This window comes from Sander lucioperca, chromosome 24 (genome assembly GCF_008315115.2).
Source record: "Sander lucioperca isolate FBNREF2018 chromosome 24, SLUC_FBN_1.2, whole genome shotgun sequence".
In the NCBI taxonomy this organism is placed as follows: domain Eukaryota; kingdom Metazoa; phylum Chordata; class Actinopteri; order Perciformes; family Percidae; genus Sander; species Sander lucioperca.
Window position 1 is genome coordinate 7,849,178 of NC_050196.1, and position 106,607 is coordinate 7,955,784.

Sequence of the window (106,607 nt, forward strand, 5' to 3'; positions counted from 1 at the left end):
GGTCGGACTCGAACCCGCGCCACTGCAAAGGACTCAGCCTACATGGGGCGCACGCTTTTACTGGGTGAGCTAGAGGTAAAAATTCAAAATAAAAGTCCCCAAACATAATTTTTTAGTAAGCACCATTTCAGCCACTTTCTCTTTAGCATTTATGCTACACAACACTATTGCTCGCCATCTTCCTGTTAAGTGTTACTTCCTCTGTGAAGCAGCACGTTGTGTGTGTGTGTGTGTGTGTGTGTGTGTGTGTTTTTTACCTTAAAGTTCCCCCTTTTGGACTGAGACAAATGCTACACGCTGGCTGAAAGCGAGGAAGTGCCATGCAGTGCTGTGGTTTACCTCAGATCAGCCGAGTAACAAAGGTTTTCAGTTCAAAGCCAAGGGCTATAAAAAGAGCATGACCTGCACTCTGTCTTCAGATGTCCCCACTTCAAGTGTGTTCATGTGTTTCATCATACCAACCTCAGATTTCATCCTCTCAATAGAGTTTTGGCTTCAGAAAGGACTGAAGTTCAGTGACCACCACTTCCGTCTGTCACAGATTCCACACGTTTAACAGTTCATTCAGAGGTTGACTTTTAGCAGAAGTACCAGGACTGGAGGAGAGCAGCAGCTTTCAGACAGCCTGTCATCAAATGTGTGTGATGTCCAGAGCTGGACGAGTCCTGATTTTAGGGTGTGTGTTCATAACGAGCATGTTTGGAAAGGTTGAGGCTTGACCTCTGCACTGCAGCCTTTTCGCTCCTTTAATTAAAATGAATGATGCACATTTTCGGCTACATTATTAATATATGCTGTACTCTTATGAAGATAAAGTTACAGCAAATGAAGCTGAAGGATCTTTCTTAGCTGAAGTTATATGGATTGTTTTGACTCTTCTAAAGAGTACTGAGAATTGAAGAGTCTTCAGCCATTCTAGCAGGCAGATCGGTGAAGCTGTACTTAGGCACAGTTTGCTTTGAGCTAAATCCAAATGTCGGTATGCTAAAATGTGCACAATGACAATGCTAACATGGCGATGTTTAGCATGTATATGTTTACCATAGTCACCATCTTAGTTAAGCATGCTAACAGCCCTAATCAAATTTGGTGGATTGGATGATTGAAGTTTGAAGAAACAAGACATATTGGCAATTTAACAATGTATTCATTCCACAAACAGGAGCCTCAGTAGCGTGTGGAAGAACCATACACAGCCACAACAGCCTGGCACGTCCTCCTCATGCTGGTCACCAGCCTGGTCACACACTGCTGTGGGATGGCATCCCATTCTTCAACCAGCATTTGTCGCAAGTCAGCCAACGTGGTTGTGTTGGTCACTCTGGCACGAACAGCACGTCCAAGCTGATCCCACAAGTGTTCAATGGGGTTGAGGTCAGGACTGTGTGGGATGCCATCCCACAGCAGTGTGTGACCAGGCTGGTGACCAGCATGAGGAGGACAACAGGCTGTTGTGGCTGTGTATAGTTCTTCCACACACTACTGAGGTTCCTGTTTGTAAAATGAATAAATTGTTAAATTGCCAATATGTCTTGTTTCTTCAAACTTCAATCATCCAATCCACCAAACACCAAACGAGTCAATGGCAGAATAAGCTGTTTGGCATTGGCAGAGAAGATTTGGCAAATTTTTCATGGGCGCAACCCACATACTCAGCGCTGCTGCTCATCCCACAAATACATGTTCCCCATTTGAAAGGGAACTAAACAGGCTTTCCAACGGTATAAGATTTATTGCCAAAAAGCATTGTTACCACAGAGAAATAATCTACCAAACACAAATTTCCTTACTTTCCTAAGTTTATTTTAAGTATGCTAACATTAGCTAACATAAGCTACTGGTCATGCCAGACCAAGTTAAACGTGGGGTGTACTCGCCGCAGCCGAGCTCTCGAGAGCCAGTGTGACGTCATGGGAGCGCCGTAACTGTTTATAGTCGCGCGTGGTGGTCGCGACACTAGTTGCAGTCTTCTCCTGAACAGAGGTGATGCTAATGAGGAAAGGCTACCGACTTTGCTATTTCTACAGACTAGAAGAAGAGGAAAAAGGTAAACAACAGCAGAACTGGCAGCAGCATTAACGTCAATGCTTCGATTTGATTCAATGACCTACTTCGCATCCGGTTGCTCTCGAGCTCGTTCAGGCTTCCTGTTTCCGCTTTGTCGCGCGCCGCTGAAAAAAATAGAGGCTGTGCCTCTTGGCGCGCCAGTGAGATCTATGTCATTTTGACGTCACATTGGCGCGCGCGAGCTCGGCTACGTTGACTGTAAAACGGCCTTTAGGGTGTTGCGGCAAAAATCACGAGTGTTATAAAAATGAGCGAGGGTGTGTTTTATTGCTTATAAGTTTAACTATTCATCTGTGAGAGGGAGATTGAGTTGTTTCTTCTTTTTAAAAGTGATATTCTCGCTTTAAACCCTGCTTTGCTTACATGTTGCCGCTAAAAAGCTGATGGAGTGGAATGCAAAAATGCACAGATTCTTTAGTGTTCATATTTTTGTTCAGACCGAGGGACTGTAGATGTGATTGCACCCCTTTTGACACCTAATCTGTTCACAGCTTTCTTATTTCATGGCTCAAACTAAACAGTGTGTTTGTGTACAACATGTGTCTGTGTGTATATATGGTGTGTGTGTGTGTGTGTGTGTGTGTGTGTCTCTTTAGTGATTACTTAAGAGTGAAAGAGGGAGAGAGGTGGTGACTCCTGCTCTCAGTTGGCTGTTAATATCTTTGCCACATGACGAAGCAGGAATTTGTGGGCGCGTGCACATGGACACATGCATGCAATTAAATGCGTGTGTGTGTGCATTTCCATGGCTTGTGTCTGAAAACACACCTCATCTCACACTTTTTTTCCTCACTTTTTTCTACCTTCAACTCTCTCTTTTCATGCAGTATATCAGCCCTTCTCGGAGCTCCCATAAGTGTTCATCCATCAGACGGCTGAAAGTAGAGGACAGGCGCCGAGAGGAGAAATGGAGGATGTCGGAGGGAGGGGAGGAATGTAGGAGGAGGAGAAAGAGAGGAGTGGAAGGTGAATGAGCAGGAAATGAAGGAGAAAGAGAAGATGGGAAAAAAAGAAGAGGGTAGAAGAGAAGAATGAAAGGTGGAAGAGGTAAACTAGTGTCCTGTCCTCAAACACTGCAGGCCCATGAATCTTAACTGTGGGATATCTGGAATTCAGAACCGATCACCCAACGGAAATTACCAGAGAAGTGAGGGGGAGAGAAGGGGGAGATTGCAGGCTAAAAATGTAATGTACTTCCTCTGTCTTTTCTTTTTTTGGAAAAAAAAACACAAGTTGGTCGTTGTATTGTACAGTGACGAATCCTCTTAGTCCTAATTCTCACACCTCAAACTTAAAAATGCAAAACAAAAAAGAAGAAAGATGAATCATTATCTCATGCAAGGAGACTTTCTCATGTTGAAGAGCAACACAATCATCTCAGACATTATGTTTCAGAGGATGTGAGAGAGCGATGTTGATAAGAGGACACATTAGACAAAAGCCTTCTGTTACGGTGGTCATTTGCACACACAAGGCGCCGCCCTTCAAGACAAAAGCACCTTGAGCTCTTATCTTCAGCGTGCTTGAACACACCTATTTGAATGTCGTCATACAGGTAGATATTTAACTGTGTGTGCACACTGCCTGTGTGGAGATAGCACTTTCTGAGGTAGAGGCGAAGTTATGTTGGACTTTATATGAGCTGCACATGTGATGATCTACTGTATGCGTATATGTGGATTGTATCAGAGAAGAAATGCAGTGATTGGTCCACCTCGCCTGAAGGTTGGGGTTTAGGCTTCAGATTCCAAATATTTGGTTTAAGGTCCAGTGTGTAACGTGTTTAGTTGTTCATTATCAAAATCTGTGTTGCCTGTTCACAAACTTGTCATTTTTCATGAATATTTACCACCACCATCAATTCCAAGTATTCCTTTTGGCTTGAAATTTTACATTTGCATTCATACAAACTGGGGTAGATGCTCTATATTCATGCCCCATCTTGAAATACGTTAGCCGGTAAGGGTCATACAGGACATACTGCTCCGCCTTTCGCGTTTTCACTGTCGCAGGTCGGAATCAAACCCACGGCCGCTGCGTCGAGGAGTAAACCTCTATATGTGCGCCTGCTCTACCAACTGAGCTAACCTGGCCACAATACACTTCTTTTAAATTGCTACAGCCTCACTGGTATGCCCAGTAGCTTATTGTGGTTAATGTAAGCAAACGTTATAGATTAATATTTGTATAATGTGTTTGCTTTCCTTTAATTTCCTCATGCCTTTACTCTCCAAACATACTGTAACTGTCTATTTTTACCCATAAATTCTTGCATCATGGGATCAGAAATGCTCACTTGGAAGGACTCCAGTTGGAGTTATTTGGTGCCACTTGATTGCCGTTACTGTCACAGCTGAACCAAACTAGAGAGCCCCCTCACACCTGTGCACAGTTTGCACTTGGAGCCTCGCCCCTCCGCTGTGATCACATTACAAATGTTTGTCCAGCAGATGCTGCACAACTGTGAGCACCGTGGGAGGATGTAACCCGGGTGGCGGATTTCCCATAAGGCCAAAGCATGCATCCAGTTGGTGTGTGTGGGTGGATGAGGGGGTTTCATGGGAAAAACAAATGTGGTGAATCAATGTGGATAAAAGTGTATTCAGGGGAGGGAACACATGGCTGTAACCACAGAGGATTGGTATACGTCACATCCTTCAGAGCAAAGTCATGAGAGTGAGTTGAGTGTTTAAAAAAAATGCTAAATGCTTAAGTTGAGAATAAAGTTACCGCTGGAGGATGCAACTATCCTTTCAACTATAGACAAAGACAAAGAAAAGTGTTGCATCACATCATAAGAAGTGTTACGAAACGCCAGAAGCAACATAAACGTCTGTGCTACTTGTCATTCTGTTTTGACTCATTCGTCCCCTGTAGAGCAGATCACAGACACGCTGATATCAGTTGCACTTCCTTGTTGTTTCTGGTTTTGACAAGAGGTTTGAGCAGAAAAGGACAATATTATGATGAACCAGAGAAGACATAACAGTCAGAGTTTTTTTTTTTTTTGGTTGCATGTTGGGGGAGTCTCATTTCCTGCCTGAGGCGGTGCTTGACTGTTAATAAGAACAAGCTAAAGACAGGGGCACTTTGTCTGGTTCATAGCCCCTGAAATAGAAACAGAAACCTTTCAGTGTCAGTCAAAACATAATGAACGCTGTGGCAGAAACAGAGAGAAAGGGAGCACAAAGAGAAATACGTCCACCCCAGTCATGTGTTATCATCCCCAAGGTCATGATGGGTGGGTGTGATAGGTAAGGGGCAGCCCCCCTCCCCACCCCCGTTACACATAAACTCACTCGAGCACACACACACGCTGTCAAGAGCATTAGGCACAGATTCAAAAAAGAGGTCAATTTTGCTCTCAAAAAGACAGCCTTTAATAGTCTCACGGATGTGTTTTTGCAGCGACATACACAGAATCCTCACCAACATCATATCTAATAGCATCCAACCTAAAATTACTGGGGTGGGCAGGGGGCGTTACATTTTTATTTATTCATATTTTATTTGGACCCACCGTTGACTTTGTTAAAACTACAACACCTTCCGCCCAGTAAGTCAAAATAATACAACAATAATATTTAATTGGTACAACTTGGTGAAAACAATCCAATACAATTTCATCTGTGCGATTCCTTCCACCATTTATAAGTGCAACACATGAAGAATTTAATATGGTTTAAGCTAATTCAAATGTTACTATATTTATGGAATAACATGTTTCACAATGGCCACCAATGTGAAAATTATACGTATCAATTTTCGCAAACCACAAAAGGCCAACTTTTACTGTTACTTCATGTTCTCCAAAGAAGTCCAAAGAAAGTGAAGGAGGAAATGAAGAAATACCATTTTGTGCAATGACAAAATGTTCTACTCTACCCTTCCCTCAGCAAAAAGAAAAAATACATAACCCCTTTTCTAACCTCAACCCCCCCTCCTGATCATTTGTGTACAGTCCCTCAGTAGGTTGAATGTTGCACTGAGAATGAGACACAAATGTTGCCATGAATGTCTGACCACGAAGAAAATGATCACTTTAACGAGAAAGGCCCTCCTCCTCCTCTTCAGGATTTATCAAGCTTGTGTGTGTGTGTGTGTGTGTGTGTGTGTGTGTGCGCGTGTGTGTGTGCTCAAGCGTACTGAGAGGCGGAGACAACAAAAGCAGGATGTGATACAGCAGGACTCCACTTCTTCTCACAGCTCCAATAAAATCAGCACAAGTGCAGAGAGCGCCACCTGTTGACAAATGGGCATCACAGTGGCGGCGTGCTGGTAAAATTCCATTCCCACAGAAAAGGAGCACACAAGTGCAGAAAGGCTGCTGCAGAGACATTACTTGATAAGATCCGAGGATGTGTTTTTTTTCCCCCGGTAATTTCAGCCATGTGTGGTTGGAGAAACAAAAGGCCAAGGAGCCGGCAGCGTGTCGACTGCCGAAGGGGGATTCTTCTTTCTTTTTTTGTCTCTTTCCTGAAGGCCCTGCCGGACCCCACCCATCTCAACACACACATACACACACACACACACACACACACACACACACACACACACACACACACACACAAATGTATAAAAGAAACACTCGGTTGGGGGTCCCTAAGCTCACAAAATCCACTAAACAACAACCAGAAAAGACAAACAACGCAAACAAAAACTTGAATGTCCAACGCTGCATATTGCAGGTTTCACGGAACGAAAACTCCTTAAACCAGCACACTTGCCTTCTGAAACAAAAGTTAAACATTAACGCTGCTAAAAGCCTCCTGGAAGCATCCACTTCCATTTGGGGGGTTTTAAAAGCTGCAGTTTGAAGACTTTGAGAGCCAGAAAGCTATTATGCTAAGAGACACCATATCAATTTTCCCTCAGGGCCTCCATCCGCTATTGGCCCCAGCTGCATCAATCTTGAAAGCAAATTTTGAATATGAGATTAAGAGGGTGATGTCATACCTCAGGTTACTAATGGCACCCTGCTCATCTATTTATATGTCATGGAGCTATTTGTGTGCGAATAATATAATTTGACAGGGGAGTACTTTGATTCATGCGAGGCTATCAAATGTGAATTAAAAGGTCATTTTCATATAAAAACTCCCTAGTCCAGTTTATGTGTGATTCATGTAAACAATGACATGCCATCTTCACATATTCACAGTCAGTGGAGCGATGCCCAAGAGACATTTGTATCACAGATGAACTCTTCTTAAGACTCCAACTCTTCTTGTCAAATCCATCAAAAACTTAATGACTAGATGTGAAGATAATGCATCCTATAAAGGCAGAAGAATTCAATTAAAGTGTCTTTTAGAGTCAAATCTCTCCTAAGGGACTTTACAAAAGTGTTTAGGGCAGGTGGAGGGGTCAGAAAAAGAGGAGTATGTATATTTTCTGTTTGCTCAAGGGAGGAGAGTAGAGGTAAAACAAGTAGTGGATTAATCCATCAGTCAATCTACAGTAAATAAATCAGCAGCAATTTTTGTAGCTGATTAATCGCATTATTGCTTCTTCTTTTCTTTTCAAGCAAAGATTCAGTGATTCCAACTTCCCGGTGGGAATATCTGTGCTTTTATTTGTCGTATAAGATAAGAAATGAAACATATTTGGGTTTTACACTGTTGGTCAGACAAAACATGACATTGGAAGACGTCAACTTGCATGTTGGGAAAATTTCGTGCATGGACATTGCTATTTTCTGATATTTTATAGACCAGACGAATGAACAGCTAACCGAGAAAACAGATTAATCAATCGTGACATTAATTAGCAGTGGTCTTGATAGTCTTATGTTTTTGTTTTCTGACCCTAGATTCAAATTTCATTTCAGCCTTCTCTTGCAAGATATATTGTAAAAAAAAAATAGGATCAATCATTACAAATGATTACTGAGGAGGGTCTCACATTTTTAAAAAGTCAAACATTAACCCCTCATTTCAGCCTCCCTCCCCACTCCAATACTTTTCAAACAGTCCCTAAATTGCACTCAGTTTTGCTGCCATATTCAGTCACATTACTTTTCCCATTCAAATAATGTTAAATTAATACATGTGTAACTTTTCAACCACCCAGAGTTTCTATATTTTCATCCACTTACGTCACTCTTAAGTGTGTGATTATACAAAACTGTCTCTCATTGGCTCTGAATAGTAACATAATAACAACTACCTGCACACTCGTCTGTCCACTGGGGTGGTTTTGACGCACGGAAGCATTTCTTGTCTTAGCCCCATAACCATGAATTATCCTATACACTCATTCATCTTCTTCCTTCGTTACCTATAATTGCACAACAGCTAAAAAGGCGTGCCTCATCTTGTTGTGAGATTTTAAATCCTTAATTCTTGTCTGGTGGCTGTTTGTATGTAAGGACTACATGTTTCTGCACACTATAATCCAAGCGTGTGCAAATCCTCCATCAGCATCGCAACCATCCAGAAAAAAGTATAGTTATAGTCATTATATGTTATATGTCATTCTTGACATCGTCTCTTAACTGAATATTTCATCCTCACCTCTTCCTATGCTTTGACGCAGGTGTTAAACCCAGCTTTGTTGTTATTGTCAGCGCATAGAAAAGAGTTGTGAAAATCATGCACAGAAATCTAACCTGGTTTCTGAATGTAGGGAATGACCTGAAAAGCCAAATGCACACACCTAAATCCGAAAGATTTAATCCATTTCAGACAAACCACAGCACAACTACAAGGCCTAATAAAAAAACATTATTGTGATACAATAACAATAAATAAGATTCAACATGCCACAAAGTAGTGCAAGGAGGATCAGAGAATTCAGGACGATACTCCTTTCACTCAGGCTCACATTTGAAAAATTGCAATAACCTCCATTCTCTAGGAAAATGATGTCTAGATCAAAACATCTTTAACCCTTGTGTTGTCCTCTCTCTTTCACCTGCTTATCTCCCAATTCTGCATTAGGCCTACATCTTCTTAGCCAACTTCATTCCACTAGTTTTATACTTCTTGTTGGAAATCATAGGCAACAAACCTCATTTATATGAACTTATACCCAATTTCTGAGTTAAAACAAAACGGAAATTATGAATGATTTTGACTAATTGTTAAGCTCAGAGGATGTGGAGTGGAAAATCCAGGACGGGTTTACTGTATGTCAAAGTGTAGTCAGTATATCGTTACTGTTTTGAAACTTTTTCATTTTTTTGGAACCATTCATGTCATATTTGGGCACGTCAAATTTGACCCAAGGACAACAGGGGGGGTTAAAATCAAATTGAAGGTGTCATTACATGCTCAGCTTAAAGTACACATTAGAAACGTATGGCAAACTAAGCCTTCTTGAGTGTCCAATTCTGTGAGGCTACAGCACCATCTAGAGGGGAATTCAGGCAACTTCCTGTTTTAAAGACAGATCCAACATGGCTGCTCCCATGTAGACGTTTTCAAGGCGAACTGCTTGTGTGAAGTAGCTGCAAACCATGAGGGATTTTCAGGTAAACCAACACAAACACACAGAAAGTAATATTTCAATATGTTGAATGGTGCATACTGCAAAGACTGTGTATGAAGTTATGTATCGTTATTGGTACTGTAAGGTGTTATTTTACTACTTCTCTCCCTCTCTCTCTCTCTCTCTCTCTCTCTCTCTCTCTCTCTCTGCAGCCAGCCACCATGGATGCAAAAGAAATAGTCCACTGTGCTGTGCAGATAGAGAGATCCCTTGCAGACAGAAGCTATGGGAACATCTTGACCCTCCTTGGTGACGTTGATAAGTTGCACGTCACAGCAGAGCAGCTGGAAACGACAGACATTGTTCGAGTACTCTACAGGCTCCTGAAGAGCTGCTCTGATGTCAGCGTGAAGAAGACAGCAAAGAGCCTGTTGTCTAAGTGGAAGAGGCAGTACAGCAAAGATACACGAGGTGTGAAATGCACGGGGGATCCTGAGCTCTCTTGCATGGCTCCTCTACCAGATGAGGCAGGCGATGGAGGAGTTTCCAAGCATGGGGATTCCCACACTGGTTCTGCACGTACATCTGGCAGTAAGGTGAAGTGTGCAGAGCAGGAAGCCTCATCCTCCGAGGCAAACGATGGCCTTTCTTTCACTGCAGAGAGCACATCCGCATCCTGTAGTTTCTCATCTGTACGATCTAAATGTGTTCAGCTCCTTCTTGCTGCCCTCTGCCCCGAACTTCCTGATCAAGACAAGGCTGCAGAGCTGGCTGCAGATATCGAGCAGCACGTCCATGAGCTCCACAAATCCAGCCAGGGCAAATACAAAGCCTGCGTCAGGAGCAAGGTGGCCAACTTGAGAAATCCTAAAAACAGGCATCTACGCCAGGGCCTCCTGAGCGGCTCGCTGTCACCCGAGGCCTTCGCCCGGATGTCTCCAGAGGAGATGGCCAGCGCAGAGCTCCGGAAACTGAGAGAGGAGTACTCGTCCCGGGGTGTGAGCGAAAGGCAGCTTCCTCAAGGGATAGAAGGAACACAGACGCAGAAGATAAGATGCAAACGATGTGGGGGGTCAGACTGTCGGGTGACGCAGGTGTCCAGGGGTGCCCTCTTCTTGCCTGCGTGGGTGAGGCAGAGCGGCCCTGATGAAGACGCAATGACTTTTGTGACCTGCAGCGAGTGTGGGCAGCAGTGGTACCACAGCAGCTGGGTCTGCCTCTGATTAACAAGTATCAGATGAATCATTCAGTCTAACGATGAATCAATCACAGTCAATTAATCCGCAACAATTTTGATAATAATATGAATGCATCATTTTTTGAGCAAGAATAACAAGAATGTACTTGTTTGTATGAGAATATTTGCTGGGTTTTTGTTTTCTATGATTGTAAACAGAATACCTTTGGGTTGTGGAGTGTGAGATTGACAAAACAAGATATTTGCGTTCTTGGAAAATTAGTTTTCAATACTGCCTGAGGATTTTTTTTGTTGGTCCAAACATACGTGCATGATTAATTGAGAAAATGATCAACAGATGACTCTGTAATTAAAATACTTGTTAGTTAAGCCCTAGATAGTCTCGCATTGCCAGACCATTTCTCAGAGCCCAAGTTCACATAGGCCTTTTGAATATTGCTCGTTGTGTTTGACTAACAGTCCAAAACCACAAAAATATTCAGTTTACTATCATTCAACACTGAATTTTTGAGTAGCTGAAATAGTATCGCTTGATAAAATGTCATAAACTGCCATTGATTTTATCATGTTAGCTCTGCTGTTGTGTCATTGCGTGAACCCGCCCTCATTTTGGTTTTCCTGTTTTCGCCTCAGTTGAAAGATTTCATGATTCCGTATGGATTGGGAAACTTTTATACCTTTTCAAAACAAGTTGGAACGAGTTGAAAACATTGTGTTTGAGGTGTTGTGGTTCCTTCGTCTTGTCTCTTGAAAAAGCTGAAAGATTTGCCAAATGCGAAAACACCATAATGAGACAAAACATTTCCCCGCATTCGTTAAATGCCTCAAGATTTTTTTTTCTTTAACACTGAAATGGGAAGGAATGGTCAGAGGAATGCAGAGTTGAAACAATGGATAGAGAGCATTCTCGCAAGATGGAGCGCATACTCGTGGTCTGAACAAGATATTTTGAGAATATCCTTTAATTTGCATGTGCATTCACCAGTAAAATCCATAACTAAAAGCCCAACACTGTGAAATTACCTTTCTACCTCTACTACAGGCTAAGAAACCATGGCCTTGACCATGGTGGCCTCATTAATGTAATTTTCTTGAAAAAAAAAAGTGTATTCTGTTGCAGTTATTGTAAGTCACACTTGATATGAATGCTCAAAAGTAGAAGGGGAAAACATGCCCCTATAGCTTCCTACAATATCCCATTTATCTAGAGCTTCAGTGCATGAGACCTGTGAGCACGGTGAGCATGTGAGTCCGTAATCTGCCCTCCCGATCAGCCTCAGGGGTGGATATCCCATGGTCCTTCACTCAGTCGACGTGGCACAATGACTCGTTTACACATCATCGTGACATCACATCCACGGGCCTTTACTGTACTTTACTGAAGGCTTCAGAAAACTGTTAATATCTTCTTTTTGTTTTTATTAAAAACCCTTTAAATGTCTGAGCCGAAAGTGAGCGAGATGTACATTTCCTGGCTCAACACAACCTTTCTGTTCTTTGCAGCAGGCTCACATGGTTTTAAAAAGAAATATCGGGGATGTCTAAAGATAAACATGCCTCTTCTCGTGCTTCTCATTAGATATCATAGATATTGGTGCTGCAATCTCTTGTCAGGCAGATACAGAAGGAGTGTGTTTGTTTAATTCAGCACTGTGGTGTTTCTCTGTGTTGTGTCTCCTTTCAGATGCTCCCTATCTTTGGAGTGTTGTGTTTGGTGACGGATTCCACCCTTTCAGTCGTGGGTGGCCTGTTAAATCAGTGCTCAGTAGCCATTTATATATTCTCCGTCACACACACACACACACACACACACATGCAGATACAAACAGACAAACACACTGCAGACAGGGGTGAGACTTGTTTGGGATTCTTTTGGAAATCACAACCAACTGTAAAAGGGCTTGCAACCCTGCAGAAATGCATAAATCCTGACATTTGCTCATTTATGTGTGCAGTGGGTATGACAATATGCAGCAGGTTATATTTCCTAGGTTGCAGCAGGCTGTCAGGTCCTTTATCCCAGTGGTTTCCAACATTTTTATCCCACTTGTTACTTCCCCTTAAACACGTGTGTGTCTGAAGAGGGGGAAAGTAGGTCATCCTGTGTTTTAGAAAAAATAGAAAAGGCAGGAAACAAAATCAACATAATACAGTAATACGTCTTTCTTATAACTTTAATCATCTTGGGACCCCTCTATTTATGTTCCCTTCGGAGAGTTAGACTTAAACTTAGAAAACTTTAATGTCTCCGAGAGGCAATTTGTTGTACAGTACAAGCATATTGACACATAATCCACAACGCAAACATTGAACCATTGTACCTACAGTACTATTTATCTAACACATAACATACACACATCAACAAATATAATACATTAAAAAGGAGTATGTTGCACTTCCCTAAAAGGCCTAGTTTCATAAATAAATGAAACTACTGCACAATACTTCACATATATTCCTCCCCCAGTCATACCCCTCCCCACATCTTATTTAATTGGGTTATTGCCATGGGAATGAATGTGTGTTTTTTTTTTGCTCGGTTGGTTCTGAGAAGAGGGTTAAAGTATTTTTCATGTTAAATGTTACAGAAAACAGATCTCACATTATGCGATGAAGGACCAGTATTATAAAAGATGGAAAGAAAGGCCTACAATGAAACGTGGATGCACTGACATCCAGGAGAGCGCATGATGAGGAGGCGTGACGCTCCCGGGTCATGTGAGCGTCATCAGCTGCTCCAGCCGGGGCCAGAGAGCAGAGCAGCGGGGACACCAGCGCCATGTCACCAGCTGACAGCAGCACCCTGGCCGGAATGGAGGAGGGGGATTCAAACGCAGAAGCCGGGCTGTGACCGACACACACCGACAGGTAGCCCACAGTTACTGAGATGTCAAAACTTGAAAATTCTAGTTTGAAAAATTGGTCACTTTCGGTCGTTTAAATCGCTCGGTAAAGTCGCGTCAGTGTGAAACTGCGGACACAGCTACCACTGCAGTTTATGGCAAAGCTTCCATTATCGGACACACCTTTGCTTCTCCTCTCCATTAACTTTCTCGAAATATTGACGGCGACTAAACACAAGTAGTGACGGCGAGATGACGCTTCGTGAAGCATTGAGGCTTAACCAGCTAATTTCTTCGCAAAAAGGGTTCATTTCTCGAGGCTGCATGTGCACACAAAACAACCTGTTGGCCAAAGAGTGTAAAACAGGCATATATATATATATATATATATATATATATATATATATATATATATATATATATATATATTTTACAGATGATCTGAACCATCTGTGATCTAGGCCTACTGTATTTTTTTTTTATAATGGTATTTTTTTTTAATAATGGTGGGTGGATTAATTACGATGTAACCTAATCCATATCCTATCATAGTGTCTATTTTCTGATAGGCCTATGATTGTATAACACAACATAACATAACTGTATATTATGTGAGTAATGCATGAAATGTGTTTAATCAATCCTTTAAACAATGGTTGTATTGCTGGCAGGAGGAGCAGTGTCTAAAACTGGAAAGCGGCAGTTTGTTAAGCAGTTGGAGGACAGTGAGTGTGCGTCTGTAACTAGGAAAATGATGTAGAGGGGAGACTCGATTGGTGTTATTGAGAAACTATCATTTCTCAACTGTGATATAGGGCTTCGGGCCTCGTCACTGACGTCATTGGTCTCAAACGATACAAGCCTTGATAACATATACAAGGTCGATAAGCGCTTGCACGGAAAACTTGGTGGATTAGAGTTGGCACACGCTCCGAAGCCTCGGCACAGCACGTATCACCCGTACAAGTAAGCAGTTTCCAATATTTTACGCTCGTTTCGGAGTGATAAACACATGTTTTTATATGTTTTAGGCTACTATGACTGGAATCGGCGAGGCGAATCTTCCGGTTTTGTACGAGTATCTCCATTAATTATTATTTAATCATTTTAAAAGTGTAAACATGCTCCGTAGGCTACTCATCACTGTAAGTTTGCAGAGTTCACTGTGGACTGTGAAATGCTGTTTTCGACTGCTATATAGGCGTACCAGCTCTGACAGCTGTTTATTCCCGTGTTGTTAGTGTTATAAATCTGGTTTATTGATAGTAAATATGTAATTCGCTCACACCCAGCTGCTCTCTCGGCAGGTCTCTGAATGAATGGGGAAAGTAGGCTATTACCCTGCTGAGTGAGCATATTGGCTCTGGAAAAAAAAAATAATTCTAGGTTTGAATTAAATCATGTGGATGGTTGCCTGGAGGAAATATCAGTACTCGGAAATATTCATGACTTTATTGGAAATAATCCAAAGAGCAGCCTTCATTTTAAATAGTAACATTCTGCTGAATGAAGCACATGACTCCTGTGTGTGTGACTGTGTCCATTCATTCCTGTTACTATTCCATGCTGCTTTTTATTGCATCTATTTTTTTTTATAAAATGTGAATGTTTCTCCAGAAGAAATAGCAGGAGCAGCACTGCAGTCTGTGTTTAAAGGTCCCAGGACAAAGACATTATTTACCCAATTTTGGTTATTGGGCTGAATATGCTTATTGGTGCCAGTTCATGTGACAGTGCAGCCCATAGAGTTTATCTCCTGGCTTTATTCCTGTATTTAAACTCTGCAAAGTAGGCTAACTTCTCCTAACAAGCAGGGGATTTGGCCAATTTTGTCCTGCTGTAATTGGCTGCATGTCCACTCCTGTTGGATACAGTAGTATCGGTAGTACTGTAGATATTGTAATATAGGCTTGTATTGCATTATATTAGAAAATGGATCGCCTACTATTTTGATTGTCCAATAATTGTTAGGTTAATTGATCAGTTAGTGCTTAAGCTAAAGTGCAAAGTGTTCACTGGTTCCAGCTTCTCAAATGCAAATTTCTTTGTCATTCTATGACAAGAAACGGAATATCTTTGGGTTTGGGACTGTTGTTTCGAATAACAAAACAAGTCATCTACTTGAGCTGCGGGAAATTGTAATGGGAAGTTTTATTGACAATTCTATTGAATTACAGCCACATCTAAGGGGATTTTATACTCACTAGATAGATATTTGGTGGAGTATTCATTTTAAAGGCTTTGCCTGCACAATGGTTGCTGTAAACTTGACAGAACACAAATACTATATTAAAGTTATTTGTCATCCAGATACTAACCTAAGTACTCAAACCCACTTGTTGATACCGTGACAGCCAGCCAGCTCAATCTTAACTGGGATGGAGGAGGTGATCTTGTTTGCGTCACAGAGCTCCTTCTCGCTCCCATTTAAACCTGCTCTTGCTGAGATTTCCCCCTTTTAATCTCACAGATTTGTCCTGGTATGTGGGTGCAATGAGTGCACTTTAGCTTAAACTGTGTGATTAAATGTGTGCTTAAACCCTTATTAGTCACTTCTCTCTACAGTCGAGCCTGTGATTGGGTAAAACTCGGCCAAACTTGGCCACTTGGTGATCTGTTAAGTAGTAGTACTCTTTCTTACAGATTGTTGAGAACATGCATTTGTGTTGATATAAAAGTGAGTTTTAAACTGGTTTTTCGGTTGTTAATTCACTCGTGGATGACTCAGTGGTCCTGTGATCAGTGTGAATGTGATTAACAGCATGGGTCATTTCATGCATAACATGTTACAAACAGTGTAGGAAGTTTAGTCGCGTAGTGTAATGAGTAGACTGTGGCTGTTTTTAATAGGATTAGCTAGTCGATTGACTTCAATCAGTTCTCCTCTGTGAGGGTACTTCCTTACAGGCTGTGTGTGTGATTAAGTGAAAGCTGATTAAGGAGCAGTTTGTTCTTATCTCAAGCACAACTTTATCTGTGAGGCCAAAGGTAGAAATCAATAAAGTCTTTCCCGAAGGAATACCGACACTGACTGATTTAGGCCTGTCATGGTCGAATTGTTTATTAAAACTATTTAGGTTCATCTTTTAACAATTTCAAGTGACAAAGGATAGAAATAACTAAAGTCATCTCAGGTAGTTTTTGTAGTGTGACAATGGTGGGGCTGCAACTAACTCTTATTTTCATTATCAATAATTTTTTTTCCATTAATCTATTCATCATTTGGTCTATAAAAGGTCAGAAAATAGTGAAAAGTTCTCAAATATTTCTCACGGCTTGGGCGCCCGGATAGCTCAGTTGGCTGTCCTATCAAAATAAAGGCTAAAAATGTCAAAAAAGAATCTTTTTCCACTGTGCCTCAGTATTACACACTAGATGTGTAAGTCTGCAGAACCTGATAGCAGCGTGGCCACAGCTACTGTAAAGTGTGACTGTTGTTATGCTCTCTGCTTTCTAAGTTAAGATAATGTTTTTGTGCTACTCAGGTGGAGCTGCTTTTTCTATCGTTGGTGTCTCCATACCTCCCGTGCAGTTCGCTTGGCGCGGACTTGTGAGAACCAAGATCGTCCTGAGCTGGCTCTCTGCAGCCATGATATCCAAGTCAGCCCTGCTGAAGGTGATCCTTCTGGGTGACGGCGGTGTCGGCAAGTCATCCCTCATGAACCGCTACGTCACCAACAAGTTTGACTCTCACCTATTCCACACTATAGGCGTGGAGTTCCTCAACAAAGAGCTGGAGGTGGATGGCCACCACGCCACTCTGCAGATCTGGGACACGGCGGGTCAGGAGCGTTTCCGCAGCCTCCGCACACCTTTCTACCGCGGCTCCGACTGCTGCCTGCTCACCTTCAGCGTGGACGACGGACAGAGCTTCCGAAACCTGGCCAACTGGAAGAAGGAGTTCACTTATTACGCTGACGTAAAGGACCCTGACAACTTCCCCTTTGTGGTGCTGGGCAACAAACTGGACGTGCCCGAGCGGCAGGTATCAGGAGAGGATGCACGGCAGTGGTGCCGCGAGAACGGCGGTCACCCGTACTTTGAGACAAGTGCTAAGGATGCTACAAATGTAGCATTGGCCTTTGAGGAGGCGGTACGTCGCATTCTGGCGTTGGACGACAGAGCTGATCACCTCATTCACAACAACACAGTGGACCTGCAGAGGAAGAGTCACCCTGATCCCAGCTGTTGCTGAGCGGAGTGCTGAATGCAGCAGGACTTCATGTGACTCTGCACAAAGAGGAACTGGTGTTTGCTCAGTAGCTGTTGTACTGTATGTGATGCCCTCAGATAAACTTGGGACCAGGATCACGCATTTGTAAGCAAATACTGATATTCTTTTGGACCAAAAACTTAACATTTTGTGCCAATATTCAGCATTTTCACCACACAAGAGACATAACCTCTCCACCCACCATTTCCCAACTCTGGGGCATGTTTTATAGATTTATTTGTGGTCAGTGATGAACCTCAATTGTATCAGAGGTGGACATAACTGGCTCATACCCAAATTTTAAAGAGCCTATAGGGAGTGATTGTAACTTGAGCTGGGTTTTTGTGATAAAAGCTGAACTATATCACCTCTAAAGTACAACCAGTTCTCTAAACTAAAAAAAAAAAAAAATGTTTTGACGTCACTGATGGCGCTGTGGCTGCAAGTTTTAGCCCACAAAAAGAGAAGTCATCAAGAGATCATTGTCTGCCTCTAGAAGCAGAGACAACCACATTTACAGCTAAAATATATGGCGACATAGCCCTGATTGTTTTTAAACGGCCCAGTAACCTATACTCCCGAAATGATTTCCGGGTCTTTTGATAAACAAACTACCATTTAGAAAACAGATAAACCAACATTCTAATTTCCCATCTACAACTCAAACTCTTGACATACAGCATTGCAAGTAATTCAAATGGATGTGGTTAATCAAATGAAAGACCGGAACCACTGTCTTTGTGGTAAGTAAATTAATGAATGAGATTTTTTTTTTTTTTTTTTTACAGATTATTATTGAGTTAATCACATGTTGAACTAGATTCAATAGTTGATTTAATCATCTTTTCCAGATACAATATTTGCTGTTCTGTTGGGATGATATTAAATATGTTGTTTTGAAAATCCAGGCTTTTGGTAGTACCAGTGATGCTATGATGGAATTTAGTGTCTCCCTAAGGAAGAACATAAGCTACTGTAGTTATTGCTGGAGTTATAATATCCTGTATTTAAGTATGTATTGATCCCTACCCCTCCTCTCAGTATGAAAAGTGGAGCACACTGCAGAATCTTAAAATGTTAGATAAGATTAAAATGACTCTATGTAACACTGTGGCCTATGTAATCTTTATTAGCAATGCCTTCTTCAGGGCACATGACTCCCATCATTTTTTTTTTTTTACACTGGAAATAAAACAACAGCCAGCAATTAAACTGGAGAAAAATCTGTCTTTTGTGTGCGTTATTCACATCTTTTTTTTATTTATTTTAAGAGCAGTGTCCTCTTTGCCCACAAGGTGGCGCCCATGTATCAGAAGTTTGTGGTGTCACAGTAACATTGGTGAGCTGTTATCTCCACTTCAGCAGTAGACGACTTACATAAACCAAACTTTCCAGTTGTATTCCTATTTATATTCTTAAGGTTTTTACATAGGGGTTTGTTCATATATTAGTCAGAGTCTGATTTATACAACATTTTATACCTAAAAATGGGGTGAAAATGGATTTTTGGGAAATAATGTGGGCACACTAAATTGTATTTTGAACAAAAAATGTGTTTTGTTTCCAACAGAATTGATAGGTGAATGAGAGGGATGTGAAGGGGATATCAATCAAATACACACAAGTCTTAGCAGAGGTCCAATCAGGCAACATGAGTGAAATCACCTGTGTAGGCAATTTAGTCAATTAACTTCACCTGTTGCAGGAGTTACTTCTTGATTACAGCACACAAACTCTTCCAACCTTAGAAAGGTAGGATTTCTCTAGCTTTTTTATTTACTAGTGTTACAATTTAAACATTTGTCAACTAGTTTATACTGTAGTATAATTACAAATAAGGTTTAAATACATTGACGCATTTGGCAAAAATATTTAATTTGCAAATATTTTGAGATGTAATGTTTTGCTGCCTTACACTATTGTACACAATGGTAAATTGAATATATTTGGACTGTTGGTTGAGCAAAAGAAAATCAATTTGACGGTCACCTCTTTTTTTTTTATAGACTGAACAAATGCATCAGATATGAGTTTGTTACCATAAACAGGAAGTGCAAAAACAAAACAAAAAGGGAGACCCCAACACAAGAACGAGACAGGAGACGATGGTATCACGATAATAAAAAATATCGGTTTTACTAGAGAAGGTTACAAAAATCATCACTATATAGGAGTCGTAGAACTATTTCCAACTTAAAAAATAAAACCATAATGAAACACCTACAGGGACTACAATGCCATCAAAGTACAATGGAGTTTTCTTTAGAAAAGAGTGGGTGGAAAGGGAAGGGGGAGTGTGGAGGAGGGGGGGGGAAGCAAACGCCGCCTACCATAGTTGTCAGTACAAATGACTACACATCACCTGAAAAAACTGCGAAGACACAGTCATGTCTCCTTCATGCAAATAACGAGGAAACAACAACACCCTGACACGTATCGTCTTATAGGAAATTGAAGTTTGCCTTTACATCAACCTGGTGGCAAAGCACGTATATTTATCAAACATAACACACATGGCAATATAGTCCTTTTTTATACAGAATAGACAGCTGCGCACATGGACGATACTGACATGCTTCATCTCATTAAAGTTCAATTATTTGTCTTCTTCAGTGTTTTTTTATTCTTTTATTTTTTAGGGCAAACTAACCAGTGATGACTGATGTAGAATATAGTTCATGATTATTAAACAATATCTGATTATAAAATGAATGTATGAAAATTCCTGACTTGTTTAATTCAGAGTGTAAACATCCAAAACAGTCTTTGCGGCTCATCTGAGAGGCATGACGTTAAAAAAAGAAAAAGAAAAGAACAAGTGACTTTTTCCTCAACTCACATGTTGATGAGTCACTCGTTTGGCTGGCTATCGGAAAAGAATAAGCACAAACAAGTTCCATAAAATCATTAATACTGAAAACACAAGAAGAACTCAGCTGCCTTAAACTGATAAAACATTAAAAATCAATTTCCATATTTTTTTTTTCTTCACATTTTAAAATGTATACGTCACAAGCACCTCAATCCATCATATCATATCATAACTGCACTGTATCCGTCTCACGACATATCATTTAAGATGTTAAATTACAATTATTATATCAAATGTAGAACTAGTATTTGAGTGCTAAACACATAATCCAAAGGGTACATTTACATATATGTGTGGAAAACATTAATAGAAGAGCATGGCAAAACACTGATTGTGTTCTCCCCGTTTTCTAGAGAGGTGTAAATCGAGATCTTTTAGGGTGGTTCAGCTATTTACAGGTGAACTTCATTCACAAAAGGAGGAATTTTAGAAAATGATAGAACCAGTTCTTCCTGTATAATTCACACAGGATAGTGTACCAGTCTGGTAAGGGTTAGGTTTTAAACAGGTGAAGTTTTGGAAAAGAACACAACTGGCCAAAATCGATTTGGTTTGATACCTGAGGTGTGTGTCTTTATTTGTGTTAAAAGACCCAGATGGATTTATCTGTGATTTCAGCTGCCGCTAGTGAGTGTAGCAAAACCGTAAAGGTCTTAATATGCTTATTTGCTTTCTTGCCGAAAGTTAGATAGGAGCATTGATACCACTGTCATGTTCGTATGGTAAATATCAAGCTAACGCCAGGAGCCGGGTTAGCTTACAGTAGTTTAGCTTAAACAGCTAGCAACAGCCTCTGGCTTTGTCCTGAAAAAAAACAAAATCAGCCTACCAAGCTCATTCATTAATACGGTATATCTTGTTTGTTTAATTCACACAAAAACCAAAGTGTAAAAACGACAAGTTCTGATTTTACGTGGTGGTTATGGTTAGAGGAGCCTCTAGGAAGTCGCTGCACCAGCCAAAGAGGGATTGGTCTGGCCTTGTAAAACCACAACATGTTTTTACACTTTTTTTGTTTGTGTGAATAAAAAAAACCCGAGATAGACCATGATAATTAGTGAGCTTTAGAAGTGCTGGTAGGCAGATTTTGTTGCTTCTAAACAGAACAAGGCTACAGTCTCTATGCTAGCCTGAGCTAGTCTGAGCTAGCTGGCTGTTGGTCTCCATCTTCTCATCTAACCCTTGTCAAGAAATAAGCGTTTTTCCCAAAACTATTCCTTCAATAAAACTTTGCTACACCTCTGGTCTTAAATAAACGGCTAATACCTTGGCAGATAAATAAGCTATGATCACGTAAATGCAAAACAATCCTTGAGATACCTTTTTATGATTTGATTCTTTTAGGTGTTTCTATGAAAGAGGGGGGGCTGGGATGCTTTGTGTGTTTGTACGGGATTCTCATTCCCCCTTATTTTTTTGTTTCGTAATAGTGCAACAACGTATCGAGCATTAGCAATAAAAAGTCTAAAATGGAGAAGAAAGTAAAGGAGAAAAAAACCAATGAGCGCAAAAAACGTAAAGAAGAAGAAGAAAGATCGTAATAGTACCTGGCATACTGTTCAGAGAGTATTAAAAAAAACACCAACATTCGTACACATTCGCACAATATATTCATATTCATATATATATGCATATAAAACACCAAAAAACAGAGGAAGTTGGTCGCTGCCTGGCTTCCCTGTGGCTGAAGCAGACAGTGAGCAATGTTTTTTTTTTTAGGCTGTTAGGAACTGTGTGTTGAGAGGCTGTGCTGGCTCAGGGCGCGAGGCCATCACAGCCGGGCCACGTTCACGAGCCGCCGCCCACAAGCAGGGGGGAGGAGACGCTTCTGAACTGATGTAACGTAGCCTACCTGAGCTCGAACCCGGCGGGCGAGCTCTCCCCGTTCTGAAGCATCTGCCTCCATCTGGGCCTGCCACTTCTCCTGATCCTCTATTCTCTTCCCTTTTGGTGTGAGCTCACAACTCTTAATAAGCATCATGGACAGGAAGAGGATGGAGAATCAGGAGGTTGGGGGACTATCAAACATGACCGAGGTGGTTTGTTTTAACGGAGGGAGGGTTGGGCGCTGGGTGTTACAGGGTGGGGGGGTGTTGAGGTGTGGAGAGGAGATGGTTGGCGGCGGGAGAGGATCGCTTGTCCTTATGAGTAGGAGGAGTTCTGGCCCTCCTTGGAGCGCGCCTCGGCCTCCACATCCTGGTCGTCCTTGGTCTTGATGTCCTGGTACTCGTGCGTGGAGACGGCGCTCCTCAGGTAGGCCCAGTTGGCTGCCAAAATCATCAGATAATGGATCTAAAGAGAAGCAGACATGTTTTCTTCATTTACTTAAAGGACATGAAATACTACATATACTACACAGTCCACAAAGCACTAAACGGTTTAGCTCCTCAGTACATCTCTGACTTGCTCACTGATCACAACCCTATCAGGCCTCTCAGGTGACCAGGGAGAGGTCTTCTAGCTGTACCCAGAATTAAGTGCGACTTATGGTTCTGCGAAGGCTCCATGCAGAGCTTTCGCCGAAACCTACGTAAGTGGCCTGAAGTTTATACTCGTGCATTGGTGTGTGCGTCGATCTCTTTAAGAGAATAGCAGGGCCGGCATGCGTGTGCCCGTGGGAAGTGTGTGGTAGAGCGAGTGAGAGAGTGACGGTGATTAGCTTCGGAGGGAGTACCGACTCTAGAGGCGTAGTGGGAGAAACAAAAAGTCTCTCCCTGTGCTTTCTGACTATGGTCGGAAATCCGTAGTAGGAAAAGGTGATTCCATGTTGTTTATGAAGAAGGAGAAACCGGAAATGAGTAGGGGGGGAAATGCAACGCTACCGAGCCACAGCCGAGCGGCGTGTGTCGCCGCGACGTGTAGTTGCATTTTTCGAGAGGATGCACGTCGGGCTACAGCGTAGGGTCCGACGTGTGTGTGTGTGTGTGTGTGTGTGAAGTCGCACTTGTATGTTCTGTTTGTTTTTGTTGCTTATCCTGTTGTGTTTATTGCATTCTTATTTCTATTCATGCTTTGTTTTAACCTGTATGGTGTTTTTAATGTGAAGCATTAAAAACTGACTGAGCGTCAGTAAGACAGATTTTAATTACAGCCAAAAGACAACCGGTGATTTCAATAAGTGGTAGTCGTTAGTGAAATCACGTGGCAGGATGAAAATACAAGTCAAGTTTAGCAAAATAGTCATTAAAACGGAAAGAAAAGAATCTTAAAAGGTTTAAATACACATTTAATGGTACTCCTGGCACTTGTTTTTGCTCAGATGCTTTTTTCTTGTCTTTTTAAATATTTTGTATCTCGTCCTACCTCCACAAAAAGGTTGTCTGTAAAACAGTTACTGTGCAGAGAGAGCTTTCAGATGAACATTTTTTTTTTTAGTATCTCCATTTCCCTGGACATAAAACAAAGCAGTCCGCCTCCGCAGCGGAGTGAAACACTGACCCCCGTCTACACACACTCACGCAGCAGAGGCAGGCTGAGGGGTTGGATTCCAACCGATAGGATGACATACTGACAAAACGTGTGAGAGGGAGGGTTGCTATGGCAACGGATAGGCACGCCATGGCAACGTGCATATTTTGAGAGGCACATTATCAATGGGATCATGAGCGGCTTACCAATGCGATGACGGTGGCACCGGCGCCGGCGAACGCAACGATGTAGAGGTGGTAGGACAGGTAGAACTGTGGATGGAAAGAGAGAGTTAGAGTGGAGGAAAGATCCAATAGAAAAGAAAGGTCAGGTCAGTGTCCTCTCACCTCGCTGGTGTTACAGATGTCTCCCAGTGTGGCTCCACAAGCTTTTCCCGGAGTGGCGTTCCAGGGAATAATACCTGCAGGATCAGAGAGATAAAACATCACAGGACTGCCGCTTTGTCATCTGAGACAAGAAGCTCCCCGTGATTGAAGGCATTATGAATCAGGCTCGGATAAAGATTAAAGGAAACAGGGCTGCTGCTGTCCGGAAGCCTCTCCTACAGGAATAATATGGGCCATTTATTCGACTTCCTTCCTTCCTTCTGAAAACTGGCTAATATTATAGGCTATATATTCTTCCTTTACTTTGAATTGTTTGCATTAATACTATCATTATAAATAAGATAAAACAAGAGCTTTATCAAAAACCTTTAACTCCGATGATAATTTGGTGACTGACAGTAATTGGGTTAAATATTTTATACATTGTAGTAAAGTACGACTGCCAATGAAGCATATGTGATCCTCATCCTACTCTTCAAGCGGGCCAGCTGTCCTTCAAATGTGGGTCACATACTGTACATTAGGCCATTAGGCAGATATGCAATCATAGGAGAGCGTTACTGTGCTGTAATACTGCAGGAAGATGGAGTTTCATAGAGATCCAATCAGGCTCTCAATAATCTAAATGTATTTTTTGACCTCTTCCTATATAGAAAATGACATTTAAAGCAAACCGGAGAGAGGAGATAAATATGTGATGTTTATAGTGTAGCGGCGTACAGCAAAATAAAGCCTTTTGGATTAGTTTGAAAAATGTTTCTATATTACTGTGATGTTCTCTTATGTGCAAAGTTAAAAGCTCTTATTGCCGAGGCTGGCCGGCATGTTTTGAGCTCACTTGCCTTGAACAGGGGAATTTCTCTTGAACTTTGAAGACATGTAATACAGAATGCAATCTGATCTATTTTTTTGTTTTTACTTCAGCTGCAAATCAAAATACCTGGGGGGATTGCTTCTATAATTATGTTTTGGCAGACAATTTAAAAAATAAATAGCTAGTGTGAAATAAATTTACCACTTTAGGACTCAAACAGTGATTCAAATTACACAATTTGAGACAGGAAAATCTCTTTAGCAGGTCTCTGGCCCAGACACACAGAGCTGACGGCCAAACGTCGGCAGAAAAGCCAGTTGGGCTGATCAGTCTTCCCAAATTAGTCAAAAAAGTGCCTCGGAACACACCAAAGCGACGAGACGTAACACGTCTCCATAACAGCAGGCGGCGCTAATCTGTATTGTCACCCAAAAATGAAAACCGGCAGCTGATTGGACGAACGCATCACATGGGTCTGGTTTCTCCGGAAATTCAAAAACAGACTGTCATGGTGGCTTGGTCAGAATACGATCTCATATTGTACTAAAATAGTTCACCGAAACGTGTTTCTGAAAACATTTTAAGCGAGAAATAGGCCATGCAGTTGCTGAATCTGAAGTCTTCATTTCAGATCAACAAAGGTCAGTTTAAAAGATTTTCGTCAGATTTTGAGAGGCTCTAGTCACACTCATTCCGCTCCCCATTTCCGGGTTAGCACTCTACCAATCAGATGGGTCATTTGAGTCCAACTGCCGGCAGTGCCCGCCCCGCCGATTATACACGTCAAATCGGCCAAAATGAAGGACGACAGCCCCCTCGAACAGACTCGAGTCACTGACCTCACCAGACTGTCCGACGGCCGATTGTCGGCTCTGTGTGACCGGGCCTTAGTTGACCTGCTAATGATTCATAAACATTAAATTGACGAGGGGTCAGATCTAAACAAGCTAAAAAGCTTCTCAACTGACCAATGAGGTTTAAAACAGCAGCAGATACATGAAGCACATTTAGCTTCTTATAAAAAACACCACATTTCCCATAAACACTGTTGCTGGCATATAATTGGTACCTCCTTAGTTCTGAAGATATATAATATAAAAATATAAGAGCAACTAAGAGCCAAATATGTATGTAAGCTGAAGATACTGAGATTTTTTTTTTTTAACAGTAAAACTGGTTTTATAAACCCAGTTATCAAAGCCCACCTGTCCTACAAGTTCCTCTCCTGCACACCTGATCCAATTAAACTGTAATGGAAATGTGCCATCACTGATAGATCAAGTGTGCAGAAACAGAGCAGGAGCAGAAATATAAAGGACAGGCTGGCCTGGATGACTCAAGGATGAGCTGAGAAACACAGCTTAGAGGCTGCCAATCTTCCTAACAGTGGCTTGTGGTATTTATTAGAATAGAATAAAAAACAACATTTAATGGCACTGAGGGGAAAACCCACCCTCTAATACTTCAGCATTGTTTCAGAAACAGCTCTTGAACCTGACAATGATAATTGTCAGCTTTTTTATATCAGGAAACCACTTGTATTAGAAGCAGATAGACTAAATCCACCTGCTGACATAAGCCACAACTGATGTTTTTGTCAAACGCTACACTGGGAAATCACTAACTAAATTAAATGAGACAGGTTGAGGAAACATGGAACTCTGAGGAAGTAATGTAAGCATGCACTAAAAGCCACAAACCATGTCAATTACTGTAGTGGGATGAAGGTGGGACAACTTACCGTACTGCCTGACGTCCACACAGATGGAGTCAGGTGAGGTGATGTTGGCGTCAGGAGACTTCATGGCAGCGCAGGTATTCCACATATTGAAGAAGAGGAAAACGGGTATTGCCGCGAGGCCGAAGATGGCGAAGAAGGCGAGAGCGAGGATGTAGGTCAGGAACATGAACTGAGGAGAAAATAAACGAGAGATAATTTTTTTCCAGTATGATTTTTTTTTTTCCCTCCAAAGTTTGCATTAGGAGAACTGGGGTAATATTATTCCCTGAACACCTCCACCCACCACACACACACACACACACACACACACACACACACATTCAGAGTCAGTGTTTCAGCTAATGTTACTGGACATCTGCAGCAATTAGAGTAATCAGGCTAGAAAGGACAAACTGTGCCAGAGTTACCCTCAAGTGAGATTGTGTGTGTGTGTGTGTGTGTGTGTGTGTGTGTGCGTTCTTGTACACAAGTGTTTGCATGTCTGTCTTTCTCATGTGTCAGTGTGTGTGATTATGCCTCCGCAAGACTTTCGTGACTGACAAAATTAATGACTGTTTTGTGTTAATTTTTATAAGCCTGTAAACACGATTTATTTCTATATAAGAACACATTATAAGATACACATCAGAGAAATTCAATCTTATTTAGAGGCTTTTATTTGGAGTGTATCTGGGTCAGTGGGTGTGATGATTTGCAGCAGCTGTGTGTGTGTGTGTGTGTGTGTGTGTCTTGACATACGAAGGCAGTGATGCAGCGTCCACAGACGGTGGTCTTAAAGTCGCTCTGCAGCTCCTTCTTGACGGCGCTGGTGGTGTAAAAGCCCTCAGCCAGCAGGATGATGGCGTAGACGAAGAAGAAGGAGGCGATGCCGTAGATGATGTACTGAAAGATCTGGATCCTGAACACACACAATCAGTAATTGTAACCCCATTTTGTGTGTGTTTAGGTTGATATAAAAGGTGCAATATTAAACTAATCAAAGCAAGACTAAGTGCTCAATTCAATACACTCAATCAATTTACTGCAACAGCCTTACTTGTTCTGGTATGATTAGTACTGTAGCTTATGTTAGCTATGTTTAGAGATATGACCAGTAGCTTATGGTATGGTATGCAGTAGAATGGCGCAATCATTTTTGAAATTGGTGCTGGAAACATGGCCAGAGAGAAAAAGCTGTGATATTCCCTTTCACTAAAGAGGTAGAAAATCTAAAACTACCAGAATGCAATGCACCCGCACCAGACCAATAAATGCTCCCACTGGTGGGTGACATAACGCAAGCTTGTTGGGCTTGTTTGTATTAGTATGGATCAACGACAGTTCATTTCCAGGATAATCGCCGGAACATCCATGGAAAGTTTTGAAGAAAATTTGGTTCTTTGGGGGAATGATTGTAAAGATTTACAAAGAATATGTTTACGGTGTTTTAGTATCTAACTGGGACATTTTGGGACCAATTGGCAGGGATTTGTTATGGCCAAAATACACACAGTGATACACTGGTAAGAGCAAATTACTAATTACGATTATCCAGCTAATTTATATAACTCACGTTACTGTAATGTGTGAACATTTAACTTCATTTAATATTGTATGTGGCGTTTTCTTTTACGGGGTGCAAATGTTCTACCAAAACAAGTTCCCTTCTGAGACCATTTTGCAGAGCCACCGTCGCTGTGTCCGGAGCTTAGCGCCGACCAAGACGATTGTGATTGGTTAAAGAAATGCAAACAACCCAGAGCGTTTTTTCCCCCTCCTAGCCTTGAATGTATGTGTGGAGGTAGTCTATATCGACCACATTCCACTTCCGGGATTGTTCAGGAGCCGCCGGAAATTCCGCCGGACATCCCTCATTTTAGGCCGGATGTCCGTTACCTTCCGCTTTCTTTGTGTTGGCATTCTAAACTGGTGGATTTCTGAGGACTATGGTTAACTGCTCCTCAGATCTCTGCAGGGTAAATCCAGACAGCTAGATAGATTATCTGTCCAATCTGAGTTTTCTGTTGCATGACTAAAACAACTTTTGAACGTACACGTTCCACCAAAACAAGTTCCTTCCCGAGGCTATTTAGCAGAAGCACCGTCATTGTGTCGGGGGCTTAGCACCGCCCAAGACGATTGTGATTGGTTTAAAGAAATGCCAATAAACCAGAGCATGTTTTTCTCCTATCCCCGAATGCTGTGTGGACCAGACCCTCCTCCGCAAGGTCTGGCAATGTGAGACTAGTTCGTAATGACACAGAATGGCGACCGGCAGGTAACAAACAATCTCATATAATGTTAAACAGTAAGCTGAAATATGTTTCTGAAAACATCTTAGGTGGGAAATAGTTAATGCAGTAACAGAATCTTGCTCTATATTTGCACAGCAATGCCTAGTTTTACTGTTTTTTTCTGAGTTTGGTCTGATTTCGAGAAAGAGGAGGGGGTTGGCTGTCTCTCTCTATACTCTTTGTGTCCATATGCGGAGGTACACCTGTAGTTCAAACAACAGGCACTAGGGCCAGCAGCAGTCACTTGTAGGTTTTTCTTCTGGCCTGTGAGTAGGGAGATCTGTTTGCACTGGCCCACTGATAAGATGGAGGGAAGTTTACCACAGTTCATTTACACATACTATCAACATTATTATGTTACAACGTTGGTTTTATATCGGCAAAGTAACCCTTTAACAGTGTATCATTAAATATACTTTTCGTAAACACTGTGATGAATGAAATGTTGTAAACATCTCCATTCAGAATATCTATACTCTTTCTGTTAATGCTAACTCACTTGGGTTAAGAGACATTTACAAGTTTCAGGGTATTGAAATTCTGAATCATGGCAGATAATGTGGGTGGCTCTCCTTGACAGATTTAGTAGTACCAGTAGCCTATATTCACTGTTGTTTCAAGACTTTCTACTGAAAGCATTAATGGTGCCAAGAGCTCATCAATGATTCATCATGCTCATTTAGTCTTCATGAAAACTTAGTGTGAAGCCTGTTAGCAGAACACCTTATTCCAGTATGTGTTAAAGTGCTATGGTGCCTGATTTCACGGATAAAGAAAGATTATGGATAGCGTAGTGGCAGCTGTGGTCTGCCAACTGAACCACACTGAGGACTTACACCAATGCGAGGGTGGCGTGGTCCGTGGTGACCCTGGAGAAGTGGTTCTCCAGCATTGTCAGGGTGCCGGTCAGAGCCACGTGGCCACAGCCGCAGAACAGAGCCACGCCTGAGAAGCAGAGGATGGTGGCCACCAGGGAGGCGTACGGCACCCCGCCCAGACACTTGATGCAGCACTCGAAACATCCTGCGGAGAGAGAAAGAGAGAGCAGGATTAATGCATTGATACAAAGCTTTCTTGTTGAAGTTAGCTGTAAGAAAATTGCCTCTGAGGCTTTCTCCTCTGACGGATTTAAAAGTGCAAAACCAAACCAGTGCTTTAAACCAAACACGAGCAAACAGAGTAAGCTGCTGCAACACGACACTTCATAAAGTGGCTCGATCGGCTCCGGTGATGACACTCACTGCAACACTCGACGGCCTTTTGCCCGCTGCTTTTTAGACATTACTCATGTGCAGAGACCTACGTGGACGTTCATACTGTTGGGGATGAATCAAACGTGTGTGTGCTGCAAGTGTGTCACAAGAACAAACCCTACCCCCTGTAAGGCACGTTGAGCATCTTTCACAGTTAGTTCACTTACACTACAGCTCAGCTGGGAGAGCTAAATATTACAAGTAAGCTGTGCCACATGCTCACATCCTACACTGCTAAAAAAAAAACTTCATCTCCTTTTTGTCTTTAAAGAAACATTTAAAAAAAAAAAAAAAGTCCTTTCTTATGCATGAATAACTCATGACCTAAATAAATTATTTCAAAATAAAAGGGCGTCAGAGAGGTGACATTTAAGTGGTACTTGTTTCGAGTTGTACCTCAAAAATACTAAAGGGGTCTTTGCTTTCAGATGGTGTTACTCTTGCAGAGGAAAGTGAGAATAAGGCTGACGTTTTGCTTCATTTACTTTTGGTTTCAATGCAGTTACAAATCCAATGCAAACGACAAATATGATATGAGAAACTGAAAGAGGCTAAAATTGGCCTGCACACCTTGCATATATTTTCATCTTTCTCTGGCATTTTTCTCATTTTTCACAACTCCAAAATGATGATGAATGATGGACAATTATCCCTTGTGCTTGTGCAGTTTCTACAGAATGATGATGATGACAAATTAGTACATTTGTTTTCCATTAACTGTAGCAGCGCATGAAGCTCATAACTCCCTCGGGAGATACAGGTACGGGAAATGCGGTGCTTTCTGTTCCCATCACAGCCAAGAGGATGAAGAGGAATAAAAAAGGGGAAAATAACACATTGCATTGAGCACAAGAGTCACATCTTATATAACACCCGTTAAAAATAGCTCTTCCAGCCAAGCAGGAAGTTACTCTGAGAAAAAAAGGAGAGACAAAATGAACTGTCTTGTGTGTGCCACTTTGCTGTTTCCATGACAACCTGCTCCAATTGACAACTCTGAAGCATCATTATTTTATGTTCAGGAGTTTGTTGAATCTAAACATTTCTGTTTGTAAAGCCTTAAAGGTCCAGTGTGTAACGTTTTTAGTTGTTCCTTCTCAAAATCTGTGTTGCCCGTTCACAAACTTGTCCTTTTTCATGAATATTTACCACCACCATCAATTCCAAGTATTCCTATTGGCTGGAAATTTTACATTTGCGTTTGCATGAACTGGGGGTAGACGCTCCATATTCATGCGCCATCTTGAAATATGTTAGCCGGTAAGGGACATACAGGACATACTGCTCCGCCTTTCGCGTTTTCGCTGTCACATGATAAACTCACAGGTGCTGCTAATGAATAAAGGTTGAAGAAGGAAACATGGAGGACCACACATATTCAAAATCCAAATTTCAGGAACAGGAGTCTTCTTCTTCGCCCAGAAAAAGAAAAAGGATATTGAAAATAGCAAGAAACCGGTGTCATCAGAAAAAAGCGTGAAGGCTACCGTAGCTGTAATACGTACTTTGAACTGCGTGGCGCGAGAGAGTTGATTGTGATATATGATCTCAACGCTAGATGGGAGAAATTCCCACACATTGGACCTTTAAATCTATGACTGACTGTATTACATATCTGTGAAACTTCACCAAACACACTGTACTTCATTCAGGCCAGGTAGTGTTACAAGTTGTTATTGATTAGCTTAAAAGAGCAGACTGATTTCAGCCCCACTGAGAGGAGGAATCAGCGATAGCATCACCGCTGGGAAAAGTTGGTTGACTCACCACTCCAGAATGCAATGTCTCAAAAACTATTAAATTGATTATCATAAATATTGGTAAAGATCATGGTTCCCAGAGGATGAATCCTAATGACTGTGGTGATTTTCTAACCTTAACCCTAACCCTAGTGCTATCATCTGATCCAAATATACTTTGTACAATACTTTGGTTTAAAACTACCTGCAAAACTAGTGGCAATCCTATCAGTCTTAGCTGTGCATTGTGTTTAGTGCTAATATACAAATGTTAGCATGGTAAACATTATACCTGTTGATCAGCATCATGTAAGCACGCAGACTGAAGTCCAGTCTCACAGAGCTGTGGTTTCTTGTGCATCAAAGGAAAAGGTAAGTGGATTTGGGAAAACTTTTCGGCTGAACTGGACAGTTTTGCAAAATTCCATAAAACGGACAAAACAAGATAAAATATATGACACTACTCTATAAAGAAACATACTTTTTGAATTTGTTTTCACAAAATTAGATAATTTTAGCAACTTCACAAACTAACATTTGTAACTTAACTTGTAGAACCAGTCACCAGATTTTATGATTTATGATTAACCATCTTATGATTAACAAACAGCTGGTAATTTACATAAACTTTAATAAATGATTTGTGAAGCTAATCTGTTTCTATTTGGTACTATCATACTTTTTTTTATCAGTCTTAATCCAGAAAGTTTCTCTCTGATGATGTTTCTGTTTACTTGTGGTTCCGCCCTCTGCTGAGGCTCATTTCTGACCTCAGTGTGGGGTTGTGTGCCGGCACATATTGAAAAGCCCTCCACTCCACGTTACAAGTACATGGTTGTTTTGAAAAACTGAGACATTTCCCTTCGTTTACACGCAAACGGAGAATTCGCCTCTGAAAACGATTCTTGCATGTAAACTGAGACAAATGGAGGTTTCATCTTTGTTCAAAAGAGAAAGAGGAAGTGATTTGTTGCTGTTGTTGCTATTTTCGGGATTGTGATTGGCTAACGTGGGCTTGAGCTTCTCGTTACACTGCCACCTACAGGTTTGGCATGCTCTTGACGGCATATATACACGGGTTCGTGTAAACGAACACTTTTCTGAAAACTGACAGGTGTGCACCATGTTATTTTTAAAAACGGAGAGGGTGAAATGTCCGTTGATGAAAATAGCCGGCCACGTGTAAACGTAGTGAATGAAAAAAAACCAAGCCATGAATCTAAGATGCAACGGTGCCCCTCCAAAGTGTGCTGCTGCCTGTGTTGCGTAACGAAGCGGAGGCTCGTTGCATAATAGATCCCAATCCTATTAATGTTAATGAAGGAAGCGGGCTGATGGAGAGGTGGAGCTGATAAGGCTGGATGGCTCTAAAATCCTGAGCCAAACAGGCCAGGCCTCGAGGGGGGGCTGCAATGGACTCACTGGTCGATACGATGAGGACCTGGAGGCTGTTTAAAAGCTACTCTGCACTGACACTCCACCCTGCTATAAAAGGCCAATCTCAACAGGTAATTTAATGTTAGTACTGTCTTTTTTATTTAGAGAAGAGAATAAAACCTGCCAGTGAGACGTGATAATCCTGCTTTTTCAAATGCAAATTAACTATTTCCAGGTGTTATTATCTTGATATTCATGGACTTTGACTATACCTCCATTCAAGGTGGGGAAAGGAGCTGATTTGCAGATTTTGCTCTTTTTTTTAAGAAAAATCCTTGAGAGTGCATGACCGGTATTTTAGGCTCATATAATTCCTGCTGTTAACTCTATCTTCTCCCTGCCTCCATGCAGCTTCATGGATGAATTCACAGGTTTCTTTTAAACACTGAGCGGGCTCCTCATCCGGCCCGCCTATGGCTATGACTGTTTGTCAGCCTCAGTTTTAAAGTGCGTTAATGGGAAACAGACAGGCCAGAGTGGTCAGCTCCAGCCACCCCTAATGGAAATCAATGGACTATTCATTAGATCAGAATTTAGGTGACACACTGAGGCCGGCTCATTGCTCTCATTTTCTACCTCGCTGCATCTCGCTACCTCTCGTCTCTGCCCTGCTTGTCTTCTTCTCTGCTCTCTGTCTCTGAAATATGGCTGCATGCCCACGCTGTACTTACAGTGGAGCCAGCTGGAGTTAATCGCTTAGACAATATGTTACGCTCCTGCTTACGATGCTGTATCATATATCATCTCAACAATCTCAGACCAAGGACGATGCATCAGTTTGTGGGAACCTTGTACAGGCTGTCAGTGAAGGCGCCTGGCTCGCCAATATGAAAGCACGTAAGATTTGGTATTCTCTGTTCATTTTGTCGAGCGACAGAACAGCAAATAATTTAACGGATTAGAGCGGCAATTAAGGATAACACCCCCTGTTGTTAAATCTTACTTGTTCTTCCTCTGCTGCAGGACAAAACTAGAAACTGTACCTAGTACTAGTACCCATACTTAAATTCTGATTTTAAAATTTGAAGCATAGAGTGACAGTTAGAGAGATAGATGCTCGCTCTTTGTTTGTATTTTCCAAAGACAAAGGGAAGGGATGAGAGAAGGAGATACAGGAAAAATGAGAAGCAATGGTGGCATGAGCGAGGAGTATGCAAGAGAGAAAAGGAAAGCAGAGGTGAATGGAGAGGAAGAGCCAGTCAGAGAAATCGATAGAGAGCGAGCAGAGTAACAAAGGGAAGAGGAAAAAGAGAGAAGGAGGTGAAGAAAGAGGCAGAGCGAGCAAAGAAGAACATAGAAAGAAACAGAGATAGAGAGAGAGAAAGCGTAAGCGAAAAAGCTGTTCTAGGCCCTGGGGCTGGCAAATAGCAGTTGCCATGGCAACGTGTTACCCACGACCCAGTTCAGCGGTAGCGTAGTCCTTCGCAGCCGCTCCACACATGCACCGATATAGAGTGATGTAACCTCAATAAAAAAAAAAAAATGGTGCTAAATAGTGACAACGGTGTGAAATTTGAACCAAAAATAACAAACAGCAAGGGATGTTACAGCAACTGAACAAGATATATGGAAGGAGAGAAATGCAAAATATCTTCTTCAATAATTTACTGGTTAGGTTTTGGGAAATAGGTCAAACAGATATTGTAGTGTTTGACATGAAAGAGAGAGATGGGGGAGAGAAAAGATTGCTTTATTCTATCAGCTCTGCATGTACTTAAAGAATTACTGCAACTACTAGCTAATACAACAAACCATCGATGCGCAATAATAGAATTTCACCAAGCTTGAATGCTGTGTCAGCTGTACAACTAATTTGCTGTGGTAAACCTGCATTGATTGATTGTCTTTGGGCCACTTGGGGGGCGGCAGAAACAAGCTATGACACCGAGATCCTTCACATAGCAACATTAGCATTCATTTGAGTTGTGTTTATGTGCACCCAATGAATGTGAATCCAATATTCACTCTGTTTTTAGCTTTGTTTTGGTCTCTACCAACTCCCGAGTGAAAAAGCTGGCTCTTGATCTTTTAAACGCTCCACTATGTTCACCAGCTTGTCGCTAGTGGGCCAGCAGTGCGCTGAGAGTGAACCAAAGATTCTAGATTCTATGATCTCTTTCACATTAGTCATTTCATCCCTTGTTAATATAAAAAATATTACTTATAGCAGCTTTAAGTTTCGGATACAATCACCAAGACACACTTGCTTCTTTCGGTTTAAATCTTTTTTTTACTCTACTTGATGCTGATGATGATGTGATTACGCAATTGCAGTGACATGCCACATTACACGACTGCAGGCAGTTAATGAGTTGTCCAGTTTACCAGTCTTCATTCCTGGTTTTCTGTACAAAGTAGTTTGTGTCATCTAAAAAACGTCTTTCACAGCAGCCGATAATCTACACAGTCTGTACAGAACCTTCATTTGGGTTTGCCCTTTTTTCATCACATTCATATACCGAGTCTTCTCATTAGACAAGAGAACGTTCCAGGCTCTTTGGTTGGATGAACGAGGCGTGGCACAGAGTGGACACGGTTGGAGACAGAACTTGTCACCGATTGCTGATGTTCTTTGTGATTGTGCTCCGCTTCTTGTCAATCACTTGACACCCACGACACGAAAAGTGAAATAATCCCTCAAATACATCGCCTTACAAATGTCATTGTCACATTATCACTAGGTTTGAATTTGTAGCGTTTGCATTACAAAAAAAGAATATGTAGATACAGCATGCAAAATAACTATTCTCTTTTAGTAGCTGCTTTCATCTGCCATCTACAGATAATATTACCTGAATTGATGTATTTCTCTGGCAACAGTGTCTTTTGCTGCCATGACAATAAAGCAGATTTAAATATAAACTGAGTGCAGATTATATCCACAGTCCTAATAATTTGCCATAAACTGTACAAACCAGTGACACTGCATGATTATCGCCAACTGTTAGTACGCACAGTGCATCTGCCACGAATAACAGCGTTAATAAAGCTTTGTGAATATTTCAGCGGCCGGTCTGGTCCCTGCCTGCGGCTGTACTCCAATTTGCAAGTGCTGTATTCATTATGGGGCATTATTCTCTCACAGTGCATTATGGGTAGATTCCCACAATAGATGAGGAGGACCTCAGAGAGAGAGAGAGAGAGAGAGAGAGAGAGAGAGAGAGAGAGAGAGGTAAGGTGTGGGAAAGTAAAGCTGTCTCCTCTGGTTGAGATGAAAAAGATCCCCATCTGTTTGATGACAGCAGACTTCAGCCACAACACACACACACACACACACACACGCACACGCACACACACACACACACACACACACACACACACACACACACACACACACATACACTTTTAACCTCATAAATTCAGCTTGGGAGATTTCCGTATTTCCACTCGAGTTGAAGGACTAAAACCACAAGAGAACATCAAAACCACATCGTCATGGAGGCAAAAACAAAGCTTAGCTCCTAATTACACTTAATTACAACTTGGGTCTTATTCTTGTAGTTTTTGTCATTGTTTCGATCCGTTGAGACACCAAAGTAATTGCTTAAATATCTCAGGACTCAGACTCAAAATGTTAATCTAAGGTAATGAGCCCTAATTGCACAAAGTTGTCAAAAAACTCATCATTTCCATGAGCATGAGTTACTTTGTCAGTTAATTGGTTAATTGTTTTGTCTATAAAATTTCAGAAAATAGTGAACTTTCCCATAGCCCAAATTCACATTTTCAAATTGCTTGTTTTATCGGAATTACAACTTGTCTGCAGGAAGTGTAGTGAACGCAGCACATTAGCAGGGCAGCAGCATCAGTGTATACACATGAGGCGAGCAGAAAATCCTCAAAATTTAGATTCTGAATTTTCTGTCAATCGATTGATCAACTAATTGTTAGCAATCAACTTAGTGGTGTTATTATTACCAACAGGAGCAAAACTAAGTTGTGATAAACTGGAATTATCTTTCAAAAGCTAGCAGTTGTTGCATGTGTAGATTCACCTTTTGCAGCCCGTAATTTATGTTCAGAGTATTTGCGCAAAAAAACAACTTCAGAATATGCAAATTGTTTCATTCGCTGTTAAAATTTAAAAAATCATCTCACATTCATCTGATAACAAACACATTATCAATGCAAATGTTTTCAGTAATCTGCTTGTTTGCAGCGTTGATTGAGAGGACACAATATGCTCTGAGCCAGGTACAGTAAGAGGAGGACGCCATCTGCCATCACCATTCCTAAACGTAACTAACTGACCCTAATCTTCTGTTTGTGAGAAACCCTTGGCTGGTTATGCCAGCATTATGAATGCCACGAGGTCAGCATCTGGCCGGGCGTAATTGAGCATGATGGACTCTCAAATCCTGTTGTCGGCGCTCTGCTGTGTGATCAATACTTTTATCCCGCTGATCTGCTGGGTGTTGGGGCCCTTCTACTTCTCTCTTTCTGGGACTAAAGGACTGGGACTAAATTCCCAAGACACACAACAAATCTCCCATGTTGAATGTACAAAAAACAATTTATATATATATATATATACTGTACAGAAAGTCATACACAGATGGGGCACACATGAGAGCGGATGCTCACAGATGCACACAAACATCATCTTGTCATCATCATCTGGTGTAAATTACAATCAGCTTGTTAGAACTAGCATGTTTAGCACTGACACAAAACAAAATGTACAAGCAATTAAATATTAGAAAAACACAGGAATTAATCACATGTTCAAGCACACCAGAGGAATGTTAACGTCACATATAGCTACATTGTGCTCGCACACTCTTAAACATCAAATATTCATCTGCTCTCCTGGTCAGTTAAGGTGCTTAAGTTTGTCCCTTGCTTGTGAAATGAGCTGCAGCTGGAGTGCCTTCCCACTCGCGTTTAGTTTCCTCCTGATAAGTACTGTGAAAGTGTTTTTTTTAATGTATAATCCAGTTGCTTCCACCACTAAGACCTGGATCAAATATTTGTTAGTGTAGTAGTTTTTTTCACTGTTTTTCTGTGGCAATTTTAAGGCAAGAAGAGAACCATGCAGGACAAAATTGGAACAAACCGAGGCTCAAAAAGCACCAGGGGGACCAAAATGAAAAGTGAAAAGCCTGCTATGTTTAGTGAGATATGAAATACATGAATGTATATATATACACATGAAATATGGACACCCATTTCCAAAATAAGGACAAGGAAAAAAGAAGATGAAAAAATGTAGTCACGATAAAATAAAAATGATCATGGTAAGTCAAGAAATCGACTACATGTCAGTTAAAACTATGGAACAGTAAGTCAAACTTTTGACTTTCTTATAATTTTAAGAATGAGGTAATCAAAATGATTAGATAATAAGCCCAACATTTGACTTACTAGATCAAAATAATGAGAAAGTGATAAAAAATGATGATATAATAATTCACAATTATTATGATTATTATTATCTATTCTTTTTGTCTTTTTTTGGTGCCAATTAGTTTCCATAGGCCTATATGAGATGAGGTGCTCAAGTTACGAAGAAAGTTTAGGAATCCTGGTTTATCTTCAGGCAATCTCATAATTTGGAATGTATTATCACACAATATGATGCAAGAAAGCTGTACTTGTTTCCTTGGGGGCTATTTTGTATAATGAGGCAAGTACAATTAAAAGCAGATCATTATAAGGGTTTATTAAAAGTGCCCAGCTGCAGGGTGCAGTGACAGTAGGACCTGAACAGAGACGGCAGATAGTCCACTGACCGCCTATGTGAAAACTCTCCCAACAGCTCTCTCTTGTCTCTAATCTTGTGAATAGCAGAAGCAGGATTACCTGTCCCGAGCGGCCGTGTGGCGGCTCAGCCGAGCAGAGTGAGCTCTATTATTTTATGTCTTGTTCCACTAAAATGTAAAATGGCCCCTCCGGCCAGAAGTGGCGTGCCATCGAACTGAATGGCTCAGCGGTTATGAAACCAACTTGGCTAATGTCACTTCTGAGATGTCAACGAAGTCAGTGGCCCTCCCCTGGCCCCTTCGCCTCAACACTCTACACCACTCCACTCTACTCCACCCTCCTCCCCTGACGTGATTATGAAGATTCACTTTCCAGCAGCCTCAGGGTGCTGTGTGTGGCCTGGTATGTGCGTGTGTGTGTGTGTGTGTGAGAGAAAGGTGGAGGGGGGGGGTGGGAATTGAAGAAGTGCCCATCTTAGCATGTACTCTCAAATATAAATTACTAAAGAGTCTCATTACTGTATTCTCGCATTGCCAGACCTTCTACCACAGCGCTGCGAACCATAGTCCTCATAAATCCACCGGAGTTTAAAATTACACCACATAGAAAGTGGAAGGAAACGGACAAGCAGCCTAAAAAGAGGAACATCCGACGGAATTTCCGGCAGCACCTGAACAACCCAGGCAGTGGAACGCTGTCAATATAGACTACATTTACTGTAACACAGATACACTTTCTGTGAATGCTGACGACACATAGTTATCATGAACATTAAGACAAAAGAGACCAACGTCTGAATGTATATACAGTATTTTGGCACTTAAAGCAGGGCCACAGACCACAGACCATGGCCTGAAACTGAGACCCAGAATGCCCCACACATCATAAAGACCCTTGTCACTTATTGATGTCGGTCATGGCTAACCATGACGGGTGCTTAAGCGGCATCAGGCACTTTATGGGCTGCGGATGAGAGGAGCAGATTGGGCTTCAGTGGGTGATGGAGGAAAGCCAGAGGAGGTTGGCATCACTCAGGAACAAGGCATGCTGTGCCAACCTGCCACTTGCTGCTATTCATATACCCACTGCAGACTGGGTTTCAAACATAGATGCAGTGTGTTGGAGAGTGATGGTGTTTTAGCTTGTGCATTTGTTTCCAAATTCTTGTAATCTTTTGCTCCTTTTTTTCATTTTTAATCATTTAGTCTATAAATCATCAGATAATAGTGAAAAATGCATATAATAATTTCCCGAAGCCCAAGATGACTTCTTCAAATGTCTTGTTTTTTCCTACCAACAGACGAAAACCCAAAGTTATTACATTGGAGCAGCGAATCCTCACATTTGAGAAGCTGACACTAGTGAATGTTGAGGCATTTTTGCTTTAGTGACTTTAAGTGAAACTATATGAATTAGCACATTCATCTTTTGACATATGAAACATTGCATTCATAGGCAATAAAACATCCCCTTGCTCAATTCACCACACTCAGGGGTTTTGCTACAGCCTTAATTGGTTTCAATTAGCAAACTTTAGATACGGTAGCTAATGTTGGCTAATGTTAGCCAAGTTTAGATAACTAAATATTGCTGTATTACTGACGTTACTGAGCCAGTTTATGGACTTTATAGCTCTTCTCTATTGTTGTAGTTGCTAATTGTGCTAACGTTCTAGCATTTATCGTTTTTCTGTAAATGTGACTTGTGGCCACAGGGACCAGCAAAAGGCACAAAGACTCACTTTAAATGATAGATTACTAAAATTGTTGCGGATTAACTTTCTGTCAACCAGTCAACTTCTTTCAGCTCTGATGTTTTTTATATTAATCAAAATGGTATGACTTATTGCTTTATATACAATAGGCAGTAGCTTTTTGAGATGAAAAAAAAAAGAAGAAACAAACCAAAAAAAGCTACTTTTAAGGGATTTCCCCCAACAATGCCGGCATTCCTGCAGAAAAGAAATGGCAACAATACACATCCATACTAAATACTGCTTAGAGAAAGAACACTTAGATATAAATGTGACCACAGTGTGGGGACTGAGAGGGCTGAATAGGAACACGACAGTGTACCACACGTCTCGACCACATATGTGCACACTTAAATAGAGCTTTTCCTTTAGTGCAAGCAAAGCACCGACACAGACATTCCCCTAAACCACTCCTGGTCATTGACACGTAAACACATACAAGCACACACACTGACACACATACACACACATATCCAGATGGAGGCTGACAGCATGCTTTGGGCAAATGGCTTCAAATGAGGAACACATGAGCCTCTTCCTGTGTGACGGCTCTCACATGCTTCGCAACCTCACACACCTCCAGGGCGAGAAGGGAATAGGTGAACGGTGTGTGTGTGTGTGTGTGTGTGTGTTCTTGTTTAACTATATTTGTGCGGTCCAAAAACCGGGAATACAGTATACTTGTGGGGTCCGGACAGCTTTGTGGGGCCAAAATGCTGGACCCCACGACTTCAAAGGGCTGTTTGAGGGTTAAGACTTGGTTTTAGGATTAGGGTTAGAATTAGGTTATGGTTAGGGTGAGGGTAAGGGTTAAGGTTAGGCATTTAGTTGTGATGGTGAAGGTTAGTGTAAGGGGCTAGGGAATGCATTTTGTCAATGACGGGTCCCCACAAAGATAGTGAAACGCACTGTGTGTGTGTGTGTGTGTGTGTGTGTGTGTGTGTGTGTGTGTGTGTGTGTGTGTGTGTGTGGGTGAGAGAGAGATAAGCAGGTATCAGGACAAGACAGGGGAGGAAAGGAGGGCAAGATAAGAGAACAGAGGAAACAAAAAGGAGCATTGTGGTGATTTAATTGCAAGAAATCAATCTGTCTGCAGGCAGGGGAAGATTTGTGATTGTTTTGAGAGCATGCAAGGACAGGACTTTGGACTTTGTGGTTAAAAAAAAAAAGGTATGTTTCGCTGTGTGCTTACATTTGAAATTGCTCCTACTACCTACTTAATATGGGTTTCAATGCTAAACTAATTGAGGTACTTGATTCCACCTGGGCTTCACACCTGCGTTTAATCAGGTGAAGTCTATACACGGACCTTCTTGATGAAGACGTAATGTTGAAACGTCGTAGTTGTACAAGCATCAATGGAGTGTGTGGAAGCCTTTTTTTCTTCTTGATATTGTTATTGAAAAACTGCAATAAAGAGATTTTTTTTTTTAAACTGGAGAGAGCCTAAGTGAGAGGTGGTTATGTGTAACAAAGACAAGTAGGAGACGGATGCCAATAACAGCAAAAGCACACATTAGAGTGTATGTGGGTGTGTGTGAGAGAGAGAGATGCAGCAGCAAAATGATAGTTGTGTATAGTAGTCCATATCAGCTACTATACAGGCAGCTTTCATTCTGGTGGTCAAAAGTATTGGTCCTGGATTGACATGCAAAATGGCAAATAGTGACCAGGTAAACAATCTGGTGGCTGATTGATGCTTGTTAGCATGGCCCAAACACGCTATGTGGTTATAAAAGACACAAAAGGTCATATAAGTATCAATATATCGACTTTTATTATGAGTCGAATCTACTTCTCGCATCACATCAGCGTCAGCCATGCCAAATGTGTGTAGCCTCACTATTATTTTTACCCGTTTTATGCCCTAAAGTTAGCACACTGACTTTCTGCTCACTCTCCTTAAAAAGTGTGTGGTGAAGAAGCTTCTTAGGATTTGTGTGTGTGTGTGTGTGTGGCAGTAGTGATTTGCCTCGGCCAGTTAAGTGGATTACAAGGCATAACAACGCAGGCAACAATCTAATATTCAATGTACACTCATCGAATTTGAATATCTAACAATTTATCACAACAGCAGCAATGATCCATGAAGGATTAAAATGTTTTGTGTAACACTGTGTGTTTGATCTAGTGTAAGGTCAAGAAAGCAGGGTTAGGAACCTGTTCAATATTTACCGGCAACACACAAACTCAAAATGTCAGCACCAGCAGGGAGGACAGTCCAGCTCCTTGCCCGACTCACGATCATCAAACAGGGGTTGGCCTTTAGATTCAACCTCAACCTGGGCTCAGCTGGCAGTTAGTTTTTTTTTTTTTTTTCTCTCAAATGACCGTTCCTGGCTCTGGCGATATCTGAAAGCTCTCCTGGTTTATTATTTTTCATCTTGTAACATGATTGTCACTCATTGGAGGTTTTGTTCTGGTGAGTTGGTCAAAAAATGTCAGGAAATAGTTAAAAAAAAACGGCCATCACAGTTTCACCTTCAGGTTTTCTTATTTTATCTGACAGCAGCTATTCCCTTGATAGAAGGCTAAGAAATATGCATATTTTCACATTTGAGGAGCTGGATCCAGAGAATTTAGGCATTTTTACTGTGAAAAATCTTGCACCTGTCAATCGACTTATTCAGTGGATCCCATCATTTTTAGCTTGGCATATTTTGTTATAGATCGTTTCATTTGAAGGATTTTCAGAGACCTTAAGAGGTAAATGTATCCAGTATTTCATGAAAAAAAGAGCAACAGTTAGAAAAAAAAGGCTGTGTGAAATCAGTTTTATTTTATTTCTTGTAACCATCTTGTCTCTCCAGATTTGGAGCTTGGGATGAATCCATTAATCAACTAAACTCTATGTGAGTTATAGCAATAAAACCAATCAAATTAATAAGAAAACCAGTCATTAAGTCCTCTCAATCAACCAATCACTGCCGTAATGTAAACATGATATAAAGTAATGCAATCAAGTGCTATTTTAGAGTCATATACTGGTTTAAATGGTAAGCAGTAGGTGACCAGTTTGACTTTCAATTTGATAATGGGATGCAGTTAAAAGAATTGTTCGACATTTTGGGAAACGTGCTTATTTGCTTGCTTTCTGCAGAGTTAGATAAGATAGAAGATTGATACCACGTATCTCATGTATGTATGTAAAATATGACAGCCAGCAGCCGGTTAGCTTAGCTTAGCATAAAGGCTGGAAACAGGTGGAAACAGCTAGCCTGGCTCAGTCCAAATGTAACAAAATCCACCTACCAGCACCTCTAAAGCTCACTAATTAACACGTTATATCTTGTCTGTTTAATCCGTACAAAAGCTGAATGACAATTCGTTATTTCTTGGTTGGGTTTCAAGCTGGTTGCTTGGCAAAATACGTATTCCCAAGGACGTCAAACTATTCCTTCAAACATTGCTCTCCTTTACCGGACTTTAAATCAGTCTGAAAACATCTTGCATTACCTCTCCAGCTCAGAATCTTAATGTCCTCCTCCGCTCGGGTCAAACATCACAGATTTGTGAACTTGAAAGGCTGATAAAAAAGGAGCTCTCTTTGTGCTTCAGATGCTGCATCAAAGCTCTGCCGTTCCATGCAGAAAATTTAACAAAACCTGCACCCCTCCAGACGATGATGTAATCTCTTTTGCTTCTGATCTGAACATCATAACCAAAGGCGGCGAGCCAGCGACGCGTTATGCAAGAGCAGGCACGCACACACGCGCACACGCGCACACACACACACACACACACACACACACACACACACACACACACACACAGGAAGGAAGCAAGGTGTGTGAACAGGCCAATCATTTGCAACAAAGGGGAGGACGGACAGACGAGGAGGAACTTGAAATGCACTCAGAGCCACTTTGGAAGCCACTTTAGGAGCCACATTAAATAAAAATGTCACATGGGAGCTGCTTTCTCTAATCAAACTGTCTCAAACCAATGAAATCAGATATAATCATACCTCAGAGAGCGTGGTTGATGTCTCATTATCCGAGTCCTGAGCACAGTGTACCTCCACAGACATACAGATTAGAGATTATAGGACGCAATCAAGCAAAAAGATCAATGCATACGCACAAACACCACCACGGATTATAAACCTTGCCTGTGTCCTGTGTTTATTTGTAATTACTCTCAGCCCAATATAATGCATAGACACAATGGTTGTGCAATCAGGAACATGGACTGTTTACCATAATTAAGGTAATCACAGCTAATCAACATGCTCTTACAACTGTGAACATGGTACCTGATGCTAATGCATGGTGTGAAGACAGTTCATCTAAAATAAGTTGTATGTGGTTTAAATTTGTCTTCAGTTTCCATTTTTATACTATTTAATACATTTTAGACAAAATATTTTGCTAATAATTGTGGCTTGAACAGTAATGTAACGTGAAAGCTAGCTGTTTCAAGTCTGTATGCTAAGCTAAGCTTCATAGAAACTAAAAAAGTATACTTTTCATGTAGCATCATTACAATATTGCCTGACTGGTACAAGGATTTTAACGCCAATATAATAATAATAATTAACAAACTTATCAGTGCTCTTTGGTGGACAAATTGTGGAATGAAGACTGTTTCTAAATGAACTCAAACATCTTTTAGCCATTTTTTTTCCTGAAATGTCTAGTTATTTATTGGCCTACACATATGTTGATTGGGGAGATTTATCCAATTTGCTAATAATGGACAATGTATAGGGACGGACCATTGATTAGTAACGATAGCTTACATAAGTGGTGTGAGGTGGGGACTCAAGTCACAGTTTTGTTACCAATATTTTAAACTGAAATGAACATGATATTGTTTTTTGTTAGATGTGAAGCGAATACATCTGGCTTGATTGGTTTTTGACCTTTATATACTCAGGACTTGTCAGATAAAACGTTCAGATGTCGCAGGAAATCCGAGATGATTCTCCATTGGATCATTTCACACAAAACGTTTGACTGTCACGCCACGCATCTGGGAGTTTTGTAAAATATAAGTATTAAAACTTCCTATATCTGCTGTCCAAATTATCAACTTGTTGAACTGAAGAAGAAGAGGCAGCGCTGGCACACATAAACACAAGCTCCTTACATGACAGCTCTCGCCTTCTTGCCCCCAACTGTAAATCTCCAGCTTCTTAACGGTTGCTTTAAGCTTATGGTAACATTCCAGATGTCAAAGGCACACACAAATGATTACACCAACAAATAGGCCATCCTCCAATCCAGTCTATTTTGGTAAGAGGGTGTGGGTGGACTCAGTTGCGCAACACAACCACACCTGGAGCACAACAATCCAGGCTGGTGAACTGGGTGCTTATTTCCCCGCTTCAACTAACAATGGTGATTAAGGAATTCAGAGGGTTAATTATTAACTATAAATATGGCCGCCCTTCTGCTCAACTCTCCTCAGGGTCTTTTAACAGACTCGCCCACTCTGTCAACTGAAGTGGCATGGCTCTCATTGGACACTGGCTTGTGCGTAGTAGCATGCCTCAGGAGAGGATGATGTGATGTCTTTTTTTAAAACATCACTGTTGAGGGACACCCCACTCTTCTGCACAATATGTCATTGAGAGAGACTGTGACCCAGCAATATTTCTGTGGCAGGGTCCAAGAAGTGCTGCGAACTACAAATATTGTTTTTTCAAGTGACAAAAAAAATGTAATTTCCAGAACTCTAAATCACGATAGTAAGTAGTTATGGTATGGTAAAGTTAAAAATCTGAATATTTGCTTCCGAAATAGTAACATTTCATGCCATTTTGTAACGTTGAAGCAAGTTATTTTAATATTTAACTCCAAAATAGTAACCTTTTGTAACGCTGAGGCTAAAAATCGGACTATTTAAAAATAGTAACATTTTGTAACACTGAAGCTAAAAATCTGACTATTTGACTCCAAGAAAGGAACATTTTTTTAACGCTGATGCTAAAATCTGACTTTTTGACTCCAAGAAAAGAACATTTTGGAACGCTGATGCTAAAAATCTGAATATTTGCTTAGATAATAGTGAAAATGAATTCCATTTTGTATGTGCTGAAGATAAATCACTTCAAAAATGTTTTTCAAACACAAACCCTTCATTTTGCATCTGCACACATGAAAGCAGAGATAACCTGCAAGCACAAGAAGGAATAAAACAGGGGAAACACTGAATGTTTCTGTGTGGTGAGTGTGTGTAAAACCCCCTCAGGCCGATGCGCTCTGACTTGGTATCAACTAACCTGCTCTCTAACAGCCAACAGGGCAAATAGGCATCACGCCAGATGAGCTGCAGCACTGACTGCACTGATTTGTAACTAAAAAAGCTCATCATTAATGTTTCCATCCTCCTTATTTACGTGTCAGACAAAACTGTGGGTAATCTGTATAGTCACATTCAAGATGGCCTGTTGTGTCTTCACTAACAACACTGCTGTCTCCAAACTGAAGGATGTGATTTTTCCACCAAGCCACAATGAAAACAAATCAGTCACATCCACTCTGTAGGGCACTGAGTCCTCCAGTGCCCAAAGACACACCTACACTATTCCAACACATATAATTAGTAATAGCAACAGTTTGGTTGGACAAAATCCACTAATTTATGGCTGGACTTTGGTGTACATGTAAAACACAATATATTAGCCTACGATTTACATCTGAATTTTTTTTTTTGCTAATGATAAGGTGCTTATTGCAGAGTCACATAGAGCATCTTTTATAGAGCCAGAATTGAAGGTCTGCACCCTAAAGAGGCTTTACATGGCTGAGCGGTGTAACTGATGGACACAACCATCAATGGTGCGCCAAGTGCACCGCTGTTTCTTTTGCATCCTCCTGCTCCGCCTCCACCAAAAGAACCGAATACTGCGGTCTAATACAGAACACACTCTTCATATGTTGCAGCGCCGTCGACTAATCACGCTGCTGCTGACAGATCAGACACCGATCCTCTGTGGGGGAATCGCAGATAATCATCGAAGCTGCTGCTCCACACCTGACGGGAGACAATGCAGCCGTGCACAGAGCGCAGCGCACCGCCTCCACAGCCTCTTTATCAGCCGCTCATTAGGCAGAAATAAGCTCATAATAGTGCAGCAATGTAAAAGCAAATTGGCATTAATATATGCACCATAAAACCAGACTGTGCGCCTTTCACAACCCATCAACCCGCCCATCCCTCTTATTCTCCTCCATCTGCCTCCAAATCTCTTTGAAAGGCGCCAAATGACACACACAAAAAACGTCAAATTGCGCTCGGCATTGTAGGAATAATATCGCTCATCTGCAGCTTTTCAAATCTCAATCAAATAAATAGGTGAGAGGCCAAAGAAGAAGAAGAAGAAAAAAAACATCGCTATTGTCTCGCGCACAAACGAGAAGCCATTGCAAGTAGGTTAAACCGCTCTGGCTGGCGCAGACGCAAATGTCTCCAGAGAAAATACACAAAAACGCGCAAATGTCAGCGGCTGATTGAGCGTACCTTTGCTCTCTTGTCCCTCGTCTTGAGTCTCCTCCGCGTTGGACTCCATGGCCGGCTTTGTCCCATCCATTATTTTAGAGGAATATAGTCTCCTTGTGTCACTTGTACCTAACAGTCTGTGGATGGTGGAGCCTATCCTGGTGACTTGATGCTCGCTCGCTCTCTCTCTCTCTCTCTCTCTCTCTCTCTCTCTCTCTCTCTCTCGCTCTCTCTCTCTCTCTCTCTCTCTCTCTCTCTCTCTCTCTCTCTCTCTCTCTCTCTCCCTCTGTTAAAGCGTAGCACTGTGTCTCTATGTAGGCTATATTAACAATCCAGTCTCAAGATGCAAATGCGCTGTCAGATTGGATTTATCTCGCACATGCGGATTAGCAGCCCCAAAATGATGCCAGATAACGCGTTTAGCCCATAAAACCTCTCTCGACTGTGGATAAAATGATGTTCATTAACTTTATTTATTTTCAATAAATGTAATTTTGTTTCATCAATGGTTTCAATCTTTTGGTCTGCAGGTGAAACTGACTAATCTTTTTTTTTATATATAATATCACTGAGATATATATATATTTGATATTCTTTGCTTCAGTGAAGCAGAGGAGGATATACGGACACCATGTACAGGAGATGTAAATATGCAAACTCATGAGTAACCATGCATGCATGAATACACGAATACACACACACACACACACACACACACACACACACACACACACACACACACAAACCACCCCCTCTCCATCTGGTGAGTTGAGAAAGAAAGTCAGAGAGTCATTCGGGAGGAAGGAGAGGAAGAGAGGATGGGAGGGAAGTAAGACGATCTAGTGCACTATAAAAGTGAGAGGCGGGGAAAGGACTGATTGTGGTTTTAGGTTTTCTCTCACTCATCAAAATGGCCTGTGCAACACCCATCATAGTTCATTTAACACTTTTGGGTGTTTCTTAAGCATCCAATAAGCACAGAGGACAAATGTGGTTGTGTATGATGACGTTTAGGTCACAACAAGCCAGCAAGATCCAATGCTGCTCACAGTCAGAGAAGGATGCTCGGTTTCCTACTTTAACATTGTGTGTGTAACTTCAGTACACTTTCCTTGGTCTCCCATTGAAAAACTTGATTAAAAACAGATTGATCTGATCACCTTTGACCAATCAGAGCTTCTTAACTGCTAAACAGTCAGTGTCTGGCTTCATTAGAGGGGGCCCTTTGTTTGCCTCTGAGGATGCTGATTGGCTGAGTGTAAGAAGCCACAATCCAATAAAAAAAAATCTAGCAAGGTGAGTCCCTGAATCCCTGTGAAATGCTTAAATGTGTGTGTGTGTGTGTGTGTGTGTGTGTGTGTGTGTGTGTGGGTGGGTGGGGGGGTTGTTTCCATCATTCACCCCATTTTCTTATAATATCCTGAAACAATGGGATGCCATCTGTCCTGAATCCTCTTAAATAAGGTTTTAATTCTGGCCCACGTGGCCCTGTTTTAGACAAAGCTCAGCCCAAACAAAAGTCCAGGAACCACCCCCACCCTGACACACACTGCAGTCAAAGGTGACCCCACCAACCCCTGATGTTTTCATCCAACAAAACACAGAGACACCAGAACAGCTAACATGACATATAAGACAATTAGTGGATCCATTTACCCTGAGGGCTGAAATTAACACCCAGTCTTGCACCATATGCTTGGTCATCCATCACACTGACTTTTTGACATGTGAATAGTTTTCTGATATTGAGCCATGAGGAAACCTGATCACCTGCATAAAGGAATGTTTAAAGTCTGCTTCTATGAAAACAGTTTGAGTGCAGTTCTGGGGAGCCAGGTGTGAACCCGAAAGCAAACTCCCAGAAAGGACATATAAAGGCAGTTTAAGAGTTTAAAATGCTTCCATATAACAAACTGGTGTTTTATCATGCTATCATAGGCATTAGGATTGCAACTAACGATTACTTTAATTGTCGGTTGAACTGCTAGTTTTTTCTCAATTAACTGATAAAATGTAAAAAGAAAATGTGAAAAATGGTCGTGGCTTGTTCCTAAAATCCACGATCATGGTATCAGTTTGTATGTTTTGTTCGACCAACGTTTTGAGACTAAAGATATTAAATTTGTTATCACATAAGACAGAAAATATAGGCTTAAGGCCTAATTAATCAATTATCAAAATAGCTGCATGAGTGGTGCCACTATAATGAAAGCCCACACAAAGAGACTCTTTCCTTGTGGATAAAGAAGAATAAGGCAGGTGTGAATGGCATGATTCTGGATCTGCAGGAAGAACTATATGAATGAATTACACACGCACATAAACACGCACAAACACTCAGTTTATTTTTACTCAGTTATTAGGCTTGAAGGGTGAATTTCAAGTCCTGTTTTTTTCTCCTAGAACCCCCATAATCCCTTGCTGGGTCACACAGATTAAGGACTTGTCCAGAAGATGAGATACAGTGCTCCCTGGCACTCTTTTCCATCACCCTGTCACACACACACACACACACACACACACACACACACACACACACACACACACACACACACACACACACACACACACACACACACATATATCCATCCAATAGTTGTTGAGAAATCTCAATCAAAACCATTCACACCAAATATTGACCTCATGTAGGCGTTAGAGGAACAATCTGCGAATCACTGAAGTCATTTGGAAACATCGCCTGGACCCTGTACAACATTTGGTGGCAATCCATCCAACAGTTGTTGAGATATTTCAGTCTGGATGAAGGCGGTGGACTAAACGAGACCCATTGCAAATCATTACACTTACACTGTTATTGTGGCTAAACAATTCTGCATTGTTTCATATTAAATGGATGGCTGGAGCGATTGGTAGGAGAGAGAACGATTTAGTTTTGTGCAGCTCCTCATATTAATTATGAGTGTGTTTAGGGTGGTTGGGAGTCAGGATAATCCCTATCAGTCATATGACTATATAAGAAAAAATGAAGCAAGATTTAAAGGACAGTTCACCAAAGATACATCCATGTAAACATCATGCAGTTTCAACCTTTAACAGTTTGTGTGAGCATGTGTGTGTAAATGTCAGTTTTGAAGCCTTATGTTCAGCGTTGACCCATGCATCCTCTGACTTTGCTGAATCCTGTATCATCTTGAGCAATTTTATCCGACTGCCGGACTTCAGAGAGAGCTCCTGCTCTGCCGCACAGACTTTCTTATCTGCCTCTCCCTAACTCTTGGCGTCCATTAAAAGGAAAGCCACGAGTGCCTGTCAAAAGCCTGTCTTCCCTCATTACAATGAGACACAGAAGAGGAAAGTGGAGCGCCAAATTGGTTCGTCCCAAAGTAATGAGGACATTGCGGCTCCTTCATGTTATCAGATGTGGAGTTAATGGGAGGGAAGAAAAAGAAGAAGAGGAAGAAGAAGAAGAAGAAAAGGAGGACACAGCAGTCTCTGGACACCTCTGCGAAGACTGATTTCAAACTTCAGTTGTAAAGATTTCCGCAACAAGCACTGGTGATGGTCACATCCTCAACATTAGAGATTCTCAGAGTGGTACTGGCTCTGCTGTTGCCATAGAGACGTCTAACACCACCACGTAGTCTGCACTAACTCAGATCTTTCAGCAATGCTATCAGTTCCTGAACTTCTCACGTGGTCTCGTAACAGCTTGAGGCAGAAACCAAAAACCACATTTATGAGATAGCCACAAAGAGGGACTGACTGAAAGAAATGTTATCAGTAAAATGATTTCTACTCCTACGACTAGCTCAGCTGAAGGCTACAGTTGTTGACATGCAGCCAATGTGTTTAAAGATTTCTGTTTTTTCTGCCTGACAGCATCAGAAGGAGAATCATCTTGTGGACAGTTTAAGTCGGGTGTGAATACGTAGAAAAGGTTGTACCCTGTGAAAAGGAGCAGTCAGCAACAAGACGCATCCTGTCTCCTGATCAGCCAGCGTTAAGCAGCATTATTTCTTTCGTCCACCACTTTGGTCAGGACTGAAATACCATAACTGTTGGATGGATTGCCGTGACATTTTCTGCACATATTCACGGTTCCCAGAGGATGAATCCTACTGACTTGATGCAGATGTTAGTATATGCTACAATGCTGAACTGAGACGGCGAAGATGATGAACATCATACTGTACATGTTTACCATCAGCATGTTAGCATTGTCATTGTACAGTAAGCTTGTTAGCCCTCGATGTTAGCATTTAGCTCAAAGTACAGAGATGCTAAATGGAGGATCCCAACATGCCTCTACATTTAACATAGGGGTGTCTTAGATTACATCTGGTTTGAACATCATATCTTAAAATTATAGCAAATAATAACTAATCATCTAATCTCAAGTTCATATCGACGACGTTTCATTTACGGGATTGTTCCGGTGCTGCCATATGTTACGCCAGGTGTCCCTCCCCCCAGACGATTGTGATTGGTTTAAAGAAATGCCATGTAAAGCACGTTTTTCTCCCGTCCTGGAATGCTGTGTGGACTAGCCAGACCCTCCCCCGCAGCGTTGTGGCGATAGTTCTGGCAATGCAAGACTATCTAATCAATGACTGAACAAAGATGCATGGTCTCCGAAAGGTGAAAAGCTCACAAAGTACAGCATCAAACAGCACTACTGTTGTTTAGATACTTGTCTGCTGTGTGATGCCCAGCCTCACTACAGGCATCGCATTGACCTTTTAACCGTCCTACTGACACACTGCCCAAGACAATTATGCATCTCTTTTGTCGGGTGCAGACACTTACTGTCAGGCTTTGAGCTCTGATCCCAGAGGTTGACCTCGCCATGAACTACAGTATCTGTTGTCCCAAGCCTTGGGAAATCACTGCTGCCTGCCCAGAAGCTATACGTGTCCGTCTGATACAAGGTTGTAGGTTGAGAAGGAGATGACACTGCTTCAGAGTCATGGGACTTGGAGAACTAATGTTGCAATCATGTTTTTCTGTTATTTGTCAGTGTTGCAGCTCCTTGTCCATCATCCATTATATGGCATGAAGCTGTGGAAAATATGTAGCCTTGAGATACAAAAGTACCCAAAAGCTCTTCTCTGTCTAATTTGTACTTTTTTTTTTTATTGGAGTCACGAAACGATTAAAACATTCTCTTCATGCAACAGTTTATCTGATCATGCTCATCTCACCCTGTATGTTTCTATCTGTTTGCCTATTGCTTTATCTTTTATCAGTAAAGCTGGAAACAGGGCATCAATTGGGCAAACATAAACAAAGGGTTACAAAGACGCCGGTACACACACACACACACACACACACACACAGAAACAGGCAGAGTCTCAACGGCGGCTTTGTGAGCTTCCCGCTGTCGCTTTAGTCTAATCCTTGCTATTTTAATGGGCTTCTGGCCTCCCTTTAAAAGGGAAACCTTTGGCAGAGAGCCAGAACAAAGTGTTGCACCTTGCATTGTCTTGTCTCTCACCTTGGAAGTTGCTCTAATTTCTCTGCAGAGATACTATTTTTGTATTAAGTGTAGATGTGTGTGTTTCTTTGGTGTACAGTATATGTGTGTGTGCTCAGATCGGGGCCCTTAATCTGTGGTGGTGGTGATGATGACCCAGTTTCGCCCCCTTTCCACCCCACCCTCAGCCGTCGGTCGCCAAGGAGACGCTTCCCTCTCATCCCTGAACGGAACCGTGAGATGCTGAAAAAAGGTTGGTCAATCTCGAACACACACGTACGTACACACACTCACTCACACAACACTTTTGTTGAAAATGTGCTACTTCTTCGTCTTACTGTGATTTGGAGTTTTAAAGGAACGTTCCAAACTAAATGCACAATTTTTCTGTCCCTCCTGACGTCTCTCTCCAACGCACAGTTGAAACAGAAAGCAGACACACTTTAAAAGTGCTCATATTATGCTTTTTTCCCTTTATTGTGTTACATATCTTTTTTGTGCATGTTATAGGCTTCCAAAGTGAAAAAGCCCAAAGTCCACCTCAAAGGGACTTACCATCTCCAACAGAAAACACTGATCACAAACTGCTCCAAACAGCTCTATTGTGGTCCAGGCTTTACTTACGTGACAAACGTGTGTCACTTTGTAACACACATTATAATGCTCGCCTAGCTGCTAGCATGGCACACCCTCATACTCTGCTTCTGATAGCAGTGCTTACCTAGCTACTGCGCATGTGCGACTCCCACCAAAGATGGAACAGAAGTGAGATGCCTCACTCTGTAGCTAAAACAGAGAGCTCAACACACAGGGTGAAAAGAGGAGCTGCAGCAATGAATCTGATATATCCTCTAAATACAATTACGAACCTGAAAATGAGCATGAGCACTTTAATGCAAATTCATGCAAAGTAATCCCATCATGCATCTTCGTCATCTGCGCTGTCTGTGTGCAATGATTTTGCATGTGGTTGCAAAGTTTTGCTTTAATGTGTAACGATTTTGGCGATCCCTTTGCACCCACACACACACACACACACACACACACATACGCACACACACACACACACACACACACACACACACACACACACACACACACACACACACACACACACACACACACAAACTCCTGGCCTCATCGAACGCCCACCCTCTACTGGAACCACCTACAGAAATAAAAGTGAGAGAGCCTCTCTCATATAGCTCGCCTTATTTACAATATCTGACGCCTGTCAGTATGGATGGCTTAACCTACACTCACCTCCACACACACTCACGTACGCCCACACACCCATCCCCCCACCGCCCCCTCCGTCCAGCAATTTATCCGACGAGCCGCTAATCCCGCTGGCCCAGATTTGGTCCACAGTCTGCTCCACATGATGTTACGTTGTTGTCGTCGTCATCCCAGCAACTGCACACACCCCCCCCCCACCCCATATGTGAGTATCTCACCCCACCCCACTCCTCCACCTGTAACCTACTGTACTAAACTGCAGCAAATGCCAGCAGCAATGTGAGATAAGAGCAGCTTCCATCTACAGTATGCAAGCACACCATGAGTCACTGTGTGGAGGAAATGCAAAGCAGGGTGGGTTCATCATCTTCATCATCATCATCACTCCAGGGGGTGGCAGAGCGGCAGGGGGAGGCGAGGGAGAATGGCAGTCCTCTTCTGTCTGTGTGTGTATATGTTCATATTCAGTCTATTTTGTTGCCCGAGTGGGCCTCGTGTGATCAGATGTATGACTGTTCGCATGTACCGGAATTTGAAATGACGCCCGCCTCAGAGCTTTGTGCATCGCTGCGTCGCCATGGCAACAGGCCCTCTCAACGACGACGAGTAGCCGTTGGGCTGAGCTTGAAATGCTCACATGCAGGACAAGGAAAAGACAAGCAGGCTAAATATGAATAGGGTTGGGAGCTGGATGTATTGAAGACATGGAGGCATGTTGGAAATATTGAAATAGAATTATGTTTTGGCTCTTCTACAGCTTCTAGTCAGGGCCAAGTCAAAGTATGTGGTACTAAAACTAAAGAACGCCTTTTAAAAAAATAGCATACAAAGAGCAAAAGACATAAAATCAATAACAAAATCAATAAGGCATATAGAAGACAGGCAACTAAGACAAAAACAAATCATTTTAGAGTAAGAGTAAACTCCCTGGACATCAGGTTGTAGGTTTCTGTTGACCAACAGCCGTCTTGACAATTCTGACTTCTGGGGACTATATATATACAGTATATATTCACAGTAGTACAGCTGTAGTACTGCTTCTCTCTGTGTCTTTGGTGCTCAGTCAGAATCATAAAACACTTAGCAGCCAATTCCAAATTTTCCAAATGTCGGTCTTAATTTGACTCTCAGGGTGTAAAGATCAACAGTTCTGCCAGTGCTGATGTAAGCCCACAGCTATCAGAGTTAATGTAACACTTTAAGATAGTTTTGAAAGCTCCCCTGGAGTCATATCCACTGTGTGAGTGAACAAACAACTCATATTAACACTTGTCAACTCCTAATAATTAACAGTGAAAAATCAACACTTGTTAATGATGACTTTCATACATAATTTGCCCTGTGTTGGTTCCTCTAGTTCCATGTATTTGGTATAGGTAGGCTTGCAGCCTTTGATGTCTGTCTGCTTGATGGCTGTTCCATTCAGCATCCATTCTGCACATCAGAGCAAATCCACAGGAGAGGATGCAAGAGGATATGAGTTTGCACATATCCAGAGACCAAAACTGCAGCGAGCACAAAGAGCGAATTCACGGAGGAGGACGCAAGGCAGGGGGAGGAAAGGAAAGAAGACGGGAGGAAGAGGGGAATGGAAAGAATAATGATGAAGACAATGAGAGAAGCAGAAGCAGATGAAAAGAGACGGGATGATGATGCTGACGATGATTAGACTAAAGTAGCAGTTTGGGGAAATAAGAAGAAAACAAGGGGAGCCGAAAGAAGAGAAGTTTACAGTGGTTTCCTGCAGAAAAAAATTGCTCTGGTTCCCCATCGCAGTAAATTATGTCACTTGGCTACATCCTGTCTGTTCTCAACTTCTCACCGGCCTGAAGGCGATAAACAGCCCTGCTGCCTTATTGGAAACAGATGTTATGAATGGGAGAGACACACAAAGAGAGAGAGTGTAGGGAGAGAAATGCTTGGAAAAGTTGGGTTGTGTTGGATCAGTGGCCTATAATGAGATCAAGCTGAATGCTACTGGTTTCAATGCTGGAATGTCTGCCAATACACTGTGGTCTCTCATCTGTTCTCCCAAAACAAATTGGAAAGCAGTGGCGATCACATCCACAATCGGTTTTCTGTGATCTCAACCGTTGTTTTGCTGAGATTCCCCTTGCTCTGCTATTTTGGCTTTTCATGCACGAGGAGCTGGTGTTATAATCAACATCTACCTGTGCTTAATACTGTTTACTACACATACAAGTCTGACTCAAACCTTAAGCTTTAACTCCCTTTCCTGCACTGGTTTGAATGTGTGATTATATTTTTGGAAGATCACCTTCTAGATGTTATCCGGTGCTATCCAGGTTCAAACTGTGTTGCTCTGAAGCGAAATTAAAGGTCACTGTATTTTAGAAAAGACCTCAGCAATTTTGGGGTTTAAATCATTTAATACATGCACACAGTTAAGAGGTGACATTGTGTGTACTTTGCTTCTAATATATGTGTATTTGAGTGCAGGGAGTTTATTCATCTGTGTGTTTAAGCACATATTAATCCAGTAACGATGCACTATGAAGCTATCCTGTACTCTCATGGTGCTCATTCCACCTTAAAACGTTACATGATGTATACTAATTGTGCCCTGGAGACTTCCAGTATGTTATAAATGGACATTAAAACTTAAAAGAAACTCATAATCTTGGGTCTTTCTGATGCTGTTTGTAAAGTATGTATGTAAAGCTTGTGTCTGTTAATTTACCCTGCTCTTTGCAACGCAGATCTCAAAGTCAGCGAGAGCTAATTAAATAAAGCTTATTAAAGAAATAAAGAAATGCGCACGACCCTGCACTTCTTACAGCATGCATCCACGTCTTGTGTGTTTCAACCTTTCCCAGCCTGTTTAATCCACAGTGAGAGAGAGCGGATCAGTTACTCATAATCCAATCAACAGCAACTCTCAGTAGGAGTTGATGTGGGAAGGATACAGTCAGGCAAGCTCCCATATAACTGGCAAGAGAAGTAGTTTGTCTGAAATCATCCGAAAAGACACTATAAGACTGAATGTCTGTAAACATTCAGGTAAACCTCACAAAAAAAGAAGCTATAACACTTTAGGAAAAGTCTGGAAAATGTATACAGTATTAGAATAATCTAGAAGTAAATGACTGAATATTGAAATATTCACAGCTTGCTCCTGTTTTAATCTTTAAAAGCCTTGTATGTATATATATATATATATATATATATATATATATATATATATATATATATATATATATATATATATATTCTGCTAATACACTGCATATATCTATATTATTCTTATTACTAGTATAATGTCACTGCTACTATATTGCACATATCTGTACATGTTCATACATTGTTCATATTACATAGCCATATTTATTCTGCTCTTATAACACTGCAATATATTTCTTGTCCTGTCTATGCACCACCTGTCTATACTTTGTATATCACATTGCACTTTTCTGCTTTTTTGCACTTCTGGTTCGACGCAAACTGCATTTCGTTGTCTTTGTACTTGTACTCTGCACAATGACAATAAAGTTGATTCTAATCTAATCTAATCTAATGGTGCGCAATGGCGCAAAAGTAAATCTGACCCGTGTAAAACTTCAAACTGGTTATAGCAGACGTGCAAATAGTCAAACACGGTGCATCACGCGCAGCGCACACAACACAACAGAAAAGTTCCCTGCAGCTGCTGGAGGAGCGCATCCAAACATCAAGAAAGAAGCGAATTAAGACACAGATCTAAAGGTTTTGCACATCTGCTGCAACGAAAGTAAGCAAAAATGTAGAAAATAGTTCACCTACCCATTTTTCAGCTTCCCTGGAAACTGGCCTGAGACACACAAAATACCGTGCCAAAACCGTGCCAAAACTGCCAGATGATGTCCACGGGTCACAGGTTGTTAGGAGGGCGGTTGCATACAAACAACTGGACGTCCCGTTTGGAAATCGGGGATGGAGGGTGAGATCATGTGACGTCACGGCTGGGTCTAGAAATGGATCAGACTCATCAATCCACTCCATGTGTCCTTATTGGTTTCCTAAGCGCTGTAACATAAAAGGGAGTACTAAAATGCTAAAAACTATTTTATTTATTTTTCACCGGATTCCTTCGTGACAATATATTTTCCTGCAATGTGTGCATTGGCATACGGCAATAGGCTACATTGAATCAATACATAATTAGTATTAACTATTGTTTTATCAATAAACTTTATTAAACTTTTATAAAAAAAATACCCTAACAGAATTAAGTCCCCGTGGAAAGTAACTTTTTAAGTACAATTTTTAGGTACTTTTACTTTACTTGAATGTTTCAATTTTCTACTTTATACTTCAACTCCACTACATTTTAGAGGCAAATGTTGTACTTTTCACTCCACTACATTTATTGGCAGCCAGTTACTGGTTACTGATCAAGATCTTATATTGAAAAAAATTATATTACAAATAGTAGTTAAAGATTAAACCAGTGGTTTCCAACCTTCAGTACCTTCACTTTCAAGTAGATTTTTGAATTGGGTACTTTTACTTGTAATTAGGTATTTTTACATTGTTGTTTTTTTACATTTGCGTTTGCATGAACTGGGGGTAGATGCTCCATATTCATGCGCCATCTTAAAATACGTTAGCCGGTAAGGGACATACAGGACATACTGCTCCGCCTTTCATGTTTTCGCTGTCACATGATAAACTCACAGGTGCTGCTAATGCTGCTAATGGGTATCGTAGCTTCCTGTAGTTTGCAGAAGGAAACATGGAGGACCACACGTATTCAAAATCCAAATTTCAGGAACAGGAGTCTTCTTCTTCACCCAGAAAAAGAAGAAGGATATTGAAAAGAGCAAGAGACCGGCTTTTTGAAGCATGAAGGCTACCGTAGCTGTAATACGTACTTTGAACTGCGTGGCGTGAGAGAGTTGATTGCGATATATGATCTCAACGCTAGATGGGACAAATTCCTACACATTAGACCTTTAAGTAAATCATCTAAGTACTCCTTCCTTCACACTACCTTTATCAAGTGCAACATTGCAGTAATACAATTAAGAGCCATAGTCCCCTTACAAAGAGAAGTGAATAAGAAATCACCACAGACAAAGCAGGTTTAATCCAGACGGGGAACACTTTATTGAAAACAGAATCATATTAAAATACACATCCTTCAGTCTAAAAAGGGGGGTGCTGGGTGGTGCAAGCACAAGATAAAAGAGAATAGTCAATGTCTCTCCTGAGAAACCACATGAGCAGCTTTGAACGCGATGAAACGTCAGTTTAGAAACGACAAAAACAAAATACACACTCTCCGTGTATGTTGAAATGTGGAATATCAGATGCAGCGACAGAGGAAGGGGGGTTGAAAATGGTTTTGTGGTTAGACCAAGTCGATAAGCATAAGAGGAGGTCCTGCAGCATGCATCATCACCCAGCTAGAGGGTACACAGAAACAGATTAGGAGGTAACACGCAGGCACATGTTTGAATACATTTACCTACAGGAGCAGTTTTACTGCACCTCTGAACCTCAGCGGACACTCACTTTTATTCTCGATGCTTTTCAGTTTTGGTCCCGAAATCTGTCAAAAACAACTTTGGAAGGACCACGTACAACCATGCAGTCTCTTGGATAAATGATAGTGTTGCACGCTTGATCCTGAGTTAAAAATAAACTTCTGTAAACGTGTAAAGCAACAAAGAAATCCAACGTTATATGTAGCATTAAAAAGAAATCATACGTTTTCATTTAGAGCAGCCGCTGACAGGTCAGTAACATTCACGTCTGTCTGAGCAGAAGCTCAGCTAATTTATGCAACTTTTTTTGTGCTTAAAATAACTCGTAACCCTCAGCTAAGCGACACCATCAGTTCTCCATCAGCAGCCACAATCCATTACACGACAAAGCTGCCGTCTCACCAAGAGATCAGGGAAGGGATTTCCTCCAAATCAAAGCGTTCACAGCCCGCAGCCGTCACAGTTTCAGTGGAATAACAGGCCAGTACTTGGGCTGTTTGAGGTCACAGTTTCTGTCAAAATTGAGCTGCATTGCCGCCTCCATGGCCAGGATCTTGGCGGCATCCCTGCCATACAGCTTCTTCATCTCAGCCCCGCGTCTTTCGCCGGGTCGCTCCAAGGGAGGGGCCATGCTACTTCGCCAGGAGGCGCCGCGCAGGTCCTGGTCTGCCGGCACATAGCTCTCGTGCTGCTCGGCCTCCAACTGCTGCTGCTTCTCTGCAAGGACAAGAAAACAGACTGTGATATGTGATGCCAAATGTGCATCCCTAAGCAAAGCCGATTTACTGATAATGTGACGGAGATGGGAAAAGTTTGGAGATTGTAGCCCTCAAAAAAATTTGCAATAATGTCACAATCTTTAACTTTTCCTCAACCGTTCTCTTACTCAGCTCCTCTCTGTGTTTCTCTGTCTGGGCGAAGTACTGCCGAAGCTCCTCGCTGATCTCCATGTTGCTGACGTCGCACTCGATCTCACTGTCCGAGCCGCTCTCCTCGTCCTCGTCCCCGTCCTCTCCGTCCTCTTCCTCTCCTGCGTTCCAGTCAGCGTAGCGCTGCTGGTGGCTGCTGGGATACCGCTCCTGGCTGCAGCCGTAGGCCGCCTCCAAGGCCTTTCGGTAGGCTCGCCCGTGTCTCTGGTGCCAGGCCATGGCCTGCTGGTAGTGCTGCCAGTAGCGGCTGTACACGGGGCTGGAGAACCAGGACATCATGGAGCTTATGTCCTCCTGCTAGTGAGAAAGATCACACCAGTTTGTGTGCTTCGTTTTTTTTTGTCACGTTCAGGTTACTTTATTGGTACCTGTAGGTAAACTAGGTTTACAGTCTAAGAGGCAGGACATCCCTAAAACTTTGTAGACCACCACCATAACATGCAACACACAAAACATTAAAACATACAAAAACAGACAGTACAACATGGATAAAACAGGGTAGACAGACAGAACATGACCACATTGACTTGTGCAGTTATATGCCGCAATTCTACAGCTAGGACATGACCAAGGTGCTTGTGCGTTGTGTGCAAGTAATCCTACAGTTTAACAGAGTGATTGCTGCTGGGACAAAACTGTTTTTAAATCTTTTTTAAAACCAGGGACTCTTAGCCTCCGTCCAGAGGGGAGATACTGCAATTCCCTCTGCAAAGGGTGTAGGCTATCTTCTAAGATGGCCATAGCTATCCTCTGTAGTTGTTTAGCATACAGGGATGTGGGGTGCAGCTGGGACTCCCCAGTCAATTTACTTGACCATTTCACAATTTGATTTAGGCGATTCTTGTGCTTAACTGAAACACACGCAAACCATGACACTAATGACAAAGATATGATGGATTCGATAAAGGCATGATACAATAATGTCGTCATGTCATCAAGTCTTATCAACAAAAATAAGCTAGCTGGGCAGTGGGCACTTTGACGCACACTGATGTCTCTGAATTTGTAGTAAAAAGACCATAAATCATTTAATGTGATGTCACTAAACTGCACATTTGTTTTTTTAAAGATTTTTTTTTCAAGCATTTTAGGCCTTTATTTCAAAAGGACAGATGAAGACATGAAAGAGAGGGGGAATGACATGCTGCAAAGAGCCGCAGGTCGGAGTCGAACCCGTGGCCCCTGCGTCGAGGAGTAAACCTCTATATATGTGAGCCTGCTCTACCAACTGAGCTAACCCGGCCACATGTTGACTATTTTAATTAAAAAACAGGAGCGGGGGGAAATGTGTCACTTCCTGTGGACATAACACCTGAGTTTCCTGTGGACAGCTGGTCCTTTAAAAGGTCTCAGTAAACGGGGATCTGCTGCTCTCCTTTGTTGCAGTGCAGTCATTTAGGATTAGAATAGGGGTGTGTTACTATACCTATATGTCATGCCCAGTACACCTTTAAGGGGCAAAACGCAAGCTAACAATGGTAAGATGTCTTCTCCTCGGCTGCCTTACCATGATTGAAGACGCATGCAGGTTGAGTGAATCTTCCTGGTAACTTTGCTAACGTTATTCCGCCCGCCAACCTGCTAATTCTGAAAGATAAACAACTACTATTAATAATAAACAACGTTAGTCAATAAGGAGTACGTTAAACATGACCTGCAGTTAAAATACGACTATGAACCAACAGTTAACGTGAAGCTAACGTTAACTTTTAAGAGTTCAGGAGGAATGAAAGGAACACGCTGTTGAAAACAAAAATGGACGCCAAACCGCCATAAACACCGACCGACTAAAACATACAGTTAATACCTGTTAACATATAAAGTGTATTTACATGCTGAATGCCTCTCATTAGGGAACATTTTACCTGCGTGATGGCAACTTATTTATTTAGTGGCTCATGCTGCTTCCTGAAAGACAAATTTCCCAGCAGCCTTTGAGCCACAGCAAATTAAATTCTGGCTACGTGGCGCCACCTAGTGGACACTGTGCACACATGCAAGGTCTTCAAATCCACCTGGACATGTAAACTGACTGAGTGCAACCTGTGGCAGTTTAAAGTTGAAACAAATGGGAGTAGTGGATTAATACTTTGGTTTTCAGTAATTGTCTTTTTCAATGTCAGTTTATTATAATTGTTAGGTTTAAATATCTTGCATTCGACCATTTTAAGAGTTTTGAAAAGTCGTTGGTGTCTAATAATGATAGGCCTTGCTTTCTTCATCCATATTTTTAGCTGACAGTACTGTTCGTAATAAGTGCCTACCACTGATGCACAAAATTATCACAAACTGAGTCTAATTTTTTTCTGTCTGATTTAGGGTGAAGTTGCTAAGGATGTGGACATGGATGTGTATGACATGCCACAAGGATCAAAGGTGAAGTTCAATCTTTTTATCTCAATCTCTAAATGTGTCTAAATGTAGTTAATTTTCCTATGCAGTTTGGTTTAATGGTACACTACTACAGAGATGGTATCTAATTTTTAAGTACCTTGCATCTTTGTTCGAAATTCCAGTACACAAAACATCTTGATTTCTGTAGCTGAACATTTGCAAAACCATAACCACCAATAAATATAACATGTTGTGAGCAAGGACATTGTGATATTTCAGGAAAGGGGGTGTAAGAAAGATTATTTCGGCGGAGTGTTTGAGTGCTGTGAGACATGTTTGACTGTATATCTGGGTCACGCTTTAGCTTGAGGCTTCAAAGCTTTCAGAGGAAATGCAAAAAGACAGATGTGCCTTTTTCAAAACACATTTCTTCCTTTTGATGTTGGAATGGATGAGTTAACACAAAGTATTTTTTCTCTTTTCCAGAACATGCATTTTCTGAAGTATATCGTGTATTACTTCTTGAATACGGCCTCAGATTGCTGCGTAAGTAGTAGTAGTCCATGTACAGGTGTTACCCAGTGCATTGTGGATAATGCATGCTATATTTCATTATGCATTTTACAACTTTCCAAGTATAAAATTAACTTAAATGAATACGGTTGTCCTTTCTTTTCTTTACAGCTAAACTAAAGGTTTATAAAATCCCATGGAATATGAGAGGTAAGTATTATTATTTTAATTGCAGTATTGTATTTGACTGCTATGTTTTTTGTGTCAACCAGGTTACAATATTGGTAATTTTATTCACACATTAAAAAAAAAAAAAAAAAAGATATATATATATATATATATTGGTAACTGTTAGATTAAAGTTACCCGCATCATATATTTGGTCACAATGATAAAACATAATCCGTAAAAGCTGTCCCCTTTAGTTGTACTTTTATGGATACAGTGTGTATTTATAACCATTGCTGCTCGTTATCCGTTTGTGCTCTCAGGACGACACAATACAATAAAGAATTAACTTTTTTAATTTATGTCTTTCATTTTTTTTTTTTTTTTGTCATAATGCGGCTAATAATTCAAATATTATTTCACAATTTCACCAATTTCCTGCACAAACACTAACACTATTTTGGAATGTCCATTGTAGTTAAAAATGTCACAATGATTAGTGATGCATATATTGACACCAGGAGCATCATACAGAGATTTATAGGTCATACAGTTCCAATATGTGTCCACTACTCCCCCTGCTGGTAGACCTAGATAATACAGGGTTGCTGGTGTCGACTCAAACCACAGTGTTCAATCCCTATAACAATGTGTAGCAAGGATCCATTTGATTTTTGTCACATGTCTGTATTACAGTTGATGTGACTCTTTGCTTTCTAATAGTTTAGCTCAAAAAGTATAATCCTTTTTATTATTTGACACTGTTATCACAAGCATTACAAGCAAGCAAGAGTAAAAGCCACTAAACCCAGGCCAGAGATCAAAATAAGAGTTGTTATTCATGCTGTGGTTTCTGTTATGTACTTTCCTTTCCTTTCTTTTCTTGTCAGAGTAGTTGCTTGTTACATAGGTCCAATTTCTCATCTCTGAGCCCCATTTTTATTCAGCTGTGCCAGGTGATGAGGACAAAGTAGGTGGCCAGTGTCTTCTTGCTGGACGCTTTATATAGAATAAGTAATTAAATAAATACGTTCCATCAATCGGAGCTGACCACAAAGATAAAACTATGACGCGTACCGTCAATGATTGTGCTTCACACACAGGTTCATGCTTTGTCTCGTGGCCGGGGCGTATGAACGATTGACCTAGTTTCATCCTTCCCTCACTTCAATGTGTTGCAGCATCTAAACCGCTGTCCGGAAACTCTCATCATCTCCTATAGTGAGAAAAAGTCAGTGTCGGTCTGCATCTTCGATAACCTGTTCTACCTGGTTCCATATTACTGTAAACCTAAATTTAAATCTGTCTGCCTGTGTGTCTCTGGTTGTGTAAGCGGCTCTATCTCTTGTCTGTGTCCTGTCCAGCTGAGGAACAAACTTGCATTTAGTTTTTAGTGTTCCGGTGGCAATTTATTTGTATACGGTACAAAAAAAAGCACACATTTTTATTTACTTGCTTGCTTTGCCCAACGTGGGAGAGTCAAACAACATTATGAGTATTAAATGCTTTTTTTAATGTGTATGTATGTATGTATGTATGTATGTATGTATGTATGTATATATATATATAAATATATATATAAATATAATGGTAAAAAAAAGACATGGTATGGACACACTAAATAATAATAAATAAAAAAAAAAAGCATAAATAAAGGAAAGCAACAATAATACATTAAATGAATGAATTAAAAACATAATATTCAAACAAAGTTTTAAAGATATGTGTGTGGAAGTGTGAGTTTAAATGAAATAGTGATGCTGATATTTGGACATTTAGTAGATTAGATGGTTTTAAACAGGTAAGGAGCTTTTAAAAAAACGGTGGGTTGTGGGTGGGGTACCACTTGATTAAATTATTCAACACAATGCTGTAGGAGAGAGACTGTAGAGGAAATCTAATCTGATTCCTCTGTATTGCAGTAACAAAGTCCATTTGTTGCTTAAGCATGCTGTTCTGCCTCAGCTTCAGAGTAATACGAGGCGCCTGGCAACAGCAGCTGGGAGCTCCGTGGAAACCATTGTGTTCCTGTGTGAAGGTAGGTCTGGACCATGTTCTGTCACTCAGCCATGCCCAGCAACATTCACCTTTTGAATGAGTTGATAATCCTTTCATATTTACTGCTCATTATTGATGTGTGCGTCGTTAATTTAAAGCCATTGAGTCATCTGCTGAAATGGAGCCCAGTACCACTGATGGCAACCAGGACCTGGCCCTGTTCTGGGAGGAGAGTCCCCCAGTGCAAAGGTCAGACTCATGAGAACTGTTTAACACGGCACAATATTACATTTTATTTACAATAGCAATTGTGCATGTGTTCTGTGTGTAAAAAAAAAAAATGTGTTTAGTCCTGCCTAACAAAGAGACACAATCTTGAAAATATCAGTAATGTTCATAAACATGTTTTTATTTTTTAAAGATAACCACAAAAGCGTGACCAAATTCACATTCATCTCCTAAACTGTGGAACGATCTGCCTCTGCCCATTAGACAGGCCTCTGTTGTTAAATCTCTTCTTAAAACCCACCTCTTCTCCTTGGCCTTTGACACCTGACGTTGACATTTGGATTTTATGGTTTTTATTGTAAAGCTGTTTTCTCTTTAATTTGTTTTATTTATAAATGTTATGCCTATGTGGGTTATGTATTCTATGTCTTTTATTTATTCTTCTGTACAGTACTTTGGTCAACTTAGGTTGTTGTACCCTCCTGATGTCCTCGGCTCAAATTTGACCCATATTCAAAACGTTTCCATGTCAGAAATTTGGATTTCTTTCAACCAAATTGTAAAAAAATAACGTGGATGGTTCCATACAACCATTACTCTTCGCAAGTAAAATAAAAGATCAGCTCAGTACTTTCATTGAATTTGGGTGTTTTATTCAATTTTATAGTATTTGGAGAGAAAAAAATTATAAAAGAAAGTTGAAAAGATTGACAAAAATGTCGGAAATAGCTCGGTGAAGCATCTTTCGTGATCACAGCACGACTACGGTAGCGAGTAGTATGAAATGCCGAATATCCGCGTAGGGAGGTTGGTTGGGGTGGTGGATGAAACCCAACCGTCCCGTTGTTGTCCCGAGTCCCCCAGAGACCGCGGATCGTGTCCCACGTGTGACATTTCCTTTCCCCGTTGTTCTTTTCCTAAACCCAACCTCCGTATAGATGCTTCCCATTACGTGCTGACCACCACACAAAAAAACGAGATAAACGTGTCCGTGTACACGAATCAATAGATTAAAAATGACGTGACCATTTCACGAACTGCCGTGAGACCGTGTTGCAAAAGACGACAACAAACGTTGAAAGAAAAAGTAAATTTTGACCCAGAAAAATAAAAAGTTGCACAGTCGACGGGAAGACAACACAAGGGTTAAAAGTGCTCTATGAATACATTTCGATTGATCTTTCTTTCTTTTCAGACTCAAGTGTCAGGTCCTGCAGGATGTGAAGCCCATCCTCAGACTGACGGCCAGCAGCGATCACCAAAGGAGTCACGCAACGGTTAGTCGTGTGCTCGGTACCGGCTTTATTGTTATGGATATACATAGGAACAGCCCATTGATGCTTAAATAACTTCTCTAGGACTGTATCCCTAAAGCTTTTGTTGTGTTGTCTGTCGCCCTCAGCTCCTGCAGGTGATGGCCAGCAGCAGTCGCCTGGAGCAGAAGTTGGAGCGCTATCTTTGGACCCTGAAGGTTTTTATGGTCCTGGCCATGGTCTTGACAGCTTTGTGGGGCTTCACTCTGTACATCCACTATTCAGCTGGCTATTTGAACTGCTGGACCACGGCTAAAAACTGAGGCAGTTTGGAAATGTTCTTCTGGTGTGTGTTTGACCTGCAACTGATTTTCTCTTAACTGAAATTCTGGACTCCTGGAAGTTTACATCTTTTTACATTGTGATGTTTATGTGGGTCTATATGGATGCAGCTATACTCCAGAGGCATAGATAATGCACGCACACTGTGGAAACTAATTTCCCTCCTGGGGACAATAAAGTCTTTCTCATCTATCCATCTCGTTCATAAATTCATAACCCGGGAAAATAACTTCTGGACATTGTATTGCTGTCTGGTCTCATATCATGTCTTCCTTCAAACCAATTTGAATTCATTGGACGTCCTCAAACGAGTTCTTGAAAGACGTTGGAAGTGCTTAAATTTGACATCCAGTTGTTTTTTGGACCCCTGCTTCAAGGGGGGAAAAAAATAATCAAAGAGCCGGTAAGTTTGGCTTCCCGTACATGTTCTATAATACTATGGTTGGGTTTATTTCTTTAAGAATGATGCTTTAGCAGAAATGAATGCTTTTCATTTGGAACCATTGTTAGAAATCCCCCCCACCCAATGCAACACTGAGTCCCATCACACTTCTAGTGTGTAAGAACAGAGATGAGCGGGGGGAGAAGGGTGTCGTCTGCTGTATCGATATGGAGAGGACCTGGTGCATGAATGGGACTCCAGATTCCAACTTATGGAAGAGAATCAGACTGTATTTCTCCACCTGACTGGTTTAACACCAGTGGATAGTGGGGAGCCACACCTGTGAGTGTACACATTCTGGTGGAACAGATATTCTCCACATCAATATCACTGTGGAAGGTATGTGTTTGATTGGCTTGCTTTTGAGATCTTCTAGGTGTCTCCTACACTGTTGTGAATAATTTCAATGCTACTTGTAGAATAAATCAGAGCTGGCACTCCTCACAAAATTAGCACTTGTAGTAATGTTTATAATGGGTATAAACTTGTGGTATATGGTATTTTTATAGCTTAATGTGCAGCATTATACATTTGGTGATATAGGGAACAGTAAGAATGCATTTACTGTATTTATTGCTAAATATTGATGTGATCTGAAATGATGTGGAGTTTCTGTCTTCATTTTTTAGGAGAAGAAGAAGCCAGTACTTGATTGGTAGTGCTGCCGCATTTATCATTGCAATTGGACTTCCTTCCTTTGACACACTGAGCTCCGCTCTCCTCTTTCTTTCCATCTTTGTGCATCCATGTCCCAGAAATGCTTGTTACTAACTTAGCTCTGGGGAGCTTATTCCCTGGAGTCCTTATGTTTTTTTTCGCCCAGCAGTTTTCCTTGGATTTGGGTGGCACCTAAATCATGGTTGGAGCTGTTGCTGTGGTCCTTCTCCGCGCCCTGCTATGCCCTGCTACACCCTGCTACGCTCTGCAGTGCCCTGCTACACCCTGCTACGCTCTGCAGTGCCCTACTACACCCTGCTACGCCCTGCTACGTCCTGCTACACCCTGTAACACCCTGTAACACCCTGCAGTGCCCTGCTACGCCCTGTAACACCCTGCAGTGCCCTGCTACGCCCTGTAACACCCTGCAGTGCCCTGTTACACCATGAACTACTACAACTATTTCTAGTCATAGTTCCATTATCTTTATTGTGACTATTATTGCTACTGTTCATCACACCCCCAACCGGCACCGTCAGACACCGCCTACCAAGAGCCTGGGTCTGTCCCAGGTTTCTCCCTAAAAGGAAGTTTTTCCTCGCCACTGTCACACTAAATGCTTGCTCTTGGGGAAATTACTGGAATTGTTGGGTCTTTGTAAATTATAGAGTGTGGTCTAGACCTACTCTATCTGTAAAGTGTCTTGAGATAACTTGTTATGATTTGATACTAAAGTTGTATTGAATTGAATTTGTCCTTGGGCTTATCCTGAGAATTTTTACTTTATAATTTAACTGTAGGTAGGTGTTAATGTTGAGAAAAGCACTGGAATTAAGATATGCATTTTGTTGTAAAGTGCAGCTCTAATATCTGTAAAAAAAAAAAAAAAATGTTTTTGAATAAGATAATTAAGGATACAAATTTACAGCAAGGAGTAACATTCATTTCCATTCTACTTTTGCTAGATGAACTGTAGTTGCTTCTCTGTGTTCCACTGATATAATTCACTCACTCTATTTCCAGATACAATACAAGGTCAGGACCATCACGGTTATCTGTATGTGAACCCCCCCCCCGGCTCTTTGGTGAGCAATTTATTCTTTTCTTTTAAACCTTTCAACTTAGTGAGTAGCTCAATCTTTGTATGCACTTCTACGTTTATATACTGTATGTTTCAGGCATTAAGCTGACAAATATTTAACAAAGAAAAGGTTTTTGAAAATGAATGCATGAAATGATGCACTTACACATTACACCTGTGTGTGTTCATAGGATGAAGGAGGAACACTTGTTACTGTGGAAGGTAAGTTGTTCAGAATAGATCAAAGAGCCTTATGTTAGATTCTCGCAGGTTGAATACAACATGTACCTGATATTTCTTTTCTTAAACTTGTTTAGCAGATGTAGTGGATGGCACTTCTTGTTGTGGGTTCATCACAAAGAAGTAGCACATGTATTTACTCCTACAGGTGCTCTACTTCTACGTCTTTGCCTGATCATTAATAATATAATCTCATTGCCTCATCAAAGTAAAGACCTGTAATTGGGGTTGTGCATGCAATAAAAAGTATTTAGATCAATGCAACTTTCTCCCAAACATTGACTTTCTAGAGTGTCCTAACATGAAAGCAAGCGTTCATGTGTTGCACTTCCTTTTTAGAGGACCTCACATCAGCTCGTACCTCTGAGAGCTGAGAGTTTGAGGTTTAGATCGCCACAGTGCAAAGGTATCAGTGTGTTCTCCTCCTTTATAGTACATTATACTGTACCCTCCAGCAGCAGTTGCACCAGTAATGGGTAGATGGAAAATGTGGTTTGTTCTGCTCCTGAAGCTAACTTTGTATGTCTTCAACACCAAAGGTACTGTACAAGAACTGCTATAGCTTTAATTTTACAAATGCATAAATGTAGCACATGCTTACTCATTGAATCTATTTCATACTACATTGATTTCTTTGTATTTTAATTGATTGCAGAGACTGGGAAGCAACTGCAGAAAACCATCGGTAGCAAACCAGATGTTACTCTGATATGCATCAATACAACACTGAGTCCCATCATATTTCTAGTGTGTAAGATCAGAACAGAGACGAGCGGTGGAGAAGAGTGTCGTCTGCTGTATCGAAATGGACAGGACTTTGAGAACAAATGTGACTCCAGATTCACTCTCATGACGGAGGATCAGACTGTATTTCTCCACCTGACTGGTTTAACACCAGTGGATAGTGGGAACCACACCTGTGAGTGTTCACATCGTGGTGGAACAGACATTCTCCATCTTAATATCACTGTAGAAGGTACGTGTTTGATTTATTGTCTTGCTTTTGGGTTTCAAACTATATGCATTTCTCTGGTTATTTTCCAGTGCGTGCTTTATTTGATTATTTGTAAATAAAAGTGTAGTACAACAAAACCATGATGATGTGCTTAATACTAACAATATAAAAGGCCAGTAATACAAACCTGATACTGTGGAAAACTATTTTTTTTTCTTTACAATATTTAAGCGGATGAAGATGCCAGCAGTTCTACAGAAATGCCTTTCCACAATGCTGTAATTATTGGTGTAATTATATTCATCATCATAACTGGAGTTATCCTCGGATGTATCCACAGAAGAAATCACCACAGGTAAGACATTAATACAGCCTACATATAGTTATGATGGGGAGTAAAACTATTTTAGTAAAGGAGATGTAAATAAACAATTTGTAGTGAGTTGTTTCTGTTTGTCCGACAGAAGACGATCAGAAGCGCTGACAAGTCACGCAAACACGGTACTGCACATTAAATGTTGTACCTACTTGTTATCTGCTGTTCATTTGACTTCATTTTAATATTTTTTAATCTGTGTGCTGCTGCTGCAGGAGCCAGAAGACATTGAGCCGTACAGCACCTACATACAGAAAGAGAACGAGCTTTACTCAACTGTAATATAATTGAATGTGTTTACCTGATACAAATTGAAAGATGCTTTTGAAGAGTTTTAATTACATAATATCTAATCCGATGTGATGCATGTAACGACTGAATTGCTGTAAAGCAGGATCTGCTGTCCAGGGCACTTGCTTACTTTTTTGCATTTCATTCTAAAACTGATCAAGCTCCCCTGTTTTCTATTAATCTTATTGTAAGTTTAATGTTTTAAAAGGAGCACATTGGGTGCATTATACTATTTAATTTTATTACTGTAAAGTATCCAATAAATTTGTTTTTAAAATAAAGTTGCAACTTGTTTTGGTATTCTGTTAGTCAAAGCCATAACAATGAAATATTTCAATATAAGTTTTATTTAAGGGAGCAATACGTAATACTGACAGGTAGAGTTTAAAATGGTGTACTGTAGTCTAAATTCAGAATAATGGAGACAGCTGCTCCCCCGGCCCCTTGTACCCCAGACTCAACGCTCATGCGGGTTGCCAGGTTGAGAACACTAAACCCAACATCCCATGATGTCAGTGTACATACGGTATATATAGTTGATGATAGCCAAAGCTAGCTCGATACAAAAGCCCCCTGGTCTTAAAATACACACTTTGCAGTTGGGGTTCAGTGAGTGCTGGCCTTACTACTTTGCGTACCCCATAAACAGTAAAAACTAAATAAACATATACCATTTCTTCCATAGAGATAATAATGTTGTCTAAGTTTATCTTGCCAATCCCTACTATTAGCCGTGATAAATTAGTGAAGCTCAGTGCTTACAATTTCAGGAGGATATTTTTAGCATCCGTTAAGTTTTGTCACTTTTGGTCTCTAAGCTGTCTCCATCTTTCAAATGCACCTCCAATATTTACCCGTGTTTTATCACGTCTCTGGTCATGCAACGGTTTAGAAAGATGCCGAGGATTTTTAGGTCACGTAGAGGGGACCAAAACAAAAACAGACATCGGGCCGGAATGGAAATTTCAAAGGAGAACATACTGGCTTTAACATTCTTGTCAGAGAAGAAGCTATTTATAATTTTTTTTTATTGTGATACAATAATTTATCACTATAATTTGTTGATTGATTTTTGGTAAAGACAAATGAGTCTTATTCCTCTTGTAGGATCAATTTAAAGAGTAATTTAACACTGTGCTGTAAAGCTGCCCTCTGGTTGGATGTTATACTGATATGACAAAAATACTGTATTGTGAATTTATCATTTATTATTCTGTAAAAATGAAGAAAAAAAATACTTTTGCTTCAAAAACTTTTCAAATTAAATGTAGTCAATGTCAATCACCACGTGTTAAGGTATAGTATGTGATATGTGCTATGCTTGTTGGGTATAATGCTATTGTGGTAAGTATAATATGGAGAGCATATGTGGTATTTCTTTATCAAAAATGTTACCTAAGCTCAAACACACTTGTGTCTTAACTTCAAAGTTGAGAGTTCTTTTACTTCCTTTCTAGGACACTTCATCAGCTCATGTGCTTTTAAGGTATTTTAGGTAGTTTGATGTCAGTGTCGCCTCGTCCCCCCCACCCCCCTCTCTTCAGTATAGTTTCCCGACTGCAACACTGTTACTCAGACCTCTCTATCATCATGGGTCAGTTGACACTGTGTTATGTTCTGCTCCTGCCACTGTGTTTGGGTTTTGACTCTGAAGGTATGTACAGGAGATTTATTATTAATAACATGCGATGCATGCCAGTCAGCTAGTTTTGCAGTTTGCTAGAATAATGTGTAGCCTGTAATAAGTTTCCTAACTTTGGGTTGTTTGCAGTGACTCTTGTGAAAACCATCAGGAGAGAACCAGATGTTACTCCGATATGCACCAATACAACTTTGAGTCCCATCACACTTCTAGTGTGTAAGATCAGAACAGAGACGAGCGGTGGAGAAGAGTGTCGTCTGCTGTATCGATATGGACAGGACTTTGAGAACCAATGTGACTCCAGATTCACACTTATGATGGAGAATCAGACTGTATTTCTCCACCTGACCAGTTTAACACCAGTGGATTGTGGGAACCACACCTGTGAGTGTACACATCCTGAGGGAACATACATTCTCCATCTGAATATCACTGTGGAAGGTAAACACATATTATATTTTTCCCTCATACTTTGGCTTAATTTAATAAAAGCATACAATAATGAGTTCTTCAAATAATATAGTAAGAAACTGTATGTCTATTTACAGTAAAATACCTTCACATTTAAAAACTGTATGCTTACTGTAAAACAGTAGTTTACTGGCGAAGCTGCTGTCAGTATATTACTGTAACTTTACAGTGAAAAGTTTTACAGTGAGCATACCTACAGTTATATATTGCTGTCGCTATAAAGATTCTGCGTAGGGTTAGTGATGAATAGATAGAATAATGATGATACTGATAAATGAAAAACAAATTAGGTTTTACAGGTACGGGGATCACAACCAAGACAGTCAATAACTGGTGTCCACCTTCTGGTAAAAATAGGTACTTTTAGTACTTACTGTTTACACAACAACGCTCGCAGGTGAAAACGACAAAATATTTTATCAGATATGCCTTTCGTTTAGACGGCGACGGCATTTTTGGGGCTTAAAAACGCAAAAAAGTGAAACCACCCTCCAGAGTGGAAATCTTAAAAACGCACCGTCATGTTCCATCTAAAGGGTAAAAACGCAAAAGTCTGTGTGTGTCATTCACTTCTGATGTTTCAACACCAGCCTCTATTGTTGTGGTGGCTGGTGACCCACCCCATATTTCGTTACATAAATCAAAATATAGAGTGATTACTCGCCCATGCCCACTCCGCCGTTGGGTATCCACAACCTGTCTATACTTGGACCGGATGGCTCTCAGCTTTGATGATATCTGACTTTTACAGATAGCGTCTTTCTCGTGTGGATATGACGTCTCTCCAGGTACAGGATACTGCTGAAGAAATTCGGTCCATATGTCTATATATTTTGACTGGCAGGACTCCCAGTCCACGCCCTGTTGTGCCTTTGTGGCTTTGTAATCTAAGGTTGTTTGGAGCAACAACTAATGTTGTTCGCTTCGCCATGTTTTGGTTTTGGCTACTAGGGAGAGAAGTAAAAGGAAGGTTCTACGCAGGCGCGTGGACTTTGTGGTGTTGTGTGACAGTGCTTCACACTACCACCTAGCCGCCTGGTGTGCATACTACATCGAATTTCACACACTTTTGCGTCACCATATGCACGCAGATTCCCCCCCCCCCCCACAAAACGCTCGTCTAAACGCGGAATAAAAAGTGAGAACTTTAATGCCACTTTTGCGTTTTCTCTTCAGATCGTTTCCGTCTAAACATAGCCTTAGCTGTAGCTGGGCAGTCATGTGTATTCCATCATGTAGACATGCGTTACTTTCTGTAGCCAGTGAGCAGCCTTTGGGGGGGGGGGGGGTTAGGCTTCATCCAGTTAATAGTGATCATTTTTCTTGCAACCATCAATAAAACATGCAGTATATAAGACAGATCTGTGGTAGACAGGTGGTTAGGAAGTACATCTAATAAAAAAGGTCCTTTGCCATTAATACATTTTTATGTGAAGATTTTATGCAATATTTTGACGGCGTACTGTTTCTTTACTAAAAGCTAATCATTTTCTCGTCACACTCTTCAAGATGCTGGATCATTAACGCATGCATCACCCATCAAAGGAATAGTTTTTTTTCTGAAAATATTTATCCTCAACACCCCTAATTATTTTAAGTTGTTGCTGGTCACTTTCTGATTATCACAATCATGTCAAAATAACATCCTTAAAACTACACACAGAGAAAAGTTTGAGACCCTTTGGCCGTGACTTGTATAATGTTGATTATACTGGAATTTAAAAAAATAAAATTCAGTCATTATAACTTTATAATTGCTAACTGAAGATGAAATATCCCCAAAGCTTGTAATACTTACAGTCACATAAACTAGATAATAGGTTGTTGTTTCGTCATTTCAGAATCAGAATCAGATTTATTGGCCAAGTATACTTACTTACACAAGGAATTTGACTTCGGTAGGTGTTAACTCTCTATACATTCAACAAATAGACATGTAGTAGTAACATACTGTACAATAGAGACAACAATATACATATAGGCACACATCAACATAATATACAAAAATACAAATATACAAATAAGACATAATATCAAGACAAGTACACATGGAGTGGGATGTAAAGTGCAAAAAGTAATAGTGAGAAGTAGTGTGCAAGATGCATATTGGAATGATAAGCATGTAATGTGTAGGGAAGTGGGTGAGTGGCCAAAGTGGGGATGACCCCACTTATCAAGTGTTCAGTAGAGTGATGGCAGTGGGAAAGAAGCTGTTTTTATGTCTGGTTGTTTTTGTGCTCAGGGATCTGTAGCGCCTGCCAGAGGGGACGAGGTTAAAGAGAGTGTGTGCAGGATGTGTGGGGTCTTTGGTGATGTTCTCTGCCTGCTTCCTGGTCCTACCAGTGTACGAGTCCTGGAGGGAGGGCGGGGGGGGCACTTTTACTTGCATGTACCTGATATTTCTTTTCTTAAACTTGTTTAGCAGATGTAGTGGATGGCACTTCTTGTTGTGGGTTCATCACAAAGAAGTAGCACATGTATTTACTCCTACAGGTGCTCTACTTCTACGTCTTTGCCTGATTAATAATAATATAATCTTCTCATTGCCTCATCAAAGTAAAGACCTGGGATTGGGGTTGTGCATGCAATGAAACTCTCTCTTCTCCCAAACATTGACTTTCTAGAGTGTCCTAACATGAGAGCAAAAGCGTTCATGTGTTGCACTTCCTTTTTAGAGGACCTCACATCAGCTCGTACCTCTGAGAGCTGAGAGTTTGAGGTTTAGATTGCCACAGTGCAAAGGTATCAGTGTGTTCTCCTCCTTTATAGTGCATTATACTGTACCCTCCAGCAGCAGTTGCACCAGTAATGGGTAGATGGAAAATGTGGTTTGTTCTGCTACTGCAGCTAACTTTGTATGTCTTCAACACCAAAGGTACTGTACAGGAACTAATATAGCTTTAATTTTACAAATGCACTACTATACTATTGACTTTTTGATTTTAATTGATTGCAGAGACTGGGAAGCAACTGCAGAAAACCATCGGTAGCAAACCAGATGTTACTCCGATATGCATCAATACAACACTGAGTCCCATCATACTTCTAGTGTGTAAGATCAGAACAGAGACGAGCGGTGGAGAAGAGTGTCGTCTGCTGTATCGAAATGGACAGGACTTTGAGAACAAATGTGACTCCAGATTCACTCTCATGACGGAGAATCAGACTGTATTTCTCCACCTGACTGGTTTGACACCAGTGGATAGTGGGAACCACACCTGTGAGTGTTCACATCGTGGTGGAACAGACATTCTCCATCTTAATATCACTGTAGAAGGTACGTGTTTGATTTATTGTCTTGCTTTTGGGTTTCAAACTATATGCATTTCTCTGGTTATTTTCCAGTGTGTGCTTTATTTGACGGGGTAAATAAAAGTGTAGTACAACAAAACAATGATGATGTGCTTAATACTAACAATATAATAGGCCAGCAATACAAACCTGATACTGTGGACAACAGATGGTAGTAGCTTAATTTGTGATCCTTTTCTGACTTTTTTTCTTTACAACATTTAAGCGGATGAAGATGCCAGCAGTTCTACGGAAATGCCTTTCCACAATGCTGTAATTATTGGTGTAATTATATTCTTCATGATAACTGGAGTTATCCTCGGATGTATCCACAGAAGAAATCACCACAGGTAAGACATTAATACAGCCTACATATAGTTATGATGGGGAATAAAACTATTTTAGTAAAGGAGATGTAAATAAACAATTTGTAGTGAGTTGTTTCTGTTTGTCCGACAGAAGACGATCAGAAGCGCTGACAAGTCACGCAAACACGGTACTGCACATTAAATGTTGTACCTACTTGTTATCTGCTGTTCATTTGACTTCATTTTAATATTTTTTAATCTGTGTGCTGCTGCTGCAGGAACCAGAAGACATTGAGCCGTACAGCACCTACATACAGAAAGAGAACGAACTTTACTCAACTGTCATATATCATTGAATGTGTTTACCTGATACAAATTGAAAGATGCTTTTGAAGAGTTTTAATTACATAATATCTACTCCGATGTGATGCATGTATCCGACTGAATTGCTGTAAAGCAGGATCTGCTGTCCAGGGCACTTGCTTACTTTTTTGCATTTCATTTTAAAACTGAATTTCATTCTAAAACTGATCAAGCTCACCTGTTTTCTATTAATCTTATTGTAAGTTTAATGTTTTAAAGGGAGCACATTGGGTGCATTATACTATTTAATTGTATTACTGTAAAGTATCCAATAAATTTGTTTTTAAAATAAAGTTGCAACTTGTTTTGGTATTCTGTTAGTCAAATACCTGCAAAGCCATAACAATGAAATATTTCAATATAAGTTTTATTTAAGGGAGCAATATGTAATACTGACAGGTAGAGTTTAAAATGGTGTACTGTAGTCTAAATTCAGAATAATGGAGACAGCTGCTCCCCCGGCCCCTTGTACCCCAGACTCAACGCTCATGCGGGTTAACAGGTTGAGAACACTAAACCCAACATCCCATGATGTCAGTGTACATACGGTATATATAGTTGATGATAGCCAAAGCTAGCTCGATACAAAAGCCCCCTGGTCTTAAAATACATACTTTGCAGTTGGGGTTCAGTGAGTGCTGGCCTTACTACTTTGCGTACCCCATAAACAGTAAAAACTAAATAAACATATACCATAGAGATAATAATGTTGTCTAAGTTTATCTTGCCAATCCCTACTATTAGCCGTGATAAATTAGTGAAGCTCAGTGCTTACAATTTCAGGAGGACATTTTTAGCATCCGTTAAGTTTTGTCACTTTTGGTCTCTAAGCTGTCTCCATCTTTCAAATGCACCTCCAATATTTACCCGTGTTTTATCACGTCTCTGGTCATGCAACTGTTTAGAAAGATGCCGAGGATTTTTAGGTCACGTAGAGGGGACCAAAACAAAAACAGACGTCGGGCCGGAATGGAAATTTCAAAAGAGAACATACTGGCTTTAGCATTCTTGTCAGAGAAGAAGCTATTTCAACTTAGCATGTTTCCTTAATATCTGATAACATATAATGGTCATTTTAATGATTTAGGTAAATATATTAAATATTTATCCTTTAAAGAAAACAACCCATATCGTTTCTATTAGATGTTATGAATTTACAGAAATCATTTATTATTTTTCTATAAACTGCTGTGTGATTTCAGAAAAAAATAAAGTATTTCCCCCAGTTCCCAGAACACATCATCAGTGATGTAAGCAGGGGTTGTTTCCGAACTTTTAACACTCAGATAATTTAGCTGTCTTCTTGACCTGACTTCTCAGCTGCCTGCATGAACTTCCATTCCTTACCCAAATCTACCCGGAGACTTCTGCACACAGAGGACTTTAAAGAGGGACGGCCTACAGTAGCAGCTTTATCCTAGCCTGACAAGCCAGACCCACATCAAGATGTTGGGTCTGGGAACTCACCATTGGCAGGGCTCAATCCGAGGGGTGGGATAAACGGTTGTCTTTCAAATTCCCTCTGCACTCGTAGCCAACCAGAGCAACGCTAGTTGATAAGATTAAACTTTTGCCGTATCCGGTCGGCAAAACTTTAACATCTTCATTTTTTAAGAATGACTTCAGGGCTTAACTCCAAGTCTTCCAGAGTCGAGGCCAAAACCGATTCGAAAGACCGCTGTTCGCCAGCAGCAACAGCCATCTTCTTTGTTTTCAAGTAGCAGGGATTTCACGCGGAACCATCGCAACTCTGCCGTCCTTATGTTAAGACCGCCCACCGATTCTATACACAATGTGATTGGCCTGACCAGAATTTGTTTTTTTCCAGCTCACAAGCCAACGGAGAGTTGCTAGACTGACCCTGGCTGCAAATTACATTTGCTGCCACTAGGGTGCATCTAGATTTATCTATCATCAGTAAACCAACCCTTTACTTTCAGATCTGTTTGTGACAGTGGTTGAAAGAAGACCAAACCAAAGTGAGGGTTTGTGGCTTCTTTCGGCAGATTATTATCTCGCCCTGTACAAATCAAGCCCTGATCTATCCAAACATTATGACAAACTAAGAAACACAACGACATCAAATTTAAAAATGTACTGAACGTAAGGTGATGCTTGGATGTTTTGTCTGTGTTAAGACTGAATGTCCTCCAACATCAGGTCTTCAAAACAGCCACTATCGACAAATGAGTTGTTGAACTTTACTGAAACACGTCCTGAGATCTTAAATGTGTGCTCAATTCCATTTGAAGCCCCTGCTTCAAAATAAAAGCTGAGAACCAAAAAAATCCTCAGCGTGGGGTTGTCTCTCCACATAATGTAGATCTTTTTTTTTTCCAATCAGGATTAAAGCTTTATAGAGTACAGTTTTCAGTGAAACTAAAATTAAAGATTCGCCCACAGAGAGTCTTAATGTGAAAGTAGAGAAAGTGTTGTACTTCCTTTTAAGGACACGTCATTATCATCCCATAAGCTCATGAGGCATTTCTAAAGGTTGCAGGCTTGCTGTGTCTTCCTGTCTTCAGTGTAGATTACTGACAGCGTTCTGGGATTATGGATCAATGGAAACTCTGGCTTGTTCATCTTCTCCCACTGTGTTTATGTTTTGACAACGAAGGTACAGTACAGGAGCTTTTCATTACATATCAGTTTATCATTTTGTGTTTGTCTAAGTCCTTCTTATTGTAGTGCAGTCAAAGAAGAAAAATGTGATGGGTGAAATTAAAACATTTAAAATCTCTATCCTGTTGTTTGCAGTGACTTTTGTGACAACCTCAGGGAGAGATCCATATGTGGCTCCACTGTGCACCATTGACTCCTGGCGTAGGAGCACACTTATCCTTTGTAAGATCAGCAGAGAAAGGAGAAGGGGAGAAGACTGTTTTGTGGCGTATCCTGCGGGTGAAGAGGAATTGTTAACAATATGTGAATCTAGGTTCACTTTAATGATGGTGAATCAGACTGTATTTCTCCACCTGACCGGTTTAACACCAGTGGACAGTGGGAGCTACACCTGTGTGTGTCCATATCCTAATGGAAAAGATATAGATATCAATATCACTGTGGAAGGTACATTTATTTGTACTTTGGTAATAAAACTGTCAAATGTCAAATTTAGGCTTTATGGTGGATGAACAAATATTCTGCTTCAGCATCACTGTGGAAGGTAAATGCGTTTCTTTTTGTGTTTAATGGGCGATACTTTTTTTTTTGTCTTTCCAATCTTCTTGAAGATGAAGAGCCCAGGTCCAGGATACTGCTCATTACTGTGATTGGTTTTGCATGCATCGTTGTGTCTGTACTTGCCATTGGACATATCCTGAGAAAAAAACATTGCAGGTGAAAAATTCTTTCTGATTGAGAGCTTTAAACCTTGTCAAATAATGTAGTATTTTATATTGAATAAAGAGTTTAAGTTGTACTCTTTTCAGAGCAGTAACTTGTGTATTTCGTCATTTGGTTATTTTTTTTTGTTTCCCACTTTTAACCCTGACATCTTTTCTTATTTGCAGACACAATACGAGGTCAGGAGCACCTGTCTGTGAAACCCCCTTCCCGTTGGTGAGCCACTTATTGTTTTGTACTATACATTTACATGTATAAAGTAGCTATTTATAAATATATATTTTAACAATCGAGGCATTTAGCTGAGGCCTTTATATTGTTTAAAAAAAATAGGTCACATGCAGACAGGAAATGATGAGAGGCAGAGCTATGAAACAAATATACAAATGTTGCTCTCACAGTTTAGGTGCGGTGTGTGTCTTGACCACAAGGCCACCACAGCATCTTTAGGGTGATGTAAAGTAAAGGGCAGAGTGTTAGTGTGTCTGCAACAAGAGGAAACCTTTTGTAAATTCTGTGACCATAAATTGAAATAACAGATGTGCAGTCGTGGAGGTAAGTATTCAGATACAAGTATTAATACCCCACTGTAAAAACACTCACATACAAGTAAAAGCACTGCATTGAAAATGTTAAGTAAAAGTATGTATCAGGAAAATGTACCTAAAGTATCAAAAGTATTCAATTCAGAAAAATATAGTGTGAGTTTTGTACTATATCTCATCAGATTATTATTACTCATGCATTAATGTAATCACAGCATTTTGCTGTTGTAGTTGGTTGAGGCGGAGCTCTTTTTGAGGACTTTTCTTTATTTTCTATTAATCTCTGGTTTATTTCTCGAGTAATCATTTTGATCGATTGTTTAGTTTGTAAAATATCTGAAATAGTGACACTTTTGGTCCAATCAAGACTCCAAACCTCAAAATGATTATGAATAAATAAAAAATGATCAAATTAATTACAAACAAAAGCAGCAAATCCTCAGCTCTGAGAAACTGGGACCATGAAATGGTTTTGCATTCTAGCATGATAAAATAACTAACAATTATCAAAATAGTTGATACTTTTTCTAAATCAACTAATCGTTTCAGCTCTAATTGTATAGGCTATACTATTAAGAACACTAATGAAAATTCATATGTGTTAAGCTCATCATATGTTCTTATGCAAAAAATCTTAATCGGTAAAGTAACTTCAGCTGTCAAAAAATAATGTACTGTACAACATTTCTCTCTGAATTTAAAGTGAAAAGAAGATACAAAGTTTAAAGTGCAAGTACCTCAGATGTGTAAGCACAGTACTTGAGTGAATGTACTTACTGTAGCTCCACTGCAGATATGTATGTAAGAGGTACTGTAGGTCTATGCCAGGAGAAAATACAATAGGTGGCATCTTTACTTACACTTGTTTAATACAGGGTATCAATCACTTGTATTTTCAGGATAATTCACAATAACTATCCGGATGTAGCCTTCTTTAGCCTGCATTTTAAAGTGCTCATTTTATGCTCATTTTCAGTTTCATAATTGTATTTAGAGGTTGTACCAGAAATAGGTTTATGTGGTTTAATTTTCAGAAAACACCATATCTTTGTTGTACTGCACATTGCTGCAGCTCCTCTTTTCACCCTGTGTGTTGAGCTCTCTGTTTTAGCTACAGAGTGAGACATCTCACTTCTGTTCCATCTTTGTTGGGAGTCACACATGTGCAGTAAGTACTGCTAGCTAGTCAGTTGCAGAGTATGAGGGCGTGCCACGCTAGCAGCTAGGCGAGCATTATAACGTGTGTTACAAAGTGACGCACGTTCGTCCCGGAAGTAAAGGCTGGACTACAACAGAGCTGTTTGGAGCAGTTTGTCAACAGTGTTTTCTGTTGGAGATGGTAAGTCCCTTTGGGGTGGACTTTGGGCTTTTTCACTTTGTAAACCTATAACGTGCACAAAAAGATGTATAACACAATAAAGGAAAGGGGAAAAGCCAAAAAGCATAATATGAGTGCTTGATAGCATGATGCAGTAAGTTGATGATGTTTCCACAGGACCAAAATGACCCCGATGACCCAGATGACCCCTACACAAGCCTCCAGCACCCAGCCGGTGAACTCTACCAGACTATCTCCTCGGTCCACCGTCAACACGACAACAAGAGGAATTCAGCCAGCAACAGCATAGTGACTGTCCATATGGGTAATCAGGAAAGAGATGAAAGAGAGACTGAAATCTATGAAAACGTCCATCCATCCATCTTCGTCCACTTATCCGGTATCGGGTCGCGTCACATCTGAATCCAAAATCCAGATAACATGACTGTACAGTATAACTGTACAATATGTTGACATTTTTTTTGTTATTGCCATACAATAATTTCTCTTGTTTTATACATGTAGATGTTGACAAAACAACATTCAAACATGCTTTTAAGAAACGCTATAATTTGTTGAATGATTTTTGGTAAAGACAAATGAGAAGTTGTATGTAAATGCTAAATCACATGGTGTCTTATTCCTCTTGTAGGATCAATTTAAAGAGTAATTTAACACTGTGCTGTAAAGCTGCCCTCTGGTTGGATGTTGCAGGATTATTAGAGCGTGTTATGTTACCCTTTCATTTTTTAACACGCATCGTACAAATCATGTACAGAATCCTCAACGAAGAAGTTGAGACCTTTTTTTTTTATTCTCATAATTATTCATACATGTATCACTGTTATAATTATAATATTATAAGATAGAGTTGCTAATTGAGAAGGTAATTTTCCAAAGGCTCATTGTTAAAACTGTACTGTACATTAATGTAAAAGAAAATACTGTATTGTGAATTTATCATTTATTATTCTGTAAAAATGAAGAAAAAAAATACTTTTGCTCCAAAAACTTTTCAAATTAAATATAGTCAATGTCAATCACCACGTGTTAAGTTATAGTATGTGATATGTGCTATTGTGGTAAGTATAATATGGAGAGCATATGTGGTATTTCTTTATCAAAAATGTTACCTAAGCTCAAACACACTTGTGTCTTAACTTCAAAGTTGAGAGTTCTTTTACTTCCTTTCTAGGACACTTCATCAGCTCATGTGCTTTTAAGGTATTTTAGGTAGTTTGATGTCAGTGTCGCCTCGTCCCCCCCACCCCCCTCTCTTCAGTATAGTTTCCCGACTGCAACACTGTTACTCAGACCTCGCTATCATCATGGGTCAGTTGACACTGTGTTATGTTCTGCTCCTGCCACTGTGTTTGGGTTTTGACTCTGAAGGTATATACAGGAGATTTATTATTAATAACATGCGATGCATGTCAGTCAGCTAGTTTTGCAGTTTGCTAGAATAATGTGTAGCCTGTAATAAGTTTCCTAACTTTGGGTTTTTTACTTGTGAAAACCATCAGGAGAGAACCAGATGTTACTCCGATATGCACCAATACAACTTTGAGTCCCATCACACTTCTAGTGTGTAAGATCAGAACAGAGACGAGCGGGGGAGAAGAGTGTCGTCTGCTGTATCGATATGGACAGGACTTTGAGAACCAATGTGACTCCAGATTCACACTTATGATGGAGAATCAGACTGTATTTCTCCACCTGACCAGTTTAACACCAGTGGATAGTGGGAACCACACCTGTGAGTGTACATATCCTGGTGAAACATACATTCTCCAGCTTAATATCACTGTGGAAGGTAAACAGATATTTTATATATTTTTCCCTCATACTTTGGCTAAATTTAATAAAAGCATACAATAATTAGCCATCTTAAGGGCAAATACCAGTGTCATTTTTCTGACAAAGACTTTTTTCTTTACAATGTTTTAGAGGATGGAGATGCTGACAGTTCAACACAAATACAGATTCTAAGCGCCTTGATTGGTGTAACTATAGTCATCACTATAACTGCAGTTATCTTCAGGTGTATCTACAGAGGTATGCGACATGGGTGAGAGACTACTGCAATGTTCATAAATATTTTTAGGAATGCTTTATAACCTAATGGCATTGGACGCTCTAAAACAATATAACTACATCAATTGTGATGAACAAATGTTAGTTCATTTACATGCAGCATCAAGCTTTCTTGACTTTCCGTTTCATGTGAAGTAACAAAAGAAGACACTGCCTTTCATTTCCTGTCCTATCTATAAAAATAGACCGAAACATTATGATTGATCACTAATGGATTGTTGTTTGACCCAACAGAAGACAACCACAACCACTGAGCAGTCATCCAAACACGGTAATGAAACATCTTACATCTTCAAGCTGGATTGGGCCACATGTGTATTGTATTTGGATATATACAGTTTGTTTAAAATGAAAACAATACCCTAAAACTCAGGAAGAAGCCAGTGTATTATTTTAAGATTATATTTTAAATTTGATTTCCCATGTTCAAATGTATATACATTTCATATTTCATTCATATATTTGAGAATCAGTGAGGAGACAATGCCTTGAACCACTTAATGAAAAGGTTTCAGTAAATGTAGTGACTAAGGAGTGACATATTGTAGCCAGACTTTAAAAACATGATGTATCAAGATGTATTTATGTGTTATAGGATGAAGATGACCCAGATGATCCTTACACAAGCCTCCAGCAACCAGCGAGTGATCTCTACCAAACTATCTCAAACTCAGCAGGCGAGATGGTGACGGTTCGCTTGGATAACCAGGAAATAGACTGATCCAAGTTGCAAAATCTATGAAAACATTTAAACCAAAGAATCCAGATAATGGAACCTGTAATAAATGGATGTTCGCGAATTACTGAGCAACAGACTACTGAGCGCAGTTGGCTTTCAGTTCTTTGAAATATCCAAATTGCTACTTTTTTTATTGCCTTTAATACACAATTACAAGCAATTAACATCACAAAAGAAAGAAACTGTCACTGTAAACCTGATGTAAATGTACCGCTAAAATCTTACAGTATCTTCCTGTTTTATTGTTACAGGATCATACTGTAAATGGCAGTGCATTCTGGGAGAAAATAATAATAATAATACAGCTGCGAACGTTACAGATTACAGGTATTTACTTGTAATGCCAATGCATCTTGGGAAAATAAAGGAAAAGGCAGGAATTACACTGCAGCCAGTATATTACTGTAAATTCAAATAATACAGTCAGAAACTGTATGTCTATTTACAGTAAAATACCTTCACATTTAAAAACTGTATGCTTACTGTAAATAAACAGTAGTTTACTGGCGAAGCTGCTGTCAGTATATTACTGTAACTTTACGGTGAAAAGTTTTACAGTGTAGGTACAGCACACCTACAGTTTATATTGCTGTCGCTATAAAGATTCTGCGTAGGGTTAGTGATGAATAGATAGAATAATGATGATACTGATAAATGAAAAACAAATTAGGTTTTACAGGTACGGGGATCACAACCAAGACAGTCAATAACTGGTGTCCACCTTCTGGTAAAAATAGGTACTTTTAGCTGTAACTGGGCAGTCATGTGTATTCCATCATGTAGACATGCATTACTTTCTGTAGCCAGTGAGCAGCCGTTGGGGTTAGGCTTCATCCAGTTAATAGTGATCATTTTTCTTGCAACCATCAATAAAACATGCAGTATATAAGACAGATCTGTGGTAGACAGGTGGTTAGGAAGTACATCTAATAAAAAAGGTCCTTTGCCATTAATACAATTTTATGTGAAGATTTGATGCAATATTTTGACGCCGTCCTGTTTCTTTACTAAAAGCTAATCATTTTCTCGTCACATTCTTAAAGATGCTGGATCATTAACGCATGCATCACCCATCAAAGGAATAGGTTTTTTTCTGAAAATATTTATCCTCAACACCCCTAATTATTTTAAGTTGTTGCTGGTCACTTGTAATTTCTTCATAGATGTTCTGTATAGAACTATTGCAATGGTCAACAAGTCAATGCAATGAAGTTTTCAAAATATAACTCCTCTTGTAGGACTATTTTATTTTCTAATGCACACACCTTGCTTTGAGTTGAGGCCTTTCTGATTATTACAATCATGTCAAAATAACATCCTTAAAACTACACACAGAGAAAAGTTTGAGACCCTTTGGCCGTGACTTGTATAATGTTGATTATACTGGAATTTAAAAAAATAAAATGATATAGTCATAACTGTATAATTGCTAACTGAAGATGAAATATCCCCAACGTTTGAAATACTTACAGTCACATAAACTAGATTACAGGTTGTTTCTTCATTTCACTTGCTTGAAGTAAGTTTCTGTCTCTTACAGCAGTGCTGTATGACGACAACACACTGGTTTCCTTATGAAAGAGGCCAGAGACATACATTGAAATGAGCTGCTAAGACCCTGCAGCTTTCTATTCACAGCTCAAGCTCAGTTCTCTATAAATGTGATAACCACAAAAAGTCATTTTTAGGATGTTGTGTGACGTACAACTCTCACTAACCGTACAAACTGTAAGACCAATGCATGTGTTACTTCTGTATACATGTATAACACAGGCACTTTGTATGAGATAAGAGTCTCTAAAAATGAAAGCAGAAGCTCCTGCAGCAATTCCTTTATAGGAGAGATCACACCAGCTCGTACCTCTGTGAGAGTCTGAGGTTTAGGTAGCAAGAGTGGGTCCTCCTCCCTTCAGTACAGGATACTGTCTACTGCCAGCAGCAGTTGCTTCTTGACCATAATGGCAAAATGGACACCATGCTTTTTTCTGCTTCTGCCGTTGACTGTGTGTTTTGACAGCGAAGGTAATGTACGGAAATTGATTTACATAATGTGAACTGTATGCAAGTTGCTGTTCACTATTTTTAGCTGTCTTTGGTTTAAAAAAAGAGAACTAAATATTTTCTGCAATTTTGGAGTGGATTTAAAAATGTGATTTAATACTCACAAAATGCTAAACTACAGCTATCACTAACTCAGACGGTTGTTTGCAGTGACTCTTGTGAAAACCATCAGGAGAGAACCAGATGTTACTCCGATATGCACCAATAAAACTTTGAGTCCCATCACACTTCTAGTGTGTAAGATCAGAACAGAGATGAGCGGGGGAGAAGAGTGTCGTCTGCTGTATCAATATGGACAGGACTTTGAGAACCAATGTGACTCCAGATTCACACTTATGATGGAGAATCAGACTGTATTTCTCCACCTGACCAATTTAACACCAGTGGATAGTGGGAACCACACCTGTGAGTGTACATATCCTGGTGAAACATACATTCTCCAGCTTAATATCACTGTGGAAGGTAAACAGATATTTTATATATTTTTCCCTCATACTTTGGCTAAATTTAATAAAAGCATACAATAATTAGCCATCTTAAGGGCAAATACCAGTGTCATTTTTCTGACAAAGACTTTTTTCTTTACAATGTTTTAGAGGATGGAGATGCCGACAGTTCAACACAAATACAGATTCTAAGCGTCTTGATTGGTGTAACTATAGTCATCACTATAACTGCAGTTATCTTCAGGTGTATCTACAGAGGTATGCGACATGGGTGAGAGACTACTGCAATGTTCATAAATATTTTTAGGAATGCTTTATAACCTAATGGCATTGGACGCTCTAAAACAATATAACTACATCAATTGTGATGAACAAATGTTAGTTCATTTACATGCAGCATCAAGCTTTCTTGACTTTCCGTTTCATGTGAAGTAACAAAAGAAGACACTGCCTTTCATTTCCTGTCCTATCTATAAAAATAGACCGAAACATTATGATTGATCACTAATGGATTGTTGTTTGACCCAACAGAAGACAACCACAACCACTGAGCAGTCATCCAAACACGGTAATGAAACATCTTACATCTTCAAGCTGGATTGGGCCACATGTGTATTGTATTTGGATATATACAGTTTGTTTAAAATGAAAACAATACCCTAAAACTCAGGAAGAAGCCAGTGTATTATTTTAAGATTATATTTTAAATTTGATTTCCCATGTTCAAATGTATATACATTTCATATTTCATTCATATATTTGAGAATCAGTGAGGAGACAATGCCTTGAACCACTTAATGAAAAGGTTTCAGTAAATGTAGTGACTAAGGAGTGACATATTGTAGCCAGACTTTAAAAACATGAGCAGTGATGACTTCATGACCTTTTTTAATGATAAAATTATAACAATTAGAGAAAAAATTCATCACCTTCTGCCCACAGCTTCCAACGACTCACCATTGGGCGCAGGAGGGCTAGAGAGAACGATAAGACCTGATACTTATTTAGACGGCTTTTATCCTTTAGACCTCCAACAATTAATGTTAAGGGTCTCTTCAGCTAAGCCAACTACCTGTCTCTTAGACCCCATTCCAACGAAGCTACTTAAAGAAGCACTACCTGTGGTCAACACCACATTACTAGATACGATCAATATGTCCTTATTAACGGGTCACGTACCGCAGTCTTTTAAAGTAGCTGTGATAAAACCTATTCTGAAAAAACCCACCCTCGACCCTGAGGTCTTAGCCAACTATAGACCTATATCTAACCTCCCGTTTCTCTCCAAAATCCTTGAGAAGGTAGTCGCTAATCAATTGTGTGACTTTCTGCATAGAAATAGTCTATTTGAAGACTTTCAGTCAGGATTTAGAATGCATCATAGCACAGAGACGGCACTGGTGAAAATCACTAACGACCTTCTAACTGCTGCTGACAAAGGACTTGTCTCCGTACTTGTCTTATTAGATCTTAGTGCTGCATTCGACACTATTGACCATACCATCCTCTTACAGAGACTGGAACATTTAGTTGGCATTAAAGGAATCGCACTAAGCTGGTTTAAGTCCTATTTTTCTGAGCGATCCCAATTTGTTAATATTAACGATAAACCATCCAAATACGCTAAAGTTAGCCATGGCGTTCCTCAAGGCTCAGTGCTTGGACCAATTCTATTCTCTTTATATATGCTTCCTCTAGGCAATATTATTAGGAAACACTCAATTAACTTTCACTGTTACGCAGACGACACCCAATTATATCTGTCAATCAAGCCAGACGAAAGCGGTCAGTTAGCTAAACTTCAAGCGTGCATTAAAGATATAAAATCCTGGATGACCCACAATTTTCTGATGTTGAACTCAAACAAAACGGAAGTTATTGTGCTGGGACCCAAGCACCACCGAACTTCATTATCTAAATATATAGCTACCCTAGATGGTATTGCCCTGGCCTCCAGCACTACTGTCAGAAATCTAGGAGTCATTTTTGACCAGGATCTATCCTTTAACGCCCACTTAAAACAAACCTCAAGAACAGCCTTTTTCCATCTTCGTAACATTGCCAAAATCAGGAACATCCTGTCTCAAAACGATGCTGAAAAACTAGTCCATGCATTCGTAACTTCCCGGCTGGACTACTGTAATTCTTTACTATCAGGCTGCTCAAATAAGTCCCTCAAGACCCTCCAGCTGATCCAGAATGCTGCAGCACGTGTTCTGACAAGAACTAACAAAAGAGATCACATTTCTCCTGTATTAGCTTCTCTGCATTGGCTTCCTGTAAAATCCAGGATTGAATTTAAAATCCTTCTCCTGACCTACAAAGCACTAAATGGTCAAGCACCATCATACATAGAAGAGCTTTTAGTACCTTATTGTCCCACTAGAGCACTACGCTCCCAGAACTCAGAGCTACTTGTGGTTCCTAGAGTCTCTAAAAGTAGAATGGGAGCCAGAGCCTTCAGCTACCAGGCTCCTCTCCTGTGGAACCAGCTCCCAACTTGGGTTCGGGGGGCTGACACCGTCGCCACATTTAAGAATAAACTGAAAACCATCATCTTTGATAAAGCTTATAGTTAGGGAGTGAGGAGTTGCAGCATAGTAGAGTAGAGTAGAGGGAGGCAGGAAGTACAAGCCCGTTCCGGCAGGGGAGAGTACGAGCCCGGTCCAGGGCCCCTCTCTTTAGCCTGCCTCTCTTAGTTATACTATTATAACTCTAGACTGCTGTGGGAAGCTCCTTCCAAGGACACAATGAGCCGCTCCCTCTTCTCTCTTTTCACTTGTCTCCTTTTGTGTGCATCTTAGTCCCAGAAATGCCTGTTACTAACCTATCTCTGGGGAGTTTTCTCCCCGGAGTCCCTTTGCTTCTTCTTCACCCAGAACATCGCCTTGGAATTGGGTGGCACCTACACCGGGGTCCTGGGTGCAGCTGACGCTATGGACTTACTACACCCTGCTACGCTCTGCGTTTCCCCGCAGTGTCCGACTGCGTCCAACCGCGTCCACCCAGGCTGCTGTGCCACACTACACCCCGTAACGCCCTGCTGTGCCCTACTATGACATGAACTACTATGACTACCATTGTGATCACTGCTTCACTATCTTTATTATGACTATTATTGCCACCATTCACCACTCCCCCAACTGGTGCCGTCAGACACCGCCTACCAAGAGTCTGGGTCTGTCCGAGGTTTCTTCCTAACAAAAAAAAAGGGAGTTTTTCCTTGCCACTGTCGCAATAGCTACTGCTAATGCTTGCTCTTGAGGCAACCACTGTAATAGTTGGGGCTTCGTAAAGTACAGAGTTTGGTCTAGACCTACTCTATCTGTAAAGTGTCTCGAGATAACTCTTGTTATGATTTGATACTATAAATAAAATTGAATTGAATTGAATTGAATTATCAAGATTTATTTATGTATTATAGGATGAAGATGACCCAGATGACCCTTACACAAGCCTCCAGCAACCAGCGAGTGATCTCTACCAAACTATCTCAAACTCAGCAGGCGAGATGGTGACGGTTCGCTTGGATAACCAGGAAATAGACTGATCCATGTTGCAAAATCTATGAAAACATTTAAACCAAAGAATCCAGATAATGGAACCTGTAATAAATGGATGTTCGCGAATTACTGAGCAACAGACTACTGAGCGCAGTTGGCTTTCAGTTCTTTGAAATATCCAAATTGCTACTTTATTTTATTGCCTTTAATACACAATTACAAGCAATTAACATCACAAAAGAAAGAAAAAAAATTGGGCTTCATTTGTCATATAGAAACAACACTGTCACTGTAAACCTGATGTAAATTTACCGCTAAAATCTTACAGTATCTTCCTGTTTTATTGTTACAGGATCATACTGTAAATGGCAGTGCATTCTGGGAGAAAATAATAATAATAATACAGCTGCGAACGTTACAGATTACAGGTATTTACTGGTAATGCCAATGCATCTTGGGAAAATAAAGGAAAAGGCAGGAATTACACTGCAGCCAGTATATTACTGTAAATTCAAATAATACAGTCAGAAACTGTATGTCTATTTACAGTAAAATACCTTCACATTTAAAAACTGTATGCTTACTGTAAATAAACAGTAGTTTACTGGCGAAGCTGCTGTCAGTATATTACTGTAACTTTACGGTGAAAAGTTTTACAGTGTAGGTACAGCACACCTACAGTTTATATTGCTGTCGCTATAAAGATTCTGCGTAGGGTTAGTGATGAATAGATAGAATAATGATGATACTGATAAATGAAAAACAAATTAGGTTTTACAGGTACGGGGATCACAACCAAGACAGTCAATAACTGGTGTCCACCTTCTGGTAAAAATAGGTACTTTTAGCTGTAACTGGGCAGTCATGTGTATTCCATCATGTAGACATGCGTTACTTTCTGTAGCCAGTGAGCAGCCGTTGAGGGGGTTAGGCTTCATCCAGTTAATAGTGATCATTTTTCTTGCAACCATCAATAAAACATGCAGTATATAAGACAGATCTGTGGTAGACAGGTGGTTAGGAAGTACATCTAATAAAAAAGGTCCTTTGCCATTAATACATTTTTATGTGAAGATTTGATGCAATATTTTGACGCCGTCCTGTTTCTTTACTAAAAGCTAATCATTTTCTCGTCACATTCTTAAAGATGCTGGATCATTAACGCATGCATCACCCATCAAAGGAATAGGTTTTTTTCTGAAAATATTTATCCTCAACACCCCTAATTATTTTAAGTTGTTGCTGGTCACTTGTAATTTCTTCATAGATGTTCTGTATAGAACTATTGCAATGGTCAACAAGTCAATGTAATAAAGTTTTCAAAATATAACTCCTCTTGTAGGACTATTTTATTTTCTAATGCACACACCTTGCTTTGAGTTGAGGCCTTTCTGATTATTACAATCATGTCAAAATAACATCCTTAAAACTACACACAGAGAAAAGTTTGAGACCCTTTGGCCGTGACTTGTATAATGTTGATTATACTGGAATTTAAAAAAATAAAATGATATAGTCATAACTGTATAATTGCTAACTGAAGATGAAATATCCCCAACGTTTGAAATACTTACAGTCACATAAACTAGATTACAGGTTGTTTCTTCATTTCACTTGCTTGAAGTAAGTTTCTGTCTCTTACAGCAGTGCTGTATGACGACAACACACTGGTTTCCTTATGAAAGAGGCCAGAGACATACATTGAAATGAGCTGCTAAGACCCTGCAGCTTTCTATTCACAGCTCAAGCTCAGTTCTCTATAAATGTGATAACCACAAAAAGTCATTTTTAGGATGTTGTGTGACGTACAACTCTCACTAACCGTACAAACTGTAAGACCAATGCATGTGTTACTTCTGTATACATGTATAACACAGGCACTTTGTATGAGATAAGAGTCTCTAAAAATGAAAGCAGAAGCTCCTGCAGCAATTCCTTTATAGGAGAGATCACACCAGCTCGTACCTCTGTGAGAGTCTGAGGTTTAGGTAGCAAGAGTGGGTCCTCCTCCCTTCAGTACAGGATACTGTCTACTGCCAGCAGCAGTTGCTTCTTGACCATAATGGCAAAATGGAGACCATGCTTTTTTCTGCTTCTGCCGTTGACTGTGTGTTTTGACAGCGAAGGTAATGTACGGAAATTGATTTACATAATGTGAACTGTATGCAAGTTGCTGTTCACTATTTTTAGCTGTCTTTGGTTTAAAAAAAGAGAACTAAATATTTTCTGCAATTTTGGAGTGGATTTAAAAATGTGATTTAATACTCACAAAATGCTAAACTACAGCTATCACTAACTCAGACGGTTGTTTGCAGTGACTCTTGTGAAAACCATCAGGAGAGAACCAGATGTTACTCCGATATGCACCAATAAAACTTTGAGTCCCATCACACTTCTAGTGTGTAAGATCAGAACAGAGACGAGCGGGGGAGAAGAGTGTCGTCTGCTGTATCAATATGGACAGGACTTTGAGAACCAATGTGACTCCAGATTCACACTTATGATGGAGAATCAGACTGTTTTTCTCCACCTGACCAGTTTAACACCAGTGGATAGTGGGAACCACACCTGTGAGTGTACATATCCTGGTGAAACATACATTCTCCATCTGAATATCACTGTGGAAGGTAAACAGATATTATATTTTTCCTTCATACTTTGGCTAAATTTAATAAAAGCATACAATAATTAGCCATCTTAAGGGCAAATACCAGTGTCATTTTTCTGACAAAGACTTTTTTCTTTACAATGTTTTAGAGGATGGAGATGCTGACAGTTCAACACAAATACAGATTCTAAGCGCCTTGATTGGTGTAACTATAGTCATCACTATAACTGCAGTTATCTTCAGGTGTATCTACAGAGGTATGCGACATGGGTGAGAGACTACTGCAATGTTCATAAATATTTTTAGGAATGCTTTATAACCTAATGGCATTGGACGCTCTAAAACGATATAACTACATCAATTGTGATGAACAAATGTTAGTTCATTTACATGCAGCATCAAGCTTTCTTGACTTTCTGTTTCATGCAAAGTAAAAAAGGAAGACGCTGCCTTTCATTTCATTTCCTGTCCTATCTATAAAAATAGACCGAAACATTATGATTAATCACTAATGGATTGTTGTTTGACCCAACAGAAGACAACCACAACCACTGAGCAGTCATCCAAACACGGTAAGGAAACATCTTACATCTTCTTCATTTATGTGGTTCATTTAACTTTAATATTTGTGTCTTTCTGCAGGAGCCAGAAGACATTGAGCCATACAGCACCTTCATGCGGAGAGAGAGTGGGCTTTATTCAACAGTCAGAGTCAATGTCTGTAACACTAATAATACAAACATGTCTACTACAGAGGACACACATGCAGGGGTTTTTTGATTCAGTTCAGTCTTAAGTGAAAGGGGACCAGTTGTCCACAAGGTGCCACTCTTTTGCTTTGTGATGACTTGTGTACTTCACTCAAAGTGTATCCTTTGTGTAAGTTTAATTGAGCATGTTAAACGCATTATATTGTTATTGTATTATGAAGTAATACTTTGATAAAAATCAACAAATGATCTTATGAATAAACTGTTAAAACTAAGTTGTTGTTCTCTTCTTTATTCCTCACTAAATCAGATTCAGAATATAATTAGATTGACCAACAAAGTGCACTTTTCACATTAAGGCTCTGTTGGCAATGTGGCAACTTTTTAAATTAGAATAATACAGATCACTCCTTCTAATGCAGGTTTTAGTTTTTGTCACATTTGTGGGCGAGGACGGGATGAAGGCCAGCTGCTCCGCAGGGAGCGACAAAACACATTCAATGCGTGTTGTTTCATACAACAGTCGCGGGTTGCGAGTAGGACATAGGCCTACTGCTGCTGATAGATCAAGACGTCTGGTTGTGGACACAATGCTGGACGAATGTGACATTATGTGCCTGCAAGAAACATGGTTGGATAAGTTGAATACTGCATGAACTTCCATGGGGCTGGAGAGTCCACTACCGACCTCAGTACGAGGCTGGTTGGTAGGATAGCTGGTGGTGTAGCTATACTGTGAAACATCAAATATGACTCAATGGTGAAGGTGGTGCGTCTAAATGTTGACTGGGCCACAGGGCTAGAGTGTAATTGTAATGAAAAGAAATGTATTGTCTTAAATGTTTATACACCGTATGAATCATATGAGCATGAGGACGAATTTCTGAACAGGTTAGCTTTTATTCAGTCATTCATAGAGGATAACAGCTCATCTTGTGTCTATGTCATGGGTGATTTTAATGCTGACATGTCGGATAGCAAGTCTTTATTTGCAGCACACCTGCAGCAGTTTTGTAATGAGTCTAAATTAATTCTATCGAGTAAGGCTCTGTTGCCTGACACAAGTTTAACCTATGTTAGTGAAGTGTGGCACACAACATCTTGGTTAGACCATATTGTGACCACAGCTCATGCCTCACTGGTAAATGTGGAGATGTGTTATGAACTCGCCACCTCTGATTACATACCTATTGCTGCACTGGTAAACGTTGAGAATGTCCCCCTGCTGTCTAGAAATAATAATGCTACTTCCTCAAGTAAACTGGACTGGTCTAAACTGAGCAAAGAGGTGGTGACTGGATACTGCGAACGGAAAGTCTTTTAAATAATATTGCACTGCCTCATAAGGCCCTAATGTGCTCAGATATGAATTGTAAGGGCGTGCAACATGCTGAAAAACTCTGTGGCATGTATGATGGTATTATGAAATGTCTCAATGCTTCTAGTGAACCCTTTTGTAAAAGTAAATGTGAAGTACTCAACATCAGTCCTGGGTGGAATGAGTTTGTGGCTGAGCAGTATGCTGAGGCAAGAGAGGCCTTTAGACTTTGGTCAGAGGCAGGTAGGCCTAGACATGGGGTATTGCTGGATATGAAAAAATGGACAAATGCTAGAGTTATGTATGCAATCTGTTTTATTAAGAAAAATGAAAAAAAAATGAGAGCAGACTCGCTAGCCAGAAAGCTACAGAACAACAACATTACTGACTTCTGGCAAGAGGTCAAAGTAATGAATAACAATAAAACACCCTTACCGGCTGACATTGAAGGTGTTAGTAGCCCAGAAAAAATAGCTGAGCTTTGGCATGAGCACTACCGTGACCTTTTTAATTGTGTTAAAAGTTACCCAGTTAGAATCAATCATGAACATATTGATCTCTCAGCAGATAATGATAGTTAGGGCAGCAGATATTTATGATGCCATTAATATGTTGGATAACAACAAAGCCTACAGTATGGACTGCATTACTGCAGAACATCTCAAATATATTTGCTTTCCATGAGCTTTAATGGTTGTCTGGTTCATGGTGTCCTGCCAAATGCTAGTATGTCTTGTTAGTACCTGTGCTTAAAGACAAGGCTGGTAAGCTCAGCAGTATTGACAATTATCGACCTATTGCATTAGCCAGTATCTTGTCTAAAGTACTGGAGAGAATACTGTTAACAAAGCTAGAAATGTATGTCCTTACTACTGACCAGTGTTGGGAGTAACGCGTTACAAAAGTAACGCAATTACAGTAATGTATTCCTTTATGCTGTAACGCAGTAATATAACGCATTACTAATTAAATTTCGGTAATATTATACTCGTTACAGTCTCAGTAACGCGAGTTACAACGCATTTTAACGCAACATTTAGTGGTGCGTTTTTTTTAAGAATTCACCAACACCGCGACACATTTCTTCACAGGAAAAAAAAAGCCGTATTATTTTCCTGTCGCTGTATTCGATGGTTGAGATGACTGCAGAGACAGATACATTGCGAGATGGATATTATTTTCAGGAGTTATTACGCTGCGTTGAAGTGAGCTGTCCTGTTTCTGTTCCCGTGGTCAGAACCAGAGACGGTACGGACAGCATGTATGTCCCAACAGGTGACGGTACGGACAGCATGTATGTCCCAACAGGTGACGGTACGGACAGCATGTATGTCCCAACAGGTGACGGTACGTCAGCGACTGACGGATATAAACATGTCGGGAATTAATGTTGAGGCTTGCTACACGTAAATATCATTGCATTTTATCAGCCGTGGAGAGTAACTATGCCTGTAGTGGAATGGCTTTGAATGACGACCAAAAGCGCTTGTCTTTTACTGTGACCATTTACTGTTCAATATATTGCAGTTTTACAAACAAGAAAGTGAACAACTGGAGCCTGACGGACATGTTGCATCTCAGTAAGCTAGCAAGAGTAGGCTACACAACAGACAACTCGTGTAGCTTACTTCAAAATAAAAAGCACTTCCTGTGACGGTTCGCAGTAATACTAAATTACTGTTAAATAAGGTTGTGTAGGCTACCTTTTCACAAATCAGCTGTAAATCAAGTACTGTAAATAATGTAAATAGTGAGTTTTAATCACACTATAATTGAACATTTCCTTTAGAGTGTTTTAAACTAAACAACATGAATTTCTTATTCAAGTGCTATAAACAAACATTTTACAACAATGCCGTACTTTTAATTGAGTATTTTCATTTTCTCCTAATTGCCTATTATACATTTTACTTATCTATTTTTTATAGCTTTAGTTACTTTGCATATTTATATTAATTATACAAAATATGAATAATCTATGATGTATTAGTAAGTGGATTCACAAGCTAGCTGCCAAATCAAACTTCCCCTGTTATTTTGGTAAAAGTAACTCAAAAGTAATGCAAAAGTAGTGTAACGCATTACAATTCAGAGACAGTAATATTGTAATATAACTAATTACTCTCAAATGACAGTAACTAGTAATCTATAATGTATTACATTTTGAAAGTAACTTGCCCAACACTGCTACTGACAATCAGTTTTGGGTTCAAAAGACAGCATGGAACTGACCTGTGTAAATATGCCCTTAAAGAGATTGTGTTCAGGTACACAAGCCTGAAGTCATCTGTATTCCTATGTTTTATTGATGCGTCAAAGGCATTTGATAGAATTAATCATGAGCAATTGTTTGTAAAATTGCTAGATAGAGGTGCCCCTAAATTTTTTGTGAGAATTTTAGTGTTTTGGTATGCCCATCAAAAGTTTCAGGTTAAATGGGACAATGTTGTATCTGCTCCATTCTGTTAGTAATGGAGTGCGGCAAGGAGGAATTTTGTCTCCTATTTTATTTAATGTTTATATGGATGAATTATCAAATCAGTTAAATAGGTTAAAAACTGTCTGTCTTGTGGGCAACACTATTGTTAATCATCTTATGTATGCAGACGACCTGGTCCTGCTCTGTCCATATAGTGCTGGGCTGCAGCAGATGCTGAAGGTGTGCTCTCAGTATGGCCTTGATCATGACATAAAGTATAACGCTAAGAAAAGCCACATAACGATAGTTAGAAGCGCTGAGGACAGGAAATTTAACTTTTCCGACCTTTTATTTGTCAGATAGTCCTCTTGCTGTGTGTGAGGAAATTAAATACCTAGGACATGTCATATCCGATGACTGGACGGATGACAACGACCTATATCGACAGCGATGTAACATTTATTCTCAAGCTAACATGCTTATAAGGAAGTTTTCTATGTGCTCTGACTCTGTGAAGTGCTCTCTGTTTAGAACCTACATCACACCGTTATATACTGCTCAATTGTGGTCTAATTATAAGAAAAAGAGTATGCAGAGGCTCAAGGTAGCATACAATGATGCAATGAGGTTGCTGCTTTGTGTCCCTAGGTGGCATAGTGCCAGTCATTTGTTTGTGCCAACCTGTGAGGCACTTTTAAGACAACTGATGGACAAGTCAGAGAACCACATAATGGAAGCCCTAGTCAGCCCTCTGAAAAGCTGCTATAAATACACTTCTAGGTTAAGACAGCATTGGTGTAATAGCCTGTATATCCTATAGGCTAATATGCAATTTTTATGTATTCTTGTATCTCCTTTTTTATACTTTTTATACTGTATGATGTATGATATGGACCTGTGTCTGCAATAAAGCTTTATTATTGTAGCAGGGGAGTGATGCTTTTATTGTAAACCATTGTCAATAACAATATCTTCTGCCAATTCAGGCAAGATGTTTATGATTGTTATGGTAAAGTAATTCTTATAGTGAAATCGAAAAGCTTCGCTTTTAAAAAACTCAACACAGCTGATTTATGAAATAAATAAATGATATCAAGCATTCTGACCGTTACCATCTGTTATTTATGCCATTGTTAAGATATTCTTTAAATCATAGGAAATCGTGTCTGTAAACGTGTTTCATAAATCAAAGATCGACCTTATTAACTATATTCAATCACTTGTTTTAATCAATACAAACCATAGACTGTATAATATTAATGGACAGAGCATGTGTGACGTCACCCATTGGTTTGTGGAGATCTGCTATGAGTCGTTGAGTTTGCCGTTACGGGCGCAGCCGTCCTGGTTGCGGATGTGACGATTTTAGATGAGAGGGAGGAGCCCTTACACTCTACGTTACGTTACACACTTTCACTGGTAATCACCAAGGGGGTAAGCCTCTCCTCGGACCGCGAACCTCCTATGGCGCCATTTTAATGCTACAAAGCGATCACCCCCCGTTAGCATTCCATTGACTGCCATTCATTTTGGTGCCACTTTGACAGCGACTAACTTTACGTCTGAAGCGTTTAAAGACTCTATTTATCCATTGTTTATTTCTAAAGAAACACAACAATATATAAAAGGCTCCATTACCTTGTACTTCACGTTATGGCTCCGTAGCAGACGTTTTTATAAAAATAGGCTAACGATTGTGTCATAACCACGCGACTTACTGTCGCATAGTAGAGGAATTTAATTACTATTATTAGTACAGGAGAAGCGCGCAGGCAATTTCGTCTCACATTAGCTGTTTAAGTGCAATTACTAATGTTAACTAGCATTTTAGTTAGCAATAATTAGCCTGTGCCTATGTTATCTCCTTACATATACCTACGCTCTCCGTCTCTGCTAGATTCGGAATTATTGAGATTTCTCTTGGCACAGCTACCAGAAGACTTACAACTTTCAGACACGTTGCTCATGTCACATTTACGTCGTTTCTCTCAGTTGGAGGCTGCGCAGTAACGCTCAGCCATCACCGGAAAAGTGCTTCTAAAGGCCTTCACTGGTCTCCGTCCAGAGCAACGGGATCTGTTGGTCCACTCTTATATACTGTCTATGGTAATCACATCATAGCCACGCCCTAAAACACCCCTTGCTTTATCGCTGATTTTAAAATCGAGACCATAATTCAAAAAATGAACATCATTCTGTGTTGCAGAAGACTTGAAACTAGCGATTGAGCCCATAAACTCATTATGAAGATGTTTACTGAGATAATAAATTAAGTGAGAAGTGGCTTTCTCATAGACTTCTACAGAAACCGTTCTCCTTTTGCAACAGCATGTGTCGCCCCCTGCTGGAATTCAGATAGAATGCAGGTTTAAAGCAGCCATATTATGCTCATTTTCAGGTTCATAATTGTATTTTAAGGTTGTACCAGAATAGGTTTACATGGTTTAATTTTCAAAAAACACCATATTTGTGTTGTACGGCACCGCTCTCTCTCACTGCTGCAGATCCTCTTTTCAGCTGGTCTCTGTTTTAGCTACAGAGTGAGACCTCTTTTCTTCTTCTGTACTATCTTTGATTGCACTGCACATGCCCAGTAGCTCAGATGTAGATCATGTCAGCTAGCTAGCTCCATAGACAGTAAAAGAAAGGCTGTTTCTACAACTTCGGTCAGTTACAAGGCAGGATTAGCTGGGAGACTTCTAAATGAGGGCGCATATGTAAGTAGTTCTTTTGTAGATTATGGTGAACTTGTGTGTGTTGTAGCAGTGCTTTGCTATTGAGAACGAGGTAGCATGCTAGCGTTAGCATGCTAACGCTATGAGCTAATGGTTGCGGTTAGCCTGCTCGTTTCAGGCTTGTGGCGTCACAAGCCGTGCCGATTTTGAACAGCTCACCCAGAGACTGAAGGCAGGACACATTCAGAAACCGTATCTCACTCTAAACAGCATGGATGGATTTTTTTCAAAGTTTGTATGTGTGTGGAAGCACCAGAGACACAACATAACACCCCAAATCCCAGAAAAAGTGTTTTTTTCATAATATGGCACTTTAAGGCACTTCCGCATTTGCAGCACTTCGCCGAACCGGATGTTTTGTCCATTAATATTATACAGTCAATGATACAAACCCACAGCATCACCTTGATTCCTTTTGTTACAAAGAATGAGGAGGATGTTTTGTCCTTTCCATTCAAACACGTAACTCCTTTGTTATTGTTTCTTTCTCTGGTGTTCCCCTGTCAGTTTTCCTCCTTTCTTTTTTACAGAGGAAGTACGAGGAAGTTTACAAATATATCTGGTTCACATTTTCTGCATTTGTTCTTTTGTTGTTGGCACGAATCACAGTTTGAGACAGGCCAGTTAGCAGTTTTATTAAAGTTCAAGAGAACAGATGTTCTCAGCACTATTAAGGGAGATTCAGGGAAATGAATCAGCTGTTTTCTGATTGGAAAAGCAAATTCAGCATCTATGAGTGAGGCTTTATGTGAAATGAACTGAAGAAGACAGAGCAATAATGCCTCAGCTTAAATTAAGTGAATTTAGCATTTTCTCAGGCACGGAGGTTGATTTCTACATCAAGGACTCAATCAGCAAAAAAGACTTTCACTTTGTAATTTACTGTACATGTCTGATAAACCAAATGCTGCAGATTTAAAAACATATTTTTGTAGTTTGAACTGCGTATAATTATCACTCAGAAAGATGGAAGAAAGTAACTGAGTACATTTAATCAAGTACAGTACTTAAGTACATTTATGTGCTTGTACTCACTTTATGCTACTTTATACTTCTATTGCAACATTTTCTATTGTACTTTTTGCTCCATTACATTTATCTGACAGCTTTAGTTACTGCTTACTTTGCAGACTAAGGCTTAACACATTTAACACAAACATGAGTTTTTAAGTTAAACTGTGTCAAGGATTATACAACCCTACAGTATAGGAATTCCCCTGCTTACATGTTATCAGTAATAATATTCAAATAATATGATGTATGATACTGCCACATAACGCTGACAGGTCCAGAGGGCAGCCTGCTGCCTACTTTTGATATTTGAAGTACATTTTGTTCCTATTACTTCTGTACTTCTTAAGTAAACATTTGAATCCAAGAATTTTACTTGTAACTAAGTGGTTCTACAGTGTGGGCCTGCTACTTTTACTTGATCTGAATTCTTCTATAACCGCTGCTGCTCAGAAGGAATACAGTAGGCTACATTTAAAAGATCACTTAATCATCTATAATCTTTTATCAATGTTTTTGTCTGTACAGTATTTTTGCAATGCACCAGAAAGCTCTGTTAACCACTGCATGATGCAGGATTTGGCAACATGCTAGTATGTTATTCGCTGGCTGACAGGAGTTTCTCAGTTGCTGTAGGCAACCTCGCCTTCTCACCTGAAAATCTACTTTGTGGTGTTCCTCAAGGTTACACCCTTCTAATTCCATTTGCCTTATACAGGCTTCCTCTGTAAGGGCGGTAACCTTCCACAAGCCGGGCATATCAAACTGTTTATTGCCCTGCCTTGAGGTGATTATCCCGTTTATTCTACTTCTTGCTTGCCAACATAATAAAACAATTCAAATACTTTAATAATTATGCTTTTTCTTATTCGTATTGCATGCTTATTAAATGTATACTCTGTTTGAGTTCATCTCCCTCAAAAAGTAGTCCCCTTTAGAACTACGGTGAATAACGTTAGCTCAGCTGTAGCTAACGTTAATTAGTTTCTATAGTAACCACACAAGGCTCTATCTGATTACTAACGTTAGTTTAATAACGTAGTTGCTACATTCTATCTCGCTTGCGAAACTATGTATCGACTGACCCTCCGATAGATTTCCGACACTTTTTTAAACAAGGTTTATTTTTACAACCTCATGTTTGAAATTTCTGTGATAGAAAAAAAATACAAGCGGAGTATTGATCTACTATTTGATGACGCTGTGCTCAGTCAGCGGGCAACCTGCCGGGTTAATGCCCTCCTCCCAGCCAATCAGAATCAAGCATTCTTAAACGAAGTAGAATAAGACACTTTAAAGGTATCTCCTTTCATTGCTACGCTGATGATATTCAACAATACTTTAATTTTAGCCTCAAAATGTGTCAGTTTTAAGTAACTGACTAAAAGCTGGACTGACTAACACTGGACACTTAAAACACAGCTCACCCATCTGCTTAGATTTTTGTATATTTTTTTTCTATTTCACTTATTTTATGGTGTTTTAATCGTAGTTGCTTTATTTATTTTGTGACTCACTTTGTGACGCTCTGCTCTTGAAAGGTGCTATACAAATACTTGCTTACTTCTTGGTAGATAGCTCACAAGTGACTTAGACAAAGGTAAATATAGCTTGCTATAGCTTGCTATGGAAGGCTGTTTTATTGCTAGTTATTGGGAGGGGGCCCACCGCATGACTCTGTAGTCTTGTGTAGACTCACACTGAAATCATTTTCTTTGCTTAGTCAAGGGATATGACTCGTGAAAAGTTTCTCAATCGAGGGAACATCTTGGCTGTTGATAAGCTTCGAGGAACTAGATAAACCGTGACTGCACTACTTAGGCATTCAGACGCCTATCAAACCAGGAAACATTGAAGGTACATGTAATGCCGGGTCATCTGCTGAGATTCTGATCTTTGATTGGGTGATATGCAGTATGATACCATGGAACCAGCACTGGAATTGTTTTTTAAAAAGTGGCAGATTGAGCAACATGTGTATTGTATTTGGATATACAGTTTGTTTAAAATGAAAACAAGTGAAACTAATAATGAATGTGACGTTTTATTTAGTAGAATTACATTCTGTTGTTTTATCCTATCCAATATTTCCTATATTTCTAAACATATTTTCTATGCTGTATTCTGATAAAATGCACCCTGGACGGATGACAAATGCCCCCCCCCGACTGGTTATGACTAATGAGGAAAATGTAACTTTTAAGACTACCAAGAAAGCTGAAGTTATTTTGCGACTGGCTGGCAGAGTGTGACTATCTATCTACAACTGCTGCACAGAGATAAGTTTCAAAATCAGAGAAGTGGAACTTGTGACCAAAATAATAATAACAATTCTGGTCAAATCTAGATCATAAGGCTGGGGCTTTAATATTGGCACATGGTAATGTTGGTACACCACAAGCTACTGGCTATGCTTTGGCGTCGCATCCTCGTTTCAAATTACAGGTGTCAGCAGCCAGGTAGCGCAGGTACTTCCCAGATGTCATTAATAATTTGGAATCTATGTAGGCCTGTGTTTTACATTTCCAAAGTACAATTGTTTGCTACACAGGAATATTTCGATTGCAATTGCTGAATCACATAATGAATTATGTAATATAGTCCATGATAACACACCATGTCATTGGACAGTTCATTGTTTAAAGTATTGCACATTAATCAATTTAAGTCATTTTTTTATTTCCTACCCAGGCTGTGGGTTCACACTGTGACATACACAGAGCAATTAGGTTATTTCCAGGAATATATACACACTTCAAATGAATTATGCAGTGACTTCCCCTCCGTGCTTTCTTGTAAACAAGATTGTATATTGCGAAAAAAACTGATGAGTACAACATCCAAAGTTTACACACAGGAAGCCTGAATGAGCTCAAGGGTAACCGGATGCCAGGACTCTCAGAGTGACTGGAAGTCTCTCTTGTAAACTTACTGGGTTAAGATGAGTTCTTTTATGGTGAATGAAAGGCTTGATCAGATGAAGTAGGTCATTGAATCAAATCAAAGCATTGACGGCAATGCTGCTGCCAGTTCTGCTGTTGTTTACCTTTTTCCTCTTCTTCTAGTCTGTAGAAATAGCAAGGTCGGTAGCCTTTCCTCATTAGCGCCACCTCTGTTCAGGAGAAGACTGCAACTAGTGTCGCGACCACCACGCGGGAGTATAAACCATTGACATA

At 40.3% G+C, this 106,607-nt stretch overlaps 7 protein-coding genes and 1 long non-coding RNA gene across 18 annotated transcripts; 6 read left to right on the forward strand and 2 right to left on the reverse strand.

Annotated features, from left to right (window-relative positions):
• Positions 1–9,387: 9,387 nt before the first annotated feature.
• On the forward strand, positions 9,388–11,529 carry LOC116044655 (transcription elongation factor A N-terminal and central domain-containing protein). The gene is made up of 2 exons (XM_031292058.2): positions 9,388–9,541; positions 9,715–11,529. The coding sequence occupies exon 2, from the start codon at positions 9,720–9,722 to the stop codon at positions 10,719–10,721; it is 1,002 nt and encodes a 333-aa protein (XP_031147918.1). The 5' UTR covers positions 9,388–9,541; positions 9,715–9,719; the 3' UTR covers positions 10,722–11,529.
• Positions 11,530–13,356: 1,827 nt separating this feature from the next.
• On the forward strand, positions 13,357–18,977 carry LOC116044657 (ras-related protein Rab-9A-like). 2 transcript variants are annotated; one of them, XM_031292059.2, is made up of 2 exons: positions 13,357–13,564; positions 17,025–18,977. In XM_031292059.2, the coding sequence occupies exons 1-2, from the start codon at positions 13,384–13,386 to the stop codon at positions 17,732–17,734; spliced, it is 891 nt and encodes a 296-aa protein (XP_031147919.1). In that variant the 5' UTR covers positions 13,357–13,383; the 3' UTR covers positions 17,735–18,977. The 2 variants fall into 2 exon arrangements, with proteins under 2 accessions (XP_031147919.1, XP_031147920.1); XM_031292060.2 differs by lacking the exon at positions 13,357–13,564 and adding an exon at positions 14,458–14,505.
• An 886-nt stretch (positions 18,978–19,863) lies between these two features.
• Positions 19,864–59,011, reverse strand: LOC116044618 (neuronal membrane glycoprotein M6-b-like). 2 transcript variants are annotated; one of them, XM_035998552.1, is made up of 7 exons: positions 58,992–59,011; positions 30,044–30,230; positions 27,673–27,832; positions 26,935–27,103; positions 24,380–24,453; positions 24,239–24,304; positions 19,864–22,916 (listed from the first exon to the last, which is right to left on the reverse strand). In XM_035998552.1, the coding sequence occupies exons 1-7, from the start codon at positions 58,993–58,995 to the stop codon at positions 22,767–22,769; spliced, it is 810 nt and encodes a 269-aa protein (XP_035854445.1). In that variant the 5' UTR covers positions 58,996–59,011; the 3' UTR covers positions 19,864–22,766. The 2 variants fall into 2 exon arrangements, with proteins under 2 accessions (XP_035854445.1, XP_031147806.1); XM_031291946.2 differs by lacking the exon at positions 58,992–59,011 and adding an exon at positions 48,560–48,826.
• Positions 59,012–60,289: 1,278 nt separating this feature from the next.
• Positions 60,290–63,565, reverse strand: gemin8 (gem (nuclear organelle) associated protein 8). Of its 5 annotated transcripts, none has more exons than XM_031292223.2 (4): positions 63,492–63,565; positions 63,134–63,213; positions 61,584–61,920; positions 60,290–61,414 (listed from the first exon to the last, which is right to left on the reverse strand). In XM_031292223.2, the coding sequence occupies exons 2-4, from the start codon at positions 63,134–63,136 to the stop codon at positions 61,155–61,157; spliced, it is 600 nt and encodes a 199-aa protein (XP_031148083.1). In that variant the 5' UTR covers positions 63,137–63,213; positions 63,492–63,565; the 3' UTR covers positions 60,290–61,154. The 5 variants fall into 5 exon arrangements, with proteins under 5 accessions (XP_031148083.1, XP_031148079.1, XP_031148082.1 ...); XM_031292219.2 differs by having other exon boundaries at positions 61,584–61,923; XM_031292222.2 differs by having other exon boundaries at positions 61,584–61,923; positions 63,134–63,216; positions 63,494–63,525.
• A 7,164-nt stretch (positions 63,566–70,729) lies between these two features.
• LOC116044397 lies at positions 70,730–73,294 on the forward strand. The gene is made up of 5 exons (XM_031291515.2): positions 70,730–71,421; positions 71,538–71,858; positions 72,069–72,192; positions 72,302–72,338; positions 72,429–73,294. Exons 1-5 carry the CDS (start codon positions 71,355–71,357, stop codon positions 72,498–72,500), a joined length of 621 nt encoding a protein of 206 aa, XP_031147375.1. The 5' UTR covers positions 70,730–71,354; the 3' UTR covers positions 72,501–73,294.
• A 275-nt stretch (positions 73,295–73,569) lies between these two features.
• On the forward strand, positions 73,570–96,241 carry LOC116044777. 5 transcript variants are annotated; one of them, XM_035998757.1, is made up of 5 exons: positions 73,570–74,158; positions 74,276–74,587; positions 78,135–78,258; positions 78,368–78,404; positions 95,881–96,238. In XM_035998757.1, the coding sequence occupies exons 1-5, from the start codon at positions 74,008–74,010 to the stop codon at positions 96,016–96,018; spliced, it is 762 nt and encodes a 253-aa protein (XP_035854650.1). In that variant the 5' UTR covers positions 73,570–74,007; the 3' UTR covers positions 96,019–96,238. The 5 variants fall into 5 exon arrangements, with proteins under 5 accessions (XP_035854650.1, XP_031148111.2, XP_035854651.1 ...); XM_031292251.2 differs by lacking the exons at positions 78,135–78,258; positions 78,368–78,404; positions 95,881–96,238 and adding exons at positions 85,735–85,855; positions 86,116–86,152; positions 86,477–86,795; XM_035998758.1 differs by lacking the exon at positions 95,881–96,238 and adding an exon at positions 78,495–79,183.
• LOC116044779 lies at positions 80,486–84,213 on the forward strand. Its single transcript, XR_004103748.2, has 4 exons — positions 80,486–81,196; positions 81,337–81,918; positions 82,092–82,140; positions 83,965–84,213. It is a non-coding gene; the product is annotated as an uncharacterized LOC116044779 (long non-coding RNA).
• On the forward strand, positions 88,380–92,977 carry LOC116044778. Its single transcript, XM_031292253.2, has 5 exons — positions 88,380–88,642; positions 88,832–89,143; positions 89,278–89,398; positions 89,659–89,695; positions 92,552–92,977. Exons 1-5 carry the CDS (start codon positions 88,579–88,581, stop codon positions 92,675–92,677), a joined length of 660 nt encoding a protein of 219 aa, XP_031148113.1. The 5' UTR covers positions 88,380–88,578; the 3' UTR covers positions 92,678–92,977.
• Positions 96,242–106,607: the final 10,366 nt, after the last annotated feature.

Coding starts and splice junctions, on each gene's coding strand:
- LOC116044777 (XM_035998757.1), top strand. CDS start 74,008: ATGTCAGTGTCGCCTCGTCCCCCCCACCCCCCTCTCTTCAGTATAGTT. Junction 74,159..74,275: donor TTTGGGTTTTGACTCTGAAG/GTATGTACAGGA, acceptor GGTTGTTTGCAG/TGACTCTTGTGAAAACCATC. Junction 74,588..78,134: donor TCTGAATATCACTGTGGAAG/GTAAACACATAT, acceptor ACAACATTTAAG/CGGATGAAGATGCCAGCAGT.
- gemin8 (XM_031292219.2), bottom strand. Junction 61,415..61,583: donor GAAACACAGAGAGGAGCTGA/GTAAGAGAACGG, acceptor TTGTCCTTGCAG/AGAAGCAGCAGCAGTTGGAG.
- LOC116044655 (XM_031292058.2), top strand. CDS start 9,720: ATGGATGCAAAAGAAATAGTCCACTGTGCTGTGCAGATAGAGAGATCC.
- LOC116044397 (XM_031291515.2), top strand. CDS start 71,355: ATGGGTAGATGGAAAATGTGGTTTGTTCTGCTCCTGAAGCTAACTTTG. Junction 71,422..71,537: donor GTATGTCTTCAACACCAAAG/GTACTGTACAAG, acceptor AATTGATTGCAG/AGACTGGGAAGCAACTGCAG. Junction 72,193..72,301: donor CACAGAAGAAATCACCACAG/GTAAGACATTAA, acceptor TTTGTCCGACAG/AAGACGATCAGAAGCGCTGA.
- LOC116044618 (XM_031291946.2), bottom strand. CDS start 48,629: ATGGATGGGACAAAGCCGGCCATGGAGTCCAACGCGGAGGAGACTCAA. Junction 27,833..30,043: donor CACGCCACCCTCGCATTGGT/GTAAGTCCTCAG, acceptor GTGTGTGTTCAG/GATCCAGATCTTTCAGTACA. Junction 24,454..26,934: donor TGTGGACGTCAGGCAGTACG/GTAAGTTGTCCC, acceptor CTGATCCTGCAG/GTATTATTCCCTGGAACGCC.
- LOC116044778 (XM_031292253.2), top strand. CDS start 88,579: ATGGCAAAATGGACACCATGCTTTTTTCTGCTTCTGCCGTTGACTGTG. Junction 89,144..89,277: donor GCTTAATATCACTGTGGAAG/GTAAACAGATAT, acceptor ACAATGTTTTAG/AGGATGGAGATGCCGACAGT. Junction 89,399..89,658: donor TACAGAGGTATGCGACATGG/GTGAGAGACTAC, acceptor TTGACCCAACAG/AAGACAACCACAACCACTGA.
- LOC116044657 (XM_031292059.2), top strand. CDS start 13,384: ATGATGAGGAGGCGTGACGCTCCCGGGTCATGTGAGCGTCATCAGCTG. Junction 13,565..17,024: donor TGACCGACACACACCGACAG/GTAGCCCACAGT, acceptor TGTGCTACTCAG/GTGGAGCTGCTTTTTCTATC.